Raw genomic sequence first — 144,179 nt, 5'->3', positions numbered from 1 at the left:
GATCTAAAGGTTTGTTATCCACAACAATCACAGAACCGCCTTACATCAACAGTACTTGCTGACGCTAGCAAAAGAGAATCCGTTTTCCTAGCAATGTCTCTGGTCTGAATTCTGGGCAAACCAGTTTTTCTAGAAACGCACGTCATAAAAGGAAATCATCCTTATCTTTTACAGCCAAAATGTTAGTAGCCAGACCCATCCTCACTCTTCAGGGGCAGTTTATAGTCAACCAAAACATAAATGCCCCTCTTCAACACCTTTGGAGGTCACCTTCCAATGCACAGTCCGGCAGGAATTATTTTGGAACAGATGACAACTGCATCTGGACACTATAGGTACACAGTCTGCTCTCAAGCAACTATCATGGATGCCAACCAGTTATCAGGCTTCCAGGCCTTCTCTGGACCCTTTGGATTAGGTTAGACTGATGACTAGGGACTGATTAACTGCTTACATTCTCTCTCCACCCAATGCTGGGATGCACATCTTTCCAAGAAATCGTACTAATCTCATCAGTTGCTTAATCTCTCTCTTCCTCACTTCCTCCTGAACCAGCTACTCTGAATAGGGAACACTCAACACCTGGTAGCTTTCTAGTCCAGTAACCTGGTAGCTTTCTATTCCAGTAACCAAGGGGCATCATGAAATATTAACATATTTAGTTCTACTCAGCTAGAACAACATTTCCCTGGAATCCATCAAGATTTCACCTGGTGTACTGTGGTCGCTCAGAAAAGCTCATCACATGTCTCCCAAAGTCTTCCAAGCACTATGAGGACTACTAAGCAAGGCCGTCTTCTGACACTTAGACTCATGGCACAGATATCTACAGATGTCAAGACACATTATCGCTCCTTTTGTTATGTAGGCTAGACTATTTGTGGATCCCCCAAGAGACTTCATTCCCCTGTCTTTCATCCTGCTCATGGGAAAATCTAGGGCTATTCAAGAGTCCTTATTCCTCCCTTTTCACCAGTGAGCTCTACTAGACTTGCCCCAGTTTCCAGTGTGAAGCATAGTTCTTGGACGTAAGTAATAATAAGAGGGGAAAGGTGTTGCTATGGCAGCTGTACACTTTTCTGCTTGGAGAGAACCCATGAGAAATTCTGACTGAGTCAGCAACAAGAATTCTTTCCTCCTGGGGATGGCTGCAGCTACCCATAGCCACCGTCTTCCTGTTCTTTGGTCGGTGAGAATGTGGTGTCTGTTTCCCTTCCTTAAATATTTCAGTATTTACAGTCTTGTGAGGTTCCTCAATTTTGATATTACTTTGACCTTTTTTTTTTTGTTTTGCTATGACTTTATGTCAGAATGGTGGCAAAGGACTAAGATTTAGAGCCTGGTATCTAAAGGTTGTTTAAGAGGACCACAATTGGGAATTTTCAGAGAATAGCTCTACTGGTCTGCAGTGGAACAGATAGGTTCTAGTCCAGGACTACCTCAGAGACCAGCAAAGTTTCTGGGATAAAACCATTCAAAAGTCAAAACTCTGACAAAGGAAGCTTCAACTCTCAAAAATTTATACCCCCAAAATGGTTGGCATTTAAGGTGCTACTGGACTCAAATCTAACAATTTGAGACTAGTTGCTTCTACATGGAAGTTTTGTTCTAGTTTGACAACCAAAACAGAGTAGGGTATTTTTGAGAAAGCATACAGTGTCCCCCCCCCTTTACTCTGATCTTCTTCAACATGGTTGGATATAGTCTTTCGGGAAAGATCACCGTTAAAATTGTGTTTGCACACTCTATGGACAGGGAGGTGGGCATTTGTGCTGGACCCACCCACATTCTCTTTTCCCCAGGCCCTGTGGCTGCCTCACTGGAGGCTTTTTAAAAATAATAAATCAGTAATTGTTATATTGGTGTGAGATTACAGAGAGAGGTGATTTTTTAACCCCACCCCCCAATGTCCACTAGGGACAGTGGGGGTATTGTGAGAGGCTCAGGGAAGGAAAGTAGTGAAAGACACTCTTCCTTCTCATCAGTGAGGGCCATTCCGCACCGGGATCCATGTTGCAAATTGTTTGCGGAACGAAAAATCGCCATTTTAAATAGTGGAATTCGTCGTTATGCATACCTGCCTTTGTAGTGGAATCCAGTTGCGTTTCTATCGTTTCCCACAGGGTTCCGGTCTTGGCAAAAATCGCTAGCCAGGAAGCACTATTGCTGAGCTGTGTCCCGCCCCTGGCCGTCAAGCAGCCAATGGGCGGCCGTTATCATGCTCCCAAACAGCCCCTTTCCCTTTAAGGAAGGTTTAAAAAAAAACACCTGTTGCAACGAATCTGCGTTGATTCGTTGCAACAAGAGACACATCCAGCTAGCAGGTGGTGTTTGAGCTGCCGTTTCATCGTTGCCACGCTCCCCCCGAGTGAACCCCCCCCTCACGGGTGCGATTTTTGGCCGAAAACAGTGTGAAAAATAAAGGGAATAAAAAAACCAGCAAACGGGCCTCTGTGTTGTTTGTGCTTGGTGACTTTAAATAGAGGGACTGCAGCCGGGGAAGCCTCACTGGGTAAACGAAGGTTTGCCGGTACATTGATCTCCGCTCGCTCGGAGAAAAAAAAATGGCGATCGCTTCGCCGGAAGATCAGAGGAGAGAGCCAGGGGGAGGGACTTTGCAGAAACCGCAGCAATGGTAATGCACAGAACTTTCCCGCTAGTGTTGCAGATTGGTTGCAGGAGTGTAGCGCTGTCCGGAGGGCGAATCCACTTTTTGAGATTTCCCTGAAAGCGCTACAACGAAGCGCTTTTTGCAGATCGGTTTCAGGAGTGTGGCAGATTGTCAACGACGTTGTGCATAACAGCAAAACTGTAGCGATTTCAATTAGTAACCATTGTGCTATTTTGGATGAATGAGGAACAGCCCTGAGAGTTCCAGGAAGAACAGTTGCCACATGGAAGCTAGCAAGAGACATAATTCAGTGAACTGAATTAAAATTGAAGTACATTCCAAAATGGTGACTATGGTATTACATCGTACCAAATAACGGGTCTAGTGTTACCTTAAAGAATAACAAGTGGAATGAACTGTGACTAGAGTTTACTGTGCCATATGCAGCAGAAATATTTAACAGCAGAAACAGGAATGTGTGGATTATGCTTGTTGGAACCCTATTTTTGTCAACCTAGTTTTTGAACTTCGGCACAATGACCATAGTCCTTTCCCCCAAACCTAGGCGGACTAATTGGGTGTCTGTATACATAGCCAATGATACAAATCAGGCATGTAAGTTGTTGCATTGCTTACTAGTGACCTTGTGCCTCTTCCTGACAACGTGTGGAAAAAATGGGGAAGGATCCATGCAAGCTTTTAATCAGCTGTTTCCTGAAGTCAGGATTTGAAGAAGAGCTATTTATTATGCCCCACTTTTCACTACCCAGAGGAGCCCAAAAGACCTTTCCCTTCCTCTCCCCACAACAGGCACCCTGTGAGGTGGATGGGGCTGAGAGAGCTCTAAGAGAACTGCTCTACAAGGACAGCTGTAACAGAACTGTGACTAGTCCAATACCACTCAGCTGGGTCCATGTGGAGGAGTGGGGAATCAAACCTGGTTCTCCAGATTAGAGGCTGCCTCTTGTTAACCTGAATATAATGTCAGTGAATCAGGTGATGGCCATCACACCTGGGGGTTTTCAGACTGGGCCTTTCTCTTGCTGCTCTAGGGAACAAGGAACAAGGGCAGGAGAGATGGGAGACCCTTGAAGGCCTCCCACTACAAGGAGCAGAAAGGAGGAATGGCTGGTAGTACTAGCCTGCCTGGGTGTAAAAGCCTGCTCAGGAGTCCTGTAGAAGAAAGGCCTGCTAGAGAGCTAAGAAGTGGGTGTGGCAGGGAGGAAGTGGTTAAAAGGCAGAGGCAGGGGTACTGAAGAGTTCATTTGCTGGTAGAAAGCCTGTCTGAAGGGCTGGTCTACAGTCTATAGCCTTGGGAGACCAGATCCTGCCTGGGGCAAGGGTAGAGTCCTGGAGGAAGGGGGAATGGCTGTCTGTCCCAGCAGGGACATTGTAGGCATTAGTATCTCATAGCCTAGCCCTTAGTTAAAGATGCACAGGCTGTGGCTAAAGCTGATTTGGAGATTGGATCAGAGGCAGATAACAAAGGGGACCTTGGCTGCTTAGAAAGCCGGCCTCCTTGCCTTAGCCAGAAACCTCTGTTAAAGGCAATTGCTACCTTTACTAGGGATCAACTTCCCTCGTGTCTGGTGGTTGTTGGAGAAGCTGAAAGTGTCAGGATACTGCTGCGGGTATGAAGCCCCTGACCCAGTGAGCTTTACAGCCTCCACTACCTCCATGTCATTGGCTAGGCTTACTTCTGGAAAAAAAATTGTGTGTTTTAAAGTTAAGGTAAAGGTAAAGGTATCCCCTGTGCTAGCACCGAGTCATGTCTGACCCTTGGGGTGACGCCCTCTAGCGTTTTCATGGCAGACTCAATACGGGGTGGTTTGCCAGTGCCTTCCCCAGTCAGTACTGTTTACCCCCCAGCAAGCTAGGTACTCATTTTACCGACCTCGGAAGGATGGAAGGCTGAGTCAACCTTGAGTCGGCTGCTGGGATTGAACTCCCAGCCTCATGGGCAAAGCTGTCAGATGGCTGCCTTACCACTCTGCGCCACAAGAAGCTCTTAAAGTTACCTGGAAGGAAATGAACAGGTACTTTGTTTCTGTCCCTCGATTTCTTGCATTGGCCATAATGGCTTAGGAATCACAAACTGGAGTGGAAACACTCTTTGTCTCATAAAGTCTAGTTCTTCCCTTCAGTCAGTGATTTTCGAATGGCGCACCCGAGATTCCTTAGAAGCTCCTTGGAGCTTTCTGCCATTAGAAGCATGAGGGGGGAGAAAGCTTTCCTGAGAGGCAGCTAGTTCAAAGCCAACGAGTCGTGATGCTTCCCTGCAGTGTGCAAATGCTTGATTGTGTTTGGCTGCACTTTTCATTCACCTGGGAACATGAAGTGGCCTAACTTGCATGCATGGGTGCAGACTGATGGTGCTCCCTACAATGTACCACAAACCCCCTGAAACATATGCTAGTGTTGTACTGGTTAGAGTGTTGGCCTAGGCCAGGCTTTCTCAACCAGGGTTTAGTGAAATATATAGATATAGATATATACATTTGTTAAACCTTTATGGGGTGATATGGACATACATGGTTCAATTGAACCCACCCCTCCCACTCACAAAATGGCCAATGATGGACCTGGAGGGGTTGGGAAGGGGGTTGCTCAGATAGGCATGTACACAGCTCAGCCTCCTAACCATTTTCTGCATGGTTGCACCACTTCTGGGGTTTCTCGAAACCTGAAGAATGTTTCAGCGGTTTCTCAATGGTAAATCGGTTGAGAAAGGCTGCTCTAGGAGCTTAGAGGCCTAGGTTTGAATCCCCCTCACATGAAAGATTGCTGGATGACACTGGATTAGTAACTCTCTGTCAGCCAAGCCTAAATAATAGAAGAGTTGGCATTTATAAGCTGTTATTCTTTACCCTAAGGGGTCTCAGAGTGGCTTACAATCTCCTTTCCTGTCCTCTGCCCACAACAGTGGCCATGTGAGGTGGATGGGACTGCGAACGTGCTGAGAGAACTGTGATGAGCTCAAGGTCACCCATCAGGCTTCACTGGGTTTTCAAAATGCTTTTTATGTAAACCACCATGAGCTGGCTGTGCTGGGAGTTGGCAGTCTATAAATGTAAAGTGTCGCCAGATCCCCTTGGCCATTGGTAGGGGATGGCCATGCAGAGCTGCTAGATCCAGGTTGGGGAACTCCTGGTGACTTGGGATGGAACCTGAGGAGGACAGGGGCCTCAGTGGGGTACGATGCCATAAAGTCTACCCTACAAAGCACCCACTTTCTCCAGGGGAACTGTACAGCGGAGTTGAACTGCACTTTCAGGGTGCCACCTGGAGGCTGGCATCCCTACATTATGTGGAGGAGTGTGGAAACAAACCCAGCTGTCTAGATCTGAGTCTGTTGTTCTTAAGAACTACACCGCTAGAGGAGTTGTGTGAAAGAAGGGCAAATTAGGTCTCTAGCGTGGAGAAAACTAGGGATATAAATATCGAAATCAAGATAGTTCATTGGGAGACAAATCAGTGAGGAAGAGAAAGCCTGGAGCTAGGAAGGTTGAAAGCAAGTGCCGAATTGTTAATTGTCATTGCCTCAAATACCTGGAGCTCCTGCTGTGTCTGGCCCTTGACACTGTTAGTTTCCAGCAACACAGGAATACCTCCCAAGTTTTACAATGGGAACAGGAAACGAGGAGGGCTCCTGGCAGTCCATCTTGGGTTCCTAAGGACTTCTCAGGTGGACCTAGCACGTGGCTCATTCCAAGGATCCCAATTCTCCATTGCCCCACAAGTTACTCTGTATCTCAGCTACTTTCTCTGAAGTTGAGTCATAGGCAAAGGGCTCTTTAACCCCCTCTGTCCAGATGTGAACAGCAACAGGGGCTTTTGACAGTGTTATCCTCTTTATATGGTTCACACCAGTTGCAGGCCAAGACCCAGCAAATGGTAGAGAGCAGCTGCAATGCCTAAAAGCAGGCCTCTGCCAAGAGAAGGAGTTAAGAGTGCCCGCTGCCAGTCCCTTGGCACTTGCAGGAATGAATGTGCACATCTCATACCGCTGCCACTTGAGCCCTTTATTGAATTCAAAAGATGGTCATCGTTCAAAAGCAGCTGTTAGTACACCCGAGTTCTTTTGCAAGGAAAAGGGGCCACCCCTCCCTAAAGAGTCACCCACCTACCTACCCCACCCACTGTGGTTTGTTGCCTGCAGTCCTGCAAAGCAGAACAAACTGGGGCCAATCTGGAAAGCCCGTTGCGCTTTGCATTGTTTGTCCTTGCCATGGGAGGAAAGGAGCAAGTCCAGTCTTTAAGCCAAAGCAGTGGGAGTTGAAGCGATACGTGGAGTACGTCAGCTGCACCAGCGACGTGGTGGGAATTTGCAGAATACTCATGCTCCGCTAACAAAAATAACAGACAGCTTCCCAGACGCTATGAAAACAACAAGAATAGCAATAATTGAGAGCGCTAGGAGTGAGGAATGACATCACTCAGCTGCAGTTGAAGAAATGCACACAGGAGCAGGTTGTACTGCCGAGATGTCTGCTCCACAGCTGTAATTTTAGGAGCAGCTTCAAATCTGGGTTATGTGTCTGTTTACAGTTAAAAAAGCCTGCATTTTCTTCCTTTTTAGAAGCAGCACTGCTGGCTTATCCAACCAGCTGGGGGGACTGAGAATAAGGAGTCGAAGACCCTTTCTTTTCCTGCCCCTCTCTTTTGGTCAGGGCTGCCCGCGGCCTCAGCAATGATTTGACTCACGGTGGGATGAATGCTCATATTTTTCTTCTCCTTAACTGACTTGAAAATGTTGGCTCCACTGTGGTTAACCCATCCAAGGCCTCTTCCTGTAAGTCAGAGGACAGCAAGATTCAACATGTGCTGGCTGCTTGAAGAACAGGGTTTTGCGGAATTAAATAGCAGCTTGGGAAGCTAGGAAGCTTTTTTTTTAAGGCGGTAATTTGAACACAGTACAGCAGTTGATCTATTAAAACTACATATTGGAGGTACTTTGGCCTTGAATGAGTTTGATAAAGGGGGATCTTTTGATAGCTGTACTTGAGAAGTACACCAGAGGGAAAACTGTGAGAGTTTCAGGGGAGGGGAACTCCCCCCCGTCCCATTTGTCCTATTTTCCTTGCTTGCTTACCCTATTTCCTCTCAACATTCTTTTCTTTCCAATCTTCATATCTTCCAGTACCCTCTCCCACCAACTATCTTTCAGTTTTGTAGGACAGCAAACACCCACTGAAATTTTATGAGAGAATTTGGTGTAGTGCGGATTTCTAATCTGGCGAGCTGGGTTTGATTCTGTGCTCCCCCATACGCCACCATCTGGGTGACCTTGGGTTCTTCACAGCACTGATTCTGACCGAGCAGTGATATCAGGGCTCTCGCAGCCTCACCTACCTCACAGGGTGTCAGTTGTTGGGAGAGGAAAGGGAAGGCGACTGTAAGCTGCTTTGAGACTCATTCCGGTAGAGAAACAACATGGACTGTACCATTTTTAAAAATTTCTCATGAGTAAGAAATGGAGAGGGAAGGGCAGGTCCAAGGGCAGGATGATGGTAGCAAGACTGTCACATGTTTCTCCCTCCACATGGGCTTGCCCCTGGTTGCTCCCCGGTGTGAAGTGTAATAAGGAATAGCAAATTCAGTTTTGATGATTTCCCTCACCGCAAGGCAAATCTGGCCAAAACCTGCACAGCCTTGGGTTGCTGCCAATGTCATGTGGAAGCAGCACTAAAATCTGCCAGCAACAAGAGACTGTCCAGGGGCAAATTCCTCATGTGGAATTGGTCTCTGTATTTGTGTCCACTGTGAATAATTAATACACAAGGTAATTAACTTGTGGATTTCACTGTCTCAAGATATATACCTAATGAGGAACAAGCAAGAGAAAGTAGACTGAATTCAATCCTGAAAAAAAGAGTTCTGTAAAATGTATCACAAAGCATGTAGGGTAGAAGTTGGAAACCAGACTAACCCATTTTCCATATGCTGATTCTGAAATGTTGGACTCCCAAACTGAAATCTGCATTCTTGGCCTTCTAAGTTTGGGGAGATGTTGGTTGGAAGTATGTGGTTAGCCACTCTTGGAAAAAGGAAAGCTAAATTTATTGAGCCCTTGGTCTGAACCAGTAGGAATTCTCTTATGCTAAGAAACCCTTCCTATCTTTTACCTAAGCACATGTCTTTGTTAAACCAATGTGATGATTATGGGTTTCCTCCAGGGAATCCTGGGACTGTAATACTCAGGAATGTCTTCTGACCACTAGCATTTTCAGCATCTCCACAAAATTGCAATCTTCATAGTTACTTAGGGGGATACAATGATAGCTAAACAAATGTCAAATTCACTTACATTTGCAAATACACCTTTTGAGTCATTAATAATTTTACGAATTAATCCCTGAGACTCTCATGACACACCTTCCCTACAGATTTGTAACATTTTTAAACTGTTTAAGCTAATGGTTCCCTTTCGCAGACTGGTGTCAATTGTCATTTCCGCAGCCTGCTAGGAATTCCATTCCTCTTACAAAACTACTGTTCCAAGGAATTGTCATGGTGAGACCATGACAGTCACAACATCTTAAAGGTATACTGTGTACACAGATATATATGCAAAGCTTTCATTCTGTTGCTGACGTAATCAGTATAATGCATTTTATGACTGTCTGTAGAGTTAGTTCTCCCAGCACCCGAGTTCTTTGTCTTTTCTTTATTTTTGCTTTTGTCTTTGTCATTTACTTAATATATATATATGACCACATCCTTTGTCGGCTACATGTAGTTATACGCATTCTGATTTCAAAGAAACTTAGTATTGTGCACACAAAAGGAATCCATGCACATCCTTTGCAGTTTAACCCATTATTATATTGTACGTGCCACAGGGAAATTCGGCATGTAATAAAATTTAGATTGGCCATCTGTCTATCTCTCTAAATGAATCTCTCCCCCAACAATTCTTCTGTAGAGTGGCTAAGTGATCAGGAGAAGTTTATACACATAATTTCCCAAAGAGGAGAACAAACTGCATGCAGAGCTGCTTCTGGCGTTGCTGTACAGTTGCCACAGCACACGCGTGTGTTCTCAGGCCATTATGTGGGATCCACGATTGAATCTGCAGTGTGGGCACTGTGAATGGTACATACAATGTGTGCGAATGCAGGTGTACTGTGATGCCAGGTGGAGACCACACTTGACTGAGAAGGTATATGGAAAATACATTTGGATGTATGTTGGTCTCCTGGCTGCAGCCATGTAAATGAGTCAGCCCAGCCCAAGCTGTCTTATGTCAGTTAGGTATTCTCCTGCCATCTTGTATGGGTGGCTTCATAACTTAGCAAATCAGCAGCCAATACAAAGGAAAGATACAGGACACTGAAACTGCATGCCATGCCTTCATATTTTAAAGTTATCCTTCTGGAAAGAAAAATGGTTATCCCTCACATGCTCAGGGGCTCTCAGCCCAAGATGTCAAAGGAACAGAAGCTGGCAATGCTACAAGTCCACATTTTAAACTTCCCAGCATGCGTCATACCTATTGGTGCCTCCAATTCTTTGGGTGCTCTGAAATGTATTTGATGACTGTGGGAATTTCAAAATATTAATTTAGGCTTAATTTGGGTAAAGATCAAACAGTGAACCGTTATTCTAGGGCTTGGTTGCAAGGCAGAAAAAGATGACCTATATTCCTGTGAGATGCAATAGGATGAATAAGCTGGTGACATTGGAAGTTGCAGAGAATGGCTAGCTTTGGATATGGGATTTGTCTGTATCCCAAATGCTTTGAATCAGATTTTGTGGCACACACAACTAGGATTGTCGGGTTTGGGCTGGGAAATTCCTGGAGATTTTGAAGGTGGAGCCTGGGGAGGGCTGCATTTGAGAAGGGAAGGGATCTCATCAGAATATAATGCCATAGACTTCACCCTCCCAGGGCAACCATTTTCTCCAGGAGAACTTATCTCTATTGCCAGGAGATTAGCTGCAATTTCAGGGCATCACCATGCCCCACCTGGAGGCTGGCAGCCTGACAACACAACAGCAACAGTTAAGGCTGCCAGAGAACGTGAGTCCCAAGTACATTTTTCCCCCTGTAAGGTCCACAGTGAGACTTCTGTACGAACTGTAGCTTCCCATCCCAAATTCATCCTACATTTTAGAATATGCTGGTACAGCAGGGAGAGGTACAGGCTGGGAACTCCTGAAGGTGGGTCTAGCACCTGTTACTGTTGCTTCAAGATCCATTTCTGGAAGACCTGTCACAATAAGAGAAGTCATGAAGTCACATGACAGGAAACTGGGAGGAAGCTCAGCCCCAACCTAGCGGAACTTCCCTCTTCGTGCTATTCCCATCTGAGGCAGCAGAAGTTTGGAACTGTGATCTCGCCTTACTGTCCGTTTGACAATGGCGGACTGTGTGCAACCCATCCAGACAGAAATGTGAAGAACAGATAAAAGATGAGGAAGGAAGGCGATCTCTGTGGCGAGGCAGGTGATGCAAGGGGGTGCCATCCAGTCCCAGCGGAACTGTATTCTAAAAAAGACATTTGAAGCTTGGTTGCGGTTGACCACAATGTTCTAGAGATCAGCTGGGTGTTCAGATGCTGTGGGTGACTGAAAGGCAGTTCATTTTCCCACAGTAAGAGAAACGCACACACATGTGCAAGGGCGTGTGCACACACACACAAAATCTTCGCGCATGCATGCGGAATCCGTTTGTATGTTACAGATGTCGGCCACAGCAGAGAAGCTTTGAATTGTTTTCCCTAGCCCTTGTGACTTTAGACTGAGGCGGATCTTCAGGATACAAACAAACCTCTGTCCTTTTAATTGCATCAGCCTAACCCTTTCTCCCTCTTAAAATTTCACTTATAAACATAAGCAGCCTTTTGAGTACATTATTGATGTATGCCCTCCCACGGTTCAAGGAGGCATGAGAGCCAAGCGCTCTCTCTCTTCCTATGAAGGGCTGAGGCAAGCAAAAAACAAAGACTCCTCCATCTCCAGGTCTTAGGACAATGGGACATTGTTGGGTTTTAATACTTGAAGGAGTCGGATCCTTATGCAATAATGAGAATCAAAAGAGCTCTGTTGAGGGCTGTGGAGTGTTCCTGGCCCTCCAGCAGTCCAGTTGGCAAGTACCTACAATTTGGCCTTCTCAGCAGTGGCACCGAAACTCTAGGAGTCCTGCCCTGCAGAGGCATGATTACAGGCTATGTCTCCACATGGTTTTAAGCAGTTAGAATGCTTTTGCTGAATGCTTTAGAAAGGTTTGCACTTTGTCAGGCTGCATTTCCTTTGAGTGTGAATATGGGCTCAACTCAATGTGTGCAGGCTTGTGTGATGGTTTTGAAATCATGACAGAGTGTGGTGTAGAGGTTAAGAGCTGTGGCCTCTAATTTGGGGAACTAATCCTGCATAGTGCAGGGGGTTGGACTAGATGACCCATGAGGTCCCTTCCGACTCTATGATTCTATGAACTTGGCTTGATTCCCTCCTCCTCCTCCACAAGCAGCCAGCAGGATGACCTTGGCTACTTACAGTTCTTTCAGAGCTCTCTGTCCCACCTGCCTCACAGGATAGGGGATTATAAGCCGCCCTATGTAGTGAAAAGCGGGGTACAAATATCATCTCTACTTTTTCTCTTGCTGTCCTTTTTTTTAAAAAAAAATCATGATCATGCTGGACCGGGTCTCTTTGTAAACCTCTTTGTACATTTCTGCTGCAAATCCAATGAACAGCAGATGTAGGCATAACCCTTAAAGTCTGAGGGCCCAGTCACTCACACGGACAAATCATCACTCCGGCACCTTCGGCGTGACTTGAAGACTGCAAGAAGAGGGTACTTAAAAGGGCTGTGTGGGTGGAACTCAAGGGTCAGGTACCATTTGTGACTGACTGCTGCAATAGCTTTTAGCATTAATCTTCCTAGGCTGTGGGGGGCTGGGAAGGGTGGTTGGGTCGTTGCGATGCTGTTCATTTCTCTTTTATGATGATATGCACTCCAGTCATTCCACTTGTAATTTAATGATCGTGCCGAATGGCTTTTCAAGTGGGACTGTTATCTCCTCTCCCCAATCAGATGTTTTTAGACAGTGAGCACAGCAGGGAGTTCAAAATATAATGTCAAAAAACATCATAATCCTTAGCAGGCTGTACTCTGGCCTGAGATGAATAGTGCTAGTCTTGGGCAAAGGATAGCTTCAGAGCCCTCCTGCTTCAGCACCCTGCGTGCTGTTTTTTCCAGACTCATACGTGTATCACAGTCTGGGAGTCCGGAGCTCAGATCTGGATTTCTGGGCCCAGCCTGGGAAGAGGAATGCTAACCTATGGGGTTTGACTCCTCTTTACAGGTATGCATGTCTTGCTGAAACAGTACAAGCAGCAGCCCACAGGACTGCAGTTGTTATGTGAAGAAAGATGTAGGTCAGCAAGAAACGGAACATGGATGGCAGAACATAAGGGTGCAGCTATGTTGCAGTGGACATGTGTTGTGCTGGGGGTACCTGACACAATTCACAACTACACGTGCACAGGGAAGCTCACCTTTATAAGGAGCTCCACTGCTCTGTGTGGCAAAAACAGCTGCAGGGATGGCTCTGTTTCCCCCTTCCCCAGGCTCTATGTGTTTGGTCAGTTGTCCTTGTAATGTATAGCTAAGGTTTCCCTGTGTTACCACCACTTTTGTAATCAGCCATCTGAATGTTCTGGTAGATAGGTTTCTTCAGCCACTCTGCAAGATCACTGTATGCATATGCTGCAGCAACAAAGAACTGTGCATCTTGGTCTCCAAAGTTATAATATGCACCCCCTGCCCTGTGGTCTCAACCTTTCTTTGGTGCATCCAACCAATCCCTGTGTCTCATGGACCATAACCACATGCAGGCTGGCATCCTACATGTAGTTATACGCATTCTGATTTCAAAGAAACTTAGTATTGTGCACACAAAAGGAATCCACGCACATCCTTTGCAGTTTAACCCATTATTATATTGTACGTGCCACAGGGAAATTCAGCATGTAATAAAATTTAGATTGGCCATCTGTCTATCTCTCTAAATGAATCTCTACTGGACCTCATTCACCATGTGCTTTATTGCAGTGGTCCCCAACCTTTTTATCACCGGGGACCACTCAACGCTTGACAATTTTACTGAGGCCCGGGGGGGGTAGTCTTTTGCCGGGGGACCTCGCCACCGCTGCCTGAGCCCCTGCTCTGCTTGCTTTCCCAGTGGCGCCCCTGACTTCCCGCCACCCACTGGGGGGCGCTGCAAGGAGCAGCAGTTTGGGAGCCCGTTTCATGTACCAGTTAAGAGTGGTGGCTTCTAATCTGGAGCTGGGTTTGATCCCCCACTTCACATGCAGCCAGCTAGGTGATCTTGTGTCACAGTTCTCTCAGAGCTTTCTCAGCCCCACCTACCTCATCAGTTGTCTGTTGTGGGGAGAGGAAGGGTAGGTGAGTGTAAGCCATTTTGAGACTCCTTCCGTTAGTTAAAAGTGGGGTACAAGAAAACTGGATGCAGACTGATTTGATAGACAGGGCAGCCCAAAACAGACAGCGACTCAACCCATACAATGCCTGGACGGGAGCTGAAGATGACATCACGAGTGGATGATGGATTTCAGCAAAGCGGCTTACCAACTGCACATCAAAAGTGGGATTAGAAACAAAAGCAGCCCCTCCCCTTTCTTATGGAAGTCTGCTTGCTGGCTCAAAGGGGCGAAAAAGGCTCACGAAGAAGCTTCCCTTTTCTCTCTCGCAGAGATCATTTGAGGTGCCAGACACAGCCAGTTGTCAGCTCTCCTTTAGGATAAGGTTCTGCACCCCTCGCTCTTCATTGTTTCACTTCTGGTTTGTGAGGTCACAAGCCAAGGAGTGGGGAAATAGTGATGCTCTTCGGTCTGAGGTGCCAACGTTAGGCTACATCACTGAGGTGCATCAGCCACCTGAGTTCTGCATTTTTGAAACAGGAACTCGCCACTTTACATGATTTGCTATTTGAGGAACAGCTGTTAAGACTGAGGCGTGTGGCTGCCAGCTGAGGTTCTGTAACAGAAAAAGAGTTGGGGGTAGATTTGTCACTGAAATTGTGCCTAAAGCAAAATTTTACATGGATTTTGTGAGATTATTCCTTACATAGAAAAACTTATTAAGATTAAAAAAAAGAACAAGTGTGACATTTGTGTGTCTGTTTGTGTTTGTCCATAACTCCCCCGAGTTACAGACACAATCTAATCTGGGCCTATTCTGCACACAATAGATAATGCACTTTCAATGCACTTTAGAATAGATTTTCCTGTTCCACAGGAAAATCCAGCGACCAAAGCACTTTGAAAGTGCATTATCCCATGTGTGTGGTTGAAATAACAGCAATTAAACTGGTTAGACCTATTATTCTTAATAGCACTACATTTGCTTTGTTTATTGATGCCAAGATCTTGCTTTGTCTGCATGCAGAGGGCAGATTCACCCATGCACATAAATCACTTGATTTTTTCTTACATTACTCTGCATGCAACGTCTTGTAGTAAAGTAATTTGACCTTGGCCCTAATTCTGTCATAGCCCCCCTTCCCCCATGTTAGTATATACCAGGGGTAGTCAAACTGCGGCCCTCCAGATGTCCATGGACTACAATTCCCAGGAGCCCCTGCCAGCAAATGCTGGCAGGGGCTCCTGGGAATTGTAGTCCATGGACATCTGGAGGGCCGCAGTTTGACTACCCCTGGTATATACTTTAAATGTAAAGTGCCTCCTGTTTTTGAGGGCCCTCCTGCAGAACGAATGAAGCAGGACTCTGTGCTTGGTGACTCCATTATAATGGCCTGTGTTTTAGGGCAGAAGTAGTCAACCTGTGGTCCTCCAGATCTCCATGGACTACAATTCCCATGAGCCCCTGCCAGCATTTGCTGGAGTACCACATTGTTGACTACCCCTGTTTTAGGGGATGTATGGTGACGTTCTGCCAGTGGATGCAGATTTGTATCGGTTCAACAAATAATTAATTCCAGCAGCACTTGATGCCTTTACATCCTGGTGGTGAACTCGCTTGTGTGAACCAGACTGAAAAGCAGGGTGTGAAAAAGCTCCTTGAAGATCTCCTGAACACAACTCTGCTATGCGGCTCCCATGCTAAGGTTACTTTTGGTGCATCATGCATGATGCAATTCACTACACTGCTCATAGCAAGAAAATAATCTCCTAGACCTTAATTTGATGCATCCAGCCACCCACTGTTGTGTGGAGTGAGCTCAACTCCTTCAAGTACATGTACCTCTTATGGTCCTGAGTAATTTTCCCCACAGGCTCTATGTGTGATCTGAACCACCCTTCCCACATCAAAGGCAAACTGTTCACTGCCCTCACACCACTTTACTGAGCTCTCAATTAAGTTAACAGGCATAAAACCGGCAATGGGCCATCTAAATCCAAGATTCAACCAGATATAGGGAGCTAGGGGGAACTATCTTCACCAGATATAGGGAGCTAGGGGAAACTAGGGGGAAGTCCTCTTCCTTCTATCAGTAATACATATTTATTTAGACAGGAGCCAAAAGGATGCTAGGAACATGGAAAGATGACCCATGATGCAAATGGGTCACAACTTACATGAGATAAGACTTGAAAGGGATGATTGGCAAGGATTTCTGATGTCACTAGAGTTCATTATTACTAGGTTTGGAATATGAATTTTTCCAGTTTGGCAGCATTATGAACTGAGTGCCAATTCCACGAGAAACTATTCTCTCTGAATCAGAACATTAACTAAGCTCCTGACATCTGCTGTTCAGTAAGGAGCTATAGGATGTGTATATTTCCAATATGCCTGAGAACTCAAGGGACATTAGGCGCACTGGAAACTTATCTTTGAAACAGCGATGCTATTGATGAATGCACCAACACAGCAGGTACAAGAACCTGTAGGATATGTTGTTCCCAGTGTGACAGGCACCTTAAGATTTTTTGGAAACATGAAAGGGATTCTATGGTGGTAGGTATACTATGTGGTGGCAACTGCTGAAGTGAGGCTAGAATAGTCCAGAAATTGGATCAATGTGTCGTTATTTAAGTATGCCAGAATTCAGTTCATTTGAGTCTTACAATAGGCGGTGGGACTTATCTGAGCCACCATTTAGCGGGTGAAGGGTGGGGCGGGAAGAGAGTGATGCTGGTGGCCTGGCTCCTGGTGCATGTTTGTGCTGTGTGCGGCAGCACGGACAATGTGAGGGGCGGGGCTTGTGCGTCTATTTCATATGCCATCTGTCCGCTCTCCGCTTCTTTGCAGCCCGGCAGGCAAGCGACCCACCCTCCCTCCCTGTTGTTAAATTCATATTCAGTTATTGTGTTTGTCACAGCGGGTATGCGCATGGGAATGAGCCTGTTTAGGGGAGCCAGTGTGCGATTAGCCCCCCAATGGGTTTGGGGTCTCCTTAAAGCGGTGGTCAGTAACGAGCTAGGGCCTACCCAGGACATGGAGGGGGGGGGGGATTAACAGCAATATTATTTAACAAGTGAGAGCAAACAAGGCTGAAGGCAGCAAAGAGCAGCTGAGCCAATTGGTGGGTGTTTGAACATTCATAATTGTTTCTTGGATGATCAGGAAGGCACGGTCTCTTCCTGATGGTGCAGTAGAGAGACTCTTATATGCTAGGCATAAGAAATCTCTATTGTTATGTAGACAGTCTTATGCAGGGTTAGTTATAGTGAAATGTCTAGTGGCTGTCTGACATACCACATGGCCTAGTGAATGTGTGAATTGACACTTTAAATTTTTTATGCTTTTGAAGGGATGTGAAAATTCTGTGGTATTGTATCCATCGGAACTGAGTCACACCATAAACCATCAGTTGGGGAACATGCATATGAGGACTAGATTTAGGAAAGTATTTTTAACCTACATTGAATCCTCCTTTAGAGAAAGGAGGGCTAAAAATGAAAATAGAGAAGTGTTCATCTTATCACTTTTCTTGTAAATGGCTTGTGACTAAGTTCCTCCTTTCCAATTTAGAGTGCTAGCCTCCAGGTAGGGCCAGGGAATCACAGCTTATCCCCAGGCTACAGAGGGTAGATGCTATGGCATTGGACCACACTGAGGTTCCTGCCCCTCCACTGGTGGGGGATGGGGACAACTGGCAATCCTGCTCCAATATCATAGTCCAGAAGAAGCGATAATCCAATGAGCACAGTCCCATGATGCAGGCTTCATTCAGGATGCACTGGAGGAGCGACCCTTGGGTTCTCATTTCCTTATTACTATTCTTACAACTTTCATTATAAACTGGAGCCTAAGCATGATAACCACAAGTAGGCCCTAGTCTACCTTTGAAGGTAGTCTACCTTTGAAGGCAAACGCTGGCTGGGGCTCATGGGAATTGTAGTCCATGGACACCTGGAGGACCACAGGTTGACTACCCCTGCATTAAACAACCAAGCATGCTCTGCCCTGACACACATAGAACCTACACACCAGGTCATGTACGCACTGTCCCTTAGAGTGTTGCATCGCTTTGTCGTCTCTTCTGCTGCTATTATATTAGAACCCTTGCAGGCCTCTTGCCTTTCAGCAGGAATGGAAGTGAAAGAATTCAGTGAAGGTGCCATTTTTAAAAGAACAATGAGTTTTGCTCATAGTCTGCTCCCCCCCGCCCCCAAATTGGGGTTTTGAACTTTCTACTCAAACTACTTCCTCTTCTTTATAATGACTTGGAGGGAACTGCCAGTTCAAAAGGAGAAGACACGCCTTGCTGCTCTGTCTTGGGAGGACCTGTAGGGCTTTGAGTAGGAGAAGGAAGAGTGGGTGTGAGCTTTGAAACACATAATTAAAATCACATATGTAGACAGGCATTGTGATTTCGATGGAACCCTATCGGCCTAAATTATTAAGCTCCTTTATATACTAAAAGACCAATTTTTTAAACATTTATGTGCAATGTTACACTAACCATCTGATGCTAGTGACATAAAATATCGTGCCAAATGTATCTGGAATGGTGTGAAGGTCACCACTTTCAGGGCAAGAGGAAAATTCACAAGGCTGGAGAATGGAAAGGGCCATTGTATGCTATACTAGTAATAAATAGCCTAGACCTGTGGATCTGCTATTTAACCACTGTGGGCCTCTGGTCTTCCAAAGGTCTGCTCATGATGACTGTAATGATGGCAGTAAAGTTGCAGCCCAAATTCCAGGTTGAGTGCCTCTGAGGGGTTGGTATGGTTGGCCAGGTTCCAAGGAGACAGATGGAGACAAGGACTTTTCACTCTTGCCTTTTGACTGCTGAATTCAGGTAAAATGATATATTCTTTTTTCGAGATGTGTACTATGTTAATCGCATACAGCTGTAGTCCCTAGGGCCACAAGAGGATGGAAGTAGGGGGACAAAATTTCAGGGACCTGGTCACTCTGACATCCACTGAAGTGGGGGTGAGGGTGGAAGCCTAGAGAGAAACATTGTTTGGGCGCCCCCAGGTGTCTCATGTTAGTCCTGGCTATCATTCCTCGGTATTTTGATGACTCTTTTAATCCAGAGCTTTTGAGAAGGCAGGAGAAACCTCACAAGAGAAAAATAATTTGGGTATGGCTGAGTTTGATATTTCCTATCAGAACAGCTTCAGGATCTAAGATATCACCTACCTTTCATCCTCACTATTTTTACCTTCCCAAGCCCTTCTGTTTTACCTCAGTTCAGGTTTTTCAGATCATTTTTGAAATCCTGGCAGGTTGATGAAGACACATTAATGCAGTTCTAGAAATGGTCTAATGTACAATTCTGTGCTCCTCAGGGACACGTCCTGATTGATTTCACAAAACAAAAAGGGAAAAAAATGTCTGGTGATAAGTAATACATTTATTTTACAAAGTCCCTATGCGTTTTGCCATGCAGACTTCATCAGGGGGAATCAGAACATGCACCTGGTGAAACATCTACTGATCACCTGGCATCTTTCTCTTTTTGTTTTGTGACATATTGCTGGGCATAGCCCACAAGTATAATTATAAAACAAAATTACAGTAAAACACAATGAAATGATAAAAACATGACCAACAAACAATTATTTAAAAATCCAGCCAAAACATTAAAATAACTTAAAATATTCAGCAGCCTTGAGTGAGCCTCATAACTATGACTAATTCTCCAGATGTAGCAAGAATAATAGAATCATAGAATAATAGAGTTGGAAGGGACCTCATGGGACATCTAGTCCAACCCCCTGCACTATGCAGGACACTCACAACCCTATCACTCCTCCACTGTAACCTGCCACCCCCTTAAGCCTTCACAGAATCAGCCTCTCTGTCGGATGGCTATCCAGCCTCTGTTTAAAAATTTTCAAAGATGGAGAACCCACCACCTCCCGAGGAAGCCTGTTCCACTGAGAAACCGCTCTAACTGTCAGGAACTTCTTCCGGATGTTTAGACGTAATTTCTTTTGAATTAATTTCATCCCATTGGTTCTGGCCCGTTCCTCTGGGGCAAGAGAGAACAAGTCTGCTCCATCCTCTATATCAGTAGTCCCCAACCCCCGGACCGGGACCGGTCTGTGGATCAGTTGGTACCGGGCCGTGGCTCCTCCTCATCCTCCTCCCCTGCTGCTGCCTTGGGGGCTGCGAAGCCACTCTGCCGCTGGCTCACCTTTGGTGCTGTCCAGTGGCCACCATGGCTGGGGCTCCCCCTTGGCGTGGCAATGTGCAGCTGCTGCTGGCAGTGCCCCCCAGCAGATGGCAGGAAGTCAGGGGCACCGGCGGGAAAGCAAGTGCAGCAGGGGCTCAGGCGGTGGTGATGTCCCTTGGAAAAAGTCTGCCCACCCCGGGCCTCAGTAAACTTGTCAAGCATTGACCGGTCCCCGGTGATAAAAAGGTTGGGAACCACTGCTCTATATGGCAGCCTTTTAAATACTTGAAGATGGTTATCAAGTTCCCTCTCAGTCATCTCCTCTCCAGGCTAAACAGACCAAGCTCCCCCAACCTTTCTTCATACATCTTGGTCTCTAAATCCCTCACCATCTTGGTTGCCCTCTTCTGGACATGGTCCAGTTTATCTACATCCCTTTTCAACTGGGGTGCTCAAAACTGAACACAGTACTCCAAATGAGGCTGAACCAGAGCAGAGCAAAGTAGTTTTTTAAAAAAGTATAAATGCATGTGTGGGGAAAAGACTAAACAAAAGGCAGGCTACCTTCAAGGATTCAAGAACTAGAATAATGTGATTTTGTGGTTGGTTCTTAGGTCTAATGTGGCAATAGTGACATGTAGGTTGATCCCAGGATTTGTTGCATAAGAATAGACTAGCTGCTCACTTAGACATTGCCTCTAGCTAATCTACTGGAAGCCTCATGGCAAAGTTGTCTTGCATGAAGGAATGAACATGTCCTCAGTGTAGTAGTGGAGGGGCAGTCCATTAGCTCAGATTTGCTGGTTGGTGGTTAAACTGCTTAAGAAAAAAGTCTTTGCTACTCAAGCTTATGGTTTGAGCCTGCTCCCGGGAGCACAGAAAGGGGAAAATGGCTACCAATCTGATGTCAATCCCCGCCTAATCTCCATGTAAATATGTTACTGTGAGTTCCATTCCCTTCCCTTCCTTTCCTACTGTGATCAAAATTCAGATGTTGGTTTCAACAACACATTTCTTTCCCCTAAGATAGAATGTGTGCTGTTAAAATACTTTCCTTATTATTATTATTATTATTTGGCAAGGTAATTTTCTGCCTCCAGAAAACATTCAAGGTGGTGAAAAAATTCTGCTTGCTTACGATCGTTTGTCATCCTCAGTTCCTGAACAGGACATGCGGGCTGACAGTTTGTTAATTAAGCTTTTCCAACACAGCATCGTAAAGCCTTCTTTCAGCAGAGTGCACTTCCTAGCCAACATGCATTATATCACACAACGACTAACTCTGTTCCTCAGCTGAACACACATGCATTTTCTTAAAAAAAAAAAAAGATCCAGTTAGTTAGCTTCCAAAAGTTCTGTTCTATTTACTAAAACACTTATATCCCACCTTTTGATTCTGTTAAGATCACCGAAGTGAATAACAACAATAAAACAAGCAGAAAAGTCTAAATAAAAACAAGTAATTGCAGCATAGGAAAAGCACAAAAAGAAAAAAAAAGGCAGCAACAGCATCATACACAACAATAGAAAAGAGGGAACTATTTATCCAGGCAAGCTCTTCCTGAAAATCACCATATTTAGTTTGAACACAAGTGAAGCTACCGATTACTGAGTCAGACTTTGGTCCATCGAGGTCAGTATTGTCTAATCCGACTGGTAGTGGCTCTCCAGAGTCCCAGGTTGAAGTCTTTCACATCATCTACTATCAGACCCTTTACCTGGAGACATCAGGGTCTGAACCTGGGACCTTCTGTAGGACAAGCAGTCACAGCCCCTCCCAACCTATTAGTGAGGAAGCAGGACAAATGTCCCTTGGGAGATAAGTCTGGAGATTTAACACTACTATAAAGAATACTGTCACCTATGTAGCAGCTCACCATACCTCTAAGGCTGAAGGTAGGAAGAAGGTAGGAAGGTCCTAATGTAACATTAAGTTTCTGTTGGAAATCCAATGTGTTGTAGTGGTTTGAGGATGGATTAAAACAAGAGACACCCGGATTACAATTCTGGGTAAACTGTGAATTTTGCTTGGTAACTTTGGGGCAGACACCCTCTCTTGTAGCCTAATTTACCTCACATGATAATATAAGGAGGGAAGAATCAGCTAAATTGCTCTCAGCTTCTTAGAGGAAGAGTGAGATAAAAATAAATGTTTGGGGACATGATGAAGTGATATTTAAGTTTAGCCATGAAGTAGGTATGTATAAATAAGCCTGTAAAGGGTCCACATTGAGCTTAACATGTTAAATAAGAAATACCAGCACTGAATCCTGGATAGAAATGATGTTACAGGAAGAGTCAAGTGATGGCTTTTTGAAAATGGGGGACACATATTGGGAGAGGGTGGATAATGGTTGGATTGGCCAGCAGATGTTGGGAACAGGGCATGTAGAGGGGATTTAATATTACTGACAAATTGATTACCTCACCAAATGACCTTGTGGTGTAAAGAAGAAAGGACTCAGGTAGTTGAAGAAAGTGGCCGGATCAGAGAGAGAGAGAAACAAAGTCTAGTGAAAAAGGTTTTTGAAATTGATGTTCTTTTACATGATTCCAGAAAGAAACAAAGAGCGTGTATGGAATGAAAAAGATTATTTTATTTGATTCCCTGTAGTTGTTGCCTTTTGGTACTGTACCGGTCAGTCCTAGAGGAGATCAGCCCAGACTGCTCCTTAGAAGGCCAGATCCTGAAGATGAAACTCAAATACTTTGGCCACCTCATGAGAAGGAAGGACTCCCTGGAGAAGAGCCTAATGCTGGGAGCGATTGAGGGCAAAAGAAGAAGGGGACGACAGAGAATGAGGTGGCTGGATGGAGTCACTGAAGCAGTTGGTGCAAACTTAAATGGACTCTGGGGAATGGTAGAGGACAGGAAGGCCTGGAGGATCATTGTCCATGAGGTCGTGATGGGTCGGACACAACTTCGCACCTAACAACAACAACAGTTGTTGCAGCTTCCTGTTCCTGTAGGCACAGCTTCTTTGCAAGACTCTCCCTAGAGAAATTTGAGATAAATGGCAGGGTTACTGGGGAAGGGAAAGGTGGGGGGAAATCCATTCTATCTTGTGAACTTTTCTGGTGGATCCAACCCTATTTGCATGATTGTGTCTCGAGCACACTTCAAAGACTCACCTCTGAGTCTTCGGCATTTTTAAACAAAATCTGCTCCCTCCCACAGTGCTTTAACTATTCTCTTCTGGCCTTTTTCCAGTTTGGGGAATTAGCTGGGGTGAGAGAAAAATTATGAAATCAGTCTAGTATAATGTGGGAAGACAGCTTGTTTTTTTTGGCCATCGAGTCACAGCTGATTTATGGTGAGTGCACAGGCTTCTCAAGGCATGAGACCTTTGTAGGTGGTTTGACTTTGCCAGGTTCCGCATCATGACTCTGGACTTCCTTGGAGGCCTCCCATCTAAATACTAGCCAGGACCTGACCCTGGTTAGTTTCTGAGATTTGACGAGATTGAGTTAGCTGTGGTCGTCCAGGTCAGAACAAGACAGCAGCAGGGGGAAGTTTCTCCTTGCAGATGTGCTTTGACTTTATTAAAAAAACTGACCCCTCCTAATTTCCCCAGTTGAGGATCTTGGGGAGGAAGAGCAACTTGCATGCCAATTCACACCTTGCTATATGTGAGGCATTGAATTGCTTGTAGAGACAAGGATTTTTCTTCTGTCCGCAGGAATTTCTGGGATGAGGAGCATGATCCCTGCAAATTTCATCGTAACTGGGTGGTAAACAAAGAAATCACAGATAGAAATGTGTCTTCCACTGAAATCAATGGAAATGAACAAAGAATAAAGAATCTGGTCAAGGGTGCTAAATATAAAAAAGAAAACAGGTGACAACTGGAGACAAACCGGAACACATCCAGAGGAAGGCAACAAAAATGGTGAGGGGGTTTGGAGACCAAGATATATGAGGAAAGGTTGAGAGAGCTTGGTCTTTTTAGCCTGAAGAGAAGATGACTGAGAAGTGGTATGATAGCTATCTTCAAGTACTTGAAGGACTGTCATATAGAGGATGTTGTCTTCTGTTGCCCCAGAGGGTAGGACCAGAACAAACGGGATGAAATTAATTCAAAAGAATTTTCAGCTAAACATCTGGAAGAAGTTCCTGCCAGAGCAGTTCCTCAGTGGAACAGGTTTCCATGGGAGGTGGTAGATTCTCCTTCCATGGAAGTTTTTAAGCAGAGGCTAGATAGCCACCTCACAGAAATGCTGATTCTGTGAATTTAGGCAGATTGTAAGTGACTGGGAAGAAGGGATCGTGTCCATGCTTGGATATTGTGGCCCTTTCTTACATGCTCAGGGAAATGCTGCTCTCCACTCTGGGGTTGGGAGGTGAAATTTCTCCAGTCCAAATTGGTCAGGGAGTCTTTTTTTTTGGAGGGGTGGGGGGCAGTAATCTTGGCATGGAATTGGGGTCTGTGGGTGAGCAGGTAGTTGTGAATTTCCTGAATACCGCAGTCATACTATATGACTTGGGAGATCTCTTCCAACTCTATGATTCTATGAAAGATATGAATAAACAAAATGGTCTGGTTGCAGCTCCAACTATATTTCTATGCATGTCTCTATCATGGTACACCAGATCACAATCACTGGTGGTCTCTATTCCACATTTCCAATGGTGCAGTACCCATTTAATCATTATCCCCAACTAATGATGTAATGCAAATGATGCCTTTTGTTGTGGCCAGAAACATTTTGCATATTAAATTCCTTGAAGCCTGCAATGTTGCAGCCCAATTACAAGAGTGTGTACATTAGCGAACACTTGAAGGTAACAACTCAAGTGAAACGAGATTGCTGGAGACATAAATCTACTTAGTTTCTCGCAAATCCTCTTAATTCTTTCTTTCATATGCACAGCCAGATTGTTCGTAGCCAGACCATTTGAAGCATAAGCAACACGTTTCATCGCTACAGGCAAGGAGCTGGGGGGGGGGGGGAGGGGGGCTGGCAGGCAGGGCGAGTAAAATCTCTAACATTTTGGTAGTGACACATTGCAGATGTTGCGACATAAACAGGCAAATGTAAAGGCTAAAATTCAGTTCATTGCCACAACACAGTTTTAAGTATTTCACCCAAGTCACTAGCAATCTGTGTGCAGAGCAACATAATGCACTGCACAAAGGCATGTTTCCCTCAAAGGATCATATTCACTGGCACACATTCACTACTCCATGCTATCTGAATGGGAAGGATCTGTGAAGCGAGTGAGAATGCACTGGGGCTTCCCAAGTTAGCCAAATGTTAGATTTGACAGGTGTGGGGGAATCACCCTGGACCATAGGGCATGGCTCCATCTCCCAGCCTTGACTCATCAGGTCAAAGAGAAGGGTGGCTTCTCAAAGGCTATGTATATTGGGCTACATTGCAATGCTAGCATTCCTGCACAAAGTTTTGGGAGCTGATGCGGAAAATCTATGTGAATCTTTTCGAGTGTATTTATTTTTATATTACAGTTTATCTTACCCTTCCTCCAAGAAACCCAGTGTACAAAGTTGTGTCTTCTGTTTTTCCCCATTCCTCTTAGAACAACCCTGTGAATTATGTTAGTCCTGAGAATGACTAGCCTATTGATCTTATGATTTAGTAGATCAGCATTTTTCAACCTTTTGACCATGTAGGCATTCCTGCAAAAATTTTTCAGGTTTCAAGACACACTGGAGTTTTTTTCAGATTTCGAGGCACACCCCTCTGCCCCCCAACCTCTCAAAGTCCTGGAGCTCTCCAGGGGCCTGGCTCGGCCTAGCACCAGGCCATGGCCAAGCACTAGGTAGAGTCAGGCCACAGTTGGGCACTAAGCCAAACCAGCCTCCTCTGTCACTTCTGCCTCCCCCCCAATAGTTAAACCAAAACACTCACCTTGCTTGTTGAGCTGTCACTGATCCAGGCTGACTCAAAGTGAAAGGAGCCTCACCCAGAAAAGGTTTGAATGACCGGGGCCCATACTTTCCCCACCCCTCCTGGGCCCATCATTGGCCACTTTGAGAGGGGGTGGCTTGACCTGCCCATGGCAAGGGAAAAATCTTAAATTTTAATTTTTAAAAATAATACGAATAAATCCCCGCTTTATTGTGGCACACCTCGGGGACTCCTGCAACGCACTGGTTGAGAACCTTTGTAGGAGATGCTTGAATCTGGGCCTTTCGAGTCCTCATTTTATTAGTAATTACATAGTGATGACTCCTGTTCTAAGATTTCCTTCTGTTCGATCCAGAACAAAGCTGTGTCTCAGGTACCACAGGTCTGGCAAACATAAACCTCATTAAAGAGTAATTGTCACAATACTTGCAAAGGTTTGATCTTGTGCTTCAGCATTTTGAACCTGGCACAGAAAGAACTCATGGGCTACAAAATGGGGGTTTGTGTCACTTCAAATAACTGACTCCTGTCTGATTCTCTGCCCAACTTTCTTCATTGCAGCTTATTTCATGGGAAGGTGGCCCTGACACAAGGCAGTGATAAAACCAATTGTTTGGGAGGATATAAGACCCTGCATCACTCCAGATATCATTACATTGTTTGGAAACTTGGACAGCACTATCTTCCTTGTCACTATGAGATGTCCCTGCAGCTCTGTTTATGTCCACAAAACGATCATGCAAAACTCAAAAGCTTTGAAATATGTTCTGCAATGGAATCAGGTAATCCCATATCCCAGTCTGTGACAATTGCTTCTAAGATCTAATCTACAGAGCCATGTTTAAGGTGGAAGAGTCACCATAAGGTGATGTTTCCTCTCAGTTATTCATTTGGTTAAACGTCTGAAGGTAGTTTGAGAACGTTTTGAAGTTATCTTGTTGCTTGGGAACAGGACATGCTTGTCCCATATACTTCCTGTTCCTCTGCAACATCCAGCTTTCTCATCACCGCAATGGGGGGGGGAATACAGAGTCTGTATTTTGGACATGACGTTGTTGCAGAGAAACAGGAAGCAGAAGGAACTTGAGTATTCTCTTCCTGTACAGTAAAATAACATTCAAAGCTTGTTTTGAAACAGACATCCCCTCCCCCATATCTTAGTATTATTTATGATTGGGTCACTTGAACATTTCACAAGTCCATTTTTGCCATGTGAACATAGAAAAGGAAAATGACACCATGGTGGCCTTTTTACTGTTCATTGGGAGGTGGCTGCTATAGCAAAGTTCTCAATTCTCAATTTCAGGGAGTGATTTGGGTGAGGACAGGAAGCACACTGCCTTCTCTGTGCAGTTCTGATGCCTGGTGAAGTCAGACAACTTATGCCAGTTATTGTCCCCTAGGCAGAACAAATAAATAAGCAACATTCACTACCACTGCTATAAATCTGAAAAAGTTTTGGAGTCTGTGCATGATTTATTTTCTTAAAATAGAGGACAAATGGGTCAAGTATATTGAGTTTTAGTATATCATTGTATAATTCATCATTGATATAAACTGATGTCGGAAAAGGAGCCCAATGAAAATTCTACAAACTGGACTTCAAAGTTGCCACAATACTCATGGCTGACTCTATACAACCATCAAAGTTGGAATGAATAAATCCATCACCTCCACACACAAGAAATGGTTGCATATTAAGAGTTATTTGTCCTGGAGAGCCAAGGAAAGCTTTAGTAACCTGTAAGAAAGAAGCACAGGAGTGAGAGTATGCAGCTTTTAATTAAATTGAATGACGTATGAATCATAGCTCAAGGTAATGTGTCTTAATTGAAAGAGACAATCCTCTAATTGTAATAATAATTAACATCTATCACCAATAAACATTTTAGGTTTAATGCTCTGCTGTTGTTTGGCAACGTGCTTATGATTTGAGATTGAGAAAAGAATCTAAACCTCTATAAACTTCCGAAATACATTTGTACCCACTAATTTCTGGATTATTTATACCTGGGAATTTATTTTTGAGCAGCCGAAATCGTACACACCCAGTTCTCATTCCAATTAGAGTTCCAGATTTCTTAACGTGAGAGTTAGGACCTCATTAACCAGATGCCATTTTGCCACAAAGTCACATAGACATCTTTCTTCATTCTCAAAGTCAGCTTTTCACGCTGACTTTACATATACCCACGAGCCAGTTTTGGAACCAGGTCTTAAGAGAGAGCCGTTTGTACTCTAGTTCCATCTTGGAAACTTTGCAGGGACACACCAAAGTCTCCATTTTCTCCTCCCCACCAACAGTGCAGTCTGTTGCCGGCTCATCATCACCCCCCCCCGTTTAAAAAAAGAAACAAAGAACATCACAGAAGCCCAAGAAGGTGCAATTCAGAAGATCATCAAGAACAATGCAGAAACGACATCTACAACTCAGTACATCTGAAACATTGTGTATGTCCAACTTCTGATGGGGAAAGAAGTCACTAAATGGTAAACCGCATTCATTTCTCAGGGCAAAATAGGCACAACATGTTTGTTTTTTTTCCTGGAGCTGATTGTTTTGGAGGAGGGAATGAGATTCCTTTTAGCATCAAACAGTCCTGTTTACAGAAAGGGAGTACATTATAAATAAAGAGGACATGGGCTACGGTAACTGCTGATGCAGATGGGAGCAACTGTTGATATGTTTATAGATATGGAATGTGTCTCGGGTCTGTAAAAGAACAAATCCACAGATTTATGTCAACAGGGCAAAAATACCAACTGTCACTTATCAAAACCTCTGGCTCAGATGAAAGAAGTGACACTGCAGTCCTTTATCCTGACCTATTGAGATGCCAACCAAATGTAGGAAATGCGTATGGAAGGTCCTGAGGGGTGGCCGACATGGAATGTCTGCCATGACTTCTCTTTCTTGTCCTCTGTCAGCTTTGCTTCATCTTTTCTCCACTTAGTGCTGGTTTCCCCCAGTTTGATTCTCTCGTGTTGCCTTCGCTTCTGACATTCCCCTTTCTCCCAGACCTCCTGCCTCATCTCTCCTGTCCAATGTTCTTTACTTCCTCCCTCTTTCCTTAGCCCTGCCAGCTCTTGCATCCCATCTCTTAGCCATTAATTACTTCTTCCACATCTCTACCTACATAGGCTATATGGCTCTTGGCAGCATCCCTCCTTTCTTCCACAGTCTACGGCCCTGTTTCCATGCAAATCCCCCACAGGAGTGTTTACTAAAGTAGAGTCTTGGAACAGGTGAAAACTTTCATGTTGAGGCCTGTTTCCTACTCCTTGTGATCTCGTAAAACCCAGGACTAACAGTGCCCCGGCTTCCAAAAGTCCCACGCTATCCCTTAGTGGAGGAAATAAGCAGTGCCTGGGCAGAAGCGCAATTAAACAGAAGCTCCTGTATGCTCACATTCACCCTCGCCTGGTGGGGCCAGGCTTATTCGACTCAGCCCCTTTGCCTCTTGCCCACACTGCTGCACACGTCGTTTCTTTCATGCAAACCGAAGCAGATCTGGTAGCCAGCCAACCTTTTGAATTACCTTCATGGAAAGTCTAACGTTCACATTTTAGTGACAGCTAGTGAAACCATGCAGAGGTGTGGGTAGAAGTGAGGGACTGATTTACCCAGCTGTTAAATGTCAAAGCTGAGCAGTTAGGCAGCAGACACCCACCCTTGCTATTTCTAGGGAAAAGGGACTCTTAGGGGCTTTCCCTGGCCAGAGGTTATCCAACCAGAGCCTGTTAACTTTGCTTGTTAGCGAGTGAGGCTTGAGCAGAAAAGGGAGATGGACATGCAGACATATGGCATGCTATTTAAAGAAATATCTGTCAACTCTCTTTTCCAGTTTAATGACTGTTTATATGGGATTACGTGCAAACTTGGTCAGCCGCCCTCGCCCATCAAGCGGCATCAGTCGTCCTGTAACTTGCAAAGTTTAACTCTTCTAAGGCCCAAACTTTGTTCAGCATCCAGATGAAGCACTGGTTAGGGCCGGGGTGGCCCAATGGTGGCTTTCCAGAGGTCTACAGACTGCAATGACCTCGCTAGCCATTTAGGTGGGAATTACAATCCTTTGTTCACTGACATGCACTGGAGAATTCCGACGACACTGTTAGAAACCCAGTGCATAGGCTATATATTTTCCATGTAGACTTCCCATCTTTTAAAAACGTGTGGCAAGCTCCGGCATACGTGGCTAAATTTGAGGCAAACTGAAAAAAAGCAACCAGTTGCAGAGACAGGCTGTCCACTGTGAACAGTTAAAGCACCATGAGATTCCTCATAGCGACCGTTCCTCTAAAATTTCCTCCTGTCACTCTGCTTCCTGGTTAATGACATCCTGTTCTCTCACAGTCAGATGCAGCATCTCTGAACCAAACATTAATTACTAGTTCTTATTTTGGGAATGTAGGTGGGGAATTCATTTATTTCCAAATTGCAGCCAAAGCCAGGGCTCTGTTTTTATCGCCACAATTTCATAAGCATGCCGCTGCAATAATATTTAAGGAATGAAAAATGGCGTTGGCTGCAAAGTGAAAATCAGTAGTTGGCATTTCCTGAAACAAGGATTGATAATTAACAATTGATTCATGAATGTTGGGGCCAATGGCAACAAAAGAACTAAAGGGAAACCAAAGGGAGAAAGGCCAATTCTGTTGAACAGGACCGATTTCTGTTCTGATTAGATACACAGGATGTTTCCTACAATGATGGGTACAGCGAGATTTTTATGGAGCACACACTGCTGTATTGGTGCTGTACAACTCCAGATTCAATCTCACTAGCAGCTGCAGATTCCGGCAAGTCAACTCAGTGAAAGAGTTACATATCATGCTAACTGGAATCGGCCATTAATTGTGGGTGGGTTTGCAAGTTCCGCTAACATGTCTCAGCCATGGGACTCATGTATAGAAAGGCAAAGCTGGCCACTACAATACAGATATACCTGTAACATTTCTTTGTGCCACTAAAAAGCACTTTTTATGTCACGCGCCTGCTGATTTACTTTCTTTATTCCATTCTCAACCTTCAGCTTTCAAATGATATATGAAAGTGTATTTATTTAGTGTATTTTTCTTCAGAATCAGACCCGGGGGCCTTGACTGCCTTTTTAAATTTTGTAATTTTTTTAAGAGAATGCAATTTTAGCTAAAGTGAAAAAAAATATCTCTGAAATATGGCCTACACACCCACCCCATACCAATATTCTCTGCTTACTTGGCACAAAGAGCAACCCTGTTAGCTTACTGGGGTGCTCTTTTGTGCCACATAAGCTAACGGGGGGGGGGGAGAAAAGAAAAGAAAAAGCATGAACAGGAGGAAAAAGGGAAGACAGGCAGTATCATATCTTGGGTCCCTCCTCCAACTTACCGCAGTCCATCTAGAACAGGGGTAGTCAAACTGCGGCCCTCCAGATGTCCATGGACCACAATTCCCAGAAGCCCCTGCCAGCGAATGCTGGCAGGAGCTTCTGGGAATTGTAGTCCATGGACATCTGGAGGGCCGCAGTTTGACTACCCCTGATCTAGAATCATAGAGTAGGAAGGGGCAATACAGGCAATCAAGTCCAACTCCCTGCTCAGTGCAGGGTCTAGAATCATAGAATCTACATGCACCCTTATCAGCTAACTTTGTAAGGATGCAGACCTTGAATCTGTGATGCAAGCAAAACCATCTTTCCCTCCAGGCCTCAGCATCCTTTAGCCTTCAGAGAGCTCGTGGCTTCCAAACAAAACCCACCATTTCCACTCCTGTCGTTGCCCATCAGCTTTCATATGAGATCCATGGTGGGGGATTATAATTTCCCTGAATAATGGAAGGGGCAGGCTTTTAGGGAACTGTTTGAGATTTGACAGCCTCTGGTAGCCTGCTTTGGCCTCTTTGATTCTACCTTCCGCAAATGAAGCCCACAGAAAAAGCAGCCTCTCTCTGGAGGGTGCAGAATACAGTGGATGAGTCATGCTGAGAATTACAGTGACATCTGCTAGCACCGCTATAGTTATGGATCCATAAGCCTGTCTGTTTAAAGCCCCTGTTCGAAAGGAAGAAACGGGGGGAGTTAATGGCTAGGAGGGAGGGGGGATTTGTCCCTAAACTGTAACACAGTGCCAGACTACATTTTTTTAAAAGCCGCAGCTGCTCCAGAGATCTGCAGAGGGGCATACAATCCATGGCCCAAAACATGCGTGCAGAATTAATCCAAGTGCCCAAGTGCAGGATCAGATTTTGATATGGTGGGCTGGTAGAAACAGCAAGAAGAAATCCTATAAAACACTACATACCCTAGATGAGCCAGTTTGGTGTAGTGGTTAGGAGTGCAGACTTCTAATCTGGCATGCCGGGTTCAATTCTGCACTCCCCCACATGCAGCCAGCTGGGTGACCTTGGGCTCGCCACGGCACTGATAAAGCTGTTCTGACCAGGCAGTGATATCAGGGCTCTCTCAGCCTCACCTACCTCACAGGGTGTCTGTTGTGGGGAGAGGAAAGGGAAGGCGATTGTAAGCCGCTTTGAGACTCCTTCAGGTAGAGAAAAGCAGCATATAAGAACCAACTCTTCTTCTTAATCAAAACACCCAGTTTCCTGGAATTTACGAATGCTACTGGAATCCTACTGGAACAGGCAGGGTATGGCTACCTTGTTTTTCCCTCTATGCTCACCTATTATTTTGCCCCACTCCTGTAGAAGCTGAAGCTTGTTTCCCCTCCTCCTCTTCCTCTCCTCCCTAAACTTTATCAGGATCACAAAGGAGGGATTTCTCAGGCAACTTTGACAGAAATTTCAGAACATGGAGCATAACTCAGTACCGGTGGCCACTTTGGTACAAGTTGCACTACTAATGACAGATTATATAGTCTTACTAAGCGATGTGGTTTTTTCCTTTGGGTTGAGACATCATGAGAATGCAGGCCTTAATGGGACCACAAGCTACAGATGAGCAAGAGTAGACTTAAAAAGGCTGAACTGGGAAAAGAATGCCCCAAATGTTAATTCTTTCATTCTTCCATGGATTATTTTTCCCCTTTACTTTTCTGCTGCTGCTTCTGGATAAAAAGATTTGTTTAGAAGTGCAACTGAATGACAAATGTTGGGTTTACTGCTCTAGTTCCCTTTTGTTATGTTTGCCACTAGGAACAGGAAAACACAAAAGCCTCACCCTCGGTAAGAAGGTAAGCTACTGAGTAATAACGACGTCTCTGATAATACTGCACCGTTGCTAAAAGACAAACAAAAAGATTGTTCCTGAGATAACATGCCTGTTTGCCTCGGATGTCGGACCAGCACAGAGACACGTCAGTCTCTGTGCCATTCAGCATGTAGCCAGTTCAACTAGCTCACCTGACCTTGGGCAGTGATGGGAACATGAATGGGCCATGAACATGAAAGTTTTTTCCTGCTACAGAGATTCCCTACATTGGTCCTGGCAGGAAGGGCACACACAGAGAGAACAGGGGATGAACCCCAATCAGCAAGCCTCATCTAGACAGCCAATGAGAATCTGCTAGTCCAGTCCCTTTCTCCTATGATTACTATATTCTACTTTATTGCAGGTTATCATTGTTGGGTTTTTTTTGTGGCATATATGTTTGTCTGTGTGTATATAAAAATCCATAGTCAGAATCTCATCTCAGTTGCAGATGCACCCTTATATATCACTGGCCCAACTTTATGTGTATATGTGAGTTTTTAAAAAAAGATTATTTAGTTAGCGTGTGCAAATCCCCTCGAGTACAACAGCTCTGTAGGCAAGATTGCTTTGCTTTGCCACCAGATCACCTCTGTACAAAGTCAAATGTAGGAGGAACCAATTGCCTACAATCAAAGTGGTAGAACTCCAATGAGGAAAGGCAAGTCTTTCTGCTTGTCTAAAACAGGGGTTCCCAACCAGGGTCCCCTCAGAGTTCCCCAGGGCTTCTGTGGTCTTTCACGGAAGTTTGGGTGGCAGCTGACGTTACCAGATGTCACAGGAGTCCACTTCCCCTGTTGCTATACAGGCCCTACACAGAACAGGCCTAAAACATCTACTTTTGTTTTATCCTACTGGCCCTTCCCAAAACTGGTCACATTCAGTGGGAGTGTGTGAGGGCACTTCCGGGATTCCTTGAAGCCTGAACAAAATTCCAGGTATTCTTTCAAGGTTAAAAGGTCTAAGAGGTGGGGAAGAGGCTGTGGAGGGGAGGGGAGCTATGAGGGGATGGGAATAGAATCATAGAATCATAGAGTTGGAAGGGGCCATACAGGCCATCTAGCCCAACCCCCTGCTCAACGCAGGATCAGCCCTAAGCATCCTAAAGCATCCAAGAAACGTGTGTATCCAACCTTTGCTTGAAGACTGACAGTGAGGGGGAGCTCACCACCTCCTTAGGCAGCCTATTCCACTGCTGAACTACTCTGACTGTGAAAATTTTTTTCCTGATATCTAGCCTATATCGTTGTACTTGTAGTTTAAACCCATTACTGTGCGTCCTTTCCTCTGTAGCCAACAGATGTGCCTAATGGAGGCCTCGTTCTTGACCTTTTGCACTTTGAATGGGAGGGTCCCTTTTCAGTTGGTGGTAGCTACATGATTTGAGCACATTCTTTACCTGATGCTGCAGGTGTGCCACATGTAACAGTTCTTTCACCACCATACTGCTTGGGCCGCTCTCCTTTCTCACTACACTGCCACTGGATTCTGCAAAGAGACTTTGTGGTTAGAGAAGCCTTTGAATGCTGATGCTAATGTTGCCTTATCATAATTAAACCATGGGATCGAGTGCTGCAGCTGTGCTGCTAAGCAGTATCAATAGAAATTTGGGAGGACTAATCCCACATCTTCCACGGATAATTGTAATGTCTGCATTTTAATCCGGGGATTGTATTTGGCCCATTTGAAGGACATAATGGCTGCACTGAATTAACAAAAGGGATAAATCCTGCTTGTTAGGGTCTGGGGAAATCCTGTCCATCCTTCATTTTCCTTTTGCTGCTGTGTCAATTGACGGCTGGAATTTTAAAACAAAGATAGCTTGAAGGTAATTAGTGTGCACCATTGTAAGATTCTTAATGGTGATCAATTCTTGCATACAGCTTCTCTTCTGGAACTTAGTGATGAGTGTTTGCACAGAAAGAGTTCATTTTAATCATCTATGATGGACTCACAAGCTTCCTATGATGTGGCCATGTTGACTATATGACCAACACTGGACCAGGGAGCAACTTTAGAGCACATAATTGGACATGGGGAATACTGTCAGGACCCCAAATGTTATGTGGCATGTACCTCTGAGTCTCTAAATGAAGTGTGGCAAAATGCCAGAAGAAAAAAAGAACTACAGTGTCTTCTGAGCTAGCTCAGTCAACATGTAGGAAAAATCTTGGGCTCTCTACTGGAGTTAACCTGATTAAGGCTTCATATGTACATGACATTGAATTCCACTGAACTCAGACTGTCTTGCTTCTGACTAAAGAGACCATCTTCAGTTCTAATTTTTTTGGGGTGGGGTCATGTTATCTAATTTGGGCTAAATCCTTAATGCAACAGGAGCCTCTTCACATGTTACCTTTTCAGATGTACAGCTGAAATGTAAGTGGGTATTTGTGAAACCAAGATGCTTGCAGTGACATTTATCAGGCATGTATGTGTGTCAAAGAGTCAGAAGGGGCAAAACATTTTGCTCTGTGGAGAGTGTGGAATGGCCCTAAAACTATGATTCGTATACAGCTTCTTGTCAGTCTATCTCAGAACTCTGTGGACTAAAAACCATGGCCCTAATTTCATGCAGCTATTACACTGTAGGCATTGTGGACACTACAGTAGTATGAATGATAAATTGTAATAACCACAATAAACCTAATTAACAACCTGGTGTTTTTATCTTTGTAATTAAATCTAGCTGCCATAATGATAACCGCTCTGGAAATCCTGCTGCTGCTGCTATTATATTATCATCAACATAGATTACCTTATGTTGGTATTTTTAACCTCTGGTCCTCAGACAACTTCTTGCTGCTTTTGAAGGCTGCTTTTTGCCTTTCTACTGCAAGAAAAACATTCTAAACCTCCTGCTGCTTTAGAGAAAGCTCTGTTTTTCTCTTTCCTATTGCTTGAGAAGAACAGGATCTGCAAAAATGAGGGAGCATCCCAGGAGACCAGGGTCCAAAGGCGCAAGAAGCAGCACCCTTTCTGAAACAGAACAGATCTGGGTCTGGTCCTACAGGAGAGGCAATGTGGGGATCCCTTTGTGCACAGCTGTGAATTGGATTGGAAAAAAGTAGGGTATAAATGCAAATAAAGATCGTGCTCCTAACTCAAAGATATGTGCCTGCTGGCAGAGACATTTAACACGTGCAAAAAAAGACAAAGAGAGAGAGAGAGAGAGAGAGAGAGAGAGAGAGAGAGAGAGAGAGAGAGAGAGAGAGAGAAAAGACATCCCCACCCTACAATATCAGTTAAAAACATGCATGCCTTACTGGATGGTTTTTTTAAAAAATTCAAAACTACTAGCCAGGGGAAAAGTGAAGGGGTGGGGGAGACTTATGGATCTGTTCATGATGATAAAATGAAAGAACCTTATATGCTGCCATGTGTCACTGGAGGAAGGGCTGGGGACTGGTTGAAAGCCAAACAGCAAGGGGTGCTACCTGAACCAATGAAGGTTGGCTTACTGAGACAGCTCTTTCTCTTATGCAGCCAAATCGAACAAACAAATTAAAGGGGAGACAGGGCAAAAAATAATATATGGAGCTTGGTGGAATGTGGATGGATCCAGGCCTGGGATCAGCCACAAAAGCTCTTAATGAATCTGGCTCTGAAATGTATGCGCTTTTGTAGGTCAGACCAATAAAAACCATAAAACACAAATGCTAACAGGCCTTTTCCTGCCTAGCCGTATAACCACACTGGGAGGAACTGTTTGTGTGCTTATCTGATAGCGTCTATGGTGGAGAAGTGGCTTCAGGATTATTTCCCTGTAGTGTGCTTACTGGATAATATATCCGAATCACAGCCTTTAGTTCGAAAGAAATGGTTTTACAGGCAATGTACAGCTCTTCAACTAATTACAGTATTATTTAAAAAACTAATCCTTGAGGGATTAAAAAAAAGAAATTTAACAGAGGGGTGTCACCAAATTTTGTGACAGCCCTGGTTCATTTTAGAAGTTCCGTTTTTAAAAAAACGTTTCTGTATACTCGGGATGAAACTGAAAATGTCCTTTGACCCTACCCATATTAATGAAATTCAGTAGAAACAAAGCCCTTAAAACTGATGTCCATTTTCTGCATATAAATGGCAGAAACAATGCAATGAAAATGCGATATTGTTAAAAAAAAAACAGGCAGAATGGAAATGGCTTTCCCAACCATGCAAGAAAACTGAAACAAACAGAAAATTCATTCATACCTAAATATATTAAACAAATATATTAAACAAAATGTAACCAACTAACCAACATATAATATATAAATAAACGGCAGCCTATTTTCTATGATGTCAGCAGAAATTCACATCATAAATTATTTTAACTGGCTAATCACTAGATCAGCCTTTCTCAACTTTTTTTTACCATTGAGAAACCCCTGAAACATTCTTCAGGTTTCAAGAAAGATTGCATATCTAGGTTGCCAACTCTGGGTTGGAGAATACCTGGAGACTTTGGGAATGGAACCAGGAATTAGCGTGATTTGGGGCAGGGAGGGACCTCACTGGAATATTACAATGCTATGGAATCCACCCTTCATTCCAGCCTTTTTCTCAAGGCAAGCCAATCTCTCCAGTCTTGAGATGAGCTATAATTTCAAGTGATCCTCAGGTCCCATGAGAAGCACCCATGAGAAGGGTGGAGAATGGGGAAGAAGGCAACAGAGAATCTTCCCTCCTGATGACCTCTGCCACCACCATTCCACGCCTCCAAAACAACCGTAAGCTGGTGAACTGACAGTGAGTAGTGGAAGAGGAGAGGGAAAGGGACATTTTCCTCTGAGGCAAAGTAGCATTTGGGGGCTGTAATGCTAATCTCAGCTTGATGGGAAACAGGATGAGCTGCTGGAGGACTGACATCAGTAATCTGCAGGGAGAACTGACAAGGGGGGATACTGTTTACAGCAGGGTTAGACTTCATAAAGGGGGAAAAAAAGATTTTGAGGGGGTTGCATTTTAACGAAACATTTTACATGGTGTCCGTGTTTATTTCCCCTAGTTTAACTTTGACTAACATATGAATTATATTGCTCTTCCACAAATTTTACGGCTCCAGTTATTTCATGGGAAGGCAACAGAAGACCATGAAGGGCCCTGAAGAAGTTCTAGAAGGGTGGATAATTTTTTTTCTTCCTTGTGAGCAATTGCCAGAATTATTCTTCCCAATCACTTTGGGAAGCCCTACAGCAGAATTAAGCTATATATTAAATTATCTCATTCAGTTCCAGGGATAGCAAAGCAGCAATCTGGCTGAAGGCACAGCCTGGGATTACGATGACACACATCTTTGGAAGAGAAACACTCCGAAAATTGAGGAATGGATGCCTTGTCTCTCCATTTTATCAAATGCATTTGATTAAATACTGGCCTGAAAATTATTTTGTTCTGTGGTGAAAAATAAAACTAAGTTAGGTTCACATATACGGCCAGGACAATGACGGTATATAAACTTTCTGCATGACCAGCCTGACCAAACATGATTGCATTTGGTACCTCTGCAGCACGCAGCCCCAACCATGTGGAAGAAGCAACCACATCAAAAAGATAAATATGAATTTCCCTTTAGGGTAAGTCAGTTCCACAAGCTCATCTAATCAAGCTCTGCATACCTTCCAGAGCATCAGGCATGAGTTTTTCCTATGCTTGCAATCTGAGATAATTCCTGACAGGAAATTTTTGGGACTTGGATTTATCTTTTACAAAGCATGTACCACTGAGTTTCAGCAAGGAAGAATATTGATAAAACAATAATCCTTAGGTACCTAAGAGGTTACCTGAGAATATCTCCATTTCTGGCACTTGACACTTGCAGGTTCAGGTAAAACAGGCATAATATCTTTTAAATGCTCTAGGATCAATGGCTGAACCTTTTCTATGTCCCACTCCAAATGTTCAATTCCAAAGGGCACACTAGTGTGGACAACAACAGATGGCCCAATATCCGGTGATTCTGTAAGAAAGACACAAAAAGAAGGAAAGACCTCCACTGAGGGTGAGATTTCCATCCCATCGAAATATTAATTACAGCTCTGCTGCATTCAAAAGGAAGAGACTTGGCCAAGGACATCAGCCTACCTAGAAAGTGATGAAAACACCACAGGAGGCATCTACCATACTAGAGATGAATCGTCTGTCCTGTCTCAGTAGAAGGCTCATATTCAACTTCCAGATGCAACAGAAGATGGTTGGAAAGGTTTCAAGAAGGCAGAATTTTGGCAGCTGCTGTTCTTCTCGCTCCTTCAACTTCCTGACATAATACGCCATACTGCCAAAATTCCCTCTTGTATTTGGTGATTAAAAGTTTGGTCATTCCAGATTTACTTTCAAAGTAACAATATTAGCTTAAACAACATATAACATAATGACTTTTCCCTCCAAAAAACTTTTATTGATAACCTAATAATCTAACAATAATAATAAGTAAGAAGCAGATGTTACCTCTTTAGAAATCTGACATTACTCAGGGATAGAAATTTAAAAATAAATAAAATATAAATAAATATACATGTCCATTCCCTCCCCTCCCCCACCCCAGGTGTAATAGCTTCTCGTCAAAATGTTTTGATAAGATCACAAATTTATACACCAGAATTTATACACACTAACATAGCACAGGGTCTGCTACCTCTCTGGACTTACTGCCTGCCTCCTCTCCTCTACCGATATACAGTGTACAAGGACTCCTCCTGACAACCATAATGCATGATTGATAGGACCAGGAAGAAGACAGGCAGGGCAAGCTGTGGACACTCTGTCTCATGCTAATGTGGGTTACACCTGACTAAAGGTAGTGCTATCATACCTCTTTCAGGTCCCTGAGAAATAATCATATACTCTCAGCTCTATTCTTTCTTTCTTTCTTTCTTTCTTTCTTTCTTTCTTTCTTTCTTTCTTTCTTTCTTTCTTTCTTTCTTTCTTTCTTTCTTTCTTTCTTTCTTTCTTTCTTTCTTTCTTTCTTTCTTTCTTTCTTTCTTTCTTTCTTACTTTTATTTGCTGCTGGTTGCACTAGAATCTAGACTTCTAGCCAGCATAAGCTCTACTTGGTTTGTTTTCCAAACAATTAAAAAATTGAATCCAGTAGCACCTTTAAGACCAACAAAGATTTCCGCAAGGTATGAGCTTCCATGTGCAGGCACACTTCCTCAGACAAAATGGAACAAAAAACATGAGAGTGCAGATATATAGAAAAGGTAAATCAGTGGCAAATTAGTAAACTGTCATAAAACCCAGATTTTGCCACGTGATAATTCTTTGCTAAAACAGTTAATCGGTCCTTTTGAGTTTAGTTGTAGTTCACAAAAACATTGGAGAAATAAAATTGTCCATCTTAGTAAATAATGGCAGACACTATCCCAGTTGTGAAATTAAATAATTAAAAGAGACTAGTTGCTTGCCTTATCCGTCTCCACTCAAGCGTGGAAGCACTCTCAGAAGTGACAAGCCATACTGGCAAGTTATCTTGTCCTGAGACCACAGAGTTAGATTCAAAATTACATTACATATTACTAACATCACATTACAGTCACATTCTCTCAAATAAAATAAAATAAAAATAAGAAAGGATTGTAAGAAATGTGGATATAAGAGTTGGATGAGGTTAGTATGCATAGTGAGATAAAAATCCTATATCCTTGTTGAGTCCAGGGTATGCCATTGTTTTGAATGTTGTAATAACTTGCATTTCTGCAATCTCCCTTTCTAATCTGTTCTTGAAGTTCCTTTGCAACTCTCTAGTCTCGTCATCTTGGAGAGGAGTGATGAGTGCCTCAGAAATCTGTCCTGGGTCCAGGGTCCTGTGTTGTTCAACACATCCACAAATGATTTGGATGAAGGAATATATGGGGTGCTTATTAAATTTGCAGATGACACTAAACTGGATGACAGAATCAGGATACAGAATGATCTTGACAGGCTGGAAAACTGGGCTAAAATGAATAAAATGAATTTTAATAGTGAAAAATGTAAAGTTCTGCATTTGAAAAGTCAAATGCATCACTATATGATGGGTGAGACTTGTCTTGGCAGTAGTAAATGTGAAAAGGATCTGGGGGTCTTAGTAGACCAATAAACTGAACATGAGTCAGCAGTGTGACTCGGTAGTTAAAAAGGCAAACGTGATTTTGGGCTGTATTAAAAGAAGTATAATGTCCAGATCACATGAGGTGATGCTACCACTTTGACCCATTATGCACGGGGGTTTTAGCGCACATTCGGGGTGGAATGGCGGCGACTAAAATCACGGATAACGCACGGAGCCGACTGCAACCGGCTGCAGCTTCGGTGCATGCCGCCGAAAAAGCCGCGTCAGTGAAACGCGGAAGAAAGCGCAGCTTCCGGGTGACCGGGGCGCAACCAGAAGTGGCGCCCGGATCGCCGCATGCATAATCGGTTACTCTGGGTTTTGCCGCCGCCGCGCCCCACCCCGTGCATAACCGGTGTGCGTCGCGTCTTCCCCCTCCGCGTTTTCCATGTGACCCGAAATCGCCGTTTCGGCGGCCGTGCATAATGGGCCTTTACTCTGCTCATGTTAGATCTCACTCACTTGGAGTACTGTGTTCAGTTTTGGGCACCACAACTGAAGAAAGATGTAGAGAAACTGGAGCGTGTCCAGAGGAAGGCTACAAAGATGGTGAGGGGTTTGGAGACCAAGGGAGCTTGGTCTACTTAACCTGGAGAGAAGGTAACTAAGAGGTGATATGATAACCATCTTCAAATAATTGAAGGGCTGTCATGTAGAAGATGAAGCAGAATTGTTTTCTGTTGCCTCAGAGGGTCGGACCAGAAGCAATGGATTTTAATTTATTCAAAAGAATTTTCAGCTAAATATCTGGAAGAATTTCCTGATAGTTATAGCGGTTCCTCAGTGAAACAGGCTTTCTCAGGAAGTGGTGAGTTCCCCTTCTTTGGAAGTTTTTAAGCAAAGGCTAGATACATATCTGACATATATGCTGATTTTATGAACTTAGACAGTTTGTGAGTGGGTTAGCAGGTAGGGATGTGCCAGTCTTTGTGTCTTGTGGCCCTTCATTGCATATCCAGGGAATTGCTAATTGCCACTGTGGAATGTTAGGTGAATTTCCTCCAGGCCAGGATGGATTATGGAGATTTTTGGTAGAGGGATCATTTGGGCATAAAATTGGTGTCACCGTGGGTGGGCAGGTAGTTGTGAGTTCCTGCATTGTGCAGGGGGTTGGACTAGGTGACCCTTGAGGAACTTTCCAACTCTATGATTCTATGATTCTACATTGGAAGGAATACATGGAAAAATGCAGAACATATTAACATTTAAATTCCCTATCGAATCTAAGAAAGTTAGAACGAGAAACAGAATGCAGAAGCAGAATAATGACAAGTTTTGAATATCATTGTATAAAGAAGTCGATTTTGAGCAGAAATATATTTTATTTTCTTAATATGAGATATATAATAGACTTTCCTTTGTACTTTGATATATTAAAAGTTATAGCAAGTATGTAGAAATACTGAAATATGTAATATTGAATATGTAGTAATGATCGAAATGAATAATGTAGTTGTGAAATAGGTCAGTTATGAAATTTGAAATTTAAAATGCAGAATATAAAATTACCCCAACAGATGTAAGGACCATTGTATTTTATAGATGTCATAAAAATTATAATGAAGGGGAGAAATGTTGGGGAGAAAAATATTTTGTTTTATACCCTCTGTAATATATCATTATCTTTAATATATATAATTATGTTATATAATCCATCTTTTCCTTTCTGTATCCCCCTATACTATTACTTTATTTTCTAAAAAAATAGATATATATATAATATGTATGTATAGCTATAATATATATGTATGTTGTTTTTGTTGGGATGGCGGCAGGAAACTTTGTCTGACTTTGGCTGAAACTTAAACTGCTATGGATTTTAACACTGAGGTTATTGAAGCAAGAATATTCTTATAATTAAGGGTTATTCTTGGAAGATGACATTCAACAATACACTGAGCAAAAATCAGATTTTGAAAGCAACAGCTATGTTTTTGGAAAAAACATCACAGCTAAATTCTGCGAAAAGAATGGTGTGGTGAAGGGTGGAAACGGACCAAAAATAAAAGTGATATGATAGGGTTACGTCTTTCTGTACTTTGTATATTTGGTGCTCAGTCTACACTTTGCTTAGCATGTATCCCATCTGATTGTAAGCACACAACTCATTTATCACTGGGAAATGTCAAACATGCTTGAATTTCTGGCCTTATTTTGGAGCCAAACTGTAAACAAGGCCTCAAACGTTTGGGACAGTCCCACTTCTGTGGTACTTTAGAAGTGAACCTAACAAACTTGTAATCACTCAAGGGGGGGGGGGATGCTGATTATTTACCAGGATCCAAGATTTCTTATTATGGTTGAAGCCCCTTTGCCTACCTCAAGAAAAGATGGCAGACGCTAACTGGATAATAAGCAAACAGCATCAACAAACTTGACTTGAGACAAAGAGATTCAGCAATTGTGGAGAATGACTGAGTAAGAATCCGGTCAGGAGAACAAGCCTCTCATTTGTGATCTCAGCTACAGAGGAACTCTTTGTACCATCCTTTATTAAACCAGCTTGCTATACCTAAGTGAATTCTTGGTAACATTCTAAGAACTGCAGTAACACAACTCTACTTGCTTAGACATTTCTAAAAATAAAGATTAATTAGGCATTCCTTTTGTCAATCACACTGAATTCAGGTCCTGTTGATCCTTCCCCCCTCCAATTTTTATTACATTTCTATCATATCTTCTTTTAGACGCATATATTCTCTCTCAACTATGTTTCCCACCCCCATATGTTCTTTTTTCTCATTATGGCAATTAGTGAAATTATAAGCAGAGTTATACTCTTCTAAGTCCACTGAACTGAAAGATCTGAGCTGCATGGGCTGATATGGCACTACTTGGTGGCAAAGATACATGACTTTCAGCTCCTGAGAGCTGGCAACTTCAGATTAAGGGTGAGATGGGGGCAGAAGGGAACAAGAACAAGATAATGGGACTTCTAAGAATCAAGTCTAGTTTCACCTGTAAAGTGGGTCTATTCAAAAGACTACAACTGATCAAGGGTGAGATGGGGTCAGAAGGGAACTGAGAAAGATTTAAAAAACCCAGTGTGCTGATGGTGATTCCATGGCAGATGCTGATGGTTCCAAAGAGAGAAAGATCTGGGATAAGAAGAAAGAGTTGGGTAGGAAAACAAATCCCACTTGTCCAACTTTTTCTTGGGAAGTTTTTGGGAAGTTCCATGACAGTGAGTTTTCCCTCAAGGCTTAAATCCCACAGTTCACTTTCATACCTGCATTGGCAGTAGATTGTCACAGCTGGCATTTCGTAACCCAATGAGGTTATAAGGCAAGAGATGTTCCAAGGTGATTTGCCATTGCCTTGACTGGTATTCCTTGGAGGTGTCCCATTCAATTTGTAGCCAGGGCTGATACTGCTTAGCTTCCTAGATATGATGAGACTGGGCTAGCCTAGGCTACCCAGATCAGGGCCATGCCACGCAAAATAAAAAGATAGGCACTTTTAAAAAATGTAGGAATGACCACAGTATATCAAGAAGAAAATATTTGTTCTAATGTATTTTCCACATTCGAAATACACATAAGACACCCCCTCTGGGGTTGGGGGTGGGGTGAGAACAGAGTGAGACTGACAAGAGGCTGGCAGGGGTTCATGGGAATTGTAGTCCATGGACATCTGGAGGACCACAGGTTGACTGCCCCTGGGTAGAATGATATATATATTTGTTGATTTCACAATTCTTCATGTAAAACACTCGGAGCTTTGAAGGTTCTGCAAAAGTCTTTCCTCTCTTACTGCTGAATGAACAGCCCTGAAGATGTTGTTCTTATGGTAAAATTCGTGATGATCCCCTGTATATAATTTCCAAATTTTGCAGTGGTCAGACTTCCTTAGATATTTCTGCTTGACTTTTTGCCTTATTTGCTTACCCCCTGCTCTGAAAGGGTTTCTCTATTCGCATGCTCTCTTTGCTTCCCTATCAAATCTCTGTGGATATATATGAGCACTCTACACAATTTTCATCCCGGTCTTTGCCAGGACCACCATTTCGGCTTCTATGCACTTGGCTGCCTTGGCTTTTTTTTGGCTATGGTGCCAAACAAACAGAACTGAATGTGTTCAGTAAAATAGCTTGGGAAAAAGATGGAGCTGAGGTATGCAAGATGTTTTGGGTACCTTCTGAACTACCCAGATGAGTAAGGTACATTTTTGAATCACTATCACCAAACTGACTGCAAAAGCCATCAAGAGTGAACTTCAGCACCCAGAAAATGAGCTCTTCTATTCGGGTTGCCATTGCTGTAATGAAGTCAAGACAGTAAAGTTCCTGACCAACAGCTTTTTCTTGTTTGGAGAGGACAGTATTCTGTCTATAAAGTTGTTATTGATTTATTTGATTTGTAGACCACCCCTCTCTTGCAACAGCCTCATAGTGCTTAACAGCATGTTAAGCATAGGCAAAGAAAGGTAAAGGTATCCCCTGTGCAAGCACTGAGTCATGTCTGACTCTTGGAGTGACGCCCTCTAGCGTTTTCTTGACAGACTCAATACGGGGTGGTTTGCCAGTGCCTACCCCAGTCATTACCATTTTACCCCCCAGCAAGCTGGGTACTCATTTTACAGATCTCAGAAGGATGGGAGGCTGAGTCAACCTTGAGCTGGCTGCTGGGATCGAACTCCCAGCCTCATGGTCAGAGCTTCAGACAGCATGTCGGCTGCCTTACCACCCTGCACCACAAGAGGCTCTTATGTTAAGCATACATGATTTTAAAATCAATAGACAGTTAAAATCTAATTTCTTATTTAAAAATATGTAAAATGCTCTGGGTTTACTTTAGGTTCTGAGCGTCCAAACCCCAGGGGTTTGAAAGGAGAGAAAGGAGGCCTGTTCCAATGTTACTATGTGCTTGTGTTGGCCTCAACCTTATGCCTGGCAGAAGAGCATCATCTTACAGGCCCTTTGGTTATTTTGGTAGGTCTGATAGGACCTGGACCTCTACTAGTAGCTCCACCAGGCTGGTGCCAGGGCCAAACAGGTCCTGTCTCTGGTTGAGGCCAAGAGCATTTTCTTGGTATCAGGGACCACCAACTGGTTGAAATTAGCATTCTTCAGGGGATATACTCGGAGATGCAGTCCCTCGGTTACACAGGGCCAAGATCCCGTAAGGTTTTGGTGGTTCAACCAACATTGTGAAACTAATCCAGAATTGCAGTTGTAGGAGAGCAAGGCAATGATAGACCCACATATTCTCAAGCACATGTAGGACAGCATCTTGGATCATCTATACAGAATTGTCCTAGTAGCTGTCAGTGGTCTGCTGGCATGATAGAGAAAACTGCCAAACAGTCAGAGAAGCTGTGTGTTTGTGTGTGCAAAGTGCCGTCAAGTCGCAGCCAACTTATGGTGACCCCAGCCAGGGACTTTCAAGGCAAATGAGAAGCATGGTTTTCCATTGCTTTCCTTTTCAACGTCTTCCTTGGTGATCCCTCTTTCAAGTTCTGACTTTGCTGAGCATCCAAGATCTGTCAATATTGAGCTATATCATGCCACCTTCTCTCCCATAAAACCCTAGGTAATCTAATGGGTACAAAGGTGAGAATAATTTTTTAAATTATGGAAATTTATTTAGACAGCACCAAGGTTTTCTCGGGACTAACAGATAAAGAGTCTTGATCTGTTAAAAGCAGTACAAAATTAATTTTGTAAAATCTATAACTTTATGCCTTCTATTACAGCAGGCTTTTTCAACCAGGGTTTCTTGATGACCCTGGAAGGGTTTCCTGAATAGGATTTAAATAATTTTTATATATATTTAAAATGTTTAAAAACATTTATTGGGTGATATATGGTCATGGCAACCTGCCCTCCCACCCAAATGGCCAATGATGGGCCTGGAGAGGGTGGGTAAAGGAGAGGCCCTGGGTGGGTGAGTATACATCTATACTTCTCAACCATATTATGCATGATGACAACACTTCTGGGGTTTTTCGAATCCTGAAGAACGTTTCAGGGGTTTCTCAATGTTAAATATGTTGAGAAAGGCTGTATTAGAGGAACAAGAGGTCTTTAAGCTGTGACATTTTGGATCCCTCGCCCCTGCTTTTTGGCCAACTGTAATTATGTTCTGGGAGAGACAAGTTCATGATTGCTCCCCAGTTCTGATCTTAAAAGAGCTGATGTCAAAGTCATGGTCACAATCGACACCTTTGTTCATGGCTTCTCCACAGGGATGTGAAGAACAGAATGTGCAGACAAACTGAACCACGTTGCTTTTAGAAGTGGCTGTTTCGGTTTGTGACTGAAGTGATGTTTGCAGGGCAAGCTGAGAAAACATGTGCTCTAGTTTCAATAGATGGATCCGCTCTGCAGTTCAAAGAAAATTTGTATTCATGCGTAAAAGGCAAAGATTCAGAAATTCAGTTACAAAAGTCCCCAGTTATAAGAGGCCTAGTTTTCATGGCATTGTATGATAGAGTTTGAGACCAGAATTAGGCTTTGGCAACACATGTGCATCACACAAATGTAAATATCAAGTGTGATTTAGGCAGTTAAATGCACAAATATATAGCTGATGTGCATAACCTCCCCCCCCACCCCCACACACAAAAGAGGAAGCTTCTACACAACATAATTTATTTGGGTGTGCATGTTTCTGAAGTATAGCCTTAACAAAAACCATGCAAAGGATAATCAAAGGAATGGATGGCTTAACCATGACCCAGACAAATCTGTACTAAAAGCCCAGCCTGTGGTATCCCTAATAAGATATTTTAGTGGGCCACTTGACATTAAGTTGTAGGCCACACTGAAGGGAAGCATGTGCAAATGCATTTTGCTGGTCCAAAAGAACAAGGGTAGAGAAATGCCCTCCACACGAGAATTCCTTGCAATAATTTAACCATTCGGACTGAATTTGTACCTGGGTTCAAACTCACAGCTGTCAGAAAAAAAGGGAGTCAGTGGATAAATCATCAAGCTCCAAACACACAGTACTTTAATCCTTACAGGTGCAAATTGCTCTGGCCACAGTTGAACAAAGGTCCTTACCATTTCTCACCTTGCTAAAATGTCACCCTTAGACCTTTTATGCACTGGGAACTTCACTGCCCCAGATCCCATGCAGGCGCAGAGATCGGGGGCAGATGAGGTGCACTGGGTCAAATGCTCCCCCAGGGGGGTGCAGGAAGAGGTGGGGCAACCTGTCATGACTAAACTCTAGGCTGCAGCCTGGCATGGAACCTCTAGTGCATAAACGGTCTTAAAGGAAAATAGACTGGGAAAGCCAAATGGCTAGACAGTAATTTCTTTGTCTTAAGAAAGAAAGTTCACAACAACCCTGGGCCAGGGGACATACCCTCAAAGAAGTGATTATAAATTTGCAGGATGTAAGGAAGCAGTTCTCTATCTCTCTCTTATCTTGTAGCTTGGGGGAGGGGGGGTCAGGAAGTCATGAAGAATGAAGTCTTTACTTAGGGACTCCACCTTGTCCATGTGGCCAGGAACATTGGGAGAAATTCAAACACTGAAAACTAAGGTAATGATAGACTTCAGTGTCAAGTTTTACTAGCCTATCCTAGCAACTGCATCACTAGAAGAAGTACAGAGTTTAGCGAGAGAAGTTTAACTAAGTTTGTAGATGACATCAAATTACTTAGGCTGGTAAAGATGAAAATTGATTATGAAGAGCTTACAAAGGTCCTTTCAGCGCATGGGGGGAGAGTAGGAATTAAATTGGCAAATGAGATTCAAGGTGAACATGTATAAAATGGTGTATATTGAGGCAAATAATCCTAGCTTTCTATTTACATGGGATCTGAGCTGGCAACAACAGACCAAGAAAGGGGTGGTAGTGGGCAGTAGCTTGATGAAAATGTTAACTCAGTGTGTGGCTGCTGTGAAAAAGCAGGTCCATGCTGGCCAGAATTAGAACACAAATATTATTATTATTTCATGTACTAGTAAAAAAGCCCATTGTATGAAGAAGACAATGGGCGCTAGCAGGTGGGGACCAGAGCGAGCGGCAGGCGAGGGACAGAGCGAGGGACAGGCTACCTGAAAGAGGAGGCGGGCGGCAGCTCCTCGGCGTCTCGTAGTTTTTGCCGGGGAGTCCCAGGTGTGGTGCGCTGGGCTGTGGCGGCTCCTCTGCATTTTTTTGTTCTTCTGCGGCTTTCCCGGCGGCTCCATTGTGTTCTGGGGCCATGAGGGCAGGGAGCACCCAGCAGCTGCGCTGTGGGCGGCTTCCGGGGCTCCCAGGGCGCCGGCTTGAAGCGGCGAAAGGCTCCTCCAGGGGGTTTTTTTTTCTGCTGCCTCTCGGCTTGGAGCTGCGAAAGGCTCCTACAGGGTTAATGCTTTTCTGCTGGCTCTCGTGGGCATGCCGGCTTGGAGCTGCGAAAGGCTCCTACAGGGTTAATGTATTTCTGCTGGCTCTCGGCTTGGAGCTGCGAAAGGCTCCTACAGGGTTAATGCTTTTCTGCTGGCTCTCGTGGGCGTGCCGGCTTGGAGGTGCGAAAGGCTCCTACAGGGTTTTTCTTTCTGCTGGCTCTCGGCTTGGAGGTGCGAAAGACTCCTACAGGGTTTTTTTTTCTGCTGGCTCTCGGCTTGGAGCTGCGAAAGGCTCCTACAGGGTTTTTCTTTCTGCTGGCTCTCGGCTTGGAGGTGCGAAAGACTCCTACAGGGTTTTTTTTTCTGCTGGCTCTCGGCTTGGAGCTGCGAAAGGCTCCTACAGGGTTTTTTTTTCTGCTGGCTCTCGGCTTGGAGCTACGAAAGGCTCCTACAGGGGTTTTTTTTCTGCTGGCTCTCGGCTTGGAGCTGCGAAAGGCTCCTACAGGGTTAATGCTTTTCTGCTGGCTCTCGTGGGCGTGCCGGCTTGGAGCTGCGAAAGGCTCCTACAGGGTTTTTTTTTCTGCTGGCTCTCGGCTTGGAGCTGCGAAAGGCTCCTACAGGGTTTTTCTTTCTGCTGGCTCTCGGCTTGGAGCTGGGAAAGGCTCCTACAGGGTTTTTTTTCTGCTGGCTCTCGGCTTGGAGCTGCGAAAGACTCCTACAGGGTTTTTTTTTCTGCTGGCTCTCGGCTTGGAGCTGCGAAAGGCTCCTATAGGGTTTTTCTTTCTGCTGGCTCTCGGCTTGGAGGTGCGAAAGGCTCCTACAGGGTTTTTTTTTCTGCTGGCTCTCGGCTTGGAGCTGCGAAAGACTCCTACAGGGTTTTTTTTTCTGCTGGCTCTCGGCTTGGAGCTGCGAAAGGCTCCTACAGGGTTTTTTTTTCTGCTGGCTCTCGGCTTGGAGGTGCGAAAGGCTCCTACAGGGTTTTTTTTCTGCTGGCTCTCGGCTTGGAGCTGCGAAAGGCTCCTACAGGGTTAATGCTTTTCTGCTGGCTCTCGTGGGCGTGCCGGCTTGGAGCTGCGAAAGGCTCCTACAGGGTTTTTTTTTTCTGCTGGCTCTCGGCTTGGAGCTGCGAAAGGCTCCTACAGGGTTTTTTTTCTGCTGGCTCTCGGCTTGGAGCTGCGAAAGGCTGCGGCGGCCATTTTCGGCGGCGGCCAGCTGGCGGCGGCGGAGGCGGCTGCTGGCTGTCGGGGGCGGTGGCCATTTTGAGAGGTCCGTCGGAAGAACGGACGGGAGTCCCCGGCAGCCGCGTCAGTCCGCCAGGCAGGGAGCACCCGCCAGCCGCGCTATGCGCGGCTGGCGGGTGCTCCCTTGCCAGTGAAGCAGGGAATGGGGAGCCGCCTGCTTGGGCCGGGATGGACATTTGGAGGGGCCAATCAGGAGCCGCTTCGCGGCTCCTGATTGGACCCCTCCGAGTTTTTATCCCGGACCGGTCCCGCCCTAACTCCTCCCCACCACCCCTTACTCCTTTATACAGTCCGTGGCGCCTGTGGCGCCACGGGCTGTGTACAGATAGACCAACCCTCTCTGCAAGCGGACTCGAGGCATTTACATCAATAGAGAAAAACATTCATAAACAGATTAAAACATCCTAAAAATTAAAAACTCTCAAAGCCCCATCCCTCCCACATCTTCAGCCTTGCCTCAGGAATTGGCTGTTGGCCAGGTACAAATGCCCACCCTCAAAGAAGAGAATGAAATTGAGAATAAATCTGATGCTATCATACTGTCCTTATACAAATCTATGGCGAGGCCACACTTCAAGAGCCTTTTGGCTGAGAATGTAGGAAAGCATCCTTCAAACAAATAAAAATAAATAAACAGGATACTAGAACTCAGTGTCCATCACAATTGTGTTTAACTGTGGTCAGAAATGGGAGAAAAATAATTACCTGAGTTCTTCTTCCATTCTGCCTCCCATGTTCTAAATAGAAAGGACTGAATGAAAGAACTGGTCTTGAAAGAAAAATGGCACTCTCATCTTGTAGAGTCACGCTATATAGGGGAGAGTTGGTGATCAATTCTTTGATTGGCTTGGATGTCTCTAAACTGTCTCAGTATTTTTCTGTAGAGAAAAATAGCCTCCAATCTAATAAGATGTATCTAGCTATGAATAATGAATAAAATAAATTCCTTCGAATCTAAAAATAAACTTGGAATTTCCTCTGAAATGTCAGCACTGACGTTAATGTACTACTTTGCAAACGGATGGGCTGCTCTCGCTTCTCCTATTAAAAATTCACTTGGCTTGCTAAGTTTCATCTACTCCACATGGAATTACTGAAATGTATAGACCATGTATTAGAGGGACCCATATCAAAAGAAGGCTGGGTAACTTGTTCAGGCTTTTGTTATCTTCTTTGTGCATAATCTCTCAGTGTTCTTGTAAGAAACAGGCAGACTACAAAAGATGTCATAAAGCAAATGTGAGCATAAAGCATCGGTAAAGCAAAGTGCTGAGAAAGGAAAGGCTATCCCGAAGAAAGGAAAGTAATATGTAAAAACGGGTCATCTGTGGTTGTCTTTGTAGGTATGAGATTTAGAAGAAACATTTGCTCCCCTTGATCAAGAACATCCCTATGGCATGGAGTTCTAGATACTAGTTCCAATATACTAGATCCAGATTCTGCTCTGATCCAGGAAGGCTCCTCTAACGCAGTGGTCCCCAACCTTTTTATCACCGGGGACCACTCAACTCCAGGGACCACTCACTGGGGACCACTCAACGCCTTTTACTGAGGCCCAATGGGGGGGGTAGTTTACTCCTCTACTCTCAACCACTGCCCTAGCGCTCTCTGATCGCTATGGTAATGTTTAAACATCCCTTCAAAATAAGATACAGACACGCCACAACAATTAAGTGTGTTGTAAAGGGCTGGGGGGGATGAAGTAAAGGGCCAGGGGGGAGAGAAGGCGTCCTTCAGGGCCCACCTCCAATTAGTCGAAGGACCACATGTGGTCCGCAGCCCACAGGTTGGGGATCGCTACTCTAACGTACAGGAGGAGGAGCAATTGCTAAAAGTGTAGACCAGCCATGCATAAATGACATATATGTTTAATATAAGGTTTCTATTTCTTGCCATGCCTCTTTGATTTTGACTTTTTAGCTCAGTCGATTCCTAGGACATGGAGCAACCATCAACCAAGGTTTCAAAATTTTAAAGAAACAATCCTCATCTAAAACACTAGACCACTGAAAAGATCAGGTTAAATAGAATGCCTGCTAAGTCAATGGTGAGCTTATTTTTAACTCACTAGACTGCAGTTCTACCTTATTCAAACACGCTTCCATTTTCACAACATCGTTTGTATAAAACTGGTTGCACCCCTCCTCCCCCTTGGGCTTCCAACTATTGTGACAGAATGAATTAGGCAATCTATGAAAAATGGCATATATTTGCCTGCTCACTATTACCATTTCCGCATGAGTCATTATCCTCGGTTCACCCTCTCTTTGTTCGCGGGTTTATTCAGGCTTCCAGATGACATCGCCTCCCTCCCGTGGCTTTCCTGGGGCTGGCACAACTCTGCCTGGCTATTGCTCTGTGATACGGGAACACAGATAAATCTGCAGTCCTTTTTTTATCGTGGGAGACAACAAGCAGCAAGTTGGAACAGGGATGTCAGGAAGGAAAAATTCAGGCTGTCCTTTTCCCCTCCCTCCCAACAACCTGCAAGCCCCCCCCCAAGAGTCGCTTCCATCCTCATCCTCCTATCCTTTATTTCAAAGAACTTTTTTCCAAGCCCACGTCTGCAGGATTGGCAAGGGAGCCTTTCCCCTGGAGCTGTGCTGCAGAGGCAATCTGGAACAGTGTTGCTATGTGGTTCCAGTGTAATGAATTTACACCCAGTCCACTTCATGTATGAATTCTTTGAATCATGCTTAGGTGGAGCCGAGGGGGCAAGACCCCCTTTTATTTCCTCCTCTCTCTTTTTTTAAGGGAATGTAGCCTGACCATGTGGGAGGGAGCCAAGGCAGAGAGGTGCTGCTCAGTTTGGGGTCATGCTGTGGAGCCAAGAAAAAGCAGTGGGGTGCCCTGCTGCTTTTTCTCTCACCCCTCTGCACTGCTTGCACAAGCAAAGACCGAGCTGTTCCCTTCCCTGCCACCTTCCCTGCTGCTTTATCCTTCACCCCATGGCAGTGCTCTGTTTGGAATTAAGCTGCTTTCTCCTTCGCCCCTCTGAGCTGCCCACATATTGAGCTCCCCTGCAAAGAGAGGGGAGAAGATATGAAAACACCACTTGGCTAACTCTAAATCTTTATGTGTTGTGACAGATCTGTGTTACTATGCGGATATTGCTTTTTATATTAAAATATTTTTGAATGTTTGAGGGGGCTAGGATGTGAGAATGCAGTGCTGAAAGGTAATTGGTGGCTGACGCTGCATCATAGTGATTGACATGCCAAAACGGGGGGGGGGGAGAGCGGGCTGTCCTGACTTCTGCTCAACCTTGTCAAGGAGCAAAAAACCTGGGACAAGACTCACAAGAGGAGACTCATGTCAAAAAGACAAAATCCACTTGAAAAGTGATTGTGGATCCATAACCAGGAGGCAGCGTGCCTCTGTGCAGAAATGGTCCATGTGCCATTTATTCTTCTTTTGATCGTTGAGGATTTTGGAATATTTGGCACAGAACTTTGTGGATAGAAACTGGAACATTAGGAAGAATGGAGCTGAGTGGCATGAAGAGCAAAACCAGTGATCAGATGACAGAGATGTGCTCTAAAACCAAAAAAGCAGGGCAGCCACTCTAGCAAAATATGACTCTTGTGGCATCACAATGATGAACAGATGTATTGACTCATAAGCTTTTCATGGGCTCCAGCTCATCTGATGCAGTGGGCTTTAGCCTACAAAAGCTTCTGCTATAGTAAATTTGTTAGTCTTTAAAGTGTCAATATCTCTTGTTTTATGTAGAATTACAGCAGCCCATCTTCTAAGCTTTCATCTTCCACTTATTTCTGAAAGTTTACTTCTTAAAGCACTGAACCTGGCTTTAAATAATCAAGAAAGCTAAGAGTCTCAGAATGCCAATGTCCATGCTACAAACCAAATTAGCTTGCCCATTCATTTATCTGAATTGCTCATTGTTCAAAAGGCAAAGGCTGCCCCAAGTCAACAAAGCTACTAGTTTGGGTTGGTCAATGTGATATTCCAAAGTCCAACCACCAATCTTTTGCGACCGTGTGTTCAGAACATCAGGATCACCTATTTTCCAAGGAGTCAGTCTGGAGGTTCAGTCTGGTGTCCTGGGGCACTGGAAGACAGGCTGGTAACATTGATGCAACTTTTGACTCCAAAAGAGAAACAAGAGATAATTTCCCATAACTGCTGTTGGTTTGTTGGATGCTCTCTATGCACACTGCATTCCTTCAAGAATCACCATAAAGACTATCCAATATGAAAGAAACATGTGTCTGAAAACAAAGGTTTTTTCAATGGGAATTATTGACTGCCCTGGTATATAACGTCTCAGTCTATTTATTTGCTACTCTTGATGCCCAGTTTAGATCTTGTCTTTATAGAAGCAATGTCTCCACTGACAGTTCCTTGTTCACTCCTAGCAATCACTTGAACCTTCTAAGATGAAATATGGGACTATTCCTATTTACAGTATATCCTTCTTCTGCTTTCATCTGCGTCTATCAACTAGGCTTTGAGTCACCCCCTGATTCCTGTCCTGTTATTGAGTTCTCTGTCGTGAGCTCTATACCAAAACACCATCTAGTTCTGGTCTCCAAAGTCTTCCTCTAATGTGCGTCATGAAGGAGAAGGAGGCTTGCAAGCTTACCATGGACAGCAAAGGCACAATAGTTTTTGATGCCTTGGATGCAAGTTGGCACTATGCAATAGGCAACATGCCAGGAAGCATGTAGGTGAGTCAAAAGAGAATGACAGAACCTACTAATTCTGCTTCATCTCTTTCAGCAAGGCCTACTTTTTGAAAGTCTATGCAACAGGGTTAACCAAACATTCACTGCAATGAAAAACAGGAAACAATGTAATATGATTAAAGTTGTAAATGTGCTTGCACATGTGAATTATCAACACCTTTTGTATAGTGGCCATTGCAGTTATAGCCTACATGTTTATCATTAGGCAAAAATGTTGTCTGTACCTCTGGCATCAAGAGCTTCCCTTTGAATGGGTGAATGTTGACCCAAAATCATATCCATTAAGTAAGGAGCACTAAGAATGATTTAATGTAAAAAATCCCCTCAACTCTTCTTTATTTTTTATCTCCCCCCAATTCAGCTCCTTTTATAGCTGTTCCCTAATGGAGAATAGGGAGACATCTTATGAAACCTCTGAGATGAAACAGAAGCACCCAACATTCCCAGCTATTTCCGTGCCATTGCTAATAAGCACTATTGTCCTGCTACTTTTCTTGGAACAGAGTTGCAATTTGCAAAATTCAACTAAGTTAAGAAGGGACAACAGACCACAAAAGAGAAGGAGGACCATATGTCATAATGAGGTCCTGTGGGAAGCAATTCATCAGTAACTGTTGGTCTTTGGGTTTTTTTTAAAACCCTTACAACAGTTATATAGTTCACTCTCCTTGAGAAAGCTGGCTTTTTTAGATAAATTATTGCCAACAAATATTGGCAGATTTCCTCCCCCAACCTCCGTTCCTGTTTATAAATCTGTGCCATGTAGCATGAACATGAGTTGGTACATTTTAGCCTCCTTTTAATCCACCAGAAGACGCTGGTTAAAACAAGCTTACTTGTGTTCCAATACAATGGTGTGATGTTTCCATCCAAAAAGAACCCACGTGGAGAGCAGTGAATAGAGTTATTGGGAGATGGGGGAGAAAGATATGGGTGATGTTGGGAATGCTTATGAATTATGCATATTTCTTGCAGGGTGAGGCAGCAGTTGGTTAAAATAATTGAGATTGATGGCAATGGGCCAAGCCCAAAATTGTCGCTTTGGTGCACAGGTAGATATTGAAAATCGAACAAGATAATGGGACTTCTAAGAATCAAGTCTAGTTGTACCTGTAAAGTGGGTCTATTCAAATGACCAAAACTGATCAAGGGTGAGATGGGGGCAGAAGGGAACTGAGAAAGATTAAAAAAACAGTGTGCTGATGGTGATTCCATGGCAGATGCTGATGGTTCCAAAGAGAGAAAGATCTGGGATAAGAAGAAAGAGTTGGGTAGGAAAACAAATCCCACTTGTCCAACTTTTTCTTGGGAAGTTTTTGGGAAGTTCCCTGACAGTGAGTTTTTCCTCAAGGCTTAAATCTCACAGTTCACTTTCATACCTGCATTGGCAGTAGATTATCACAGCTGGCATTTCGTAACCCAATGAGGTTATAAGGCAAGAGATGTTCCAAGGTGATTTGCCATTGCCTTGACTGGTATTCCTTGGAGGTGTCCCATTCAATTTGTAGCCAGGGCTGATACTGCCTAGCTTCCTAGATATGATGAGACTGGGCTAGCCTAGGCTATCCAGATCAGGGCCATGCCACGCAAAATAAAAAGATAGGCACTTTAAAAAATGTAGGAATGACCACAGTATATCAAGAAGAAAATATTTGGTCTTCCACATTCGAAATATACATAAGCCACCCCCTCTGGGGGTGGGGGTAGGGTGAGAACAGAGTGAGACTGACAAGAGGTGCAGACTAAAGTAAAAACTAGGAAGATACTGGTGACCTTTATGAAGGAATGGAGCCACAAGTATATTGTGGTCTTTGTATATATTGTATATACTTGGAGATGTGAATTCCCTTCTCTCTGTGCATGGTTGAGGACAGAGACTTTTGCTATGTTTGACCGAGAAGCATTCAGAAAATGTGCTTTACTAACTCAGCCACGCAGAACACTATGCCTTTTCCTACATAACCAGGATAAATTCGTGCAACTGTTCACAGCAAATCTGAGGACAGACATGAAGATGGGGAAAAAATAGAAGCCATCTATCTACCATTGGTCCACGTAATCCAAGTTATCCATGTATGAAACAGTAGGCTGCAAGAGAAAGGGAATCACTCCTCATGCCTCACTGCTTTTTGTTCAATACTGGATTTAGGACAAAAGTCCAGTCCTTGACCTCTTCTGCCCTCAGTGAGCCGTACCTTCATTGGCCTCTCAAAATGACCTACATGACAGACGAATTCATTAGGGTTGTTGCAGTTACATGGCCCAGGGTGAAATGGGCAGGTGCAAAGGGCAGACGTTCCTGGCAGATGGCCCACAGCTGTGCCCTCCAACAGCAGACGCTCCAAAGATGACAGATCTTATCCTAACCTTGTCAGTGTGAACTGCCACTGCGATAGTATCTTTGCAATGGTAGCTCTGCAGACCAGCTTGGCACAGGTCATTTGAAATAAGGTATTCTTGAATCTAGCGTTCAATCTGTGCATGCCTAATTGTAAGGCAAGGAGCAGCTAAGCCACTCAAAGCAGGACAGCCCAAAATGTACACTTTTCAAAAGTGTTTTAAATCTATTGTATAACAGCAAGAGAAAACTCACGAATCTAGAGAAACATTCCCATTTTACATGAAGTAAGATTGATTAAAGTGATGCAGGAAAGGAAACAGATATCTGCTAAGTCCCAAACCTGTTGTGTAGCTAAGGGAGATATGTTTAAATAGCACATTTGAGAATTTAAATAGATTCATTTGTATTCTCTATCCATTAATCTACCACATTTACTTATTAGAAAAATAAAATGTAACCAATATCGACTCATGTGTGTATAATAAGTACATGATGAGAGCTGAGTAGCTCTTTTTGAGGCAGAACCTCTTTTCTACTCTGCTCAGTGTGGGAGTGTGCATTACACACGGACACTGAAGGTCTAACAATGTGCAACAATGTGCAACAATATGCACTGAAGGTGCAACAATGTGCAACAATATGCACTGAAGGTGCAACAATGACAATATGTACGTCACTAAATAATGGCAAAATGTGTAAATCTTGAGCTGTAGGGCTAAACTATACATAACTGTTGTCACATGGTCGCCATAGGACAGGGGTAGTCAAACTGTGGTCCTCCAGATGTCCATGGACTACAATTCCCATGAGTCCCTGCCAGCAAATGCTGGCAGGGGCTCATGGGAATTGTAGTCCATGGACATCTGGAGGACAACAGGTTGACTACCCCTGCCCTAGGGAACTGCAGCATACACTAGTTGCCAATTCCCCATGGAAACTCAATGGAAAAGCATTGGATGGACACAATTCTGGTCAGGAATTTGGGGAGTGGGGAGGGGGACTACTATCTTTCCCCTCATGCCATTTTCACAACATGAAACAGTGTCTGGGAGGTAGAGTCCGTTCACTCAAGCATTCAGTGCTCATGCAGACACCTGACAGGGTAAAAAGTCCTCCTGGGGTTCCTTGACACAGGAAAATGACAGCAGTGGGTGGGGAACCCCTCCTTCCCCTGCATTACAGTGCCAATCCAAATCAGGCCCCTGCAATACTTTTACACAGAATTGCCACGGGACTTGCAGCTGCAATATGACTGCCAGATCTCAATGGGAATTTGTAACAAAAATCACATCTAATTTGGCCCTTATTCAAATCACTACACAGCATTTTGTGAATGGATGTGTAAGCACTTTGAGCTCTAGATGCAGAACAGTCTGGACTTCATTAAAATATTAAACGCGGCTGCATACAGAACCTCTATTAACTGAACTCAATTTATGGATTGACTAAATTCAGCTTCTTCAGTCCAGATAATTTGATGCCAGTCCAACACGTTAGAGATGACACTTCTGTTTATATCAGCATCTTATTACCTAAATATTGGTATTTATCCTTCAAGCTCTTCAGGGAAATTTGGAGCAGTGGCTTCATATTTTCAGAACAGTCATGAAGGTCATCAGGTTCTTCTGAGCAAATCTTTTTGGCCCAGAGTCTGTGCTGATGACTGAAGTATTCAAGTCATGTTGGCAGTTTGCCCCATTTTGTCTGCAGAAAGGAGACTCTATATACCCATTTGCCAGAAAGGAATGGTAAGGAATGGGTGGCCTAATGTGATGTTTGCATTTAGGATATTGTGCATGGAAGAGGGAATGTAAATAAATACATGAAAATTGACCAATCATTGCTTGAGGATATTGGGAGAATAAGGTCACACAAGGAATCCTTTTGACTACATGACCATCCCCCACCACATCCTTGGAAGTGGCAACATTGCATATTTAAAGAACAGTTGTGTTGTACTGCAAGGAAGGAAAAAACCTACACACATTAATAATTCCATGAGTGCATCAAAACACACCTTGGATATCCCCAGACATATGGAGCCCACTATGGGAATCTTAACTATGTTTTTGATGTTTATTCATTTATTTGAAACATTGTATATTGCCTTTCCATGTAACTTACAGTCCCCAAGAAGGTGAACAATCAAAACACAAAGTGGTAAAACGAAACACATAAATGGGAAGAATGGTCAGTGAGGGAATGTCAAGTCAAACAAAACAGAAAAATCTTCACATAAAGTACATTGTAGTAGTCTAGTCTAGGGGCCTTTTCGCACGGGGATCTTTGTTGCAAATCGTTTGCGGAATGAAAAATCGCCATTTAAAATAGTGGAATTCGTCGTTATGCATACCTGCCTTTGTAGTGGAATCAGTTGCGTTTTTTAGCGTTTCCCACAGGCTTCCGGTCTCGGCAGAAATCGCTAGAAAGGAAGCGCTATTGCCAAGCTCGTCCCGCCCCTGGCCGTCAAGCAGCCAATGGGCAGCCGTTAGCATGCTCCCAAACAGCCCCTTTCCCTTTAAGAAAGTTTTTTTAAAAAAAAAAACAACCCATAGCAACGAATCTAGGTAGATTCGTTGCTACGGAGAGACCCATCCAGCTGCCTAATGTGAGCTGTCGTTTGATTGTATGATCGTTTGCACGCTGCCTCGAGTGATAAAAAAAAATCCCCCCCCCCCTCTCACGGGCCCGATTTTCGGCTGAATTTATGTGTAAAAAATAAAGGGACTTTATTTCAGCAAACGGGCTTTTAAGTGGTTTGTGCTTAGTGACTAAAGGTGAAGGACTGAAGCCAGGGAAGCCTCTAAACAGAAAGAGGCTCGCCGGTGCGTTTATCCCCGCTCGCTCAGAGAAAAAAAAATGGCGATCGCTTCGCCGGAAGTTTGGAGGAGAGAGCCAGGGGGAGGGACTTTGAAGAACCAGCAACAATGGTAACACACAGGTCTTTAGCGCTACTGTTGCAGATTGGTTGCAGGAGTGTATCGCTATCCGGAGGGTGAATCCACTTTTCTGGATTCCCCTGAAAGCGCCACAACGAAGCGCTTTTTGCGGGTCGGTTTCAGGATTGTTGCAGATTGTCTACGATGTCGTGGGTTATGGCAAATTAGTAGCGTTTCCAATTAGCAACCATTGTGCTATTTTGAAGCCGTGCGAAATGGCCCTAGATGTTATCAGGGCTTGTGCCAAACTGGCGAGATCTTTGTCCTTGTGCATGCCCTTCAATCAATGACACTGGGAGGATGCATGCAATCTGTAACAATGCAAGTAATGCCTACCTACATACATAGTCCCCAAGTCAACATAGGATATTCAATAAGGCATGTATCATTCGAACTGAATAGGCTTAATATTGTTTAGGATACAGCAAAGGTGGCTTTAAAACTGGTACAAATCTGTCTCTTGCCAGAAGGACTCAATGTTCTAAAAATATATATTACTTGCCATTGAATATAAACTTACAATCATGCTGACTATCCCCCTCCCCAGAGTTGTCCTATGTTGATGTACACAATTAAGTGGAACACAACATTTTCCTCACAGTCAATGATAAACCTCAGAACACACATAAAAACAGCTCTTTGCAAAGGGGTCTTGTACAAATGTACTGAATGACAGTAACCCCAACATTTTCCCCATGGTAAAACATGCATTCATAGAGTTGGTCTCAGCCATCATTATACATGTGATTTCTGGATCTGAGCGCACTCTGCTGAGGTGGGGTGACCCTATGGCTGGGTGGCAGAATATACTGCTGAAACAACAGACCCAGGGTACCTCTTAGAAAAGCAGTGTTTTGATGCGCGTATGTGTTTAAATTTTCTGACACTGCTTTCATAAAAATGCTGTAATATAAACCATGTGCTGGGCAATGGTTTTTCCCCCTCTGAAAACCCTCCCCAGTTTCATTGTGCGTTTTATTATGGGCCAAATGTGACATAAAATTTTTATCCCCTATGGCATGGAGTTAAATACTTGCTCTGTTCAGAATAGCAACACTCAATTAAGTAGCATTTTTTTCCCCATGATCTACACCCTCCATTGTTCCTGTGTTTAAAGGGAATAATGGGAGCACTGACCTATATTGCGCTTCTTATTATCGATGGAGATGAAGCGTATGCAGGGATTACTGGAGATGTACTGTGCTGCCCAAGGGACATCAATCTGTGTGCCAGCTTCATAAAAAAGGCCCAGAGCATAGCGAGAGGAGTAGCTCACAGATTCCAGTTGCTGTCTTTGACTTCTGTTAATTACTGCAGTAGAGGGGGAAAAAGAAGGAGGAATTAGACAATTACTTTTCTCTCAGAGCATTAAACATGCAAATAATACTACAGTTAAGCTGCTTAATCTTTTCCCTAAAACAGCACTTATACCATATTACGATTTAAATCATAACATGTATACCTGGGTCTTCATTATTCTTCATCAGAAGGTTCTAGAAATTTATGAGTATTCTCTTTTCATGTCTCGCAGACGTCTATTTTTGAAAGCCTGTTATCAATATTCAGGATTTAAAAAAAAATCTTGATGTATTCATGCAAGTTCCCCCAACTATTCTTAAATCCTGTAATGACTAGTCTTGTACTATTTTGTATTTATTCCTTTAAAAAGCTTTTATAGAATTTGTAATAAGTTCAAAGTTAGGAAAAAAAGTTTTAAAAGGTTTTTCTCCCTCTCATAAAGTTTGTGGCATAGAGGCTGAGCTGGATAAAAAAATAAAAAGTAATGAAAAAAGTTTGCACTTTTGACAGGAAACCTTTTTGTGTGCATGAAATAGATTGGGAAGGTAGTAGATAAATATGGGGAGAGGGGAGTCCCAAAGGAAAAAAAAACACAGGTGAAGCTGTGGATTAAATCAAAGAGGAAAGAGATTACCACAGCAGAACATTCAGAACAGTGTGGCCTAGATCCTATACCGTTCTTTCATTTGCAAGAGCTATTTTTCTACAATGGAATGCATTCCTCTAGCATCTTGCAATGAACAGAAAATACACAGAGCTGCATGAACTCTGTGTAAGTGGAAAAAAAGGAATACGATTCAAGCCGTTATGAGTGAAGGAAAATATTGCAATATATTATGTACAAAAACACTTCAATCAAATTACAGTTAATACCTATGGCAAGAAAAAGTGACAACCCACAAAAGGTATATGTTAACATTCCACAATATTATGAATGTTCTGAAAGCCCATGTAACACTGAAAGAGGGCATTCCATTCAGAAAACATTTAAGGTAAAGCAATTCACAAAGACCTAAAAGTGAGACCTTTGAAAATACTGTGTGTATGTTTAGGGATGTACACTGGGAAGAAAACACACTTAAATTCCATGTGGTAATTTGGCGAGCCCTTGTGGGAGCGGCGGGATAAAAATGTAAAGATAAATAAAAATAAAGATAAGAAAGGGAAGATGTATCAATTTTAAGAATTCTCAGAAATGTTAACAGGTTCTATTTCTCTTTTCACTAAGAACAGATCAGATGTCTGCCCATTGTCTTCTATGTGGGAAAATGGCAGATTTTTCAGAGTGGACATTTTTTGACAAAAGTAGTCTGTCCAGAATATATCCACCTTCATGGCTAATCATGCTAAGGAGGAAAGGGAGCTTATCTGAACTGAAGCAATGAAAAATACGATGTTATCCCAAATCACTGATTAATCTGCAAAAAAAAAAGGAAAACATGTAACACACTAACTGAAGGCAATCAGAAAGGCCAACACCCCCCCAACTCATCAGAAGCACAAAAAGACAGATAATCAAAACAAAAGAAGTCATAGGTAATCTGAAACAGCAACAGAAATAATACCTCTCCTGAACTACCTACCTGCAACCAAATGCTGCCTCCCACGCTCACCCCTTTCCTGGGGAAAAGGACAGAAGAGAGCAGACCAGTCTGTCAAGAAGTGCAATCCAGCATGATCTATCTGGCTGGGGTCTCATGTAATTCAAGCAAAGTTTAAAATTCTTATTTTCTCCCTAAAGCCTGTGACTTGCCTGATCAGTCTCAGGGCTAACACTGGCTGAAAGAAATGCAGTATCCTTGGGAGTGAGAGAACCATTTTTAAAAAATTAAAATTAACTGGCAGGCAGGCCACATTCTATTCCCGAGAATTATTTCACGATGTTGCTAGATCTGGGAGCCATTCCAAGGAGACTTTGACTGCCTTCAATATAACCTACACAATCTCATGCCAGGTAAGTCAGATAACTTTGGGGGTCAACAATAGATAACTGCACACCACTAATGTCTATGCTGTCTCTTCAGAGACCTGCTTGAGATGGATCACCATGTAAAACAGAATGAAACACAAAATCATTAGCATTAACAAACCATTAAAAACCCTGCCAATAAAAGTCAAGTCACCTGTCACTGTGAAGTGTTTTATAGTCTTAACTCATGTCCCAATAAATGCTATCTGATTTGTTAATAAAGCTCAATTTTCAAGCCTCCTGTTCTATCTGTCATGGGTTTTCTAATTCACTTCAATGATACTATGCAAATGCTAGCTTTGTGCCTAGAGAATTCCTGGCACAGTAGGCCATTTCTACCCAAATTTTTTCATGTGCACCAGAGTACCTTTGTCATTTAAAATTTGTGTGCTTATTCATTTCAATAAAGTATTTCAGTATCACTGAGATTCATATCAACTGCTCAAGGTTTAACACTCTGATTTCAAAACAACCACCATGATGAAAAGTCCTGAAGAACTTGAAATCTTGTACTGTTTTGTGTCATTTTTGGTTGGTTCTAATAAAAGTACTATGTCACTTATGCTTTTGGATTCTGCTTTGGAGCAATGAGGCTACCTGCATCTTTTTCTGAAATATCTTAATCTTCAATTCACTGCAACCACTAACAACCCAATTTGGGACAGTTACCCATATTGCACTTAAAGGAATTGACTATGAGAGTAGATTCCACTGAATGTGAAATTGCTGAAAATTTGGCACAGCAATTTAGACTTGCAATCAGCCTGTGTGTTTAGAACAGTGATCTTAAGTACCAAGTTATCTTCCCATTACTAATCAGTAAAGTTCTTGAGTACATGATGAGCTCTGGGCTTGGTTTTTAGTGACCTCCAGATTTGGAAGTTCATGGATACAAAATATATCTATGTTGCTGTGAGTACAGATAAGGTCATGAGCCACAGACAAGAACAAGTACGTTCATGATTTGAAGTCAGAAGAGCTGAGTCATTCGAACATGGCTTCAAAGTGATTCTCATGATTGAACGGATAGGGAGATATTAATTTACCACAAGTTTCGGCACTCTAGACTCTCCTTTCAGAGTAGTTTCCATTATAAAAGGAAAAATAAAAAAAAGTAAAAGTATGCTAAATATATAATGGAAGATACCTAAAAAAATAATATCTAACAAAAATGCTTTGATTGAGAATACAGTATACTAACTGGTTGCTTTTTAAAAATTGTAAACTGTTTTCTGAATTATCTTTATTACAAAGTGGCACAAACACCCTTTACATAAAAAAGACCTTATAATTTATGAGAAATTTTTAATCGGTGGGTAGCTTTCACATTCCTGGGGGATTGCTCTTCACTGGGTAGCCAGTTATCTTGGGTGAGCCATTTGTGCAAACATACTTTCATGTGCATTCAAAGAGACACACAGCATCCCTACTTTGCTTTTAAAAAACACACACAGCCCTACCTTGAAAATGGTGCACTATTACCACAGAAGGGTATGGGCACATCTGGGGGAAATGAGAAGCCAGAACACTGCATCAAGTGACAAGCTAGGAGCACTGAGTTTTGCTGCCCATGTAAAGGGGTTTGTGTCATTGAAATAGTGGGAATCAATATCATTGTTAGCAAGTAGGCACTGCTGCCATGACGTTGTATTACACTCATTGCAATAATAAACAGGCTTACACCCTTCTAAATCCACTGAGGTCAATGGGCTTAGAAGGATGTAGTGGGTTAAGATGGCATTGCCCATGGCTATTTCTGAAGCCAACACTTCTCAGTTCCTATAGGACAGCAGAAAGAGCTGCTACTCCAGAACTGTCATACACATCAATTAAAGTAGGAGACTCTGCCTTTAACATTCTGTTTATCTATTTATTAATGCCTAACTCCCAAACCCATTGAGGTTGACCCACTCTTTGCACATGGAATTGCCGTATTTCTACATTAGCCTCCATGATCTGGTTCTCATTGAAGACATATTACCTAGTGGCTCACTTTAAGTTACATCTGTACCACACCCTAGTACTTTTCCCAGGTATTGGTGATTCATTTTTTCTTTTAAATCCCAAACCGAGCTACTCTCTTCTCAGTTCATCGGTCAATGAGCTTAGAAGGCTATAATTGCACTGGAAGGAGCTGTGGTGCCTCCTGCCAGCTCCCCAACCCCAGACCTGTCTTCTGTCACCTCCCTAAGCTGTGTAGCACACCTGAAGTCATACTTGCAGACAGAAGTAAAATGAGTGGAGGAAACAATACATCTCCTGCTTTGTGCTGGGTTGTCATATAAAGAATAGCAATGGACCGAATCCTCCCAGTCGTGAATCATAATTGGGTTGCCAATTAATATCGCTGCTCCCTTTGTACCAACAGTTTTAATTGGCTCACAATATAAAATGAGATTCCATATTGCCAGTTTCCATCTATTTTTAGTCTGAATCAAGGATACTGAGTCATAGGTCTGACAGTGCTAAGCAACTACTGTCCCCAGGGGTTTTTTATGGCTCTACAGAGCAGTGGTTAAACACAGGTATGCCCAGAGCATTGCAGGAACAGCAGATGTGCAATCCCTATGCTTATCTGACTAAACTCTAGAACAGTTCACAACTAAGGGATTATACAAGTGCATTATTATTTCTCCACTATTTTCTGCCCTCGGTCTTTATTTGCTTGGCATTTTTAACATATGTAAAATTTTTATTGTAGGCTATTTCGTGTTCCCATTGCAGAAACCTGTGGAAAATAAATAACAAAAGCAGAAAGCTGCAAGGACTTGTGGGACACATTTTCATTTCCACTGTTCTTTCCCTTTCTTGAAAAAAAACCAAGCCTCTCCTCTTTGCCTCTTCTTCTAGGGGTGTCACTCCCGGAGTGGTTTGGATAGGCCCAAATGACCATTAATAAAGATTGTTGTTGCTGTAATTCCAGCCTGGGAAATTCCTGGGGACCTCTGGGTACAGGCTTGGATGGGTAAGGTTTAGGAACTGAAGCAACCTCAACAAGATATAATGCCATTTCTACTTTTCCATTCCTCATTAGCTGATTCACAGCTGTACTCAATATTCCTTGTCCCTGTCAGCATGTTTAGAAAATGAATTGTTTTTTATACCCCACTTTCCCCTGCTCAGAGTCTCAAAGCAGCTTACAGTCTCCTTCCCTTCCTCTCCCTGACTGTTTATGCACTGGGAACTTCACTGCCCCAGCTCTCATGCAGGAGTACAAATCGGGGGTGGATGAAGTGCACTGGGCCAAATGCTCCCCCTGCCATGGCAACCTGCCATGACTAAAACTCCAACCTGCAGCCCATTATGAAACCTTCAGTGCATAAACGGTCCCTGTGAGATAGGTAAGGCTGAAAAAGCTCTGACAGGACTGCTCGGTCAGAACAGCACTATCAGGGCTGTGATGAGGACACCCAGCTGGCTACATGTGGAAGAGCAGGGAATCAGACCCAGCTCACCAGATTAGAAGCCACTGCTTTTAACCACTACACCAAGCTGGCTCACTAGGTCATTGGGGGGGGGGATCTTTTTCTTAATTGTAGAGGGGTTTTTTTGCTTTTACATTTGTGTACTTGTGTGTCTGAAGTCGCTTCTGACCTGTGGTGACCCTATGAATTAATGACCTCCAAAACATCCTATTGCTAACAGTTTTGTTCAGATCTTGCAAAATGATAGCTGTGGCTCCTTGACTGCGTTAATCCATTTCTTGTTGGATCTTCCTCTTTTCTTGTTGACTTTACTTTTCCATAGCATTATAGTCTTTCCAGTTGTCTTCTCATAACATGACCAAAGTATGATAGCCTCAATTTAGTTATTTCAGCTTCTAGGGAGAGTTTGGGCAGAATTTGATCTAGAACTCATTTATTTGTCTTTTTAGTGGCCCATGATATCTGTAAGGTTCTCCTCCAACACCACATTTCAAATCCACAGTTCTTCCTGTCAGCTTCCTTCATTGTTCACATTTTACATCCATACATACTAAAGGGGAGTATTCTAGCATGAATTGTCTGGTCCTTGGTTGCCAGTGACATATCTTTACACATAAGGATCTTTTCTAGATTTTTCATAGTTAACCTCCCCAGTCTCAATCGCCTTCTAATTTCTTGGTTGATGGAAGGCAAGAAACAGAAAATCTTGAACAATTTCTAATTTTTTATCATCTGCATCAGTTCTGGTTGCAGACACAAGGGGAGCAAGGGAGTCTGAGCATAGTGAAAAAACATTCTAGGATCTGCTAGACTTCCCTTTCTCCAATATTGAAGCAAACTTGCTTAACAGTATAACCAAGTCAGCATGGTTATAGCTACCCCATTAATTTAGCCTTTCTGTCTTGTTTTCCCTACAAACAGCTCAACCAGATCTTGCACAGCAAGAGTTAGGGTGTTGCAGCAAGATTAAACCACCTTTCCTTCTCTTAATTTCTCTCCCTTTCCCCCCACGTTTCTTATTCATTTCTCTCCCATCATCTAATTTTTCCACGCTTCCTTCTTTATTTTCACTTCTTGGTCTTGAGACCTTCTCATACCTATCCTGCTTAGTGACATAATGTATTTAAGAGTAGTATAATAACAAACCTTTGTTAATATTATGAATAGAAGGCACTGGGCTTGCCTGGGTACTGTACACTGCACTAGTTCTGCTGGGTTTCCACCCCTCTCTTTTGCTTGGACTATGTTTTGGTGTTTGACATCAGCTGGCATGGCTACAATGACACTGGGTCCTGCTGGGCACTCTGCAAATTGCTTTGGTTCTTCTGGGTTTGTAAAAATGCCCTACCACTTTAATTTCTATTGCAAAGATTCTCTGGTTTGACTTTAATTCCTTGGACCAGGGCTGTGGTCGAGGCCAGGCGAATGTCTTGGGACCCTGGGACAACCAGCAAATTCATACAGTTGTTCACAAATCTGTTTCTTCCATGAATATCAGTGACATACTCATCGCGAGATGGTTTCGTATGAGACTGGGGATTAAAATACCCTTTCTATCAGGTAAGAGAGACATATAAATAGGCATTTTTAAATTGACCCACAGAGCCAATCAGGTGAATTCATATTATGATTTTTTAAAAACTTTTGTATTATTAAGTGCATTTGGGGTTGTATTCCCCCCGTCTAAAAATCAATAAAACATAAATGAACTCTCCACACAGTCCATAGGGATAATCACTTGAAAAATATTTATTACAACCTGGGTAAAACTGCTAAGCCTTGCTTAAAACTGTATGTCTCTCTAATGGCACAAATCCACCATTATGGCAATATACATTTATAGCACTGAGATGCTAGAAATTAATAATAAATTGTTTTATCTTTTAAATTAGAATGGGACTAACAGACCATTCAAAGAGAGCTGATCGAAAGTGTTCCTAGCAAGTAATGACTTCTTGGTACATCTTCAGATGTTCCCCTTTCAAACTGGGAACCTTTAACATCAGAGAGAGTGCAATACCATCTAGCATTGTTGGAACACCTAATCCTTCACTAGTTGCGTCCTCCACTAACAGTACTTCTGTCTTGTCTGGCTTAAGCTTCAATTTATTCAGGTTCACCCAATCCTTTTCTCACTTCAGAGAATGATTCAGAACTCCTTCTTTGTCTTTTCATTTTGATCCGTGTTAACTTTCTTTTGATACATACGTAATACATGGTGACTTTCTTTTCATGTGTACCAAAAATCATGTTATTATTTCTTCCTTCCACAGACTGTTTTACTTTAATTGATTTTATTTGTAGCATCTGACTAAACTGTACTTTGGCAAAGAATCTAAAACTAGTCAATTAGATACAGATTGTCTGAACAAGCTGTAGTATTCTGAAGCTGCTGCTGATTGCTGTTCTAAGTTAAAAAGGAAATTGTGGTTAAACTGTAACATAGGTATTTTTAGCCTGGGCATTGTGTTAACAGAATTCAGAAGAACATTGCTCTGGCAAATTATGTAGCCTGACCCTTTCTACCTTATAGCCTTAAAAGTTGCCAAGTCAAAATTCTAGGAATAAGGGATACAAGAAACATGTGGCGTTACTTCAATAGAACTGGAATGTTCTGAAACAAGGAATATCTATTGTGCTGTGACTAGAGATAGAATGTTGAAGTTGTGCCCAATTAAATGTTCTTTTGGGATGACTCACTGGATGGGATCAGACTGAGGCTGGGAAGGAATCTTTCTTCCTGCCCCTGGCTAAATTGGCTGGAGAGCTTGGGAATTTTATGCTTCCCCTGTATCGTGCGGCTGGGCATGGTGCCTGATTTTGTCTGCAGCGATTCACAAGTATCATGCTATGCTGCACCTGCTCTCTGTGCAGAAAATTGGTAGATGGACAGATGACCATGGTTTTCTTTAACAGGGAGAACCAGATGATGTTTATCCCTTTCCAGGATTCTGATTCTACTTTCTGTGTAGTTGCAATGGTCTGTACTAAAGACCAAAAAATATATAAAGGAAGGACAAAGAAAGGTGTTTCAGGAAAGTAGACCTTCAACTTTGTCTTCACAGTAAGATCTCCTGCCTCATTCTTCTGCTGTTTGAATGTATGTACGTTTGGCCAACAAATCACAAAAGATCTATGGTGACCGATCCTGTAAGGCAGTGGTCCCCAACCTGCAGGCCGCGGCCCGGCGCCGGGCCGCAAAGGCCATGGCGCCGGGCCGCGGCTCCCTGTCCCCGCCCCCCCCGCAGTAAAAAACTTCCCAGGCCGCAAGCTTGCGGCCCGGGAAGCTACTTACTGCGGGAGGGCGGGGAGGGAATCAGGGCCGGGCCGCGCCCGTGCAGGCCGCGCCCGCTCGGCCCGCGGGTGCGGACCGATCCGCAGGCGCGGCCGGGCGCGGCCCGCGGGCGCGGCCGGGCGCGGCTCGCGGGCGCGGCCCGAAGCATGGGCGTGGCCAGCGCGGGCGCGGTCCCCGCGGGCGCGACCCGATGCCCTGCCGGTCCCCAGCCTAATAAAGGTTGGGGACCACTGCTGTAAGGTTTTCAAAGGAGGAAATGTTGAGAGGCCATTAACATTGTCTGCATCTGCATTGCAATCCTGCTTAACTTCAAAGGCCTGATCAAACTGGACTATCCAGATCAGGTCATGCGCTATATAACTGTACATGTGTGCATGACGTTTTTGTGTGTGGCAGTACTCACTGGTAGAACACTGGCACCCTTTTTGGGATCCCCTAAAATCCTGAAGGCGAACTGATGGAAATCAGTGCAACCTGACATCTGAGTATTGACACAGTTATACACACAGAGAAACACCAGATCTGGCTCACCCCCCTCCCCGACAATATATATTCACCTGTCTTTAAGATACTATACAAATCTTCATAGTTGTGCCCACAACATAGATACTCCTTTGGGATTTTGTTTAAAAGATTATCGCTGACCGTTTATGCACTGGGAACTTCACTGCCCCAGATCCCATGCAGGATCTCAAATCGGGGATGGATGAGGAGCACCAGGCGAAATGCTCCCCCATGTGGGTGCAAGAAGAGGTGGGGCAACTTTCCATGACTTAAACTCCAGTCTGCAGCCTGGCATGAAACCTCCCGTGCGTAAACGGTCGCTGTGAAGTTCTGAAGAAATGGGCTCCCTCTTGTTCCTCATAACCATATTTTAAAATACTTGAGAAGGTAACAGGAGAGTTTCAGAATTTTACCAGAATAGCTGCTCAGAGAAGAACAATGCATGGAAAGGTTGAAGTTACTCATTGCTCCCATTTCACTTGGAAATCACATTCAGAAGTCCTGTACCCATGACACATATATGCATGACACACATGTGTACAGGGCCAAAAGATGTAAAGCAGTTGTATTAGCCCCATTCCCCTTGCAACTGAGTATAATAACCCAAGACCTGCCCACAGAATCTCAACATTCAGATGAGGTCTGGAATTACAATTAGGGTTGCCAGCTGGCAGGAATGTCTGGGGGAAGGGGTCTGCTGGCAACATTGTAACCCTCACTGGCATACTCAGAAGTGATACCACCATATTGGCCACTTTCTAGCATTTACCCCAAACACTATAATTTGACCCAAACATTTTGGGTGCATGCTAGAAAGCCGCTTAGCAAGACAACATCACCCTGGGTCACAATGGAAGCAATGCAATGGCATTGGACCCCTCCCCTTTCCCCTGATGGGATGTGAGGGAGGTCTCCTGCAAAAGCCTGGGAAGGCTGATGTGGACAGGAAGTGTGGCCAGCAAGCTCACACCTGCTACCTGTTATTGTGCATGGCCAATAACATACATAATATACACAACATAATATACACATGAAAATTGTGTAAGGTAACCAGATTTTAACATTGGTAAAGTGGGACACCATTGACCAGGGGGGTTCTTGATTAAAAATGCGGTCTATATGGAGCAACAAAAAGTTTCATAGAACGTATAGAACACAAAAATAGTATTGCAATATATATATATATTTAATTTCAACATAAGTACAATTTGCCAGGTACCCCCAGATGTCCCTCCAAAAGTGGGACAATCTGGTAACCGTAATATTGTGCATACAAGGCTTTAGCATTGAGGCTACATTACAAAATTCCTACATCACTTGAGTCCTGCAAAGAGCACAGACACGGCAAGAAGCACGCCTGGCATGCAGGCACATGAAATCAACATATCCTTTCAAGCAGCCTTGAATTCCTACCGTGGTTTAAACAAATTCAGTGGGCTTGACCCGACCACCTCATTTCAAAAAACGCTAACCCAGCCTCGTAGTAACCATTTCCTTATACCACCTTATGTGACAGACTTTCACATCATGGTCCCAGAAATGGGTACTGCACAACCATGTACTTTTGCCTCCTTTTAAACTGTTAAAATTCATACCTGCAGCTGCATGGCATTACCCTTTTTGTCACGGAAGCATCCTGAGGAAATATGTCTGTGAGTCGAACTCCTAGCATGGGACTCTGTCTTTAAACACTGTTGTGACTTGTAAGGGTAGACCTGTATTTTACAAATGCAATGTTAAACTGAAGCCTTAGGGGTGCCCCTTAAAATAAGGGGTATTTTGCAATCAAAAGCGACACTGTTCAAACCTAACAGCCTTTAACGTTGCGCAGCTTTGTGTTTGAGGACCTGAATTATCCGAAATTACACATTACATCAAAAGTTGATGAAGTCAGCGTGCAAGACAGCCATTCCTTCCTTTGTGGGATTTTTCTACCAGAGAATCAGAAGCTGCTTATTAAGATGCTATCTGTGAGGAGGCTATAAAGAAGAGACTCTTAAAAGGAAGGGGGGGGAGCCATTTGTTAATCATTAAGAATTTTTTCAACTGACACAGTGAAATGATGCTGGCTGGGTGCCACTGCATAGGCCATTTCCAGCTGCAGAGCATTTGACTGCATATGACTGTTTTTATACTTACGTAGGAGGTAGCAAAGGTTATGAGAAAGACATGGTTTTCTAGCTGTGTTTCTTTATCATGTCTTCAGATTTTAAAGGGCAGTGCAGAAGATAAATCCAGCCACGTTCGGCCTTGCACGATAACAGCAACTAAAAACAACACGGAACCCTTATATGTGCCAAAATATAGGTATATACTGAATTTCCCTTGAGGTATTTTGTCTTGAGAACTGTGGCATAATAGTTATGCCTGCAAGAAAGAGCACAATGCTTAGAAACATTACAGCAATTGTCTATTAACGAGCAGCATTTCTAAATCACTGTAACCACAAATGATTTGCTATAAAGTTTATTGCCTAAAGTTTGTGATACGTGAAAGAAGTGTAAAGGGTACATTTATGGAGTTCTATAATCAAAGTAGGGGAAAAGACACCAAAAAGGAATTATATTACAATGAGTTTTATGAAGTATTGTAATTGGTTATGACAACTTACTGGAAGTGGGTACCAGTTCAGAAAGAAGAATTATTGACAAATCTCAATCCATTTACGTAAGAAAACTGTTTTTTTTGTTTGGGGGGGGGCTTAAAATACTAAGAATATTGTTCCACATGTCAGTCCCATTTTAATGGTACCACTGTCCTAATTTCAGCAAATCGATATGAGACTCAACAAAGTTAATGTGAGATATTTTCAGATAATAGACATGTTTTCATCCAAAGCTGTATGCTGTTCTCCTTCAATGGGAGAGAGTTTAGTATATTTGATAGAAAATGCAATAAAGGAGTTAAAACTGTGAATTTTTATGCACTGAGATTATGAATCATCCTGCTACATAAGGAAAGGAAAGCGCACAGACAAAACAAGAACATTTTAATTTAATTTCTCATAAACTCAAGTTCTGTTAGAATAATTTTGCTTCACTCTGATTTTAATCTTTTGGCCCTAGTGTACAGAGCTTATTCTAGTGTAAGTAAAGAAATGGCTTTTTCTTTAGGACCAGCATTGGTCTCTTTCTCTCTTTCATGCTCATGGCCAAAATTGCTCTTGGTATGATCGGTTACTAAAGGATTTTGCACACAATAACTTGATGTTTATTCTGAACTGATGTTCTAATATTGTATTTGGTTTGGGCATTTGTTTTCAGGAGGTCACAATTTATGCATGAGGGCTGCATCCTACTCAATGTCTTTTTGAAAAGCAGTAACTTCCTAGATAAAATTATAAATTCCTACTGTCTGCCTTGAGGGTCATGAGCTGACAATGGGCGCATAATACAGCAGCAGTTTCACCCTCCCCCCGGACCAATTTATTAATTGTTGCAATTGCTCAGTGACCTTTGTAATAATTTGGAATGCCCATGGCAGTTTTGTTTCCTACCTTGGGAGTACAGAGCTTCAAACAATGAACTGCTTTACGGTACACGCCATCAGTGTACAGGATCTCACTGCTTATGTAATTTTCACAACAAAGCATTTGGCAAAATAACATTTTGCGTAAAGAGTAGCATGCCGCAGGCGGCTGGAGGTGAACAATGAAATGAAAGCATTTATTTTCATCATCCATTACACTGTTTGGAAAAATGGCATTAAAAGCCTTTCAAATCAAACAAAGGAGAGTTGAGGCTCCCTAGATGGCCCCACCCTTGCCGGGGACAAAGGCTTGTTGAGTGATCTTGATTTATGTGTTTTGCCTCCTCCATACCTGTGAGGTCAGAGTAATTTACTGGCATATATACCACACAGGTCTTCATATGCAAAGGGGGGACTATGTTGCGATCCTCCATTCGGGTATGAGCAGACAGTGCTGTGGGGTGGGGGCGATATGCATGGAGCCCATGGAGTTTAGCGAGTCATATGATTTGCTATCAAATATGTGGGCTGGATTTTGAATGTTGGAAGGAGCCTTGTCAGATGACACTCTGAAATTAGAAAGTCCCTTCCTCAGGAAACGGAAGGCAAGAAGAAAAATATAACCTTGTAGTGTTTAAGAGATACTTCAATCTCTCTACAATCTAGCACACAGTTGCAGGCTAAATCTATCCAAATGACTTAACAGATTATGGAACAAATAAATGGGTGGGGGACTAGTCAGAGAAGGAATTTCATTTGGAAAACGAATGGAAAATCACGAAGAATTACATCGGACATCCTGGAACATCTCTGTGCCCTTAAAGTGGAGATTTACAGCATGAGACAAATCCTGGCTCTTGCTATTCAGGGGTATTCTGGAAATAGGATTTATAATTTATTTCAGGCAGGACTTAAGTCTATGGTTTCCCAGTGCCTTGGCAGCTTTCTGGGTGGGTGACCTTGAGCTACTCACACTTATCTCAGTGCTCAGCCTCACCTACCTCACAAAATGTCTGTTGTGGGGAGAGGAAGAGAAGGCAATTGTAAGCTACTCTGAGACTCCTTTGGGTAGTAAAAAGGTGGGATCAAAACCAGTTCTTCTTCTTGTTCTGGAGCTGGTTTGTTGAAATCTGCAGGGCTGCTAGATGTGCTAACCCCATTTATCAGTCCGGCCCAGAGAAACAGACTCTTAGATCTATTTCATATGACCTCTTTACTTCACTCTGTCTTCTGAAGGCATGCCAAATTTTTTCAAAACAGTTTCACAAACATTAAGGGCCAAACACAGTCCTGCTGCTATTAATGTAGCCTTACTCTGAGTTCTCCCAAACCAGTTTTGATCTGGGTTTTGTTGTTGTTGAATTTTATCATTAAGGAGTGCTAAACTTTAAAAAAAAATCTATTTGTCTTCAGAAGCAAAAGCAGATTTAAAGAACACATTTGAAACAGACTTTATACAGCTTTTGAGCAACTAAATTTACAGAAGACCTCAGCCTCAGATCCTTCCAGGAGGCCCACGTGCAGTGTTTAATTACCATTTTCTTCTTTAGTTAGTGATAAGTGCTAGGTTGGGAAGTGCAGCCTGAGGAGGGCAGGTTGCGAGGAGGGGGGGAGCGTTCATGGGGTATAATGTCACAGAGCAGCCATTTACTCCAGGCGAATTGATTTTTGTTGTCTGGAGGTCAGTCGCAGTAGCAAGAGATCTCCAAGGACTACCTGGAAACTGGGAATCCCAGGGATGGATATAGACAAAACAAAGGAAATGTCTGTGCCTGGGAATCAGGAACCAAGAAACTGAATGAAGAACATGTACAAAACATCAATTATTCTTCAGGAAGATTACAGGGGTCTTCTCCCAGCAACTTCCAGCTATGAAAACTCTCCTAGCAATGATAATATTGGACACGTTAATTATTAAATCAGATATCCAGTGACTCCAAAGAAAGAATACGGGAATCACCTTTTTCTTGTTAAAAATCAGACTGGGAAGTTTGAAGGAGCTGGAATGAAAGCAACCAGCATTATGCCAACATTATGCTCATTACTCCCAGGAAAGTGTTCTTAAGGACTGCAACTCTAGTCATCAAACAACCTCAATGTGTTTGTATATATTTGCCTAACATAAAAAATCCAGATTGCCTCAATACCCAGAATGGTATACTGTCAATGTTTCTTTAAATAGAAAATCATATGAAAAGGCAGTCGGAAGCACAGGAGCATTAAAATATTAACTAACCTGACTCAGTCAGAGTTCAGGATGATCCGATTAATTCTCCTACCCTTTCTCTGTGATAGCCTTCCAAATGGATTAAGAAGAAAGCATTACTTTGCAGTGATTCTGCTCTTATCAAAAGATCCTATAAGGATGTATATTGTCTCCTATAACTTTTAACAATGATACAAATCCATTAGTTTTCCCTAATGTTTTCGGGTACATGGTCATCAATTTGGTGATCATGGCCTGCTCCATCTTCCCATTTGTGGCAGTTTCCACCTGAGCCAGTTGTGGAAACAGGCAGAAACTGAGCAGAATACTCTGCACATTAATCAGTTGTTTAGTGTGAAGTTTAAAAGTTCACAGTAGGAGAAGTGAGAAGGCAACTGCTGAAGCGCAGGAAAAATGAGGTTTCACGCAGGAGGACAGAGAAGATGAACATTACCCTTTCCCAGCATATAGGTCTTTAGTTCCCTTGGGACTAATGAAAGACAAAGAAAGATGGCAGGTATCAAGGAGATGTAAACTACAGATCCTAATGCTCAGCATCTCAGGTGGGTGAATCAGATTTCCTTGGTTTGAAATACAGCCTCAAAATCTGCCAATCATTTGAATGTTCCTAGACGGCACTGTCACGGTATCATATTGCTATAATTGTCTGGCATATTTCGTTCCTTGGAACTAGCACGACAAATCTTGGAACAAAAAAGCTGTATACTAAACACGTCCTTCATGACCCCCCCCCTCCAAATTAACCTCCTCTGAGCTTCAGTAATTTCTTCTGATGAGGTACTGGGGTTGCCAGACACCAAGGAAGATTTTTAGCAGTGCCCCACAGAACTGATGGAACCAAAACAAAGGCTTAAGTACCATTGGTGAACTGAAAAATCACTTCCCCTCTTTGGGGCCTTTTTAACTGAAATGGAGGAGGATAGAGTAGAATCTCATATGGGAAAGCACCCAATTCACTATCCTTTGGGGACTTCTCCTGGAGAAAATAATGAAACCCGTACAAAGAACTGACATCTACTCCCACTTGAATCCTCAAGTTGAGTCAGCAAAACCACATCAAAACACTATTGGAAGCAGCTGATGGGCTGAACACCACAAAGGACATAATACAAGCACAAAACAATCTTTCTTCACGTCTATATATATATGCTGTCAACGTGTTCAGCTCTTGTCTTTTTTTTGGCATGCCTTTTCTTATAAAACTCTTACGACATACATCACTTACTCCATTGTTTTGATATTCTTTGCCATTTCATATTGTTCTCACAGCCAGTAAAGATTTGATCCTTAACAGCAATCTTTGCCTATTTTCATTCCCATTACGGTTTGCTATGCATGAAATAGGATGAATGCTATGTAAGACAATGTCCCCATGGCCTTATATCCTCAATATTTGGAAATGTATGCTTTCACTGACTGAGCTCTTTTTGTGTTCACCCTACCTAGCATTTCAATCTAAAATTACTCAATTCTCCTCCCTGATCCCTTTTTAAAAATGAAAGAATGACTGTCTAGGTATTATTACTAAATGTGCTTCATATTTCAATGAAGGGATTCTTTTTGCTTGCAAAAGTCACCATCTCCATATCCTGTATCTTATAAAGTAGGTTCTCTTCTATGCAGTTAGACCACACTAAACCAGTCAATCTTTAAATACTAGTCTGTTTCCTTCAAGAACATGTTAAAACATCTGGCTCCTTATACTAGGACACAGCTGGGAACCCCTGCCTCCCACAGAGAGCCCACCTCCTTAGTGCCAATGCAAAAGCTTACTCCCTGATGAACATTTTGGAAACCATAGCTGCTGCAGCCATGCCTACAAGTATTTTCCAAAACTCCATCAACATGTTCCATTATAAGAATGATTTCCACATGGAAGCAATCATGGAAGCAAACACAACGATTAACGTTACATGAAGGCGACTTTAAAATAATGGCTGCCATTATTTTAAGAACAATCACACCCAGACTGACAGCAGGATGAGGCGCATCAGGGAAGTTGTAGTACTTTGGAGCCTGTCCAGTAAAAAAACAACTATACATTAAAATGTACACAAAATGTGTTAGAACCTTCCCTATTTTTCTTGCTGGAGTTTATATCTACTGTTCTAGAATCTTATCCAGCTGTCCACTAAGACGATAGTCTTAATTTACAAAGATCACGAATTCACCTTTAACTTCAACCTTGCAATATGATATTATATCTGTTCCACATAATATATTTCTGGTAAGGCCTTGGAGGAGGAGCATATGTCTCATGGCTTAAGTGCCACTCAGTGCTTAACACCCACTCAGGGTGGCTATCCTGCCCGAGTGCCTCCTCCTCCAACTGGCCTGCCTGTCTGTCCGGCGGTCAGCCAATTGCCTTCCGTCCCCCACCCCTGACCATCCCCTCCACTTCCCTCTGAGGCTTGGAGGCTGCAGATCCCAGCTGCATGAGAGCTGCCCCTGCTGGTGAGTTCCCTGCCGGGAGCCTCCAGCCTTTCTAGGTCCTGGGAGGAGGGAGAGGCCCCCCCCATCTAGCGCCTGTTTTATTCCTGAATGCAACGGGCTTGGCCCTTAGTTTTAACCATATGTCCCTTACATAAACATATCCCCTTCCTCAAATGACCATTAGAAAAAGCTATCACTGATGTAGAAGATAGCAATGAAGCCACTGGTGTAATCCTGGTAATCCTGTAAAGGGTGAATTTTAGGATCATGAGTGACTGGGAAATTGTCTGGAGGTTTTTTAGCACAAGTCATATTAGAGGAAATAGCTCTTAGGTTAAAGCCATGCCAATATCTATCGACTCCAGGCCAAATAAATGAAATGGGAAACAAAATGTAACTTCACATTCTGTAAAGAGGCATGGGAATTGTTATGGCACAATCTAAAGGATGTCTTTTATTTCCTGTTGCAGCATTTCTTTGAAAAGCAATGACTTGAGTGTGTTGTGTTGGATCAAGGAGCCGCTTTCTTCAAGGCGGAGTCAGTGAATCATAACAAAAAGCTAGAGGTGCTGGCAGCCATATACTAATCTGCTGTACAGTTTGTTCTTTTGACATAAATTAGGAAATTACTGGAATAATATATATTAAAATATTTCGAGCCAACATTTCCTTGAATCTGCCTATGTCTCTGAGGCCGTTGCGTTTTTTGAATCAGTTTATTTTTGGATGAGAACATAATTCTCACTGTTTTCGTCAAAAGGCTACTGCTTTGTAAAGAAATTAAACACCATGCTTTCTCCTCAGATTTCATTACCACATTGATTGGCTAGATTAAGGTATTTGATCAGATAAATAGATGTCATCAGCATTACTCAAATCATGTACTTTCTCTATGACAGAGTTATAAAGCTATGCAAAATTCTACACTGAGTAACTTTCAAGGCCCCTGTCCACATGTACGGCACAAGGATTCTGGAAAGCGTACCCTCGGTCATCTCATAGATTAAAATGAAGATAAGCATGCCCATATTTCACCTTCAGAAAGATGAAGGATAATTTGGTTTGCAACTAGTTGAAAAGGAGCATGCCAAAACAATGACATGAGCTAGAAATTGAGAATGGGGGAAGAAGGGTTTGATCTCAACAACAGTCAGTTTACAGAAAAAGGTTAGCAGCCATTAGATAAGGGAAGGGTGGGCTATAACAATAAACCAGCTAAGATTTTAATGAGATTCCTTCCATCTTTGATCATGCAATCCTGTTGAATTTCACAGGGAATGTTTTCAGCCAGTCACAGTGCCATCTTAAACAGATTACACCTTTCTTAGACAATGGACTTCCATATCTATTTACTTATTTATCAACAAAATTAGGGCCACCAAAGCTGTTAGAAATAAAAAAAAACACTATAAAACACAACATAAAATCCATTAAAATAAAAATGCATGAAACATAGCAATTGAAACATGGGGCATGAAGGAAAGCTCATTGAGGGAATATAAAAAATGAAAATAGCTTTCCCCTTTGAGTGGAAGACACTGATGGCAGGGGCAGATGAATATCCCTGTGGAGGGAATTACATAAGTTTAGTGCTGTGACCAAGAAGGTCCTGTCCTGGGTTACTACCTGCCTAACTTCAGAAAGTGGGAACACCTGAAGCAGGGCCTCAGAAAATCATCATAATGGTTGGATAGATACAAGTAGGAGTAGGTGGTTTTACTCCTGGTTCTTAAGGTATGCCAGGTGCAAACCATATAAGGCTTTAAAAATCAGCACCAGCATTTTTAATTGGCCTTGGAAACAAATTGGGAGTCAGTGAACACAGGCTTAGAAAGATGTAATTCTCATTAACTTCCCCCCTTTCCTCACACAATTTATTCTTTCTTTGTCTATCCTTTGTTTCTCAGTTTCCATTTTGCATTGTCCTAGACTGCAAACCTCGGTGCAAGCTTAAATGGACTCCGGGGAATGGTAGAGGACAAGAAGGCCTGGAGGATCATTGTCCATCGGGTCACGATCGGTCACACACGACTTCGCGACTAACGACAGACTGAAAACTATAGACTGCAATCATTGTCTGTCACCACTCCAAGCAGCAGCAAGACCTCCCCACCCCAAAAAAGTTGGTGTCATCTGTGCAAAAACTAAAATGTGCAAAGAAATACTGATTTACTCCCAGTATATATTGTATTTGTGACAGCGGACTCCTAAATCCTTGAAATAAGCTGCCATTGGCTACTTATAGCAGCATCTCTCTTGCTGAATCACTGAAAAAATTGAGGTAAAGAGCATAGAATCATAGAATCATAGAATCATAGAGTTGGAAGGGGCCATACAGGCCATCTAGTCCAACCCCCTGCTCAACGCAGGATTAGCCCTAAGCATCCTAAAGCATCCAAGAAAAGTGTGTATCCAACCTTTGCTTGAAGACTTCCAGTGAGGGGGCGCTCACCACCTCCTTAGGCAGCCTATTCCACTGCTGAACGACTCTGACTGAGAAAAACTTTTTCCTGATATCTAGCCTATATCGTTGTACTTGAAGTTTAAACCCATTACTGCGTGTCCTTTCCTCTGCAGCCAGCAGAAACAGCATCCTGCCCTCCTCCAAGTGACAACCTTTCAAATACTTAAAGAGGGCTATCATGTCCCCTCTCAACCTCCTTTTCTCCAGGCTGAACATTCCCAAGTCCCTCAACCTATCTTCATAGGGCTTGGTCCCTTGGCCCCAGATCATCTTCGTCGCTCTCCTCTGTACCCTTTCAATTTTATCGATGTCCTTCTTGAAGTGAGGCCTCCAGAACTGCACACAGTACTCCAGGTGTGGTCTGACCAGTGCCGTATACAATGGGACTATGACATCTTGTGATTTTGATGTGATGCCTCTGTTGATACAGCCCAAAATGGCATTTGCCTTTTTTACCGCTGCATCACACTGCCTGCTCATGTTTAGTTTACAATCCACAAGTACCCCAAGGTCTCGTTCACACACAGTGCTACCTAGAAGCGTATCCCCCATCCAGTAGGCATGCTTTTCATTTTTCTGACCCAGATGCAGAACTTTACACTTATCTTTATTAAACTGCATTAAAGCTTACAGCTAGAGAACAGAGAAAGACACAATTGTATGTTCATTAATTATAATTCTCACACCAGATTACAATGATTTAAAAGATTTACATACATCTTGTGAGATGGGTGCCTCTCCCTAGGACTTCAACTTTTAGCTAGTTACCAAAGTTCAGCAACATCACTCCCTCTACTGGGAGATTTTTTTCTTTTTAAATCAGGATTATTAGGGGTAGGATTTTTTTTTCAGGACAGGGAGAAAGGAGATCATCCCCATAGCTTTGGGTCTCTCAACTCCAGAAAGTTCTAGCAAATATACACCGTCACTACTGTATCAGTTCTTCTTTGTATGACGCATTTAAAAAGCAGTGGTTTATATTATCATATAGATTAAAGATAAGCCAACTGTGGGCCATCTATCTTATTTACTGAAATTAATTTTATGTGCACTTTTACAGGTATCCTTGAAAAATCAGCCAACCACATGTGAGCTCATTTCTGATGGCTTCCAGGGACTCTGCACTTTAGAGACATTGGATATCATCAGCTAAGGGGAAAAAAATGCAAAATACACCCATCTAATTGACATTTGCTATAGATACCTAATTCAGTGTTTGGCATAAATTGGCATCTCTCTGGACCTTTCAAAAAAAATTAAAAGAAAAACAGGGAGACAAAGGATATAATAGTTTTCCCACTAGAATGTGTGATTTATAATTATAAAACCAATCCAAACTCTATTTTTAAAAATGTCTTTCAAATTAGTGTCATTTACAGTTGAATTTAAAATCTGTAGAATTTTTAAATGCCCTGACCTGAATGGCCTACAGTAGCCCAATTTTATCAGATCTTGAGAAGCTAAGCAGAGTCAGCCCTCATTAGAAGAAAAAGAATGTTTTTTTTAATATCCCACATTTCTATACCCTAATGAGTCTCAGTTTGGCTTACAAACACCTTCTTTTCCTCTTCCTACAGTAGGCACCCCATAAGATAGGTGGGGCTGAGAGAGCTCTGAGAGAACTGTGACTGTACCAAGGTCACCCAGCAGGCTTCATGTGTTGAAGTGGAGAATCAAACCCAGTTCTCTAGATTAAAGTCCATCATTCTTAACCACTTCACTATGCTAGATCTCTGGATTTATTTGGATCAGAGACTACTGAGGAATTCCAGGGTTATGCAGTGGAAGACAATGGCAAGCCACCTTTATTAGATTAGTGCTGCCAGGTCTCCCTGACCACTACTGGGGGATGGATGTGTCTGTGTATGGTTACCAGATCCAAGTTGGAAAATTCCTGGCAATTTGGGGATGGAGACTGAAGACAGACTCTCATTTCGGAAGAATGCTAAAGAGTCCACCCTCCAAAGCAGTGGTCCCCAACCTTTTTCCGGCTGGGGACTGGCGGGGCAATTGCCCCGCCCGCGCAGTGCGCATGCACAGCCAAAATTGCGCATGCGTGGCGCAGCCCTGATTCCCTCTCCCACCCTCCCGCAGTAAGAAGCTTCCCGGGCCGCAAGCTTGCGGCCCGGGGAAGTTTTTAACTGGGGGGGGGGTCGGGGAGAGGGAACCGCGGCCCGGCGCCCTGGCCTTCGCGGCCCAGCACTGGGCCGTGGACCGCAGGTTGGGGACCACTGCTCCAAAGAATACATTTTCTCCAAGCAAACTGATCTTTGAAGTATGGAGATAAGCTGTAATTCCAGAAGATGGTATTTTACATAAATGCATACACAGACAGAATTTAAAGTTTCCATTTATTCATTTTTATAAAATCTGTCTGGCTATATAAGCACTGCCAACCTTCCAATTATTGAATTCTGTATCTGCTTTTACTATCTTGCTGCCATTTTGGAAGTCAGAGCGGAGGAGGAAGAACTTGAAAGAATAAACAAAAATTCCTTCTATATCCTATTATTTGACATCTCCATCTGTCCAGCTTACAGATTCCCAAGTTGTGACCAGATGTGAAATTCTCACTTCAGTTAAAATGTAGAGAATGAGGAAGAAGTAGCAGTATGAGGTCCATTCAACTTTATCTCCCTCTGTAATACAGTCACATCTAAAACTGTCTTTGTTTCCACTCCGCTTATACTACTCTCAGTATCTACCAGCAGCAACTATGCCTTCTTCTGATAGTCTGCTTCCCTTTCAGTTTCTTTCTTGTACTTTTTAGTTTACCTGGATAAAAGAATAAAAATTCACAGAGATAAAACGTTTAACACAAGAATGCAAGTTAATTATTAGAAGCTTCTTCTGGATATTGTTGTGTCACCCATAGAGTTAATGTGTTTGCTTTTCTAAATTTGATTGTTATTTTTTTTATATTTGTCCCTCTGTATTCTTTAAAATAGAAAATTTCAAATAGTAATTGTTTATAAGGTAGATTATAGCTTTGAATAAAAATCAAAGTGTTAAGGAAAAGGACTTATAAAAATCTGACTGGGAGGGCGATATGCAAATCTAATTGAAACAACAACAACAATAATGGTAAAGGGATAATACCCACACTATTTTTAGATCCTTTTCTAAGTTTCTTTGGCAAAATGTAGCTTGCTGTGCTTACTGCCCATGTTGCAGCAGAGTTGTGATATTACTGTCCATTGTAAGGAACAACAATTACAAGTTTTAAGAATTATTAAAGAATAACTTACACTGAACAAGGATAGAGTTATGGCTAGAATAGAAATGAGGGTTGGTTGGGTTTTTTTTGGATAGGGGGTGTCAAGTAACTTTTCCCATAGGAATTTTAAATGTATTCTCCCCCCCCCCCAACATTTACAATAGTAGATGCTGTTGAATTTAGGGGGGGGGAACAGTGAATCAATAAAAAATATTTTAAACACTGCAGGCTTAAAGTTCATCAACCAGAGTTAAATTGTATAGGGGTATTTCTCAAAGTCAAATTAAAACACAATATTTTAAATTGATCATATTGTAAGAAATGAAATGCAAAGGGCTGAAATTTCAGACTTTGAGGGAAGTTGCTTTACTTCTAGCTAGGCAGGTATTTTCCAGCTGTCCCCAGGAGCTGTAAGCTTCTGCTGAACTGATAAGGTTAAATAATTTTGAATTGAAACTCTTTCAGTTTAATAATTGGAACACTTTGACCGTTTATGCACTGGGAACTTCACTGCCCCAGCTTCCATGCAAGAACAAAAATCGGAGGTGGATGAGGTGCACCGGGCCAAATGCTCCCCCATGTGGGTGCAGGAAGAGGTGGGGCAATCTGCCACGACTAAAACTCCAGCCTGCAGTCCGGCATGAAACCTCCAGTGCATAAACGGTCTTTGTGTTTCGCACTGGAAAAAATTTTCTTCCCCCTTTGACGCAGAAAAGTTTCCACAAATTTCCACCCTCTTAATGTCAACCCATTGACCTGGTCCTAGTGAAAGAGGACACCGTTTGGATGACTACCTGAATGTAAAATCACTCCAAGAGTTTATTGTGTTGTGCAAGTTATTTCTAGCTTAGACATTTCTCCCCAACACTATAGCTTTTATTACATTTGGGAACCTCTTTTTAATATCTGCTGTAGCTCAGTCTTGTGTTTCAGATGGGCATTTCAGTTAGGAAGAAAGCAGACCAGAAGAAGTTCTCAAGCCCTTAGAGCAGGAATTAGAATTTCTCGAGATCAAGAATATAATTATATAAAGTACACTCCAATCATGATTAAAAACTTTTTGTAGAGTATCACTACATTAGTATGTATAATTCAAGAGTGTTTGGGGTCTGAAGTTTTCAAGGGCCCAAATATTGATATAAATTTGCATAATATTGAAATCCCATAATTTATTGATGAGTGAGCCTATTAAATAATAGAGGTGATGCTTGAAGCAGTTAGAAAGCTAATGTATAATTTACAAATCAAAACATAGGTGGAATTCCAGTTTACTAGCACAGAATTTCTATGCGTAATATACATTAAAAAGCCTCTGGTTTCTATTTCCTCCAAAACCTATTAGAGAACTTAAGATTTGTGAAAGCTCCCATTTCAAGATAAAGAATAAGACAATTTTTTAAAAAATTAAATATTACTAGTTGTGATATGGAGAGCAATCCTGGCAATTGCTGGAGCCACCTTAGAGACTAGAAACCCTTAGGCAGGAAAGTGGACAGATTTGGATTACTAGTAGAGTGCAGTAAATATTCAGCACTTTTTATAATTACTTATTTACATCCGTTATAACCTTTCTTTCTCCATAATGGGGACCCAAAGTGCCTTACATCATGCTGCTCTTCTCCACAACAACCTTGCAAGGTAGGTTAGCCTGAGAGTTAGTGCCTGGTCCAAGGTCGTCCAGTTAATGTGCATGTCAGAATGCAGATTCAAATATGGATCTCCCAGATCCTATTCTGAAACTCTAACCACTATCTCTCTAAAAGTATAACAGCTTTCAGACGTGGATGCTGTTGAGTAGTAGGAGGCCGCTGGGCCAGGGTAAATCATGCAAGTCTGGTGGTACCATGTTGCTTAGTGGTTGCTGGCAGGCTTGACATCAATGAGTCCTCCTTTCAAAGGCCAAAACAGCTCAGGAAAGGGCCACGTCACCTCCCTCTGCCTTTTACTGACAGAGATCAAAGCTTGAAGGCTGGCAAAACTGTTGTGGTTGCCTAGTGAGCCAATGAGGGCAGTTGTTTCTTAAAGCTGCAGATATTGCTTCTGTCATTTTGGAGCATGAATTTTCTTTATGATTCCAGATTTTTCTGCAAACATGGGGCTTTTCTCATCTGTCTTATCTGCTGATGGCCCCATCTCTGTATTTAAGTATCCATATATGAGGCCACATTGAGAATTAAATATACTGATAATGTTGTATCAGCCTGAAAAGCACAGCACTCAAGTGAGAGGTGGCCATACAGTTCTAGACATTCTTGAATGAGACAGGTTATTGGGATCCAAAACTGGTTGAAGACCTCCATCCTTCTTAGAGACAAAAACAATTGAGAGAAAAACCCAGAAACATTAAGACCCTCTGGGACTTCAACAACAACCCCCTTTTTAATGTGCTCCTTTTTAATGTACACCTGTTATTGGAAGCCTTATCCATAATGGTTTGACAATCTTAGCATTCAGGTATCACATAAAAACTTTGTTTACTCAGACATTTTGTTGTATAGTGATACAGGTGGAATTCCACCTGTTAATATTGTGTATTTGTATCTGACAATTACATGATTGGTTTGGGACTCAAATGTGCCTTTTCTGCCCCAGGTTCTGGAGTCTCAGGACCATTATTTTTAACAGGGAGCCAATTCAAAGGTCTGGAACAGCAAATGTTACAAATAATGCCACCAAATTTGCACAAAACAGAGTCCTCCCTGTAATCAAGCAGAATGGACAAAATGGTTTGATTTTACAGATCTCCCAAAGCAGGTTTCTTTTCACATAGGCATACTTCTTTCAACTGGGTCCTATGGGGGAAAATGGCCCTGCCAGGCAGAACAAATGTGTCTTCTCTGGATACCAGAAGAGTTCATAGAATGTGACTGGTGAGCCTCTCTGGGAAATCAATTCCACAATCTAGGTGTCACCACCAAAAAAGACCAATTTTTAGTGGCAGAGAACTCCACTCTGACAGAGGGAAGAAACATCTCTCCAACCAACCCTGATTTATGGGATTTGGATGGAAGTATATGAACCAAGATCAAAAGTGTTCTTTAATTTATTCTGCAAACAATTTGTATACAATTAATGTTCTTTAAAAAAAAACGTATTCAGACAAAGAAGAAATTTGCAGCCATTGCTTAACAAGAATAAAAAATGTTTTCCCCAAACTACTGAAGTAGCTGAAAGCCAAACCAAGCCCAAAGGTCTAAGTCTTCTGGAAAATACTCAGGCTCAATGTTAGTGAGCTTTCAAGAGTACGAAATTTCATAACTGTAGCTCAGTCAGAAGAACGTCTTCCTACATACCTTAATAACAATTCTCTTGAACTGAGGAAAGCATTTGAGAGAGTACTCTTAGTTAAGAACCAAAGGGGAGGAAGGAATTTCTTGTTTGAGGTGGGCAGAACCAACCCATTTTATATTAAAAGTATAGTGTCCAGATCAGATGAGGTAATGTTATTTTACTCTACTTTGGTAAGACTGCACTCTTATGTACTGTGTTCAGTTTTGGGCACCACAACTGAAGAAAGATGAAGATAAACTGGAGCGTGTCCAGAGGAGGGCAATAAAGATGGTGAGGAGTTTGGAGACCAAGTCATATGAAGAAAAGTTGAGCGAGCTTGGTCTGTTTAGCCTGGAAAGAAGATAACTAAGAAGTAATATGATAACCATCTTCAAATACTTGAAGGGCTGTCATATAGAAGATGGAGCAAAGTTGTTTTCTGTTGCCCCTGTGGGTCAGACCAGAACCAATGGGTTGAAATTAATTCAAAAGAATTTTTGGCTAAATATCCAGAAGAAGTTCCTGACAGAGTGGTTCCTCAGTGAGACCGGCTTCTTCAGGAGGTGGTGGGTTCTCCTTCTTTGGATGTTTTTAAGCAGAGACTAGATAGTCATCTGACAAAAATGCTGATTTTTATGAACTTGGCAGATTGCGAGTGGGTGGGCAGGAAGGGATGTGTCAGTGTTTGTTTCTTCTGGCCCTTCCTTGCATACCCAGGAAATTGCTGATTGCCACTGTAGGATGTTAGGTGAATTTCCTCCAGGCCAGGCTGGATTCTGGAGATTTTTGGTTGGTGGCGGGGGGGGGGGGGGAATCATCTGGGCATGAAACTGGGGTCACTGTAGGTGGGCAGGTAGTTGTGATTTCCTGCATTGTACAAGGGATTGAACTAGATGACCCTGGAGGTCCCTTCCAACTCTGATTCTATATAGTGAGACTTGTGTTAAGCAGCTGACACCAACTCATTTCTACTCGTCTGTCCTCACTCCAGAGCATGAAACACAAGACTGGTCTCAAATATGAGAACTACAGCTTTAAAATAGTGCGTTTGAAACTCTACTTTCAGTAAGTTTCAAAGCTAATTTGATTTTTTTTTTTAAAAACTGAGAAAATGTTTTCAGTCTGAGACAGTCTGCCTCAAGTAAATTTTTACAGCTGAAAAATAAACCTCTTAAAACATGGCTTATAATGGAAATCCTGTCAGGGCCTTAATTAAAGTAGGCGCCACAACAGCGCAACCACTTAGACAACAAATAGAGTTTGCCGAGAATACTGGGCATCTACTGACCTCTCTGCCTTAAACAGTCCCATTTCTACTGAATTCTTGCCAGTTTCCTCCATTATTCCAAAATACAGCTGCAAGCAAAGATTTCTGGACCAGATCTCTTGTTCAGTTTCCTCTGGAATCCATGTCACAATCTGCAAAGACACAGCAAAGTGCATTGCCCCATGTTTTAAAATGGGTTAACAGTGCTGGAATGGATGCCCTGAGAATTGTTTCTCAAAGAATCCTTCCCCCTCCAGCTAGTGGACATAACTCTCCTGCATACTGTGTAGACGTTGGGACAGAGTTTACATGAGATATTGCTTGCAAAAAGACAGTGCTGAGAAAACCTTTGCCCTGGTACCTCATATGTGCAGAGGATCTGCACAGGGATTTGTATCAATACATGGAAGTTGGGGTTCACCACAATCACCTCATTTAGTCAATGATTCTATACAGATGTGTTATCTAGAGTACTGGACTTCAACCAGGAAGACTTGGATCCAAGTGTCTTTGCAACTGCAAAGCATACAAGCCTTGGATAAGTCTCCAGCTCTTAGCTTAATGTCTCTCCCAGGATTGTTTTAATGATTGCATGAGAGAGTCTTGTGAAGGCCTAAAGTAGGAGAATAAGGAATTCATTTCTATCCACACTAGCCCCTAGTTTAGATAGAAGCTGCAACACTGTTGTATCCTGCAACCCTCCTTTTCTTTCCCTCTGACTGGAGCTCAGAGGAGGAGAATTAATGATCAGCCTTATTAAAAACCTAGATAAAATGAGAATATTAATGACTTATATCTCACAGGGCTGTCGTGAGGCAGAATGGGGTCATCATGCTTGTAAAGCATTTTGCACATTAAATGTGCTATAAAAACATTATGAACAATTTCTTGGCAATGATGAGCAAACGAGACTTCAGAGAGGAATCTGTGCTTCAAACAATGAAGGTTGCTTGTACTTCCCAAGGGACTACGATGGCTTTCCTCTTTAAATGTTAAATATGCCATGCATGTTTATGCCCTGCTACAGATAAACACAGAATGCATTTGGGAATCTGTCGCTTCCCACTTCAAGCCCTTACGAAGGCTGACAGAAATGATTCAGAAAAATCCAGTCTTTCACTAAGCAGGTTTCTTTCTTTCTTTCTTTCTTTCTTTCTTTCTTTCTTTCTTTCTTTCTTTCTTTCTTTCTTTCTTTCTTTCTTTCTTTCTTTCTTTCTTTCTTTCTTTCTTTCTTTCTTTCCCTCCCTCCCTCCCTCCCTCCCTCCCTCCCTCCCTCCCTCCCTCCCTCCCTTTTTCTTTCAAAAAACCCACAATCACTATGTAGTTGAAATCACAAGAAAAGAGAACTTCACACTTTTTGTACATTGGATGTTTTAAGCTTGTTTATGACCGACTGTATTTAACTTCTGAAAATCACCCATGTGGCGCAAAGAAGCAGTCACCTGGCTCGAGTGACTGTATATTAACAAAGTAGCACAGCAAGGATGCTGCCAAGCAGAATACAAATAAAGGTACTTATTCTGCAGTTATTTTCACTTGTCCACAGGGAAGTTCCTATTCTGTTCTAGTTCTCCTCCCTTCTCTTTGTTTCCTTATGCAGTATAGGCCTTTTTACATCCTGAAGCAATATTTGAAAATTATTGGCCAATACCATAGCAATTTTCCTATCTGATGAGGGGGGAAAAATGGGGAAAGGTCACTTGTTAGAGTGCACGGACAGAGTGCGTGAAACAGAACAAGCTAAACTATAAAAGAATCGAATGATTCAATATGAATCATTCCAAAGAAAAGTAGGGCCAAAGAGATGTTTTGTGAATTCCTGAGATGAGAAACATAATATCAGACTCTGGACTTTCTTTCTTCTTCACATATGACGGTAGCATGGTTTGCTAATAACGAACAGGTTAGTAAAGAGAAACGAATGCACATCGGATCACTGCATTATGTAAAGTGAAATCATTCCCCCCCCCTTCTGACAAAAACAAAAGGAAAGCTACCACTGCAGCTGCACAACTGCTTTTCTCACTATCGTTGTGTGCTGTTTACCTGACATGTCAGGGATGCATGTCAAACCCCAGCAACTGAGAAACTCAAACAAAAAAATTAAAGCCATTACTGTCCTTATAAAATTTGTCAATATTGTCCTGCTCTGTGACCTCCTGTTCAATATGTATGAGTGCCAAACAAGTCATTACATGAGTGAACAGTGACTTAAAAAAATAAGAAGCAGTAAAGTCGTTGTGTATTTTAAGCAGAGACAAAAAGTTTGGGTCGAATCCGTTTAACACTGTGATATTCACTCAGTGGCTCAAGTCGAATGTGGTTCCTTGACATGCTAGCTGTAGCTCTTCTCCAATGTGGCAACCTTCTCATATTCCAGAAAAGTGGGCAAGGTCATTTCCTGGTGAGGCCTGTGCTTAACAGATGGTTCACACTATAAAACAGCTGCTGTTGGAGGGACTGGAAGATGCACAAGCTTTAAGCCTCTGGGAAGTAAAACACCCCGATTCCCTTCAAGGGTTAATGTGAGAATTAACAGACCTCCTTTAGTTTGGGTCTTCACTGCCAACATGAAGCATACCCTTATATGCTTCAAGGTTGGACTCAGGAATGTGATAGCTAATCATGAGAACCTATGTTCAGTTGTGTAACCAGATGGGAGGGGGAAGGAGTGGATATCATCTTCCGGGGGGGGGGGGGAATCCATCAAGCCAGCTATCTGGTTGGGTTTGGGAGAGCACCTGGTGCCAGATAGCTAAAGACTCTAATTAAGCCACAGCTACCTCTTATGTCATCACGATGGACAACAGCATAGAAAGTGCTTAAATCTCTAGCTTGGACTCTTGTATTCTGAGAATGTGTGGGATCTAATGCCAGGTACTGGCATATTAGTTAGCTTTGTTGTTTTCTTGCTATTGAATTGCAAAGGTTGTGTTGCTTATAGATATCCTGTTTTTTAGAAATACTTAATAAACCTTTATACATTTTAATAATAGAGATCTGTCTACTTGTTTACAGATAACCTCAAAGATCCACAGGAGGGTGACTCAAGGGGGACTTAGGATTAGGTTCCTACAGCCTCCCTGAACTGTGGGCCTCATTCAGGGATGCAAGTAAAGGATCTGTCCTTTCCATATACACTCTGCCATAGCCTCTGTGCTGTCATCCTAGCATGAAGTCACATGCTAGGAGGAAAGCAAAAGGACTGCTAAGAAGAGAGAACAAAACCAACACAACAGCCACCCAAGAAAAGAACACAGTTGGAGAAGTTACATTACAGTCAAGGCCTGCCAGACTCTGCATTCAGGTTTTTAGGATATTATAACAGAAACAAATGCTTATGATGTTAATACTGTTTATTAGCTGCAGGATTGCCTCTCTGTTATAAGTAGGTTGGTGGTTACACAGCAAAATCAAGCAATAACACATCCCTCTCTGAAGACTGGGAATCCTTGACAGCCCTCTTGAGATGTCACTCTGTGGTGCTAATTGCTAGGCATACGCTTGCGCTGTTCTCTGTAAACCAGCAAGATCCAAAGACATCAACATTTCTCCTCTAGTTATTCTGCTGCTCAAAAGTGTTCCCCTCTTGTCTGCTTTTCCATCTACAGCTGTGGAAAGAGGTGAGATGGAGCAGAAGAGAATGTAGAAAGATGCAGGTTAAGCACCTACTGTTCATCTGTTTACACACCGCTTCCTGTGGCAGTCTTTCATTGTGTGTGTGGTGGGGGAACCCTTTGGGCAGACTATCACAGACTGCTAATGACTACTTTGGCCTGAGGCTGCTGGTGAGACTAGACTGAGGTATAATGCTAGATGATCTCAACACAATAGTAATAAACATATGTACCTCTTGTCTGCATCCTACCTAGTTCTTGCAGCCTTAGGGTGTCTTCCTCATACCAGGCTGAAAGCAGCTTTCCCTTCAGGTGGGTCTGTGATGCAAAATGAATGCTCATTCAAATGACAGGGACTTCTCCATCTTAGCTTCCATGCAAAACAGCAATCAAATGGCACCTTTAAGATTAATGGATTTATTGTGACATGAGATTTCATGATCCACAGTTCACTGTCAGATGCGTGAAGTATATACAGTTTGCTAGCTGAGCTATTAATATGGTTACCAACCTTCAGGTGGGCTGAATGAAAAGAATCCACAGGCTGAAAAATAAAGAATTTTAGATAATCAAAGTCCTTGTACTTATTTCATACACTAGAGTAACCAAAATGAGTATACAACCAATTTTTTTTCAGTGGTCACATCAATAGGAGTTAGCCTAAATTTAGTGTTTCAATTTCAAAGATAATCTTCAAATATCACATAGGCAATAGCTTGTGAAGTATGGGGCTGATCCACCAGTGGGACTTTGATGATCTAGAATTCTTTATTGTTCAGCTTGAGGATTCCTTTCATTTGGCTTCAGTTTCAAGGAAGCGATAGTTCTACTTTGCACCTTCGGACGGTGCCAGAAGATCTCCTGGAATTACAACTGATCTCCAGAATACAAAGATCAGTTCCCCTGGAAAAAATGGGTGCTTTGGAGAGTAGACTCTGTGGGACTATACCCTGCTGGGCTCCCTTCCCCTGCCCAAAGTCTGGCATCAACATTTCTACCCTGAAATCTCCAGGCATTTCCCAAACTGAAATTGGAAACCCTAGATATAGATGTTCAAGGCTACGAACAGCCGAAGGGCTAGGGGCTGAGAGTTATGATCAAAGGGTCACACAGATAATGGATTACAGTGCAAGAAAGCAGGGGGGGCAAGTCAAGAGGTTGGGCTGTACTCTGGACTATCTAAATATATTCCTAAAGGGTGGTTATCTAAACATACGATTACAACCTGTATTTTAAGAAGGCTCATTCATGTGGGTCAGTATTTTTTTTTAATGTAAAATGATATATTTTTTAAAACAATGATTTGTATTTTCCAGGACACAGAATTCTCTTGCAGATCAGCTGTTGAAATAGCTTGCAAACTATCCAGAAGTGCAATATGATTATAAGCTTTTTAATGAGCAAACTGTAGAGCTTAACAGATGCACTGAAATATTTAAAACAGCCTTGTGACCTACTTCTGATTCCATTGTTTCGCCTCTCTAATGATCTTCAGAATGGCACTATAACCATTTTAAATGCTGTACCTTCTTATAACATGAGCAACTTTTCAGGGTTTAAGCGTATTACATTATTATTATTAGCAATGTCTTCCCGGCATTACGGTGGAATTATGTTCTCCAAACATCCATTTTCAAATTATGTCTTTAAGATGCCCTAATTAGGGGGGGGGGGGTGTCATGTAAAAACTCCACATATTTGCATTTGCCAGTTATAAATTTACAAACTGAAGGAACTATCTGCTCTACCAAGCACCACCGTTGTTGTTCGTTAATTTAATTTTCGAGGACAGGGTCTTGCAGTGTTGTTCAGAAACATTCACACCCTCCACAGAAGCAGGTCTGAGTTTCAAGTCCCGAATGAGCAAAGAAAATATTGCTGCATGCATATTGGAAGATTTTTCCATTTAATAAATTATAACGACATCAAACTATGTCACAGCAGACTGTGTGTTCTAAACAGGAAAAAACATATAGACAACAATACAATACAGCAAGGGAAATGGTACTTAGCAGTTTCTCCTGAAGTAGTTAAGATTTTTTGTTTAAAGTGAAGGTTGCCTGCCTGCAGCTTTACCCTGGAATTAAAAAACAAAACAAAACACCTTAATTCAGGACAATTCCAGATGGGTAGCCATGTTAATCTGTAGCAGTAAAATAAAGAACAGATTCCAGGGGCACCTTACACATTTTTATTCCAGCAAAAAGCTTTTCTGAGTTACTGCTCACTTCTTCAGATGTTTAAGTTGGAATAAAATCAGATGAACCCATAATTGTTAGTCCTAAATTACAGAAACCCACACCCTATCAACATCACATGACACATGCAGCTGCCTTACAATCAATCAGACTTTGGTCCATAAAGATCAGTGTCATCTACTCAGACTGGTAGCAGCTCTCCAGGGTTTTAGGCGGAGGTCTTTCACTTCACCTACCACCTGATCCCTTTACCTTGAGATACTTAAGATTGAATTTGGGGCATTCTGTAGGTGGAGCAGATGCTGTACCAATGAGACACAGCTCTATCAATGTTAATGTGACATTCCCCCAACTATATTTGAAGTATAAGGAAATTACTGAAGCACACTACTATCATGTTCCTCATGTCCACCAGCACACCAAATCTATGAGAAATGGAGCTGTTTATTCATTAGTCTTGTCGGTTCCAGCTTGGAAAATCCCTGGGGATTTGTGGATAGCGCCTGACAAAGACAGAGTTTGGTTAGGGAGGCAGCTCAGTGGGGAAAGAAAAGCGGAGGGAAAACCTTTCCTCTGAGGGAAGGAAGTGGACAGGGGCATCATAGTGGGACTTGTTTGTTTTTTAAAGGGCGGAGCTTAATAGATGTTGTTGGTACAAAACATGTAATCTGAATCTGATCTATTGGCTCCTTATACATGTGGGCAGTCTGATGGAATTCCTGTGTGCATAAGACTTTGATCAATGAAAAGTGAAGTTCCGGCTCCCTGACATGGCTGAGAACAGAGAAGTCCATGGTTGCCTGGGGCCATGTATGAATCTCAGTCACTCTGGAGCACAGGCTCATTGTTTTCAGATGAAGGACATCAGTTTTGAGGCAAATTTGTCAACAGAATGTTCTCTAAATTCTAGAAACTAAACAGACCATAAATGCTCCTACTTAATTTTTATATAAGTAAAACCTCTGTTCATTAAATATCAGACAGCCAATTCTCATCCTACAAAGGATGACTGTTTGGACAGAAAGACATTCTTTTCATCTACCGATGTCTGGACATTCTGTATTTATGAGTGGGAGCTTTCTTTAAAATGAACATGAAAGGACGCTTACACAAGAAGCCCATCCATAGTCAAGTGAATAATAAATAGCAGAAGATCAGAAAGAAAGGACAGCCAAACTTTACACTTCTCTTTTTTTAAGTTCAAGGGCCTCACTTCTTTAAAACATTTTTTTAAACCGATACATATTGTCACAATAATATAATTAAGGTTCTTAGAAGAACCAAAAAAAAGTTATGATAACACCTATTTCTAGATATTTGGGCAACACAGCTCTCTGAGCATACGATCACCTTCATCTATGCTGGTATTCTTGCTAACTAAAAAGAGATTTTGTTTATTGCGGGCTCTCATTTTTCTACAAAATACTGCTAATGTTTAACAAAGCTAAAAATAAATCCTGTACAGCAAACGGCAACCAAATCAAGACAAGCAAGCCTTAACCAATTATTTTGTTTAACAAATAAGTAAAAAAAGAAAGAAACAATGGCAGCAAGTAAAAAAAGAGATAATAAGAAACATAATCCATTTCGGAGGAGAGGAATGGGAAGGCGCTGACTGTAAGCCGCTTTGAGCCTCCTTCGGGTAGGGAAAAGTGGCATATAAGAACCAACTCTTCTTCTTCTTCTTGATGAGGGAATTATGACAAATGACTTATTATTATTTTTTATTATTATTATTATTTAATTTTTAGACCGCCCTTCTCCCAATAGGTCTCAGGGCGGTTTACAACATAAATAGTTAAAACACAATAAAATCCCCATAAAAACCCCAATTAAAAGTTACATATAACATATCACATAACATATAGTGGCGGTGGTCACAATTCTGATCTTAGTTCAGCCTGGTGGAGAGAATAATGTTCAGAAGAGGGTGGCACCAATACAATACATCTAACCATGATCTCGGTGTTAGAGATCTCAATATTGGAGGGGATCCTCTGATGGATTAGTGGGAGAGCTGCCCTGGCCTCAACCATATGCCTGGCGGAAGAGCTCCGTCTTACAGGCCCTGCGGAAAGCTGGTAGATCCTGCAGGGCCCTTAGCTCTTCTGGGAGCTCGTTCCACCAGGTTGGGGCCAGGACTGAAAAGGCCCTGGCCCGGGTCGAGGCCAGACGAGCATCCCGTGGGCCCGGGACAACCAGTAAATTCATACCCGCAGAGCGGAGTGCCCTGCGGGGGGCATAAAGCAACCAAGCGGTCCCGCAGGTAGACGGGACCCAGGCCGCGTATAGCCTTAAAGGTCAATACCAATACCTTGAATCTGATTCGGAAACAAACTGGTAACCAGTGCAGATGACGAAGCACCGGCTGAATGTGGGCCCTCAAAGGTGTTCTAGTGAGGACCCTGGCAGCCGCATTTTGGACCAGCTGTAACTTCCGAGTCAAAGACAAGGGAAGGTCCGCGTAGAGCGAGTTACAGAAGTCTAATCTGGAAGTGACCGTTGCATGGTCTGTGGCCAGGTGTTCCGACTGTGGCCAGGTGTTCCGAGGACAGGTAGGGCGCTAGTAGCCGGGCTTGGCGAAGATGGAAAAATGCCGTCCGAGCTACATTGGTGACCTGAGCCTCCATAGAGAGGGAGGCATCAAATGTCACTCCCAAATTCCTGGCAACTGGTGCAGGTGTTAATTGCACCCCGTTCAGGCATGGGAGGCGCGCTTCCTGGTCCTGCCCTCTTCTGCCCAGCCACAGTACCTCCGTCTTGGAGGGGTTGAGTTTCAGGCAACTCTGCCTGAGCCATCCAGCTACCGCTTCCAAACAGCTGGCAAATGTATCCAGGGTGGAGTCCGGCCGGCCGTCCATTAGGAAGTAGAGCTGGGTGTCATCCGCATATTGGTGGCAACCCAGCCTAAGGCTCTATGTCCTAAGGCTCTATGTTCTTCACTGTCAAAGGCTAGGAGATTTTTGGGGCAGTGCGTGCTATGTGTGTAGGGGTGGAATTTCTAGAAGATGTGACATCACTTCCTGGCAACACTGTAGGAATTATCCCTAATCTCTTTGGTAAAGACTGCAGAGACAAGAGAAAATTGCTAGATTCACCATCAAAGCCATTTCCCCCCTCCTATTTCTCAAATGATTGAGGGTAGGTTCATTTCCACCAGGCAGATGGTAGGACTATTTAGATCTTGTACCTAACAAATCCAATCAGATTCAAGGATTTGTTGTATATTACAATTTGTAAGCCACTGAGCCACAATGAAATGTAGGGGACGGACAGTGTAATACATAAACAGATCCTTATATATTGAATGTCTGCTGCTGCTTATTCAATTTTTCTGCGTGTTATATTTTTATTCCATGCTTCCTTGAAGGAGCTCAGGATGGCATTTTATTCTTGCAATAACCCTGTGAAGGAGATTAGGTTGTGAGACAGTGGTCCAAGATCACCGAGCACATTTCATGGCTCAGTGGGAGTGTCCCCTTAGTCCCTGGGTACAGGGGAAATAATTGCAGCATTTGTTTGTTTCATAGATCTTGCTTCTACAAATGTGTTCAAGGGCAGTTGTCAACAATAGCATCAAACAAAATTGTCTGAAGCCAAAACAAGGAATAAACTGGATAACAAAGAGTTAAAAAGCAAACCATGTTTTATCTCATATATACAACCTTCCTTTATAGGCTTTCCAAATAAACACATTCTAAAATCCTTTATAAATGTCAAGAGGGGATCTATTTCCACAAGTCTTTTCAGAGGTGTCACTGCATAACACCAGTGCAACAGCAGGAAATTACATCCTCCCACACATGACCATGAGGGCCTCCACATGACAAAGGCTACTGGAAGAGGGCCCCTTGCTGAACATCTTAACAAGCAAGTGGCCTGGTATGGAGAGATAATGGGGAGGGAAAGAAATCTTTTTATTTGTAACTAACCCAATTTATAGCCAGAAACCCATTTCCGGTTGCTCTTTTATAAAAATAAAATGAAGACCAAAACACCAAATTTATTTTTACTTTGATATGTTGGCTGACTTCTACCATAAATGGTGGCTTATGCCAAGTCCAGGAAAAATGGAACATTCTTGTTTCCATCTCAATAACAATCTTGCCAACCATGAACTGAATGAACTTTATGGCACCCAACTGACAATCATACACCGAAGTACTTTGGCATCATCCTGGATACGATCTTGAGTTATAAACACCATCCTCCAAAATTATGTGATACAACTTTTTGGAGTGCATCTCCTATGACACTTTGATGTTCAGCTTTGCTGTTGGCATGTAGTACTGAGGAATATGGGATTTCAGTGTAGCTCAAAAGCCCCCATGTCCACAAACTTGATGCCCAACTCAACGTAACAATGAGAACCATCAGAGGAAAGCAGAAAACAGAGAGTTGCCCATTAACAAAGAATATGGCTGATTCAGGCCTGTCCACACTAAGATCATGACATACCGGAATAAGATCTGCACAAATCCTGCAATCACAAAATTTCAATGTAGGAGATGAATGGTTGCAAACATGGATGCAATCAGTTCCACCAATACCCAGAACCTTTTAAATTCCAATGAATTGTCATCTTTTAATGTATTGGGTATTTTGTGGGTTGGGCGAGTCTTTGAGAGCGGCGATATATAAATAAAAATATAAACAAACAAACAGACACCAACAGGCCAGGATCTGACTTGTCACATAAAGTATGAAAGACAACTAATAGAATACCAACAAGCTTTGTAAGTTGTACTGTTCTGTTGATTAAGTGGAGCAAAATATCAGGACCCAAATACAATTGTGGTGCAATGTGCCAAACTATTTTTCAGCTTTCACAGGAATGTGAGTGCCATGCTTTCCAGGGTGATGAAATGGAGCTCTCTCAACTCTCCCCAGTTGCAATTGAGTGGATTGAAAATTTAGATATCAGTATAGAGGGGCTGCCCATTCGATCCGCACTATATCAGTTTGGTTATGTATTTTATATCATTACTAGGGGCCAAGCCCACTGCATTCAGGAATACAATGGACATTAGATTGGGAGGGGGATAGCTCTGCAGATGGCCTCTCCCTTCTCCCAGGACCTGGAAAGGCTGCAGGCAGCTGCTAGTGAACTCATCGGCAGGAGCAGCTCCCATGCAGCAGGGATCTACAGCCTTGGAGGGAAGTGGGATGGGGTGGTCAGGGGTGGGGATGGAAGGCCATCTGACCGCTGGAAAGACAAGCAAGCTGGTTGGAGGAGGAGGCTCTCAGGGGCGGGACAGCTGAGCACTGAGTGGCACTTAAGCAATGAGACACGCTCCTCCTCCAAGCCCTTACCAGAAATATATTATGTGGAACAGATATGCTTCCTGGGTATAACTCTGCTACGTGATAAATCATAAATAAATAATAGCAAAACATTTTAATGCCCAGTAAACAGATATTTTAAAAATAAGCAGTTAGCCACATCCTGAAACATGAACTCTGATATATGCAATTATGAATAATTGGGTTTCCTTCTATTATTATACTGTTGTATACCATGGAAATTTCATATATGAGCACATTTTATTGTAGAGCCCAAGAAAGTTTATTCTGGAAATTAAAATAATGGCTACAATCCTTAAATAACATCCACTATCTTATTTACCACCAAGAAACGCATAGAGGTTCAGCATATAAAAAGTTATGCAAAGCAAACATATACATATGTATGTGTGAAACAGCTTAATCCAATAAAAACTAGAACTCTAATCCTGCAAACTTGGTATAATATTACCAGATTTCTGAAAGCTACTAAATCTAGCAGTCTAATGAGATAGAGGTTCAAGTTTTCTTTTGTTGTCTACACAAGAGCTCAATGGGCAGAAAATAAATGTCATGTTTGTAATGGCACATCAGTCTCCATACCACGGAGGGAAGGATTTCAAGTTAATAACACTGTGATTTTCAAAGTATGTGCTTCAAATTTATTTTTTAATACAGCACTGCGGCCAGATAAAACAGATAGCAAGAAAAAAACATTTCACAGCAGAAAACTGCATAATCAGGGAGCCAATACAAAATTAAAAATATATAAAATTGTATAATTGATAGGTACATTATAAAAATGCATAGTAAAATTCCACTAAAACATCTTTACTTAAGTTGTCTTTCCCGCGTGCTAAGCACATGAGCACAAAATTCGGCATCCTGCTTAATAATATGGCCCCTACTATTCCACAGGAGGAATTTAACTTTTTCTTTGTTTGAGTTGATGGAGGAATCCCTGAGTAATGGGAAGATGAATTTATTTCATACAGAGGTGAAGGTAGGGCACTTACCTACCTAGGGCGCACTAATATGCAATGAAGTGGGCTGAAACGTGTACTGAAAAATTAATTATCATGTTGTATGCATTCGCCATTCCATTGCCCTCAGTGTGGGGAGATGCTGTCCGAGGTCTCATTTGGTACAGAAATAAATGAGCTGTCAAATGCAACTGTTTACACCACAAATTCACTGCACAATAAAACTATACAAGGCCAAATCACATGACACTATGATCGGACCCCCAGATGTGTAACTGAGAGGGCAAGGCTGATATGGAATGGGGCTGAAAATGGACTGGGGCCACAGCACTGGGGAAGGGTATTTGTTTGCTTAATTGTCCTGTGTACTGATTCCTGATTGACTCCCCTTCTGCAACATTAAACTTCAGCAGGGGATATGGCTCTTATGCAGACTCTTAATCTTTAAATTTCATTGTTTAGGATTGAGTTTATAGTGTCGGGGTGGGGGGAGGGGAACAAGAAGATGGGGTTTATCTAGGAGACAACCAGGGGCCCCATATGAACTGCTCTATGTTTTCCAATGCATACAAGGAAAATAAATAATAACTGAAGGAAGTATCATTAAAAGAATTCAAAGCAATAACGAGGGAGACAGTAATGGGAGAAAGGGGCACAAAGCAGCATGTTTATATGCTGATGCAAATTATGATATTGCTCTTTTTCCACATCTGCATTTTAAGAGGGTCACAAAACATCGTTTTATGCAGACATTAAGAATCTTTGTTCTGCTTTGCAATACAATCACAAATTGCTCACAGGAAATTAATATGACCCTGAGAATCTTTAATACGTGTGTAGGAATTTGATTTTTTACTTTTTATCTTTAATATATCAAAGAAGGATGCAGTGTTTCTTCCCTTCTCCCTCTCTTCTTTCTCGTTGCTGGGAGAAAAAGGATTCAAAGAATTATCATACCCATCAAGAGCTAGATTTTTAAAGTCTTGGGTAAGGTTCACAATCCTTATGAAATTGATGAATCATGACTTGCACTGTTAGCAGGTAAAATTGCTACCCAAATTGCTGTTAGAGGATGCGCTAATTGTACATGTTTACTTGTAGCCAAACAGTTTCTAAAAGAATGTGAGCCGAGATATATAGAATATAATTTCAAAAATCAATTAATCCTAATTTCAGAAAACAGAAAGGGACAAAAAAATAAAATAAAAATGATGAGCTTGTACTGGTAGATTTCCCTGTACCTCCCCCCTCCCCAATCATGTACATCTTTTATGGGCTACATGGTTGCACAGTGATTTTTCCCTATGGTTGCTTTGCAGCTCAGGGGGTCAGAAAAGGCCAGAGAGCATATGCAGCTAGCAAAGCTGCTTGTAAGACACGGGAAATAACAGACCACTGAAAATTCCTGTTAACCTGGCTAGGTGCCAGGAGTACAAATGTAGGAGGAGAAGCCACGGGGTGCTGTTTGATGTCCCTTATTTCTTGACCTAGTCTTAGCTGGGATATGTCTGGCATTCTTGTTAGAAAGCGTTACCAGCTTTTTCCCATATAGAGCCCTTGCAGACAGGGCTTCGACCTGAATAATTCCACATAGTGGATAAGTATAATTTTAAGATGCAAACCGATGAATGTGACTTTGCCTTAAATGTTCTGGTAAAACAGAGCTGAGGCTTTTCATATTTGCTCCCTCTCTGTGGAATAGGTTTCTTTGCAAGAAGACCAAGGACAGGCTGTAACTACCTTGATTCCTGCGCTTATTAGTCTGTTTAAAAATATACTCTCCAGGTTGTAGCAAGGGAACACTATTGCCAATAATTATCATTTATGTAGCAACTGAATCCTTTATCAAACAAATAGAGACAGTATCAGAATTGACCACAGACTCCAGCTAAGCATCCTCACAGACACTCTTATTATGACAAAAATAGAGTCCAATAGCACCTTTAAGACCAACAAACATTTGGTCCTCAGAAAGAGTGCATGCACTTGAATGCTCACATGTTGAATAAATCTTTGTTAGTCTTAAAGATGCTATTGGACTCTATTTTTGTTGTGCTACTTCAAACCAACATGGCTATCCACTTGAATCTACTCTTATTATGGTCACTTTTTACCCAGGAAGTGCGGCTGGCCTTGACCAGGGCCAGGGACTTTTCAGTCCCCAACCTGGTGGAATGAGCTCCCAGAAGAGCTGAGGGCCCTGACAGAGCTCTCTGGATTCTGCAGGGTCTGCAAGACGAAGCTCTTCCACCACGTATTTGGTAGAGGCTGGGGTAATAAGATTGGGTCCCTCCCCCCCTGTTTATAATCTGTACTCCCACCACCCCATGCCATAAATCACCTGTAGTCAGCTACTGGGGCAACAGCGACTGCCAGCAGAAGGGTTGAGGGTTCGTATGAGAGAGTAGGATGTTCTTTGTTGTTGCCATCGATCGTACCAGATTTTTATGCTGTTTTTATATTTCATGTAAAACACCATGGGTCAGCTGGGCCGAGAATAGCACTCTATAAATTCAATGATAAACAACATTAAAAAAAACCCACAGCCGGCAAAAATTTGATAGTCAAGCCTAAATCATCCTCAAAATGAAACCTAGTCATGTAGGGATTTTTTCTGTGTGTAAGTAATAGGACTGGATCTAGAGCTTCCCAACAAAAGATCTTCCCAACAAAATATCCTTTAATATAATTATATATTGAAGCATGAAACAAGGCAATATAGCAGTAGACTGGGAAACAGGTGCATGATTCATGCCTGTCCAGTCTAGTTAGTAGCTTTCAGTCACTCAGGTCCCAATGTGCTTACCCCCTTTGTGAGGAAAGGCCATGCTGTAAAGGCTGAACACATGCTTTGCATGCAGAAGATCCCAGGGTCAGTTCTTGGCACCTCTAGCTAAAGAAGAAACAGGTGTTGGGAAAGAACTCTCTATACCTAAAATCTACAGGTAGCCAGAACAGACAATACTGTGAAAGATCAGAGACTGGAACTGATATAAGGCAACTTCATGCATACATCTTCTATTTAATGCTATACCTGGCTCACATGTGGATCAACAGACCCAGAGAATGGGGCCCGGTTCAAGTAGGAAGCATGCTTGGGGAAATCTAGGGGACTGCCCAGATGTGAAGAAGTACATAAAACACCCCCTAATAGAAGGGGGTTACATTTTCCCCAAAGGGTAATTGTCTGCTCTTGTGCAGACGATGTAAACCCACTCTGAATGTGTGTGTATGTATGTGTGTGGGGGAAGATAGGTGAGGAACCAGCCAAACGGAGCTGCTGGGAAGCTGGTGTTTTATGCCAACCCTTTTACCTTTGCCTGCTTTACCGGTAGGCAGTTGGATGGGCAGGGGTGGAATGGGGGCTGCCACTGCCCCCCCCCCAATACCAACCCTGTCACTCATGCCTCTCCTCTGTAGGTGAGGGAAGAAGAATGGGAGCCATCTCCTTGATACCTACCTCCATTGCCAGCACCAATGCCAACACCAAGCCTCTCCTCTGCAGACAGTCAGACGGGGGGAAAGAGCAGGAGCCATCTCTGCCACCTCCCTTCAGAGCTACTGCCAGCTCCGCCTTTCATCTTCAGGCAGGTGGACAAGGGAAGAGGAGCCATCTTTGACTTTAATAACAGTGAGACAGGTGAGTGGCCATGGCAGGAGGGGGAATGGAAGCAGTGTTGCAGGCAACCCAGCTGGCCAGTGAGTGGCTGGCCTGATGCTTAAGTGGGAGAGGATGGAATTTTCTCCTCTGAGAGTCTCAGAGGACTTATGGTTTGGATATGTGTGTCTTCCGTATCCATACTGAAGGAGGGGCAACCTTGGGTGGAAAGGTTGCAGTATTTCTGTAATTTTGCAAGGAGTTTTGTGGTTCACAGAGACACTGGCCATAGTAGAAGCTGTGCCTGAGTCCAGGCTCATGTGGTGTTTCTGAGATGACCGGGCAGTGTCTAGAGCTGGCTGCCTATTCTAATAGTATGGTCAAGCTGCACTTGGTTTTATGGTTCAGGTAATTTGTCCCCTGAGCAAAGTCTGAAAGATGAAGTACTAAAAGTCCAAATCTTAACGCAAATGCACGTAACGGAGTCTAATCACTGGTAAGTAAAATCAATACAATAAATGGAAGGAAGAACAATATTAGCCTTAGCATTATACCTTTTGTCTTATATTAATTTGCTCCCATGAGCCACTCCTGTAAGCCACAGAAATTCAACTTCTTCCCTTTAATTGGAGCATATAATTTACAGCTTTCTTTTGTAGCTTTTATGAAAGTCATTTTTAGCTGTCCCATGCGAGTTGCTAACATCTGCCCTGATGAAGAAACTGTAAAAAGAAAGTGCATCTCACAAAGGATTACAACTATCAGATTTTTAAAAGAGCAGTTAATTTGATGTGTTGATAATTTTTGAAGTAGAGTCCAATGTAAACTTCAAAAGATAATGAATGTTTCATTACCATGCAGCTGACAGAAAAAGTTCAAAATTAGGACACTTAGACTATATATAACCACTTAAACTGCCTCGGCCATAGTTAAAGACTACAGTTGTATTTCCTGATTCCTTATGAATTGTCCTTTATGGCTCTGCAGCATTTAGGGATGTCGGTGAGAACGGCTTGCACATCAAGAGCTATCGAGGAGGTCACCAGGGGACTTCTTATGGATGCTTTAAACTAACATCATCCTTAAAACCCCATTTCCTCTACCCTGCTGCAATGTCTCAACCTTCTGATCTGCAAAATAAATACATAATTTTTCTCCAGCTCAGCATCCTGTATGTGGGATTTTTTTTTAGGGACTTCAACTGTGGGTGGGCTTGTCATGGAATAGTGCCAAATGAAACCCTAAATACCGACGAGACAGACTATGAACAACAAGGAGCTATGGAAAGGCAGTGGTTTGCATTACTAAGATCCCAGAGCCAATCCTTGGCAACTCCCATGACAAGGATCACAGATACAAGGATCTTTCCCAGCCATGGTAAAGTTTCCCAGCAGGTGGTAAGCAGCTTGGGGGAAGCAATTTTCCCTGAGAAACCAGCACAAAAGGAAATGGTTAAATAGGCCTTTCCCCTCTCTGCTACAGGGTGTGGTGGGGGGGAGTAACAAAAGCACATACCAATGTGTGTACTTTGTTAGCAAAACTGTCAGGTAAAGGAATTGTGGAGCTATATATATATTGTATAATTCCCCAAAATCTTGGAGAACTGCCACCATGGTAGACAATACGGGGGTAGATGAATTAATGGTCTGCCATCTCCCTCTAAGTCTCTTTACCCCCCATTTAAAGAAGTAAGGTATAACTTTTCATATTGGACTAAATATGGAATATGCAAGATCTGTAGTGTGTATGATTCAGGAGCATATAAGGAATACCTTATAAATGACACTGGAGGAGATGTGCATTTAGCCTAGTTAGAATGGAAACTCCCTGATATTTTTCAAATAATGTCCTCCAGCATCCTGACTAGGTCATTTGGAGACTTCCTGCTCCATTGAGCAGACTTCCTCCCTGCTTGCCTCCTGAACAGACAAATTGTTAGTCAGAGACAAACTGTAGCTGGTACGGAGGTTCGGACTTAGGTGTCATCAATATGCAGATGACACTCAGATCTTCCTCCTGATGGATGGCTGTCTGGATTGACAGAGTCCTTTGCCAGATGTCTGGAAGCAATGACAGGATGGCTCAAGCAGAGTTGTCTGAAATGCCACCCTTCAAAGATGGCTGGGTAGGAAGAGTCCTAGCGAGGAAGCGTGATTCTTTGTCCAAATGCTGCACCAGAATCAATCTTGTAGCGCCTTATAAACATTGATACTGAGACCTTACAGGTATCTGCAATGGAAACATTTTTGTTGAACACTGCCGATGCAGAAATACTTGTTGAATGAATTGTGATCCCCCCCTGGGACTTGAAGACCCTGAAATTCATATGCAAAGGAGATGCAGTCCTTTAGCCACTTGCTTAGTGTAGCCTTTCCCCCTTGACTGCTGGGTGAAAAGCCACAAAAGGGTAATCAAGACTTTTGAAATGGCTTGGTCCTTCTTGTGTAAATGCAAACTGCTCTGGAAAAGAAAAGTGAGTGCCAGTTCTAGGATGAGACTGCATCCGGCAAGTGGACGGCAAATATCCTGTGTGAGCTGTGAAAAGGTATGTTGACGTTGGGAATTAAGGTGGGATCTATATGCAGAACCACTATGTCTTTATGTAAGATGCATAAGCTCTTTCCTTCCAACTACTATTATGGCAAGGTTCACTTATATGTTCTTGTTCATTCAGGGGTAAAAGTAACAGATTTCCTATTAGTACTCTCTCTCTCTCTCTCTCTCTCTCTCTCTCTCTCTCTCTCTCTGGGGGCTCAAAGCAGAAGACAGGAATTAATGGTATTTAGTCCTGTTCACTGTCCAGTTCAATGTCATGCCAACTAATGACTTGCATATATAAATGATCTATCACAGATCATCTGATATCAACTCTAAACGATACCTGAATGGAGCAGGCCTATATATTAAGAATGAGTCAAACGGCATCATGGGTGTATCAGGCATTTACACAGCATGTTATCTATGATCTTCAACCTCTTTTTTGACAGGAAGGGTCAGTTCAGGCATCTATGCAGTGATGCCAGGATGAAATGCCAGATCATTCATGCTGGGGGGAGGGTCGTTCCCAGTTCCCATAAAAAATGGTTTCTGGACTGAGTGTTTGAACTGACCCAGTACGTTCAATGAAAGCAACGTGCAATTTTAACTGTTAGCTATCAAGTGATGTATATGCATGTACAAATCAGACTCATAAATTAGGCATCCGATAAAGGTAAGAGTTTTGTACGAGCCGCTGAATACTGTATGGTTATCTCAAATTGCCAACCTGGAAATTATATGGTTAATTTATCTGGTAGACAATAAAAATCACTAAACTAAGCTAAAAGTAGTAACTGGTTTAAAGAGCCATTAATTAAGGAGATAACCTTTGAATGAACTACTGCTTTCAGGAATACAGTCGCTAGTTAAATATGAACATCTGGGAAGCCATAATGAATTCACTATGCATAAACCTACTGACCTGTACATACAGCTTCATTTTATTACAAAGAAATTAAACAGAATAAGAAATGAAACAACAACAAAAGCATGGTTTCTTTGTACTCAGAACTCACTTCCACCCTCACTAATTATAAAACAAAACAGCAACACCTTGAAAGTAACTGGATATGTTTTCTCTAGGTAGGATTTGATGAGATACATCATATAGCATAGAAGTACCTTGTGGTATATGCATTAGAAAATCCTCACGCTTTATACAAGTTGTGTTTGCAGAGAAGGAAAATCCGTGGATTCTAGTGTTTGGTGAAATTAAAAAGACAAGACAGTCAGGGAGTAGAATTTTAGGGGAGAATTAGAGAAAGTAATGCTGTCAAAGCCTGGAAGATGAATGTCTGTTAAAAAAACAAATCCTCAAAATTTTAAATATGCCATACTGAATCGGTTAGGAGCTAAACTTGACCATCTGAGAAGATCGGGCCAAGCTCATCATGGGTTAAAGCCCACTATGGTTCCTCTCACAACTGCTTCCATCCCCTTCCCTTTCCCATACAAATGTATATAGTGGCAATGGGAAGAAACCATGTTAGAGCCTAGAGGCTAGCACCAGCACACACATGGGAATAATATGGAATCCCAACACAGAGTTATTCTACGAAGACCACTGAAGCCAATATTCCTTATTAGAACATTAGAACATTAGACCATTAGAGCATGTTTAGCTTCCCAATTCTCACTACACCAGAAATAAAGCCCATATTAACTTGTTTAAACTGAACTCATTTAAAATGAAACCCAGAAAGTTCACAAATAAGTGTACAAGTAAGGATTGCAAAGATCCCTGCTTCCTTCTGCAGTCCCCCTCACTCCTTTCTTGCTATCCCATCACTTCCTCTTACTGCTTATGTGGCTTGCCTCCACCGCTGCTGCCTGACTTGTTCTCTTGCGCTACCTCCTCCCTACCTGCCTCTACTACAACTTGCCCAGCTTGCATACTCATCTGCCTGGTATGTTTCTTTTTTTTCTGCTTCCTCACTGTTGTGTGCTTTTTCTGAGTCAATATTATAGCCAGTGGTATAAAATGTTGCAGAGAAAACCAGGGAGGTCAACAGAACTGATATGCTTCTCCCTGTATATTTGGACAAACAACACAGCCTTCAATGCGAAACTTAACAAAAGATAGGCTGAAATCAATCTATATAACCAGCTCCATCCAACAGCACCCAGAGTTGTTCAGGTATCATCCTCTCATGTTGCCTCTAAAATGCGTATCAGAGAGAAACGTGTAATTATGCAGAATCAGAAGATGGATTCTTAGGAGGAGCCAAATAACTACTTGCTTGAAAGTGGCTGTCAGACAACCTTAACTAAAACATTATCACCAAACTAGTAGTTGACCAACTTGTCACTGCTAGATTTCACCAGACAAAAGGGTCAACGGGGCAAAGATTTCTCCAAGTACCTTTTCTGCGTTCTCAAGTGGAATCAACTGAAACTCATCTGAGCAATGGCAACCGACAGCACCCACAAAATCAAACACAAACTAACATCCAAGACATAATGAAAGAAAGCAATGTGATTATAAATGGATTTGTCAAAGAGTGAACTACTACTGACGACTCTGTGGGATTCCGTGCAAGATTCTGTACAGGGTGCAATCCATGCAAGATCCTACGGAGGTTTATTCAATGGGGGCTTGCTCCCAGTAAACTGTTCTCACTATAAACCACCTGTAATTAGCTTTGTTCAACTTCATCTTGTAGATCCAATGGTGGCAGAGATGCAAGATGTCTTTGCCATCAGCAGTGCCATTAAACAAGATTTTAAAATGGAGTCTAAGTTAGTATTCTACCAGTTATGTTGTTCCAACTATTCCCTCTCCAAAATTTCCCCTGGAAGTAACTAGTTATTTCAGCTCTTTGCAGTGGGAACAATCATGGCAAGTGCCTGGTTCAACACCTTATTCCAGGAATTGACAGGAAAACACCTAAGGTTTGCTGACATCTTCCCCACAACCTTTCTGGAGGTCTATAGATGCTAAAGGTCTTTAATGGAAAAGACCCATTCTAATTATATATGTTATAAACAGGGTGGTACTTATTGGTAATGAGCACCAACACCTCGGGGGTGGGGGTGGGGGTCTCCAAAGTCCTAAGTGGGAAACTGTTGGAAATCAAATGAACATTACATGAGAATACCAGCATTAATCCCCCTCCCCCCCCCAAAAAAGTGTAGGTCATAACAAATCTTGTTAATAACTGTAAGCAAAAACAAATAAAAGCTGGCATTTTACAACTGATATATGAGGAATAAGAATTCCAATTTTGCCTGCTAGGCTGAAGAAAAATGGAAATATCTGTCAAACAGTAGCACTTTCTTGAAACAGGGAAAAAACTCATTCTGAATGAAAGCCACAACGGGATCTCAAAATTCTCTTAGCAGATATTTCTATAGCCAAATCACTAATATTTCCCCTTATGCACATGTACAAACATTCAGGCAATATTGTCAGATAATGAAGCTCAGAACTTTGTATAACTTCTTCTCTTCAACTAGCCTGGCCAGGTTCACCAAATTAAAATGATATTTGTTCTCACTTACGTCCTCTTCTGTTCAGTTGTGGCCAGTCTATCCTTACCAATATCATTGGAAATCTAAACAACAGAATTACATAAGATTTAACAGCTGGCTGTTGTTAACGTATAGCAGTTTTCTGCTTTTGGACTTGTGTGAAGTAGTGGTGGTAGCAGAAAAGGGGGACGTTCTCCTCAGTTCTTACTTTTCTGGCACACATGCAGATAAATATTTTCTTTTTAATTTTGCCCCATGCCACCCATCCTCAGTCTTTAATTTTTTTAAAAAAATACAACTGTGCAGCTATTTTGCATGAAATTCATGCTCAGTTATTCCTTTCCACCCAACTACTCAAATACTAGGAAGTTATCCTTGCATCATTTCTTCATAGGTCTCCGTATCTTATTAGTCTATATGTTTTTCTGTATTTTAATAAAATTCCAGTTAGTCTCACATTAAGATATCCATACTTATTTCTTAGCCTTACTACTAGAAGTAGAAGAATGCAAGCATTTCATAATTCCTCACATTTACTTTGATGCAGTTTAATAAGATGCAGTTCTTTTCATTTGGTCTTCAGGATGTGAACACTTTGCCAGAAAGTTGTTAATATGGATATCTACATTGTAAGAATTAAGTGTGGAACATCTGCAGCTGAATGTATCTGAAGTAGCCATGTTTGGCTTGTTTGTTCATTCCATTTATAGACTGCCCTCCTGACAGGCTGGCTCAGGGCAGTGTACAACATCAAATAAAACAGCATAATTTAAATATCCAATAACATAAAAACCATATATATAACTAACAGCAGCATTGATTACAGCTATTATTTCTAGTGCAGTCCCTTTGGATAGGTCTATTACCGGATTAAGATGTTTGACATCGGGGTATTTTTAAGGGGGGGGGGCTGTTTTAGGATCACTGGCCCCAATCAAAAGCTATCTCATCATCATTCTCATATCCATTCTATCCTTCTCGTTCACAATCCTTCTTCCTGCATCCTAATTCCTCACTATATCCTTCCCTCTAATTCTTTCCTCTCTGCCTTCCACTCCTGTTAGTTCCCTTAACATCAGTAATCTTAATCAAAGGAACTTTCCCCCACATTCCAAACTGGAGGGGGGTCTCACGCCGATCTCCAAGAGTCTCCAATTCATTTATGATAGGTTAAAATTCTACCCAATTGATGTAAGTCTAATCTATAATAAAATCCCCAATGGTAGTGGCAGCTCCGTGCTGTTGTTAGAGATCTTCTGAACCCAAATGCTCAAGAGCCAATGAGCAGGATTTTAACTCCCCCCTCTGTCCAAACAGCGGTTCTGGCTATTAGATTGAGGAGAAGCTGCTCATACATGTGAATCTTGATCAAACTAGGAATATGGACAGTTTACTGAATCACTTTCCTAGGTGTGCATGCAGGCATACAATAAAACACTTTTAATGAATGAACTTGAGACATGGCAAGTCATCATAAATTGCTTCAATATTAACAAATGCCAACATGTAAAATATCTGAAGCACTACCATGTAAATCATACAAGATTGATTGGAGAATTTTGCCTTGAACCTGCCTGAATTTATTTTGCTTTAAAAAAAAACACATACCAAATTATAGCAAGCCATCATTATTTTATGTATCTCCTTACTATAAACCTGCTTAAATGAATCCTGCCTTTTTCCATACACGTGAAAGGCTAGAATTTTTAATAACTGTTTGTAGTTACTCATCAAACCAAGTAAAATGAAACCATTGATTTTAAACAAACTTAAGTGTGAGTAGCAGCTTGTACCATATTCTTTTTTTCAAAAAATGGAAATCTTGCTACTGTACTTCTATCATGTTACTACTGTAAGCTTCAAAAATGTTTGATAACATTTTTTATTTTTGCTTTCGTCTGAAAGTTGGGAACTCCTGTATAAGGCTGCCAACAGCACTATAATTGCAAGCCAAAAGCAAGAGCCGATATAATTGAGCCCACAGACGGTATGCTTGATTGCCGAAGCTAACCGGTGCAGTAACTTCCTTTGTTACAGACAGGCACAGAGAAGCAAAATATCAGAAAGCCTTTCAATTTTACATCTGAAATTAAAGTTGAGAAAGAAATGCAGAAAGCCTTATAGATTTCAAAAGCTGTGATTCAGCAAAACAGAGTTCATCCTGCCCCATGATGGAAAGTATGCAGTATCCCACAAACAACAACAACAACAACAACAGGAGGGTATTCTGGGAGAACATTTCAAATACCAAAAAATACTAAGTTAATCCATTTAATTAAAATAGTCTTGGTAAGACAAGAAGAAAGGAGAAGCTTTATTCTGAACTGCTTATTTAGGGTTTCCAATTTCTAATTTCAAACTACATGGTAATTTAGGTGGGGTTTTCACTAGGTAAGAGCAAGGGCACAAGAAGCCTGGAAAATGCTGTCAAGCCAGAAATGGAATTCCACCAACCAGGGGTGAAACATATTCATCTTTGAAACCTCATTTCTAGCAACGTGGAGGAATACGGTTTTATCTGTCAAACCACAGAACTGGATGATACACGACCACACCCCTAACTCACCTCCTGTACCTGTCCTGGCTAGTTTCATCACGTTGGGAGGACAGGAATAATTATTTTATGTCCATGCACTCTTTATCTTAAAAGGAAAACAGCACATACATTATACCATTTAATTATAAAAGGCTATTCAATAAGGGTATAGTCCGCTTGCAGGGAGAGACAGTATAAAAATCTAATAAATAAATATCATTGTTCACTGCAAGAAGAGTGGAATGTAAAATGAATAAATGATTATGAAAACAACATAAGTATGACATCTTGTACCTGATACTGGACAGTCACAAACATTTAAAATGAGAGCAAATGTAGGACAATGAAACTGCTTTGCTATTTCACTCATAGCATCCAAAAATTTTCAGTCAACTTGGCTAGGATAGGCGCTTCTTGACCACTGGATTAAATAACAAGAGAAGTACCATGTAAATGGAGTTGATTCCTTAGTGATAATTAGAACAGTGTAGGAAGTGAAGTAATTTTTATATAAGTAGAGATGTCTTCCAAGTCCTAGAGTTTTTGATTTTCTAATTTGTTACCAATTTACTTTCTCCTTATATCAGTACTCTTATGACCCCTGATCCATTGCCTGAGAAAACGTGTATGCACATGAAAGCTCATGCCTTGAATAACTTTGTTCATCTTAAAGGTCCTATTGGACTCAAATTTTGTTGTTTTTGATTCTGTCATTGTCCTTCTGTCCTTTAATGGGGGCTTCTAGCAATGAACAATTTAGGACGCTGAAATGTAGCACCCTTCTATACAACAAAAATAATTACAAAGCTGATAAAGGAAGCTTTAATCCTTTTAAGAAAAGATAAATATGTGAAAAGGAAACAATTCATAATGCAGCAATACAACTGTGTACCCAACCTTGGCCAGCCCAAACCAAAAGGAATCTAGGTAGAGGTTGCCAGACATACCATGCAATTCTTAACAGTGTTACACCCTTCTAAGCCAATTGATTTCCCTAGATTTTGAAGGACGTAACTCTGTTTAAGACTGCACAGTTAGTTTCTGCCGAACGGTAGTCAGAATTTTAGAAGAAGCAAGTTGGAAAGATAGTTGAGTGGAAGAAGAGAGAACTGATAGTGGCAGGAGCTTTTGAAAAACTACGTAGGAAGCCGGTGATGTAAACCTTTCTACAGTATTCCAAGCATGGATAATAAATAAAGAAATGATAAGTAGTCAAGACTGATAGATTATCTACTCAGAAAGATATGGGCTTTACTCTATACCCTAAGAGCATTGAATGGACTTACAAACTAGGGAATTGTGGGTCAGGAGCTGAGATAAATTATAACATACCACTGAAATATGTTAAAAGAGTGGGACAAACCTTGGGGCAAGAAAGAAGACATTGGAGCCACTTCCATTCCAGCAAGAAGGGGTATGTATGCTTATATTGTGTGTTTATCTACCCTGCCCCACAGCAATTCTGGGATTTTCTACACAGGCTACAACCCCTCTTCTTGAATCCATGCTATGATTTTTGAATTTCACAAAATATATTAATTCAGAAAAGTTATATGAATATATTACTAAGAAGTAAGCCATACTTGACAAATAAACTGAATTCCATGCTATTCCTGAAGTCCCCCAAACTCATTAACAGCTTTTCAAGAGGCACGGGAGGTTTCAATTCATGTTTTGTGAGCACAACTTTATTTGCCTCCAAAACATAATACTACAAATATTATGACTGTCTGGAGAAAGTACAAAACATATATATTACTATATCTTGGTTAGTGTGTTAATTATGTTTATGTATTTTGTGTTTTTATTGTATGGGGTTTTTATCGGGGGGGTTTATCTGCTGTAGCTTGCCTCGAGCCTCCAAGGAGAGGCAAGTAACAATTCTAACAAATAATAATAATAATAATAATAATAATAATAATAATAATAATAATATCATCTAGTATCTATCATGTTACCAATATCTTCATTATTTGTACATAAATACTTTTGTAGTGAGAAATATGAGTAACTTTGCTGCCTAGGAATCTTTCAATATGACAAGATTTTGTGTGATATCTGTTGGTAACAGATTAGCTGCACTTAATGAGGCATGCAATAAATTACCTTAAGAAGAGTTACCCCACTCTAAGACAACTGATTTCAATAGATTTAGAATGGTATAACTCTGTTTAGGATCATGCTGTCTACCTCCCTTGTATTTTTAATATCTACAAATTAGGACCCTGGTTTTAAGAGTACAAAGAAACCATGGGGGCTTGAAGGTATCTTGTATAATGAACTTTTATTTAAAATATATGTATGGCATCTTGAGGAAAATAATTCCTTAGGTTAAAAATAGGAAGGGAGATTTCAGGCTGATTCATAAAAGAATGGGAACTATATTAACAAATCAGGTTTCACTGAAACTTTAAAAGGAGCAGTTATGGTGAAGTTTACATTATTATTTTTGGTGATATTTCACAGTTGAAAGACTTGATAAAAATATATTGCAACTATTAATGACAGATTTGGAAAATGGCAGATGAACGAAGCCAACCTTGCATGTGTGTCACAGCTATAAAATTATGAAATATCACTGGAGAGATGTAATGGGAATAATAAGAAAATAAGTTATTTGTTCTTTTAAATGACTCGAAGTGGAGCACTACAAATTGCTAAGAAATATATTAGCAGCAGCTTATAATTATTATAGGATAAAATGTGAAAAGACTTGTAATACCTCTATTAAAGAACAGCTTTGGAAAATACAGCATATATATATAGCAGCAAATGTCATGCAAATTTGCAAAGAAAAATGGAACTGTAAAAATGCTGCAACCATTGTACATATATGAATATTGTCAATTTCTAATATAAGTTTAAGGCTTTTGCATGTCGGTAAATATGCATATTTCTGGCATAATGAACAGAGAAAATGGCAGCTACAATACATAATCATTAATAACTATTATTGATATTTGGTTCATTTCAAATTAAAAAGAAATCTGCATGCTAAAATGTAATAAATAAATGGTTGGTGACAGCCTATTTTTATGTACATGGTTCTTTCTTCCAGCATCATACTATTCATCAGCAACTTTCTATAGCTGGCATCAGAGCCTTAGCTAGATTGTAAAATGCTTCTCCTACCCATGTATTTCTTCCTTTCTACTCTTTCCTAGGATAAACGCTTAGGAATATTATTATGTAAAGATTTGATCTAAGAAGGAGTCACAGACGATGAACAGTCAAAGAAGCGGTTCTCTAATGATTCATTTCTGGCACTTTCTATGAAAATAAAATGAAATTAAAATACAGCTTTATGTTGTGGAAAGATTTCCTCTTTTTGGGGGGGTGTTTTATGAGACACTGTGTGCTAAGAACGTAGCCGTGGAAATGAAAGTTGGCACGCATGAACGGCCTGAGCTCTTCAGAGGAACTGGTCTATAATGCTAAATAATGGAATAATTTCCCTAGCAATGTTCTTGGTAAGTGCACGGCACGCTAACATTAATTATGCAGTCCATTTTCATCCCAGATTGCCTGAGTTTAGTGGTTGTGAATTGGAGAATCTTGTTCATTTGTGACCAAGTTCTTCAAATAGTCACTTCAAGCTGTCTGCTGGAGGAAAGGTCTTATAAGGGCCCTATCTCCTAACATTACATAACAGATGTTCATCCTTTTTCTGTGCTAAAAACAGTCTGGGAGCAAGTGAATACTGACTGCATGCAATATGGATGGTAAAAATTCCACAACTTTATATTCAAATTAAAAATTCAACAGATGTGAAGCACCTCTCTTCCCCCAATAGCTCATGGGGCGACCGGCAAGCCCTGTTGATGCCATCGTTGGTAACTGTATGATCAACCGGCTTTGCTTGGTAACATTCTTAGTCCGCCCCCCACACGTATGTACTCCTTACTAATTTTGTATATTTATAAACTGTGCTTTGGTTGAAAAGCAACATGATCAGATGGCACGAAAAGCAAGCCGTTCCGTTGCGGTACTCCTTTGTCTCAAAGCATCCCGAGGGAACTGCCCAGATTGTCCTCAGGTTGTTCCCATACGTGCCCCAATTCAGCCAGGACAAGCTGACCCAAGTTGCAACCTCACTCGTTATATAACTGCAGAGTGCGACGTGGAGTGTGCTTGACTCAGCCCTCGCCATTAAAAATAGCACATTGATGCACGTTTCAAGAGCTTGGCTTAAATAATTCTTTCGCATATAATGTTCAAGGATGCAACAGAAGCCAGGTTGACCCAGGCTGAATCACCACATCTAAAAGGACCTTCGGGATTGTTTGGAAGGAGGATTAGATTCCTCTGTTGCATAGTTAACTGTGTAGTCTCAAGGTTCTTGGCGAATGGTTGGGTGTTAAGAAAGAGATAGGTCCAAACCTACCAAACCTTATCTGGGGTTTTTAACTTTATGCTGCTGGGAAAGAAACACAAGTCAGGAACGGAATGGGACACAGTAACATTTAACGTGCACATTTGAATCTCCCAATGTTTACTTGAACATCAAAAAGCAATCATGGGGAGGGTGATTTGGATCAGAGCTCTAGTGCGAGGGTAGTTAACCCATTCCAATCATTTCCTTAATAGAAACAGGGTTCACCAGTTACTTTCAGCACTGGGGGAAAAGACAGGTATGTATGTTTCTTTTTCCCTACCAAGAACTCACAGCAGCTTTAGGGAAAGGAGCAATTTCAATAACAGTACAGGAGGCACTACAGCCTTGCTTCTTGGGTTTTGGTTGCAGATACATACATCTATAGATGAGGAAACCTCTCCCTGACTGATTATGCACGGCAGCGTTTGTGCTGGGCTGCTGGCAGTTCTTTGCAGTGGGGTAGCATGCTCCGCCACTTCCTGAGAATGCACGGGAGAAGGAAGTCCCCAGCGCATGCAGACTGCCCCGATGTTGTGTGTGTGCATGCACGACTCCAGGGTGGGAAGAGCCCATCGCACTGTGCGGTGGCAGCGGCAGGGAGAGTGGGGAGCCCCTCCAAACAATGGCAGGAGAGTAGCATGCTGCAACCCACTATTGTGGAAGCTGATTGGGGCGTTCGGTGTCTCTCTTCCATTATGATTGGGCTGGCCCAGCAGGGCTGCGGATGGAGACCCCGGCATCACGGGGAATGTAGAAGCATCTGTGTTCCTTTATCGCAGGTCATCCAAGGCCCTGGGAGGCAGCCGGGATGGCAGTGATGTCGTGCATACTCAGGGATTAGTCCTGCAGCCGTCACTGCCAGCCTGGTCCCTGTGGCCTTGCAGGAAATAAATCCTCTACTTTCTTGGAAACTAAAATCAAACAGCATCTCTTTTCCACCTCCTCTGTAAGATGATGTTTGTCTTTCCAGGCTTCCGGCTCTAGGAGTACACACTGCTCTTATGCCTTTGATTTAAGAGGCAAGTCACCCTTCAGTATAACAAAATTCTTCTTTTCTAGAGGAGGGTACTTTGTCCTAGCGGCACTAAAGTTGTTTCAAGCCAAGTCTTTGGGTCAACCGCTTTATGGATACCTCACTTGGTCCACCCAAACCTATTTCAAGCCCCTTGAGAAAGTTCAATCTAAGTTCCTGATAGCTGTGTTGCCAACACCCAGATGTGTCTTGAACACTATGATTAGACTTGAGACTGGCATGATAAGGGTCAAGGCAAAGGTCTGTCTCAGGTCTTTCTACATCTGGTTTAAAGTAATTTTCAACCCACAAGGGCTCCTCCACCTGACGCTTCAAAACTCTTTGTAATCCAGCTGGCTAAAGATATTGGGACCAAGCTAGCGACCTTGGGGCTATCCTTCAATGACCTATTTTGACTTGGTGAGACCCAGGCAAAGTGAGTCATAAAACAAAGAACTGAAGATACAGAATGACAGACTGACATCATAAGCACTTCTACCTTCCTAGCACCAGTATCTTCAAGATATACCTTCATACCAGCTGCTCATTTATCAACAATAGATACAAATACATAAGAGCTTTCACTCTGATTAGATGTTCAGCCAGACCTGCAGCAGTCTTGGATGGCAGATACAGAAGAATCTCTTTTGCTAAAAGACTCTGTCCCTGTTCCCTAAAAGAAGTAGAGATGACTGAACACATTTTCTTTCGCTGCTCGCTTTACAATCAAGCACAATCCAAAATTATTTACCCACTAATAACACAATGCCATATCAAACTAATGCAGAGTGGATTAGAAAACATTTTCTGGACGAAAAGCCTCAGATCTCTCTGCTGAAGGCAAAAATCTGTGCCCTAGTGATTCAAGCTTGCCAAAGGGACAGGAAATATATTTAAAGCTCTAGAATTTTGATCCTTTAACCTTTTAAATTGTAATTTTTTACTAACTTTTATAATGTTATCTTTTTAGCTCAACCTTAATATACCTATAAACCATTCCTAGTGCTTGTCCTAAAGTATTACCAGGTTTTTGTTTTTTATTTCTTATGTTCCTATACTCTGGTCTATGACCATATAAGTATAAGTAAATAAATAAAATCAGATCTGTGATGTTTGGCTTGGGCCCTCCCACATTCTGTCCAGCCTCCCAACAGTGTATGATTGGCTTGGTCTCCCATGGAAGCCATTTAGTGATGGAACTCAACCCGCAATCTACTGCTATGTAAAATTTAAAGAAGAGTTGTTTTTTATACCCCACTTTTTTCAACCCTAAAGGGTCTCCAAGAGGCTTACAATTGCCTTTTCTTCCTCTCCGTACAACAGGTGCCTTTTGAGGTAGGTGGGGCGGAGAGATTTCCGAGAGAACTGTGACTGGCCCAAGACCACCCAACAGGCTTCATGTGGAAAGGTAGGGAATCAAACCTTGTCCTCTAGATTAGAGTCCATTGCTCTTAACCACTATACTAATCTGGCTCTCAATATAGAATATGGAAATATAAAAAGCCACGTGCTACTTTCCTTTTGTAGTAGGACATCCATAAATCACAGCTCTTGTAGAACAATTCTAAATAGGTTTGCCATCCCCCCTACCACCCAGCTGGTGTTTCCCACTGCAATGTCATTTCTGGAATAACCCGAAGTGATAACACTTTTCTCTAGGAATTGGTTGAAACTCTATGCTAAAACCATAGACTTTGGGGCAATTTCTAGAGATTATTGACATCTGGGGGAAGCTGATGGCCACCTGCCCGTGTATGGTAACTCAGAGTCTACTTAGCCAGATCCCACATGGTTTGTGACACAGTATTTTCACGAAAAGCAGATAGTATCAGATTTCTCTCACAGTAACTCCTGTCAGAACACACAACCACAGCTAAAATACAGCATACATGACCAGACTTGTTAGCAAAGGGCCACCCACAAAAATAAAACTGCACAGGCAGTCACTTTCTACATGACATCTGAGGAGTTCCATAAGGTTGGTCATATGATCAGGACCTCTTTCAACTATGTTCAGTGTACATGGTCAAAGAAGGGCTTGAAACTCCTTTCTAGGAGGAAGGTGTGGCAGTTATGTCCTAAAGAAATAAAATAAAAATATAACAGAAGGAAGTAACCTTGTAATGTTACCAATGCCATGTCAACTCAGCCACATGCTGCAGGCTAAATCAGAAGAAATACAAGGGACAAAGTGAAATGTTTTTTTTTTTGTTTATTCTTGTGATTGCTCATCCTTCTTTGTCCTTTGCTTCAATGACTATGACAGCTTGGCCAGTCCATTTCATCCTCAAGTCTACTGGGGTGGTGGTGGTGGAGAATCACTCTGAAAATTCGACAGGTAACCAATTGCAGCGTGGAACAATTAGGACAAGCTGTGGAACAAAGCTACTGGGATATGTTCCAAAAAGGTCAACAACTCGACCCCCTGAAGCATTGCCATTGATGCCAAACAAGTTAATAACATAAAGAATACCAAGTTCTATGATCAGGTGAGATCTACAATTTTGCTCTAGATGTGTAACACTGTCCTCTTATTAAGGTATGTTTTGTTCACTTTGCATAACTGATTCCATTTACAGAACGTTGGAGGGCATATGGTACAGAATTTTGTTCACAGGCATTGGCCTGGGAAAGAAAGAAAAGGAAGGCTGCACAGAAAGCAGGAACATATAGAAAAATACGGAGGAATGAAGGGGTCCGATGCAAGCTCCTACCACCATATCTCCAACTAAAGTTCAACTGAAGGAACTACCAAAAACACATGCGGGAGAAAAGAAAGTTGTCCTAATATGAATGTGAAAAGGAACTAAAAGATTTACCTTAAAATTAGGGATTGCAAATACAGCCTTTCAAATTACTCTATGAGCACACACAAAATGACATATTGGGAAAAGGACATATATACGTGTTTCCTCTGGTGTCTACACTCCAGGGTGCAGCAGGGTGTTTCAATTATCTATTGTGAGGATCTAACAGTGCAATCCTAAATAAAGAGTTTTCCTGGAGTAAGCCCCATTAAATAGGCTTGTATAGTGTTTTAAAAAAACCTGATTAGACTCTGTCCCTACGTAACTGAATATTAAAATAATCTCAGCTCCACTGTTATTTGTTATTAACTAGTACAGATATATTTCTGAAATTTTTAAATAAAGAGGTAGCACGGCCATTTATTTTCCTTCTTCCTCACCTTTTAATTGTAAAGAAGAACAATGGAGAGGACAAAATTCAGTTCAAGCAATAGCTAAAAGGTACTCCCAGCAGTTCAAAGCAGCTTAAATTTTTTCAGAACCCTTTGAGGGAACTATTTCAAAGACCATTAGAATGCTGCCACCCACTGTCTCTTTAAATTACTGCACTGAAATACAGAATTGCCTCATCGGCTGCAAGATTAGTTCCTGTGCAACATATAAAAATACTTCCAGGTTTATTAGCGTCTAACCCTTCAAATGCCAAACATTTTCTACCCATAGAAATACGAAGTAAAGAGCTGCCAGATCGTACATCTAAAATATAGCCCTTAACATTTAATAACGGTATTAATTTTATATTTTTCTTTTGAAATGGCAAAATTGCTGAAGAAAGATTACAAGAAAAAAAATCTGCTTACATTTAATACTGTAAGAACTGCTTTTGTTTTCCCATTAAAGGTTTGGAGATCTTTGCCCAATTAAGGGACGGGCTTCAGACTAGCTGCAGAATCTCAATCATAACACAGAAGGCAAAAAGAATCAATGCGAAGCAACAAGACAAAATGGAGCAGCTTGGAAACGCTGATGTCCAAAACATAAGCCACACCGATGAGGACTGAAAGAAAACGTCAAGTCCATTACTGAGTATTTCACTTTTACTACCCGAAGAAGTCACGGCTTACAATCGGGTATTTCACTTGTTATGTCCTTAGTTTAGGAGTATGAAAAACAGATCAACTGCACCTATGATTTGTACAAATGTTCCCTTATCTGTTCTCTCTTTAATAAGTAGATTGACGTCATACAGAGATCAACTGCATTTACTTGCAAATGGGTGCTTATAAAACCACATCTTTGAGCACCAAATCCTAAGAATTCTCTCATTGTTCCTAAGAATCTACAAGAGCACATAATCGCAAAGCATGGTATTCTGCCACTGCTACCCAAACACCACAACAGGATCTCAAGCAAATCCACGGGAGTAAAATGTTTATGACTGAGGCTCATACCTCTAACAAGGTGGGTCATACCTCTAACAAGGTGGCAATGTACAATGCCCTGTACATCGAATATAACTAAGGGCCCGGCAGTGATAGTGGTGTTTACTCAATAGACTGACAGAAATTTATGATTAATTCTTTGACTTACCTGATCACTAAAGATATTGATTTTAAAGAGAACTTGAAATGTTTAGACAGCGGCTGTTCACAAAAGCTTCACAAGTTTCCCCTTGAAACTGACTGGAAGGGCACGTTGTATTAAACCCCACCCCGAAAAAAGCTCTTAATTCTCCCCTTCCTCTATGTAACATCTATCTTGATTTACTTATACCCTGATGACATACAACAGCTCTCTACCCAGCTCCTCCAATCAGGCACTGAAATGGGGCTTGAGCAAAGAAATATACAATGCTACAACACAGGTCAAGGTTGTTATTACCAATCATTGTTTGGGTTGCAGCACCTCACCCTGCAAAGGTTAGGGTATAGGCTTCACGTAAATGGAAAGCAGAACAAACGCACAAATCCCAGAACAGAGAAAGCTAGCAATTCAGGGAGAAGGAACCACTTTGTCTTGAGTATCTGCTGTTTTGTGTGCTTGGACTGATTTATTCATGTATGTAAGGATCTTCAATCATTTAAGTCCTCTCTTTCAATCCGAAGCAGTGCAGACCAGACACAAATGCACCCAGGAACAGGAGAAACAGGCAGAAATTAAGTGTCTTGCTGTCACTTTCGGCAACAGCAGCCAGTTGTTTAATGTTAACTCCCTCTGAAGCAAAGCTGTAAAAGGAACGTGAAATTTGCAAATGCTCGCATGGCAGCCTGCTGAGGAACCTGCCTGAAGCTCTAGGGAGAAATGGTAAAAACAGAAAAGACAAGTCTTAGTGTCCTGTGAAAGCCACGGTGACTTTCCTCAGCAGACAATGGCCTTCCAGTTGCTACCCCCTTCCTGAGCTAACAAACCAAGAGGCTAGAGTTTTGTATTGTGCAAGTTGCACAAACTGTGGCATCTGCAGACTACAAAGCATTCCCCTCCTGTCCAACGAATCAGAAACAGCACCACTCAGTTTGATCCTTCTTGAATATGGCACAGATTAAATTAAGCAAAACATCATGGAAACTTACTGTTTGCAACATCCCCTTGAAGCTGAAGAATTTGTGGAACGGGAATTGTGAGAACAACAACATCAAACTGGTCCATGAACCCAGTATTACTGCAGACTTCCCACTTTCCATCCTTGAGGCAGATTCGTGTAACGGGGTGCTCAAAGAATATCTCGGCACCTGCTTTGGAAAAGAGAGGCCATTCAATACACTAAAACCAGCCACTCAATCAGCTGGAAGTTGAGTAATAAAGCGTTTGGTTGCAAAACTAGATAGGTCTCTTTTCACAGCTACGTTGCTGCCATGGCTTGGACATTTACTCTCCTGTGTTCCTCCTCAACCTGGAGAAATTCCTGACTCTTGGCTTGTCTGCTTATAACATGTTATATGGCAGCACCCCCAGTGAAATGACTGGATCTTACTTTCAATTTTGCCTCCCAAGGATTTAATGGAACCATTTGCAGACTACACTGGTTCTTGACTCTGCCTTGTCCTAATGGACTTGCTCTTTCCTCTCTCTGTAACAAGAAGCACATGGCAAGAAATTCAGTCTGCCAAATAATCTTTTCTCCTTGACCCTACTTGCTGGCCGTCTGTCCACCCTTGCACAGCATCTTTGACAAGAGATTTTTTTCTCGCCTCACTAACATGAATCCTGGATATGGAGGAAGCTCTGAGAGCAAAAGAGCAGGTAGTGAATCCACTGGTATCAGTGTCCTGGGCAGGACAGGTATGGCAATTACAGAAAGTCATTCTGGTAAAGAACACATATGAAGACATTTCTCCTTTTCAAGCTATCTTGTTACCTGAGTGGTGCAAAGTTGATGGCTGCTGCAATTCCATCTTGACCCTACAGCTGATTAATTGAAAATCAGGGGGTAAAAAAAGACTATCCATGATTTGTGATTAGAAGATGGTCTGTTGACTGTGTGATTCATTACAACCCGTTTTGGATGATCCAGGAAATCTGGTCTTGGATCACCAACCTCAGTTCAGAGGCGGAGGAAATGAAGACCTGTAATCTGCATGAAAACGGCTGGAGATTTTTTTTAAATAAAATTTTTCAACAGACAACTGCCATGGTCTTTTCCCTAGTGGGTTAAAAAGGGTCAACCTGATACCAGCACCATCCTATCTATTAAAGCTTGCAGACAAGATAATGGCCTACAAAATATTTTTCTTCTCTCACCCCACTCCCCCTTTAAAACATCTAGCTTGATAAGTGTGTCTGGAGAAGTTGAAAGCTTCCACACTGCTCTCTCCTCTCTGCACTTGTTTTCCTGGTTAGTCTTTTGTTTCTGGACTTTCCTGGAGAATACATCCAATACAATTGATTTGGATACTGGTAGTGGATACCAGGATCGGAGTAAGGAATTAGTTATTACACCAACCCAATTGTGCAGAGCATTCAAAAAATTGAGTTAAAAAAAAAACGTTTGATCACTCCCACATTAGGGGTTGGAAGTTCCTAAACAGCTGTAGCCTTGAGGTCAGCATCCAGGCAGACAGAGGCTTCCTTTGTGTCAGATGAGGACTCTATGGACTATGCAGTGACCAGGAATCTGAGGATGATCAAAATGGGTCCTATTGGAAATAGCAAAGGCAGTTTGGCATTACTGTTTTGTACTGGCTCATATTCTGGCAGCCTAGGAGCTATATCTTGTGAAATTGGATTGCTGTTCTAAATAGCATCATTCTTAAATGAAGACCTAGGAGCGAGAATGTACTGCTCTCAAAGATTTATGGATTTGCACATTTTGGACTGTTTCAACTAATACAAAATGATGCCATTAAGATGTTTGATGGAGTGGTTCACAAGGTCCCGTCTCTCAAATTTTTCCCCATCAACACTGACTCCCAATTTGCTTTGGGCTCCAGTTCCATGTGGTATTGACCTTTAAAGTCTTATACCTGAAGGACTGCCTCATGAAACTACCCAATCAAGAGGCCCAACTTGAAGGGCACTGCCTTTGGATTAGATATATAGCAAGCAGAGAGGGCCTTCTCGGCCACGCACCAAAACTCTCCTCCCAAGGGACTTGCTTCTGTTGTGATCTTCTATCAGCTGGTGAAGGCTTTTGGTTTGGCTTGTTATTCTCTCAGCGATCCTTCCCTCTTGCCCGATGTTTTGTTATTTTTAATGGCTTTAGATGCCTTTTAGCCCTGGCTTTAGCAATGTGGGGTTTTGTTGTTGGTTTCAATGGTTTTAGCCACCCTTGTGAGGATGGAAAAGCTGGATACAATTGTAAAAAACCCCAAAAACCTACAGACCTGACTATAAAGTGACAGTGGCAACAGCAAGTCATTTGTTTCCCTCTGCCTTCAGTGAATAAACTGAATTGTTTCCAAGCGATCTATAATGGTGAATTAGCTAACATGCTCCAACTCACCACATTCTGTTACCTAGTCCCCACAGTGTTTTTTTCTTGGTTCTTCCTTGCCAAAATCATTCAGATCCCTAAGACCTGGATGTTACTATTATGGTATACTAGGTACCACTTATTGCCATTGCTGGCTTACTTCCAAGGATGTGGACAGGATTGTGGGAGATGGCCACCATATTCATCTGAGATCCATGCCCCTCCTGATTGGTTAAGACATTACTAGATGTACTCAATGCAAAGCTGCCCAGAATACTCAGTGTCTAACTGAAAGAGGGCAATGCTTACATTGGCTGCTATTTATCTTCAAGGACTGATGCGAAGTGATAGTTTCAACCTTTAAAACTTTAATAACTTAGGACATGTGAACCTGTGGGACCACTGTTTTCCCTGCTCCCCACATGGTCAAATTAAGATATGCATCAAGTGGCCTTCATTTTATTCTGTTCTGTCTTTGGGCAAGAGTTCACTGTTCTTAGTGAAGGAGCTGAGGTTTTTGATGGTGGCTCCAGGTTCATGGAATGTCCCTTTCAAGGCATCCTTAATGGCTTTTTAGAATGGACTGCAAGGCCTACTTATTCAAAAAGGACTTCCATCATTTGTGGTTAACTAACGTGAATATATGTGCTGCTCCTCTGTATGTTTTGTTTGTCCTTTTGTGTTGTGATGCTAATTAGGATGTAAGCCGCCTCAAGTACAAAGCAAGGGAATTTTTTTAAAATACAAAATTAAGGAGGCAGTGTACTATGACCATCAGTCACAGGGTAAGGCATCTGATAGAATATGCAAGGCACTTTTCCTGAATTCTCACTCACACACAAACAATTAGTTTGCATGCAGCGTCCATTTTGTTGGCCTCCCTATTCTGCCCACCATCTTAGTGATGGAAACAAAATCTTGGAAGTAAGTCATATGAAAGTCCTTGGAAGTAAGTCATATGAAATCCAGTGAGTGCGTATGGGACCATCTGCAATGCAATCTCGGCAAGCTAGAAGGGAAGGGACAAGACTGGAAATAATTCTACATAAATATGGGCAACAGAGATGACAGCTGCCTCAGAAAGAAGCCTCAGAAAGAAGAGTCCTCCTGTGGTAAATCAGGATCATACCCCCTCTGGAAGATAATCAACCTCTCTCTCTCTCAATGGGAGGGGCTGAAAGAGGCAGTGGTTCTCCTGCTGCTGAAAAAGCCATCACTGGATCTGCAAGAGCGCGCCACATGGTGGAAAGGGCTGTGGTGGACCAAATATTGGCATTCGATGAAGCTCCAAGTCCTAGACCATCCGAGTCAGGTTTCCATGAGATAGCAACAGTGCTAGTCACCCTGACAGATGACCTCCGCTGTCAACTGGACCAAGATGGGTCTGCACTGCTTGTGTTATTAGACCTCATGGCAGCATTTGATACAGTCCACCATGAACTTCTAGCTCAACACCTTGCCGATGCTGGGATATCAGGGACAGCCTCCAATGGCTGATCTTCTTTCTCTGGGGTCGCAGACAGAGGATAGCTAGTGGAGAAAGACAATCAAGCGGCAACCAAATCATGTGTGGAGTCCCTTTTAACATCCTCATGCACTCTCTTGCTCAGCTAGTGCAGAGGTTTGGGCTGGGATGTCATCAATATGCAGATGACACGCAGCTGTTCCTCCTGATCGATGACTGCCCCAATTCTCCTACAGAAGCCTTAGCCAGATTTCTGGAAGCAGGGACAAGGTGGCTCAAACTGAGTTGTCTGAAGCTCAACACTTCAAAGCTGGAGGTACTGTGGCTGGGCAGGACAGGTCCAAGTGAGGAAGCGCGTTTGCCCATCCTGGATGGGGTATAGCTATCAGTGGCTTACTCCACCGGGATCCTGGCCGTGATCTTCAACACCTCCCTTTCTATAGAGATGCATGTCACAAAAGTAGCATGGCTGGCTTTCTACCATCTGTGCCAACCCAAACTACTAGTACCCAACTTGGCTCTGGAACACCTAGCCACAGTGATCCTTGCAATGATCACCTCTAGACTGGACTTCTGTAACTCGCTCTATGCAAGCCTACCCTTAACCTTGATCTGGAAATGACACCTGGTCCAGAATGCAATGGTTAGGATCCTCACAAGATACCATGGAGGTTCCACATCTGGCCCACTCTTCAACAATTGCACTGGTTACCAATTGAATTCCGTATCAGACTTAAGGTCTTGGTTATCACCTTTAAGACCGTATACTGTTTGGGTCCAGTGTACCTGAGGGACCACCTCGCTGTCTATACTCCCCAAAGAGCTCCATGCTCTGCCACTTCCAACTGGCTGGTGGTCCCTGGCCCTAAAGAAGCGTGTCTGGCATCAACCAGGGCCAGAGCTGTCTCCATTCTGGCCCCCACCCGATGGAATGATCTCCCTGAAGAGATCAGGGCCCTGCCTGAGCTATCAGTTCTGCAGGGCCTGTAAAACAGAGCTCTTCTGCCAGGCATTTGGTCAACTGAACCAACATAATCTGCTGGGCCCCCCAGAAGCCCCTTTCCATGAATGGAACCCAAACTGACCAGCCTACAGGACCATAGTCAACAGGTTGACATTGTTCTAGTTAGTTAGTGTTAGAATCGTTAAGGAAAAAATTACTAAACTGTTATTGAAATCACTGCTATGCTGTGTTTATATGAGTTATCAGATTATATGTAAACTGCCCTGAGCCACAAGGGAGCGCAGTATAGAAATATAATAAATAAATGATCATGATGACATTATGGTTGCTCTAGGATCTGGGAGACCCAAGTTCACGTCTCCAGTCTTCTATGGTCACTGACTGAGGCAACGTGGGGCAAGAGAAGAATGCTGCAAGCTACCCTGAGTTCCTTAGAGAAAGACAGGGATAAAAAAAGGTACGTCCTTCTAAGTCCACTAAAATTAATGGTTTTAGAGGGGTGCAAATCTCCTTAGGATGGCAGTCTAAGATTGCGTCCAGGTCCCTTCTTCCTAACCCAGACACTTCCCCCTTATTTTGTTGTTACATTACACTCTCTCTGGATAACCTTTTTGAATTATCTGACAACGAGATATTTGAAGATGGCACTTCGTGAATCTTGGAACTTACTGTTGTTCTGTAAAATTGCTCAATGTTTTGTAATTTGTGCCTGTTATCAAATGGAAGCCATTTTGTCCCTGGCCCCATCAGCCCTTGCAACAGTTTGCTCTGTTGCCCACTATCCTTCTTCAAAATCCCCCAAATTTCTGCAGGCTCAATAAGAGTGAGAAGTGAAAAAAACTTCTGTATCTCCTATAAATGTATCCATCATTTAAATACAGCTAAGATGAGCCAGGAGTTGCAGACTCTACCTGTATGAGTAGAGAAAAGCATTGTCCTCAAGGAATCCAAGTGTCAGGTGCAACCTGGTCCTAATGACTAGGTAGCACACTCTGAGGGCAAGAACTATGTTTAATTTGGCCCCTGTGGAACCTTTATATGATAGCGTGTATCCTGGAGCGAGCTTGTCTCTGGAAAACCGGACCTGAACAGTGCTGGACCTGAAATAGCAAGCACTTGAGGTAACCAACACAACAAAACAACGCAAACCAAATTAGGATATTTCAGGAATGGGCAGCTGCAGTCTTGCAGGCAAGCCAAGTAGATCTGACTGCTAGGGTGACACAAGACTCCCCTTTTTCAGTGGCAGAGAAAATTTCTGGAAAATTCCTAGAGCAGCCTTTCTCAAATTTTCTACCATTGAGAAATCTCTTGAAACATTCTTCAGGCTTTGAGAAACCCCATAAGTGGCACGATCGTGCCGAATATGGTTGGAAAATCAGAGCTGTGTACATGCCCCCAGGGACCCTCTTCTTCCCACTCATTCCAGGCCTATCATTGGCCATTGTGGGGGGGGGGGGGGAGCTCAACATGACCATCTATGGTCATATCACTCAATAAAACTTTAACAAATTTTTAAAAATATATATTAATTAATTAACTCCCACCCATTCAGGTAACCCTTCCAGGGCTATCAAGACACACCAGGGTTTCACGAAACCTTGACTGAGAAAGCTTGGACTAGAGCAGGGGTAGTCAAACTGCGGCCCTCCTGATGTCCATGGACTACAATTCCCAAGAGCCCCCTGCCAGCATTCGCTGGCAGGGGGCTCCTGGGAATTGTAGTCCATGGACATCTGGAGGGCCGCAGTTTGACTACCCCTGGACTAGAGCATGCACTTTGGAGACAAGGACCAGAGGGGACAGACAAAAGTAAGGGCGGAGGTGTGAATTAATATGCCTATACTCTGTAGGAAGTGAAAAGAGAGTACAGCTGTAGAAATTAAGAAATGATATGGCCTGTGATGACGCAAATCAAAACTCCCCAAGAGAGGCGTGGCTTGATGGCCTTCAACACTGGGCTTCAGCTGAGTCCCCTGAGGCACCAAGGGCAGGGGGGAAACATGAGATTCTAAACAATTCAAGTAGGTAACTGTGTTGGTCTGAAGCAGCAGAACAAAGTTAGAATCTAATGGCACCTTCACAACCAACTGACTTTAACTTAGTTAACTTTAACTTTTACTAAGTGGCACCCATACTTCCTCAGCTATAATGAAATATGAATTACCAGTCCATACATATAGGTAGTGGGTAAGCAATAAATTAGCATACAGCATAATGAAGATATTTATCAGAGTCAAAGACTAAACAGGAGCAATAAGCTTAATTTAAAAGTTTAATTCTGAGGGAGAAACAAAATGAAGGAAATATGTCAAAGTTGGAGATTAATGGACAGGTGTATCCTTAATTGTGGAATACTGAGAGTAATTAAAAGAGACCCTGCCATTATGCTCCATGAGTCTCCTCTCAACATAATTGCATCTTTATAGCATCTTCTTCTATGCCTCCATACTAGAGATGGATTCCACAATTAAACATACATCTGCCCATTAATCTGCCAACTTCTATATTTATTTCCTGTCTATATTTATTTCCTTCACTATGTCCCTGCCCAGAAATTAAACCCAAACAAATGTTAACCTTATAAATTAAGCCTGTTATTCCTGTTTGGTTCTTGAATCTGTTCAGTATCTTCATTATGCTGTCTGTTAATTTACTGCCCACCCTCTACTTATATGTCATTGTATATGAGGAAGTGTGCGTGCAAAAAAAAGCTTATACCTTGATTAAAACTTTGTTGGTCTGAAATATGTCAGTGGACACAAACTTTGTTCTACTTTAAAGAACAGTAGTTGGAGCAAGACAACTGTGCAGAGGTCAAGGATGCAGATCAGAGATCAGCATGTGGGGAAAGGGGAAGGTTGACTCTTGCCCCCAGAGCATGTCTCTCCCATCAAATGGCCCCCATGCTATTTGGTAGCACTGTGGGAAAAATGGCAGGTATCCCAGTGGTCCCCATCTTCTTTACCAAGAGATGGAGGAAGCCTTTTTTGTACTGGTGAATGGAATGGGGCAAGGAGTCAACCTTCATTCCTCAGTGTTATAGCCCCTCTCCATATTTTCTCCTCGCCCAATTACTTGTTAAGGCCAAAATGTCTGGGGTTTCAGTTATAGAACTCCAAGTTCAATCTATGTTTAATCAGTGAGTCACATGACTCATGTATTTTAGGATCATCACCTGCAAATGTTTTCCTGAAACACTAAATATTTTCAAGGGATAACTGTTGTTTAAAAAAGGCAGTAGAACCCATCCCTCACAAATATCCGGAACATTACCTGACTCATTTAAATAATGTTTGACAATGGATGAAATTCCTTGAGGTGTTACAAAATTCTCCACTCCTTCTTTTATTGCCATTCCTTCTATCTTAGCTGTCAATGGCTTCAGCACTCCATGAGACAACAGCTCTTCATAAAAGCTAAAAGCAAAATATAAATGGAAAGTTAATATAGTAACTAGTGAGCTGGGCATGGGTATTTTCAGAACAAAACCTTGGTATTTTCTTTCCAAGTATCCAACTTTAGGCATGTGGGGGGGGGGGCTCCTAACATTTCCTCAGGCTCCTTGGCACCTTGAAGGCTGAGTGTAAAGGAGATAGATTCTAGTGGGTAGCTGCGATGGTCTGAAGTAGCAAAATAAATTTAGAGTCCTTTAAGACCACAAAGTTTTATTCAAAGTTTGAGCTTTCCTGTGCAGGTCCGCTTCCTCAGATACAATATTTATTTATTTATTTATTTATTTATTTATTTATTTATTTATTTATTTATTTATTTATTTATTTATTTATTTATTTATTTATTTATTTATCATACTTCTATACCGCCCTCCCCGGAGGCTCAGGGCAGTTTACATTATAACAGAGAACCATACATAAAACAGTCTGTAGAACATGTACATCGATAACCAACAATTGCAACCAAACACAACACAGTATAACAGCAAACAATCGTAATACAAACAGGTCCAGGGCTTGTTGATGGGATTCTGAGGGGGGTGGCTTATTGATTGAATTCTGAGGGGGGCTGGGGGGGAGCAGGGGCCCTTGGTCGCTGTAGATTACGTCTGGTCTCGGCCAAATGCCTGGTGGAGGAGCTCCTTTTTGCAGGCCCTGCGGAACTATTTAAGCTCCGTCAGGGCCCTGATCTCCTATGGGAGCTCGTTCCACCAGGTAGGGGCCAGAACAGAGAATGCTCTGGCCCTGGTCGAGACCAGACGGACTTCTTTAGGGCCAGGGATCCTTAGCTGATTGGAGGCAGTAGAGCGTAGAGCTCTTTTGGGGGCATAGGCGGGGAGGCGGTCCCTCAGGTACACTGGGCCCTGACCGCGTATGGCCTTGAAGGTAATTACCAGAACCTTTAGTCTGATCCGGAATTCAACTGGTAACCATTGCAGCTGATGGAGAATAGGCCGGATATGGGACCTCCACGGTGTTGCCGTGAGGATCCTGGCTGCTGCATTTTGAACTAGTTGTAGTTTCCGGGTCAGGGCTAAGGGCAGGCCTGCGTAGAGCGAGTTACAAAAGTCCAGTCTAGAGGTGACCGTCGCATGGATCACTGTGGATAGGTGTTCCGGGGCCAGGTAGGGCGCTAGTAGTTTGGCTTGGCGGAGATGGTAGAATGCCAGCTGTGCTACGTTTGTGATCTGGGCCTCCATTGTGAGGGAGGCGTCCAGAATCACGCCTAGGTTCCTGGCGGAGTGAGCCGTAGAGAGCTGCACGCCATCCAGGGTAGGCAGGCGCGCTTCCTCGCATGGGCCCTTCCTACCTAGCCACAGGACCTCCGTCTTTGAAGGATTGAGTTTCAGACGACTCTGCTTGAGCCATCTCGTCACTGCTTCCAGGCAGCTGGCTAATGCTTCTGGGGGAGAGTCAGGGCGGCCATCCATCAGGAGGAAGAGCTGGGTGTCATCTGCATATTGATGGCAACCCAGCCCAAACTTCCGTACCAGCTGTGCGAGAGGGCGCATGAAGATGTTGAATAGGATAGGGGAGAGGACTGCTCCTTGTGGGACTCCACAAGTAAGTTGCCGGCGGCCTGATGTTTTCTCTCCTATTGCAACCCTCGGTCCACGATCCTGGAGGAAGGAGATCAGCCATTGAAGGGCTGTCCCTCGTATTCCAGCATCGATGAGGCGGCGAGCTAAAAGCTCATGATCGACTGTGTCGAATGCTGCTGAGAGGTCTAATAATATCAGCAGTGCCGACCCGCCTTGATCCAACTGGCGACGGAGGTCGTCCGTCAGGGCGACTAGTGCTGTCTCTACTCCATGGCCAGGCCGGAAGCCTGACCGGGATGGGTCTAGGACCGAAGCTTCTTCCAGGTATTCTGTCAGTTGGTTTGCGACTGCCCTTTCTATCATCTTGCCCAGAAATGCTAAGTGCGAGACGGGCCTGTAGTTGTTAGGCTCTTGTGGGTTTAGAGATGTTTTTTTCAACAGTGGCCGTACCACAGCCTCTTTCAAACCCTCCGGGAATTCTCCTGTTGTGAGAGATAGGTTGATTATCTCCCGGAGGGGGCCCATTATCTTTATGCCAGCTGTTTTCAAGAGCCAGGATGGGCAAGGATCTAGTGGGCATGTAGTTGGTCTTGTTGTCACTAGAATCCTGTCCACTTCGGTCAGCGTGAGTCGTCTGAAGTTACTCATAGTTTTCTCCAAAGACGGCCAAGGGGCCTCTAGTTCACTTTTTGTATCTAAGGTTGGAGGGAGGTCGTGGCGGAGTGTCGAGATTTTGTCCGCAAAATGACTCGCAAATGCCTCACAGCTGATGTCCAATTGGCTACTGTTTTGTTGCCCTTCAATCAGGGCAGTGAGGGATCGAACTACCTTAAACAATTGAGCTGGGCGTGAGTCTGCAGATGCGATGGTAGCCGAGTAAAAATTGCGTTTTACTGACTTCACCGCCATCTCATAGGCTTTCATCTGCATTCTATAAGATGTTCTCGAGGCTTCGTCACGAGTCTTCCTCCAAACTCGCTCTAGCCGCCTCAGTTCCCGTTTCTTGTCGCGAAGCTCCTCGGTGTACCAGGGAGCTCGCTTGAGACGGGGCTGGAGAGGGCGTCGGGGAGGTATCTCATCAATGGCAGTCAGCAGTCTGTTATGCCAGTCACTGACCAGGCCATTGAGAGAAGTGCCGGGAGGCATTGGTTCCCATAGAGCATTCCGGAATCCTATTGGATCCAGAAGTCTCCGTGGGCGAGCTAAAATTTGCTCGGCGCCCAACTGAGGAGGTGGTGGGAGCCTTAGCCGAGCCTTTAGAGCATAGTGGTCTGACCATGGCACGGATGTTGTTGTGATATATCATATCAAAGAGGAGACCAAGGAATTACACCACACTATGACTGTTATTGACATTAAGATTGCTTTTATACTTACCTGAACATACTATATTATGTTATGATTGTTGTTAAAATTGTTATTAAAATTGATGTTTGTAAACCGCCTTCAGCCGCAAGGCAGGGCGGTATATAAATGCAAACAAACAAATAAAAATAAAAAAGTAACTGACAAGACAGTGGGCAGCTAAGTAGTTGGCAAACTTCGGCTAACTGCTGCTGGGAGCAGAATTCTAGAAGAGCTGGACTAATCCCAGCAGAGCTTGCAAGTCCATTCTAACGGTAACTGAGATGTCATTCATATCTAAAAATCTCACGCTTAAATGCATCCCTCTAGATCTGGCAGAGCTCTAAGTGAGTCACTTGTACATAGCAGGATGGTTCAGCACTATCACCCACTCATCCCAACTCACAACATGGCTCCTCAAACTAGAAATCACGACACTGGATACGGGTAAGTAAGGATAAGCCAAACAAGTTAAAGCAATGCAGGCTCAAATTATTTCTTTCAATAAGCTACAGTTAGAAGACTTACAGTGTGCAATTCAATGCAATTGGGCTTCTTTTGTTCAGAACGCGTTTCTTATTCTTCTTAAAAGTCACTTTAGCATTTATTTATTTTTTTTTGGGGGGGGGGGAAGAACACATATTTCATCCCTGGGCACCGAGGAAATATTGAAGGGCATCAACGACCATTTGCACCACCAGCTCGTTGACACACCCCAAAACGCTTCCCCCCTCCCCCCGTTCATTCCTGCTCACCTTTGATGCTTTTGGGCATATTCGGGTTCCCGCGTGATATACTGAGCTCCTAGATCTGCCGTGCATCTCGGATCGTGCGCGCTCCGGCTTGTAGACATTCTTCCCCCTTAAAATCACGTGCATAGAGACAGAGTTTTTTTTTAAGCGCCGCCGCCGGTGCCCAATCAGCTCCCTCCGAGGGGCAAACTTGATCCCGGGCGCCTTGGTAACTGGCAAGTGACAAGGACGCGATTGGCGCAAACGGCCGGGCTTTGCCGCCTCACTTTTAAAGCAACCAACCCGGCGGAAGGGCCGCTTCTCCCGTCTCCCGGCCTGAAGCCAATCTCCTTTGGAGGGGGATTTTCGCTGCGCAAACGCCTTGGTGGCAAAGCTCAAGTTGGCGCACATTTATTCCCCCCCCCCCCTTGTTTCTCTTAGCCCTCTACGATGAAGTCATACTGTTTCCCTTGGACACCAGGGAAAGCAAACAGAAAACAGGCTGGCACCTGAAAGCCAGGCATTTCCCAACGTTTACTCTCCCGCGGACTGGGTTGGGAAAGGTCTGGAGAGCTTGAGAGCGGATCCCGGGGGGGGGCAGCATCTCAGTGGAGTGCAAAGGCAGAGGATCCACCCTCCAAAGTAGCCTTCGCATCCAGAGGAACCGGTTTGTCTGGAGAGCCAATTCTCAGCCTGGGAGCTCTCCACGTCCCACCTGGAGCGGTTGGCAACCCTAAAGCATACATCTAAAGGCCACCCTCCCCATTTCAGGCTGCAGGGCCGTGACTCTCCTCCGCTCCCTTCCCAGTGAGGCTCCGCTGATCTCGTTTGCAGAAAGGCGCCCTGGCATCGCGCGCTGGAGGAACGGGCCAGTCTCCAAAGTGCCACCCGCCTCCTGTTTATATCCCCCCGCGCCTTGGCATTGGGAAGAAAATACAAATCTGGATCTGACAAGCCGTGCTTAAGATCAGCCCCGGCAGGCGGGCCAGTTTTCTGCACGGGAAGCGTGTGCGGGACTTGGGACGGAGCGCCACAACGCGCCAGCCTGCCTGGCTGCCTTCCCGGGTCGCGCCCGGCGGGCTGTGCAGAGAAGAGGACGGCCGACCCACCTGCACCCCGAGCCTTCTCCCACACCGCGATTTGCAAGGGGCGCCGGGCAAGCGCCCTGCGCAAAAGCGCAGCGCACAAACTCCCCGTCAGGCCGGCGCCCACGATCAGCACCCGCGCCATAGCCGCGCCGGCCGAGAGGAGGACGGGCGGGCCTTGCGGCTCCTCAGGGCGGACGCGGAGGAGTGCCCTCCTCGCTTCCTGCCTCCGCCCGGCTCCGCCGCCTTGCCTATATCCGCCGTTAGAGGGCGAGAAGGCCGGCCTGTCTGCGGCTCTCTGAGCGGGTGCGCCGGGGCCATGGGCGAGGAAGCTCTCGGTATTAGGAACGTCAGGACATGGATCTCAAAGCGCCGGAGCTTTTGGTGTTAGGGAAGTTAAAACATTAATGATCAGGTGGTTGCTGGAGGTCTCACCGGAGGCCAGAGGGAGGGCAGGGGACAAGCCCAGTCAAGAAAGCAACCTGCCCCCTGTAAGGTTTAGATCTGAGCTGACATTACCTTTCCAAAAGTTCTGCTGGGGAACTTGAAAATGCTAGAGGTGACGTTGTAGTGATGGAAGAGTGCTGGAGCCTCTTCTGTCGGAAGTTTTTCAGAAGAGTTTGGATGAGGACCTGTCAAGAGTGTAGTTCCCGAGCAAGTGGGGGGGGGGGGCTGTAATGATGGCCCTTCGTGGTTTCTCTAAGCTCTCTGTGATTCTGATTCTTCTGATTCTGATTTCCTATTAAGGTTCACCAACTAAACAAGTGTTTTCTTAGCAGATCATGTTTTAAACTGATAAATCAGGTAAACAGATAAACCTGCAATAAACTGCATCCCCCTTGAAGCAGGGATTCCCAACCAGGGTTCTAGGGCAGGGGTAGTCAACCTGTGGTCCTCCAGATGTCCATGGCCTACAATTCCCATGAGCCCCTGCCAGCAGATGCTGGGGATGGGAATTGTAGGCCATGGACATCTGGAGGACCACAGGTTGACAACCCCTGTTCTAGGGAAATCTCTAGATGTCACTGGAGTCCACTTCCCCTGTTGCTCTACAGACCTGGTCTCTTTCTCCGCAGTGGAAATGGTAAATGATCAATTGGTTGATGGCTCTTGCATCTTTCTTCTGTGTTAACTTCGCTGAAAGGGTGTGTCACCACCTCTGGGGTTCCTTGAAGCCTGAAAAATATTTCAGGGGTCTTTCCACAGTCAAAAGGTTGAAGAAGGCTGCCTTGAAGGAAAAGATCTGTAGTTTGGGGTGCTCTTGGACCCAGGTCTACTGCTGGATAAGAAGGTAGCAGCCGTGACCAGGGCCCATTCCGCACAAGCTTAATGTATCCAAAAAGTGGATTCACCCTCTGGAAAGCGCTACACTCTTGCAAGCAATCTGCAATACTAGCGAAAAATACCTGTGCGTTCCCATTGTTGCAGTTTCAGCAAAGTCCCTTCCCCAGGCTCCCTCCTCTGAACTTCCGGCGAAGCGATCACCATTTTTTTTTCTCGGAGCGAGTGGAGAGCAACAAGCCGGCAAGCCTTCATTCACCCAGCGAGGCTTCTCTGGCTGCAGTCCCTCCACAGAACTGCTTTAAAGCTCCCCTCAAGTCACCAAGCACAACACAGCCCCATTTGCAAGTTTCCTTTATTTTCGGCCAAAAATCGTGCCCGTGCACGGGGGGGGGGGTTCACTTAGGGGAGCGTGGCAACGATGAAACGGCAGCTCACACGCCAGCTGCCAGCTAGATGGGTCTCTACGTTAGGAGGAATCAAGGCATATTCATTGCAACGTGTTTTTTTCTTTTTAAAAAAAACCCTGTTCTTAAAGGGAAAGGGGCTTCTCTGGAGCATGGTAACAACCGCCCATTGGCTGCTCGTTTGATTGATGGCCAGGGGCGGGCAAAGCACGGAAAAAATCGCTTCCTTTCTAGCGATTTTTGGCGAGACCGGAAACCTGTGGGAAATGATTGAAACGCAACTGGATTCCACTACAAAGGCAGGAATGCGTTATGCCAAATTCCACTATTTTAAATTCCATTTTTTCTTTCTGTAAGCAATTTGCCACATTGATCCTTGTGTGGAATGGGCCCAGGAGTGCCTTTTACTAGCTTGACCTTTCCTGGAAAGAGAATATTTGATCACTGCAGTATGTTTTCCTTTCTGGTGATAAAATTTTGTAACTCCCTCCCCTAGGAGATTCATCTTACCACTGTCTATCATTGTCCTTCACCAGTTGCTGAATTTTTTTGTTCTGCTTGGCATTCTTCCACTAACAATTGTTGGCCTTCCCCCCTAGTTTGTGTTTATATGTTTTATGGAATTGTGTAAATATTGTGTATATGCATTTCTAAATTCTGGTTTAAAGTAGGGATGTTTTTGTGTGTGGGGAGGCAGTTTTTAAATGTTTAGAACACATAAACATCATCCAAATGGGGGGGGGGAAACTACTCTGAGAAAGAAAAGTGGTTGAAGAGCTGGGCGATATCTGAAAATACTCAGAGAAAATTTACTCTGCATGGAGATTTAACTTGAAGTTGCTTTTTCTTTCAGAACTTTGTGGAACTACAGGGTGGAAAAGTTGCGAAAGATACAGTTTCTGGGGGAAAGGTGAGTGATGTTGAACAAAATGTACGCAGTGACCACAATTGACACATTATGGTTGCACGTAACTCTCCTTCAGTAACATGAAGTTTATACTTTGTTTTAAGAGTAGCCAGCAGAGGGGAGCATTGGTCTTTAAATAACCTCTAGCACCTCAAGCAGCACCATAGTACTTTCAGCAAATGAAGGAAGTTAAATCATGGCATAGTCTGCTCTTTATGGTATGTTATGCATTGTACTGCACAGCAGGTTGAGTGATATGAATGTGAAAATCTGAAAGCTTTTAACCTGGGGAATTTCTGCACATTAGTAAAAATAGTGTCACACCCGCGGAATGGCAAAGCGCTCCCCCCCCCCAGCCCTCCTCACCTTTTTGCTATCTCACCTTTGTCTGCCTTCTTTTTGCATGTCTTATCCCCTCATCTGCTGCTGGAAGAGATCAACAGATCTTATACACGTCCTATAGGACAGTGGTCCGCAACATTTTTCGGGTTGCGGACCGGTGGGGGGGGAGGGCGGTCTGGGCGCTGTGCATGCGCGGCAGCCCCTGCGCAAACACGCATGTGCAGACCTGCCGCACATGCGCGTTTGCACTCTTGGTGGGGCTGCAAACTTCATCCGGGGCAGGTCCGTGCATGCGCGAAACTGCTGCACACACGTGTTTGCAGCCCCACTGGGCACAAACGTGCATGCATGGACCTGCCGTGCATGCGCGTTTGCACCGCCGGCATGCCGGCGGCCACGCTTCCCTCTCCCCTCCCCCTCCCGCAGAAAGAAGCTTGCCGGGCTGCAAGCTATTTGGCCACTTTGGCGGCCGCTTTGCTTGCGGTTTGGGAAGTTTCTCGCTGCGAGGGGGGGGGCGGAGAGAGGGAGCCGCAGCCCGGTGCCGAGGCCTTCGTTAGTTCATAGTTGTTGTTGTAAGGTGCAAAGTCGTGTCCGACCTATTGCGACCCCATGGACAATGATCCTCCAGGCCTTCCTGTCCTCTACCATTCCCCGGAGTTCATTTAAGTTTGCACCTACTGCTTTAGTGACTCCATCCAGCCACCTCATTCTCTGTCGTCCCATTCTTCTTTTGCCCTCAATCGCTCCCAGCATTAGGCTCTTCTCCAGGGAGTCCTTCCTTCTCATGAGGTGGCCAAAGTATTTGAGTTTCATCTTCAGGATCTGGCCTTCTAAGGAGCAGTCAGGGCTGATCTCCTCTAGGACTGACCAGTTTGTTTGCCTTGCAGTCCAAGGGACTCGCAAGAGTCTTCTCCAGCACCAGAGTTCAAAAGCCTCAGTTCTTTGACGCTTAGCTTTATGGTCCAACTTTCACAGCCATACATTGCAACTGGGAATACCATAGCCTTGACTAAACGCACCTTTGTTGGCAGGGTGATGTCTCTGCTTTTTAGGATGCTGTCTAGATTTGCCATAGCTTTCCTCCCCAGGAGCAAGCGTCTTTTAATTTCTTTGCTGCAGTCCCCATCTGCAGTGAACTTGGAGCCCAGGAAAATAAAACCTGTCACTACCTCCATTTCTTCCCCATCTATTTGCCAGGAATGGAGAGGGCCGGATGCCAGGATATTTGTTTTCTTGATGTTGAGTTTCAAGCCAACTTTTGCACTCTCTTCCTTCATCCGCATCAACAGGCTCTTTAGTTCCTCTTCCATTAGTTCCATTAGAGTGGTATCATCTGCATATCTGAAGTTGTTGATATTTCTCCCTGCAATCTTGATCCCAATTTGTGACTCTTCTAATCTCTCTATAGTTCATAGAGAGAAGGTGAAAAGTTTATGCAATATACTTGAAATTAACATGTTGAAATTAACTATGTTGAAATTAACAACCAAATCTCTGCTTCTACAATTATCTAGCCTCATTTCCTTGCCTGGGATTCATTCTGCTGTATGGTCAATTATACAGGTTATCTGTACTCATGCCATGTATCTTATTTCTATGCCACTACAGACCTCTGGGTGATGACCAGCATAAAGCAGCTCTTACTACTCTTTTGCAGAACTAATCTCTTCACCTTTTGATTTGTAACGGGTAATATTAGGCATATGGTTGAGGGTGATACTGTGCCCTGGAACATCGATACAGACCTCTCCCACCACCACCACTGGAGTCCGGATATCTGGACCCTAAACTCATTTTGGTAACTATGTTTAGTGGGATAATCGGAGCATCTTTCTTTTAATACAAACTAGTTTTTATTATGGTTTTACTGTTTTAAATATATATGTATGGATTTTCTGTCTGTTGTCAGCCGTCCCAAGACTGTTATAAGAGAAGGGCGGCCTACAAATCCAATATTTGTATATGCATATGTATATTTATTTATTTACAAATAAATAGGCCTAAATAGAATTTCTGCTTTGGTTTCAGCCTCAATGGGGGAGAGAGAACGTGACTAAGGAAATACCCATTTCGCAGAGCAGCTCTTTGGGCAGAACATCTGAAGAATTTCGATAGAAGCCAAATGAAGTTTCAATAAAAGTCAATGAAAATGAATCAAAATTTTCAAAAAGTTGACATAGTACAATGTATTTAAACAAGGAAACTGGAACTGCTGTGTTACATCTGGAGCACATGCTTTAGGGTTTTATATATCCAGCTAACAAATAATATTTTCTTTACAGGTAGAATCATGTTGAATTTGACCATCCAGCATCTATCAATTTTATTCTACAGAAGACTGGGTAACAGCATTTGCACTGTATTGCTCGTTCATAAGGAATAGTATGTTTACAGCCTCACAACTTTACAGATGGGTGTGTCTGCTTTAAATAAGTTTCCTTGCTACTAGTTTATAGTGCAACTTTGACATCATAATTAATACAGCAGATTATTAGTGATTAAATTTTAGAAAATTTAGAAACATTCAAAATATGATTGGACTCGGAACATGGAACACCCCTGCAGCCAATGGGGACCTTCCATTTTTATTGGATTTTGAATCTCAGATCACTGGGATTGGGGTGTGCATGTGTGTGTGTGTGATTCAGTATCGCTTGCTGCTATTTGACTCCATCATTCTGGTGTTCTGAAATCCTGCTGAAGGTTACATTTCCACATACCAGACTTACAAACTTGGGAGGAAATGATCTAGTTATTTCAAAGATGAACAGAAACAGTGCTATCCTAAACAGAATCTGACTCAGGTTTATTCAGTGGGACTTATTTCTACGAAAGTGTTCTTACGATGGGAATGAATGCACTGTTGTCAGGCGCTTTTCATACCTAGGACCCAGGCCAACTTCCCCATTGCGGGCCCTGCCACGGATCTGGACTAAGACCGGAGAGACCCAGATTCAAATGCCCACTTCAGTTTTTAGCCCTAAAACTCAGTGAGTGACCTTGTACGGCTCACTGCCTTTCAGCCAATACTGCTTTACAGGGTTGTTGTGGGAATAAGCTGAGGAAAGAGTCAGCTGCCTTGAGCTCCTTGAAGGATGGTCGGGAGCAAAATGTTGTAAAGAGCTAGAAAGATTTACCGAACTTAGATGTCATTCCAGACTAGTATGAAACATCTTTGCTTTCAAAATAAATTGTATTTTAAAATGTATAGAGACACATTTTGGGGACAGATGTCTCTTTTGACATGTATGGAGGGTATATCTTTAGAAATCTTATTGTTACATCAAGTGAAACTTTCAGGAGTACTTTAAAACTGGTGTTTCAGCAGTTTCATTATTTCAAAACTGCATGCACATTGTGTTAAAAGTTTTTAAAAACCACATTTTATTAATAACTAGCTTCAAAGCCCATTCGTAAGAACAGGCTTCAAAAGGGCACCCCAGCCGAGCCGCTTCTCCCATGGCGCGCCAAGCGTGTCTGAAGCGATCTGTGGCCTCCTCCCCCCCAGCGGTGCCGTGGCCTCAGAAGCCGGCTCCCTCCCACCCGGTGAGCCCGCAGGGAAGCCATCCCTGGCCCCCTCCCACCCGGCGAGAGTGCGACTTACCCAGGCGTGTGGTCTCCTCCCACATGGTGTCCGGGTGGCACAGCCGGCTCCTGGAGGCGGGCACTCCAGGGGCCAGGCCATTCCGGACTGGGCCGCTGACCCGGACACCACCTGAACACGGTGCTGT

The 144,179-nt window shown here is 42.8% G+C and overlaps 1 protein-coding gene and 1 long non-coding RNA gene across 5 annotated transcripts in view; one reads left to right on the top strand and one right to left on the bottom strand.

Annotated features, from left to right (window-relative positions):
* Positions 1–27,505: 27,505 nt before the first annotated feature.
* RNLS (renalase, FAD dependent amine oxidase) lies at positions 27,506–137,723 on the bottom strand. Of its 3 annotated transcripts, none has more exons than XM_077350370.1 (7): positions 137,536–137,723; positions 136,451–136,556; positions 132,632–132,774; positions 124,588–124,749; positions 61,959–62,132; positions 39,005–39,180; positions 27,506–27,790 (listed from the first exon to the last, which is right to left on the bottom strand). In XM_077350370.1, the coding sequence occupies exons 1-7, from the start codon at positions 137,654–137,656 to the stop codon at positions 27,638–27,640; spliced, it is 1,035 nt and encodes a 344-aa protein (XP_077206485.1). In that variant the 5' UTR covers positions 137,657–137,723; the 3' UTR covers positions 27,506–27,637. The 3 variants fall into 3 exon arrangements, with proteins under 3 accessions (XP_077206485.1, XP_077206486.1, XP_077206488.1); XM_077350371.1 differs by having other exon boundaries at positions 124,588–124,746; XM_077350373.1 differs by having other exon boundaries at positions 27,653–27,790; positions 38,993–39,180.
* A 2,328-nt stretch (positions 137,724–140,051) lies between these two features.
* The window catches only part of LOC143842666 (uncharacterized), a 4,702-nt gene continuing 574 nt past the window's right edge, over positions 140,052–144,179 (top strand). The window contains exons 1-2 of one of the 2 annotated variants that reach the window (XR_013233265.1): positions 140,052–140,109; positions 142,477–142,790. This is a non-coding gene — a long non-coding RNA (uncharacterized LOC143842666). Of the gene's footprint in view, positions 140,110–142,476; positions 142,791–144,179 lie in introns of those variants that run through there. The other variant, XR_013233264.1, reaches the window with a different exon arrangement.

This window comes from Paroedura picta, chromosome 8 (assembly GCF_049243985.1).
Source record: "Paroedura picta isolate Pp20150507F chromosome 8, Ppicta_v3.0, whole genome shotgun sequence".
NCBI classification, from domain to species: domain Eukaryota; kingdom Metazoa; phylum Chordata; class Lepidosauria; order Squamata; family Gekkonidae; genus Paroedura; species Paroedura picta.
The sequence above is the reverse complement of the archived record's forward strand: the minus strand, read 5'-3'. Positions and strand labels throughout refer to the sequence as shown.

Coding starts and splice junctions, on each gene's coding strand:
- RNLS (XM_077350370.1), bottom strand. CDS start 137,656: ATGGCGCGGGTGCTGATCGTGGGCGCCGGCCTGACGGGGAGTTTGTGC. Junction 136,557..137,535: donor GGAGAAGGCTCGGGGTGCAG/GTGGGTCGGCCG, acceptor CGTGATTTTAAG/GGGGAAGAATGTCTACAAGC. Junction 39,181..61,958: donor TAATAAGAAGCGCAATATAG/GTCAGTGCTCCC, acceptor TCTTTCTTACAG/AATCACCGGATATTGGGCCA.